The 130,081-nt window shown below is 39.7% G+C and overlaps 1 protein-coding gene and 1 long non-coding RNA gene across 6 annotated transcripts; both read right to left on the bottom strand.

Moving 5' to 3' along the window:
- Positions 1 to 32,649: 32,649 nt before the first annotated feature.
- Positions 32,650 to 35,630, bottom strand: LOC309711206. Of its 3 annotated transcripts, none has more exons than XR_014277905.1 (5): positions 35,337 to 35,630; positions 34,859 to 34,922; positions 34,345 to 34,497; positions 33,890 to 33,980; positions 32,650 to 33,284 (listed from the first exon to the last, which is right to left on the bottom strand). It is a non-coding gene; the product is annotated as an uncharacterized lncRNA (long non-coding RNA). The 3 variants fall into 3 exon arrangements; XR_014277906.1 differs by having other exon boundaries at positions 34,859 to 35,468; positions 35,590 to 35,623; XR_014277904.1 differs by having other exon boundaries at positions 34,859 to 35,630.
- A 6,124-nt stretch (positions 35,631 to 41,754) lies between these two features.
- Positions 41,755 to 71,887, bottom strand: LOC309711676 (uncharacterized protein). 3 transcript variants are annotated; one of them, XM_082542111.1, is made up of 4 exons: positions 71,830 to 71,887; positions 71,379 to 71,564; positions 49,392 to 49,476; positions 41,755 to 42,311 (listed from the first exon to the last, which is right to left on the bottom strand). In XM_082542111.1, the coding sequence occupies exons 2-4, from the start codon at positions 71,552 to 71,554 to the stop codon at positions 42,186 to 42,188; spliced, it is 387 nt and encodes a 128-aa protein (XP_082398237.1). In that variant the 5' UTR covers positions 71,555 to 71,564; positions 71,830 to 71,887; the 3' UTR covers positions 41,755 to 42,185. The 3 variants fall into 3 exon arrangements, 2 of the variants coding, with proteins under 2 accessions (XP_082398237.1, XP_082398238.1); XM_082542112.1 differs by having other exon boundaries at positions 71,379 to 71,468; XR_014278063.1 differs by lacking the exons at positions 41,755 to 42,311; positions 49,392 to 49,476 and adding an exon at positions 70,011 to 70,897.
- Between the last annotated feature and the right edge of the window lie 58,194 nt (positions 71,888 to 130,081).

Below are 130,081 nucleotides of genomic sequence, written 5' to 3'. Positions count from 1 at the left end.
GCAGAAGCTTTTCCTGGGTTTTAGTCTATATAGCATACTTTATGAAACATTTAGAAAGCTTCTCCTGACTTTGCAAAATTTGAGCTCTGACCAACAGCAACTGTGATTTGTCTCGGCACATTAGACACTTTAATGTTTCATACAGGCCCAAAAGAAGCAGCTCTGTTCTGTGGGAACACAATCTAAGCAGCATTTCTGCAGCAAACACACAAAGCAGCGTGAACAAGCTTTGAGTTATGTATTGTAGTAGAACTTTCATCTTTATATATTTGAAAGCATTCTTTCTTTGCCAGGCAGCTCCTTTTTAAGACTTAAAAATGTTGTTTTTTCTGTGCCGCTACAGGCAGGATTAATGCAAAGCGTACTGCATGTGCCTTATGGACGGCACATTCAGTCCATTCATCCACAAGTTGTTCGGATCAGGTTATGTTTAGGTAATGTTAGCATTTGTTTCTTGGGTTGAAATTTCATGCTTTTTAAAAAACTATCATTATTTTGTCTTTTTTTAAACGTTTGTATAGTAGTTTTAGTTCCCTGTGTAACAAGTTTTTATGAGTTTACTATTGTTTCATGTATTTTGACACCCCATCCAGTGACACTGTAGGTTAGAGTAAGGCATAAAGGTAACTGTAACTGTACAAATGAACAGAAAGCTATCAGTTTCAGCTTGGAATCAAGCCTTTTGACTCATTTACAACCTAAATGTTATTGATCAGTATGCCCTATAACGATGGTTATTTCAGTGCCCCAAATTCCACATCCATGTAAGATGGGTTTGGATGCTAGTGAAGTTTTCTTTATCCGAACAGTGAGACATTCACAGCTCTAATAGAGCCTGTTTGCTTTCTGTGTTATCTCTTGAGGCAGGTTGCTGCATGATGCAGTAAAATGTCACATTTCCTACAACTGAAATGACTGGATCTAAATCCGTTGAATGGGATTTCCACAGGTACCGCAGGTGTCCAGGGCTTTAAAAAATGTTGAGTCTGTTGCACCAATACATCCATGATAGCTCACAAAGGTTCCAGATACTGAGCTTAATTCAGAAATTATCTGTTTATTCTCACCTGCAGATTACTGACCCATTACACAAAACATATTTTACTAACATTCTGGGTGAATATAACGAACGTACCGCATTTTAGCAACATTTCATCATAGTGTGACACCTAATAGGACACGGATGCTTGCATTTTTGTGGTCACATTGTGTAAATGGGGGGATTTCCGTTTCCAGATGAAGCAATCTTCTACTTAAAATCACCGTGGTCTTGGAAAATGAAAAAACAAGAAAAACACAAAACTGACAATACCATTTGTGCAAAACACAATGTAGAAAAAGAGCACAACACTTATTGTTGTCTTGGCTGAAAGGGGCTAACAACTTCTCACTATTGAAGCACCGTCAGACACCAGAACATAGTTAGGGAGTGCTATTTGTTTCATCTGCCCTCTTAGCTCACCGTCATTCATCATACGGAATAGACTGAACAACTATCAATGTATTTTCAATAACAAGGAGCTGGATGCCCACAACAGCACACAGCCACCTTGTTTTTATGTGTATTAAACAGAAACAGCACAGTACAGCGGCAACGCTGCATACAGGCACAGACACACTTTTCCTCTCGGGTATATGATCACCTTGCCATTGACCTTTCCACCTTCCCCTCCTTTCTCCCCGTATGTTTCCCTCAGTCATGACGGTTCACAGGGTCAAAACAATTGAACAAGCTGCAAGGCACATGTTGTGCCACTATATAACAATAATGTCAAGTCACAGAGCAAGGTAATAGAAAAACTTCAGAGCTGCTAACAACCAATAATATAATGTTACTGCCCTGTTGAGAGCTGGAAAAGCAAACTCAAAATCCATTTCTTGCGGCTCAACCTGGACACTGAAGCACTGATGTCAGATGTTTTCCATGACACAAAATCTTGTGTTTTTCTTCTAGTGCAACCTGGCTGGTCCTTTCTTTTTCAGGCTCATTTCCGAGTCTTTGAGGCAACATCAAAGAGGAAATTGTTGTGGAGTAAATAAGTCACATTGCATCAGTGGTGCGGTAATGTGTTTCTAATGACCGTCTAAAATGAGAAATGCTCTCGTATTAAGCTGAAGTAATTAATAATAGAAAAAAGAAAATGACAAGCAATGAATCAACACAGGATGTGATATAGATTGATATAGCAATATAGACTTATGGTGATGTTTTCCTATGAGACACTAAAGCATTAAAGGCTCCCCATTACGTATCATGTGTTCTGGTAACTAAAAATAACGGTGACGCCAAGTCACTTTTATTTCATTCTTTTATTTTGAACATAGATTTACTACCTAGAAACCTTGGATCCTACCTTAGCATTAAACATTTTTTGATGTTACTTTGACATTCATTAGCCACCTAAATACTTTTGCAGACCAAGTTAACCCCTGCGGCAGTGTCCCAATGCCAGGGGCATAGAGCTCGAGGTGTTGACATGGCCTCCAAACTCTCCAGATCCCAATCCAATTTTTCTGGATTTCAGTGAATGAAGCTGGAACCACAGAGACCCCACCCTGCAACCCAAATGACCCATAGAACCCTCTGTCAGTGTTGCTGTGCCACATGCCCTTCTAAGGTCCTGCATCCATACATATATAGGTCAGAGACGTTTGAGTGACATAATTGAAACAAGTTAGACCTGCTTCGGGATTAATAAAGTATTCTGATTCTGATAATTGGTATGGCATCTATTTTTTCATGCCTTCCTGGTATTTTACTGGGTTATATCATATTATTATTGATTAATATTTCAACAATGAAAAATTAGTGGTGATGACTGCACATCTAGGGCTGCAGCTCATGCAATGGAGCACCAACAACCAAAAGGGATATAGAAGGCACTTGGCAAAACCACTGTAGTTTGGTTCTACGTAGTCATCTACCTCCAGATCAACGCCAGTAAAACCAAGGAACTGGTGGTAGACTTCCGCAGGCACAAGCATTCTCCACTGCAACCACTGAACATCCAAGGTATGGACATTGAGGCTGTGGACAGCTACAGGTACCTTGGTGTTCATCTGAACAATAGACTGGACTGGACTCATAACTCAGACGCCCTCTACAGGAAAGGGCAGAGCAGGCTGTACCTGCTGCGGAGACTCAGGTCGTTTGGAGTGGAGGGCCCACTCCTGAAGACCTTCTATGACTCTGTTGTGGCTTCTGCTATCTTTTATGGTGTGGTCTGCTGGGGCGGCAGCATCTCTGCTGGGGACAGGAAGAGACTGAACAGGGTGATCCGAAGGGCCAGCTCTGTTCTAGGATGCCCTCTGGACCCAGTGGAGGTGGTGAGTGACAGGAGAACGGCGGCTAAGCTGTCATCCCTGATGGACAACGTCTCCCACCCCATGCAGCAGACTGTGACAGCACTGAGCAGCTCCTTCAGTGGGAGACTGCGGCACCCACGGTGTGGGACGGAGAGATTTCGCAGGTCTTTCCTCCCCACTGCTGTCAGACTCCATAATAAAGACTTTAACTGATCAAGCACACACATCCATACATATGCAATAATACTAAGTGCAATAATCCTTTCTGTCATCGTTGTATTTTTACTCAGTTGTATATAGTATTTGTATTTGTATTCTATTTTTATCTTATTGTATATTTATTTTATTTTATTCTACTGTATATAGTATTTTATTTTATTCTATTCTGTACAGTTGTGTACTGTATTTATTCTTATTGTATTCTAATTTTTGCCTCATAACTTTTGCACTGTCCACTCCTGCTGTGACAAAACAAATTTCCCACGTGTGGGACTAATAAAGGTTATCTTATCTTATCTATCTATCTATCTATCTATCTATCTATCTATCTATCTATCTATCTATCTATCTATCTATCTATCTATCTATCTATCTAGCTGCATTCACTATATGGAAAGCAGCATTGAAAGCAGGCTACTGGTACAAGAGCTGCTAGTGTTAGATCAGCTGATTAGTCTGAATTTAAAGTTCTGTTGAACAAATGAAGATGATACTTGCTAGGGATACAACTACCTTCTTCCATAGATTTAAAATGGGAATGGTTGGTGATATTAAAGTCCTGTTTGTGGTACATTAGTATATGTGAGGGGGCAAACTCCTCAAGATGGGTGGTGACCATGGTGGCCATTTAGAAGTCGGCCATCTTGGATACAACTTTTGATTTTTCAATAGGAAGAGGGCCATGTGACACACCAAACTTATTGGTAATGTCACAAGAAAAACAATGGTGTGCTTGGTTTCAATGAAACTTTATTCTTTCATGAGTTATTTACAAGTTTCTGACCACTTATAAAATGTGTTCAATGTGCTGCCCATTGTGTTGGATTGTCAATGCAACCCTCTTCTCCCACTCTTCACACACTGATAGCAACACCGCAGGAGAAATGCCAGCACAGGCATCCAGTATCCGTAGTTTCAGGTGCTGCACATCTCGTCTCTTCACACCATAGACAATTGCCTTCAGATGACCCCAAAGATAAAAGTCTAAGGAGGTCAGACTGGGAGACCTTGGGGGCCATTCAACTGGCTCACAACGACCAATCCACTTTCCAGGAAACTGTTCATCTAGGAATGCTCGGACCTGGCACCCATAATGTGGTGGTTCACCATCTTGCTGGAAAAACTCAGGGAACATGCCAACTTCAGTGCATAAAGAGGGAAACACATCATCATGTAGCAATTTCAAATATCCAGTGGCCTTGAGGTTTCCATTGATGAAGAATGGACCCACTATCGTTGTACCCCATATACCACACCAAACCATCACTTTTGTTGTTCCAACAGTCTTGGAGGGATCCATCCAATGTGGGTTAGTGTCAGACCAATAGCGATGGTTTTGTTTGTTAACTTCACCATTCACATAAAAGTTTGCCTCATCACTGAACACAATCTTCTGCGTGAACTGAGGGTCCTGTTCCAATTTTTGTTTTGCCAATTCTGCAAATTCTGTGTGTCATTCTGGGTCATCCTCATTGAGATGCTGCAGTAGCTGGAGTTTGTAAGGGTGCCATTTGTGAGTAGCTAATATCCGCCGAAGGGATGTTCGACTAATGCCACTCTCCAGTGACATGCAGCGAGTGCTCTTGCTAAATGAAGCTAGGACAGCCACTGATGTTTCTTCATTAGTGACAGTTTTCTTGCGTCCACATTTTGGCAAATCCAACACTGAACCAGTTTTACGAAACTTAGAAAGCAGTTTGCTAACTGTAGCATGGGAGATGGGTGGTCTCGTAAGGTGTCTTGCATTGAAATTTGCTGCAATGACCCGTCACATGGCGGTCATCCTATTGAAAAAACAAAAGTTGTATCCAAGATGGCCGACTTCTAAATGGCCACCATGGTCACCACCCATCTTGAGGAGTTTGCCCCCTCACATATACTAATGTGCCACAAACAGGACTTTAATATCACCAACCATTCCCATTTTATTACGGTGTATGCATATAAATGGCCCACCCTGTAGTCTAAAGGTAAGTATAAATATATTCATGCCAGGATTCAATATTTGTGTTTGCTGTGAGTGGTGGGGTCTGATTTCCCCCCCTTTTTTTCTCGGCTCAACAGTTAGTTTAACTGAGATGTTGGCTTTGATGTTGCCTTTGTATGGCTGGGCTTTAGACCTACTGTTTTTTATGCTTTCATGCTTTGCCTCCGCCTGCTCCTTATTTCATGGCCTCTGAATCTATGCCAACAACAAGCCTTTCAAAACCAATTGGGGCCAAGCATGGCACATATATCATATTCCACAACCTTATTTTAAACAAATAGCCTTGTGAGAGCTTTGTTGGCAGTATACCTAAAAAGTCCCTAATCTAATAATACGTGTGTAAAACTGGGCCATGTTATGTCAGGCAAGGGACAAAGCAATGCATACATGGTGGAAAATGACACGTGTAAGTCAAAAATGCTTTGCAAGAATTTCATGATAGTAGGAAAAACAACATAACCTACAGCTACAGCTACAAGCTACAGCCTGGAGGTAGAGCAGGTCACCTCGTGGCAGAGCAGGTGTTTATAGTTTAGGCTTCAGTTACTTCTGTTGATATTGAGTTCTGTTTCCCTGTTTAGTTCTTGTCTGTCTAGGTTCTTCCCATGTCTGTCTTCCCCACTATGTTAGTTATAGTGTTGTGTCTTCAGTGTGGAAGTCTTTCATGTCCCCCGTGTTGGTCTCCCTTGCCTTTGTGTGTCTTTGTCCTCTTTGTCCCTGTCTGTGTGTCTGTGTTTATATACATGTGTCCCATTCCTGTTTACATGTGTCCTCCCCGTGCCCTGTTTCATGCCTCCCCTGTCTGTCATGTGTGTCCATGTATGTTTCTAAAGCCCATCATGTCTAGTTTCCTCCTTCTTGTGTCTCCTGTGGTTACGTTTCCCTCTCCCTCGCTTTGTCTCGTGTCAAACTTGCGCATCCAAGTTTAGGTCTCCATGTTTTCTGTTTTATTTTGAAAGTCTTGTATTCCATGATCAGTGTGTTTAGTTTTGATTCCCCTGTGGCGTCATGTTCATTTATATAAGCTGTGTTCCCCAGGTCTTTGCACTTCCCTGATTAAGTCCTCTGTGTCCCTCTGTTCAGTGTCCAGTTGTCTGTTATGTTCTTGCCATATTTCTAGGTTTTCATGGATCCATGCCAGAATTTCACATTTAGGATGTTTCATGTTTTCTATGGGCAGAAATCTGTGCCATCAGAAACTGAATTTGAATAAGTTAAATTCAAATTTGAATTGCTCGGATTGAATCTGAATTGTAACTTGAATAAATGCTTTTAAAAACTGAATTTGAATTAGCCTAATTTGAAATTCAATTTATTGGTTTGAAAATGATCATCACTAAATTGAAATTGAATTTTATATTTTGAAAATGAATTCATTTGCTTTGAAACCGTATTTTATCCTTTAAAAATTTATCTCTCGAATAATTTCAGATTCACTTCTCACCATTCAGTTTCAGTTCTACAATTCAATTTCAGTTCCAAAATTCAGTTTTTTGGGACTTACATCTGGTTCCGGTTCAAGAGTAATCGAGCGCAGATTAATAGAACTACGTTTTACTAGCGGACCGAAAGTGTTACTGATGGGAATCTACAGCATCTTGAGCTGAATTAAGACTTCAGAAGTCATTCGTCATGTCGAATGACCAGCGGATAAACTCTCAGGTTGGTAATAAATGTATTACATGTATAAGAACAAGCGTCATGTTAATAAATGATAGCCATACAGTAACTTTTATGCTTATTGTAGCTGTTAGCTAAAAACGCTAATTTAGCGTAGTTTGCCCTGGATTCAGCTTTGACAAACAAATATGATCGACTGTTTCTAGTAGAATTCCAAAGTTGTCATCTTGGACCCTCTCAGAGTACCCCCTCTGTATGCTTGCAGAGACCCCTACAGTAGGGAAACATGCAAAACGGTGTCCAGACCTTTGTATTTTAGCTTTATTTATGTCTTACACAGCATCCCAACTCTTTAGCTAACTTAATAACTTTAGCTAAAGTGAATAGTTAGTCTAGTTCATTAGAGCAGCATTACTGGATCACCTCTGTTTGAAGTGATATGATATGTGACTATCACTGTGTTTAACTACCATAATAATTCTTAGGGTACTGAGTGCATGCTTAATTAGTTTTTTTTTTAACATACTGCTCCATTGCTATGTTTGACAGGCTGAAGTTCAGGAGGTGACCCGACAACTAAGCAATAAGATGGCGCCCAGTATGGCAGCCTTGTCGCAAGCTCCCCCAAGCAACAGCTGTTTTTTGTTTAATTTTACTTTTCCTTTATTTTTTCACGAGTAGCACGTCTCCTTGTGTACGACCAACAAACCTTACTGGACATAAAAGACGGACTTTCTCATCACTTTCCGGAGTTCAAGTTTTGCAACACGGACCCTCCATTTGCAGACCCCCCATTCATCTCACCAGAGACGTCTTTGTTCTCTGGCCCTGGAGGCCGCAAACGCCGACACAGAGGGAGAAGATCTGGCGTTCTGGTTCGACTGAGACGGCGCACTAACAGACCACCGTTACCCAGTTTATTACTGGCTAATGTGCAGGGGAACAACTAAGCTGTAGTGCCTCTTCACCTCACTGTGCAATACCTTTTGTGCAATACTTTTGTAAATAGTCAACGGTGCAATAGACTCAATACTTGAAATGTGCAATTCACTTGTATTTTTATTTTTATCCCTATTTATTCTATTTATCCCCTTCGTATATTTTATTTATATTGTCTCTGTATTTATATATGTGTGTGTGTGTGTGTATTGTATATATATATATATATATATATATATATATATATATATATATATATATATATATATATATATATATATATAATATTCTGTAACTCTGTAACTTCTGTCGGTGCTGTGCTTTTTTGGAAATCGAATTTCCCAGAGGAACCCACCCGAGGGATTAATAAAGTTCTATCTAATCTAATCTAATCTAATCTGTGCAGTCTCTGGAGAACAAGCTGTGCGAGCTTCGGGCACGGATCTCATGGTTGCGAAAGATGCAGGACTGCTGCGTGATCTGCCTCACAGAAACCTGGCTATTGGACAAGGTACCGGACTCCACAATACAACTACCGGGGTTCTCTGTGCACCGCGCGGACAGGTCACAGGATCTTATTGGGAAAAGCAGAGGCAGTGGTGTGTGTTTCATGATCAACAACAGCTGGTGTGATTATGCGAACGTGCACCCGTCAAATCCTTCTGCTCACCGGACCTGGAGTACCTGATGATTGTCGGCCATTCTGTTTACATTCCCCCACAAGCCGACACTGACCGAGCACTCAGGGAACTGTACAGCGCAATCAGCAGCGAGGAAACCGCACACCCAGAGGCGGCGTTTATCACGACTGGAGACTTTAATAAGGGAAACCTGAAGAAAGTTTCACCAAAACTCAACCAACACATCCATTTCAACACTCGTGGAGACCGGCTACTTGACCACTGCTACACCTCTTTCCGGGATGCGTACAAAGCCCCCCCACGCCCCATTCGGCCAATCAGATCACCGCTCCATCCTGCTCCTGCCCGCCTACAGGCAGAAGCTGAAACAGGAAGCTCCAACCCTGAGGGCGGTGCACCGGTGGTCGGACCAATCGGAGTCTACGCTGCGGGACCGTTTTGATCACGTGGACTGGGAAATGTTTCACGTGGCTGCTAATGACATCGATGAGTACACAGACTCGGTCTGCGGATTTATCAGAAAATGTGTGGAAGATATCGTCCCATCCAGAACAGTTAAATCAAATCAAAAACCCTGGATTAACGGAGATGTTCGCACGGCACTGGTGGCACGGAGCACCGCTTTTGCCTTTGCAAAAACATCGGATTACAAACATGCACATTACCAACTCCGGGAAGATGATCAAAGCAGCCAAACGTGAATACAGGGACAGGGTGGAGCAACAGTTTGACAACCCTCGGAGTATGTGGCAGGGACTAAACACAATCACAGGCTTTAGAGGGAAAACCTGCACACCGCAGACCACGGCCTCTCTGTGTGAGGATCTAAACGTATTCTACGCTAGATTCGACACAGCAAACACCATGAGACCGGACAGTGTGCGCACCGCGGATGACATCAGTGCGCACACTGTGTCTGAGGAGGATGTGCAGAAGAGCTTCAAGAAGGTGAACGCACGCAAAGCTACTGGTCCGGACGGGATTCCAGGCCACGTCCTCAAGTCATGCGCGGCTCAGCTGGCTGGAGTGTTCACGCACATCTTCAACCTTTCCCTCTCTCTGTCTGTAGTCCCAGCCTGCTTCAAAATGGCCACCATCGTCCCTGTACCCAAATCCTCCACCATCTCCTTATTGAATGACTGGCGACCTGTAGCCCTGACCTCCATCGTGAGCAGATGCTTCGAGAAGCTTGTCAGGGACTTCGTTTGCTCTGCACTACCCGACTCACTGGACCCTCTACAGTTTGCATACCGCCACAACAGGTCCACTAATGATGCCATAGCCCTGACACTACATACTGCCCTTTCACACCTGGAGAAGAGAGACACGTATGTGAGAATGCTGTTTGTAGATTACAGCTCAGCATTCAATACCATCGTTCCCTCGAAGCTTGACAGGAAACTGCAGGATCTAGGACTGAGCAGCTCCCTCTGCAGCCGGATCCTTAGCTTCCTGTCTGACAGACGTCAAGTGGTCAGACTGGGCAGCATCACCTCATCCCCCATCACACTAAACACTGGTGCTCCACAGGGGTGTGTACTGAGCCCTCTCCTGTATTCACTCTACACCTACGACTGCACGGCCACTAACAACTCCAACATTATTGTGAAGTTTGCGGACGACACTACAGTGGTGGGTCTTATCACCAACGGTGATGAGACGGCTTACAGGGAGGAGGTCAGCGCCCTGACCCACTGGTGTCAAGACAACCATCTCACCCTCAACGTCGCAAAGACAAAGGAGTTGATAGTGGACTTCCGGAGGTGCAGAGAAGTACACACCCCCATCACCATCAACGGCGCTGCTGTGGAGAGAGTGAGCAGCTTCCGGTTCCTTGGCGTACATCTGGCTGAGGATCTTACGTGGTCAGTACACACAAACAAAACAGTGAAGAAGGCGCAGCAGCGCCTCTTCTTTCTCAGGAGACTGAAAAGATTCAGCATGAGCCCCCGCATCCTCAGGACCTTCTATCACTGTGCCATTGAGAGCATCCTCACTGGATGCATCACCACCTGGTATGGCAACAGCACCGCTTACAACCGCAAAGCTCTCCAGCGAGTAGTGCGGTGCTCTGAACGGATAATTGGAGGTGAGCTTCCCTCCCTCCAGGACATCTACAGGAAGCGGTGCCTGAGGAAAGCGGGGAGGATCATCAAGGACTCCAGTCACCCCAGCCATAAACTGTTCAGACTACTTCCATCAGGAAGGAGGTTCTGCAGTATCCGGTCCCGTACCAGCAGACTAAGAGACAGCTTCTTCCACCAGGCCATCAGACTGCTGAACACGTCATAGACACCTCACCTCCACTACTGGAACTTCAACATTATGCACTCCATACTGTACAGTAATGCCACTGTTTTGCACAATATCCAACTACCAACCTCTGTATATTTTATATATTTTATTTTACTGTGTACTCTATTTAATTTGTAAAATATGTATATACACACACACATATATTCACACACGTAGAAAAACTTATTTAGTATATACATTCAGTAATGCATACACTCTTATATTGTACATATATATACATATAACATACTAACCGAATTAATCTGTGCTCGATTACTCTTGAACTGGATGTAAGTCCCAAAAAAACCTGAATTTTGGAACTGAAATTGAATTGTAGAACTGAAACTGAATGGTGAGAAGTGAATCTGAAATTATTCGAGAGCTAAATTTTTAAAGGATAAAATACGGTTTCAAAGCAAATGAATTCATTTTCAAAATATAAAATTTAATTTCAATTTAGTGATGATCATTTTCAAACCAATAAATTGAATTTCAAATTAGGCTAATTCATATTCAGTTTTTAAAAGCATTTATTCAAGTTACAATTCAGATTCAATCCGAGCAATTCAAATTTGAATTTAACTTATTCAAATTCAGTTTCTGATGGCACAGATTTCTGCCCATAGTTTTCTTTCTAGTCTTCCCATTTTAGGTTTTTGCTTAGTGTTGCATTGGTTTTGCCTTTTGTTCTGTACCCTCTAATCAACCACAATAAACGGCTTGCTTTCTGTCAAGAATCAAGTTTTCATTTTGCCTGTCTGCATTTGGGTCCTCCCTATATACAGTCAGTGGAAGCTGACTGTGGCAAAAGCTCTGAACTGCAGTAAAATTAAAAACATCATGCTCACAGTTTGGAAAAAACAAGGTGCTTAAACTTTTAACTTCTTTTAAATTAAAAAAATGCATGCTATGAAGAAGTTTGGGTCTTAGGAGGTTAAATTTGGCCATTCCACGAGTCCTTTTATAATTTCAGATCTGCTGTCAACATGACAGAGTTATGATGCCGATGTTATCTCAACCAACTAAATACCCACATGTGTTTACACTGCATCTAATGGACTGCAACAGCCAGAGGCTTCTGATATCAGCTGGTGCAGCTGTTTGTATGTGACAGCTGACATCAGTGGACTGACTCACAGACAGTTTGTGCAGTTGGTGATGTCACCATCAACACAACTAACTCAATGGCAAAGCAGCCCCTCGGAGCAATCTTGATTTCCACCATTTTCCTCTATATTTCTGCTGTTTCTGTGACCATCACATTGACTAGCAAAAAATTAAACCATTGCCTTCAACTGTATGGGATTTTGGGAGATTAGCCTGGGCACATGTAAAGTTGGTGTATTGTATGTAAATTCAATGAGTCCGTTTTTTGTGATGATGAAATTTGCAGGACTGGGATCCAAGTGGATATGAAAATTATAATACCTTCTTCTACCCACAGTTTTCTGTGACAGCCTATACACTCACATGCTTTATTTACATAAACATTATGAGATTTTTTTTGTGATAAGTTGTAAATATCAATTCTCTTGTGAATATTTTTCCTCTACATTTAAACATGCATATTTTTATTGTGTCTCTGTTTGATATATGGTTTAATAAGTCAATTTTCATTGCTGTTGTAATGTTTTTTTTGTGTTGTTATTATTATCATTAACCTTATTATCATAAGGGCCAGGGTTTTGGGGAATTTCACACTCATACTCCTTGGCCACCATCTTCACTACTCTGCAATTACTTTTACACTTTCCAGGGTGATTTTGGATAAGTCATACATACCTAGAGCTAGATTTCTACTAAGGAACGAAACATGACATGGAATGACATGATACAGTATGATGATACACCTTGTGGCTGTGGCTGAGGAGTTAAAGTGTTATATTAGACAAGGTGCTTAGGTGTAGAAAAAAACACTTGTATAACTACATGTGTGATTGTGTGTACATGTGTGCATGAGGCTTGTAGTTCAAAAAGGTTTGAGTGGCCTGGTAACATGGAAAAGCACTATGTGTACCAGTCCACTTACTAATATGAAGCTATACATATGCTCCATGGTATTTTGAGCTAAATTAAATGTCAACAAGCAAACATGGAAGTGCTGATGTTTAACAAGTAAAGTGTTTGCTATCTTAGTTTAGTGTGTCAGCATGCTAAAATGTGCAAATTTGTGTTAACTAAAAAGTAGAGCTAAGGAGAGCCATTTTGCACATCTCATATGATTCAAATTTAGGTATTATTGCAGTGGAATACTAAAAAAAGCAAAATTTGTCACAAGTTTTTATATGATTCCCATTTTGACTTAGTCTAAAACTAGGTCTTACTAGGGATGGGTATTGTTTAGGTTTTATCCGATACCAGTACCAAACTGGTACTTTTGAAACGGTGCCAGTGCTTAAACGGTGCTCGAACCGGTGCTTAAAGAATGGAGAACATAAAATTGGTCCAAAAACCTCTCATGTTCAGCTGTTTTTTTTGTAAAAAGATAACAATGTTAGCCTTTTCTGCAGCTATAGGGGATTTATGGTATCACTCTTGCCTGGAAGCAGTGCTTAATCAGTGGAAAAAACACAAACTTTGTCCAAAAACCTCTCATGTTTAACTGTTTTCCACTTTTTCTTTGGTCATTTTAGCCTTTTTGGCCAGGGTGAAGGGAGCATCTGCCATCAAACAAGAAGACAGCCACTATAACTACGACAGTGTTTGCTAGTTCACCTTACATGCTTTAATTTAATAACGTGGTTAGCTTACACACGAACAACATTAAGCTACAGAGAAGAACGGCTGCTGCTGCCATCATCATCCGTCATCATTTCTGCTACACTGGCAGGGCTAGGGGCCAGGCCTCTCCTCTTCGGGTTTTTGGGGGATGTTGCTAACTCTGGGTCCGATAACAGGCAACCCACCCGCAGTAGATGTGCACGGTGTGAAGTCTTGCAGCAAGCTATCAAATACGGCGCATTTCTTGGCTTTTAACAAAATGCTATACGTCGCCAGGTGTTTCATCAGATTTGAGGAGTTACCTCCTTTGCACAGTATCACCTTAAAGCACTTGTTGCAGGGTGCTGAGTTTGCATCTTTTGCTGTGAAGTACAGCCAGAATTTCACCGCTTCGCCTTGGGCATTTTTAATCTGTAGCTCTGCTCTAAAAGAATGTACGTACCTGGGCCCGCCTACTATCCTTGGAAAGGTAAAATGATTGGCTAGAATCCAAAGTGTATGACATCTCAGGAAAAAAAAAGCACAGAAATAAAGCACCGAAATGTGCGCTGCTTTTCGGTCTGGTTACTACCGTTTATGTCAGAACCCGATACCCATCCCTAGGCCTTACTAATAGATTTTTTTTTAGATCACTGAAACCATCCTATTATCCCATTAAATACAGTGTCAACACCAAACTCTCTTGGTCTGCTTTTGGTGATTAAATGAAACTGACTTTTCTTTACTGTATTTTTCAGACTATAAGGTACACTTAAAATCCTTTAATTTTCTCAAAAATCAAAAATTGTCAAAAAGTGCGCCTTATAATCAGATGCGCCTTATGTATGAATTCTGGTTGTGCTTACTGACCTCGAGGCGATTTTATGTGGCACACGGTGCTCAAAAATCTGTCAAAAAATGTTTTAGTACGACTTTGGTAAGCTATGAAGCCGCACCGCTTGATGAATTGCCTGAGCATTACAGCTACCATATTCAGGAGCCTTGCGGAGGACTATGGGCTCTCTGTCCACTTCAGGTCCCAAACTCGAACGAACACTGTGGCATCGCTGAGAGTTAAAAACTGTCTTCTTTCATCTGTACTGAAATGATCAGCGTTGCTGCTTTACCAGGTGTAACAATTAAGTTTAACATCCAGGCATCCATGAAAACAGGATTTATTAAATCTAACAGAGTTAGAAGTTAGCAGGAAGTTAGCTCACTAGTTTCCACCTAAACATGATATAGCATGTTCTGACTGAGAGATTTCTGAAAAAATTAAAACGTACAGCTCTGCTATCACTTCCAACATAAAGGAAGACAGAAAACTAAACAGCAGTGACATTTGCAGGATTACTGAAGTTGGGCTAGCTGGTATATAATGATTTGCTACGTGATTGCTAGTGTTACAGGCCTTCGATGGGGTCTGTTTTTAAACTGTTTTTTAACAGAAAAGCAGAGACAGGAGACATCAGTTGCGTTTGGTCTGCAGGCTCTTCCTCGTCTGGTTTATTAACAGAATTTAACAACGTCCTTTTCTTTTCATTTAGACACACACATTTCTCTTTTAACAACACAAACATTCAATTAGGTCCATAGCTCAAACCCTTTTGGTTACCTTGCACTCTCGCAAGAATAAACTTACAAAATAATCATTGTATGAGTGTCCTTATTTACAATAAATCTGTAACCAATTCTACTGCATTTCAGCATCAAAAACATTTCTGTGCAGCACCACTAACACTGCAATTAACCCGCTTATATACCATTATACATTCCTTATACTTTAACAGATTCAAACAATATATTACATTTGTAACCAATAAACAAAAATATTCTTCCATTGCTCACAAACAGTTCACAATCATCCACAAACAGTATACATCAGATTATTTACATTTGACACATAAGAACTGGGTAGGTCCTAATCAACTGTAACTTCCAATAATGTCAGGATAAAAGAAGCGTCTTAAGAGCTGCGTTTGTCACAAAATAAAACAGGTAATAAGACCAGCTGCCTATTTAGACTACGAGTGAAATGGCGGCTTCCATTACAAATGGCGGTATAGTTAGCTTTCTCTCAATCGGTGAAAACACACTCTCTCACAATATTCGCGGTCTTTACACTAAGACAGAAAAAGGTTTCTTTGGTTTATATGTACATTGCAGTGAGCAAACTTGAACCACTAACCTGTTTTTTAACAGAAAAGCAGAGACAGGAGACATCAGTTGCGTTTGGTCTGCAGGCTCTTCCTCGTCTGAGGCAGAGACGCGTTGCAAAGGCATATCGCACTCACCACTATCTCCCCCTTGTGGCAATGCCACGCAATTACATTGTCCAAAACTCTAAATGAAAAGTCCAATACCACCATAAAATCAGGTCTTTTACATCAAAAACAATTCACAAAAAAATTACAATTGTGACCATACACTTGTGGGCGTCACACTAGCAACTCAGGTATGCTAGTATAACATAAACATAGTGAAGCTAGGGGATGAATGCTAACTTTTTTTTTCACTCAATAAAAGTTAACGTGAGGGTTTCTGATGGTTAGGGACAAATGCAATCGCATGTTGGGATGCTGTAAACGGACCAAACTTCAGTCAGGAGAACAAGTGAGATAATCTATCCACAATGCGAGGTTAGTCATTAATATACTGCAACAACACAGGAATGGAGCAGCTGCAAGAGAATTCAACATTAATGAATCAATGCTACGGAAGTGGAGGAAGCAGGAAGAATGAGTTGAGTGAAGTTTGACTTATCTGACTGTTTTGTTTCGCTTAATGCGCCTTATAATCCGGTGCGCCTTATTTATGAAAACAGCCCCGTTCATCGACAATGCGTTTTATAATCCGGTGCCTCTTATGGTCCGAAAAATACAGTAGCTTTTTGCTTTCTTTTTCCTATCTTTTTCTTTCTAAACTGTGATCTCACTATCTTATATAAATATATTCATTTTATTACTTAGTTATATTTTACTTTCTCATAGGCAACACAAAGTATTGTCTAACCATTGGAAGTGTGTTAATCTAAAAATTAATGATAGTGTTATGTTTTCTGCTGACACTAATGTGCATTAACTATTCTGTAATTACAACAGTACATATTTTTTTCCTTACACCTATTACAGCTTTTGATCAGTTTTCTCCCTTCTTTTATCTTTGCTTAAAACTTGTAACTGTATAGATCCGTGCAGACACCCTGCCATTATCTTTGTTTAATTTCTTATTGTTTTCATTTTTTTTTTAGATCTTATTATTTAATTTCTCATAACTACTTAAACTCATGTCAACATAATGAAAAATTATTGAATCATCATCACTCCCATATTTGTCATATTTCTGCCCACTGCTGCTACTGTGATCATTTGTTTATTCTGTATTGATGGCTTGAATTTTTTATTGCCTAGAATTGCATTCCCTTTCACCACATTTTTCATTTACAGACACACGCATACGCTTTTACACACACACACACACACACACACACACACACACACACACACACAAGCATACATATTTCTAAATTAAAGTAACTCAACTCTATCTGTCTTGTTGTGTTGTTTAAAGAAAAAAATATTATTTTTATGGCACATGGACAGCAGAGCAAATGGCCTTTATTTCTTTTATTTCCAGCTACCACAAATAAATCATCCAGCAACCAAACTGCACAGTGATCTGCAGGCTCCAGAATCTTGGTTTGCTGCAGTCTAGACTTCCATTTCTTGGGGTGAAGTTGATAAGTGGTGTGTGGAAAACTAAAAGTTTTCAAAGAGCGCTGGAGTCTCTGCTGGACAAAGAAACTGGCTCTAAGTGGCTAGCTCTCCCATCCATGCTACTTTCCAGTGATAGCTAGTAAAAAGCCTTAATCTTATCTTTATCTTTAAACATGACGTGGCGTGCAAAAAAATGTGGCTTGTATAGTTCTGCTTACTCTCTATGGAAAAACGAGAGGACAGGATACTATAGTCAAAGACTTACCTCTTGAGGTATAAAGTAGTAAAAAAAAGTTGTTATGTCGTTAGCTAGTTAGCCTGCTATCTTCAGTTACTTCAACCTCCACAAAACAAGAAGGCAGGCCAAAACACTAAAGCATTAGAAAGAAGCTCCACATTTGAACGGGTCCTAGTTGCTAAGTCCAACTTAGCAGCCTTTGGTTTGCAGCCTTCTTATCCTCACAAAGGTAAGTGCTTCTATTTGTGTTTTTGTTGCGATCCAGTATATTGTGTCTATGCTTTGGTTTTGGGTAAGTCAGTGTTTGAGTGCTTGGCACTATGACTGACAATGCACTGAGGGCATTTGTATGCTTCTTTTGTGCTTTTCGTCTTGTTATTAGGGTTGAGTTTCTGTTTATCTTGGCAGTTGAATTTTGATATATTCAGTGCAGTGAAAACAATTTTTCTTCACATATTTAGCTAAACAAAACATTTCAAACAAAACAAGGGCCCCTTGTGACATCACGCTGCAACCTTATTTTTTTATTTCATTTTTTTCAGAGATGATCCCCTTGCCTTTTTTTTTTCAGCCAGTGTTTGTGTGCTTAAAAACACAACTCCCAATTCACCACTGATGTTTTATAGCTTTTCATGTTTGGTCTCTGAGACCTCTGATTTGCCTTATGATGATGCGGTGCGTATGGAAAAGCCAATGTAAAAGCTTTAATAGTAAAGTGCCCATGTTTAAGGCATACTGTAAGCCTAATGAGACATTTGCATCATGTGAGGATTTTGCACGCAAATGAGGCCCTTCCCACATTTGCCTCATGCAATGCATTTTATACAAATGGTTTCTATTAAAAATGCTAAAATGGTCACTGTAATGAGTCTTATGAGACACGCACTGCATATAAAACATAAATAATTGCCATTATTTTTTTGTGTTTCATGTTCATTTCCCATGTTTCCATATCTGTTTAGGAAGGAGTTAGCGTTTGACTTCTATGGATGCTACTTGCTGCATAAGTTTGTGAAAATATTTTTGTCATTGGCATTGTTTTTCTGAGGGGATATAATTGTCTCCTGGTCTCTTCACCCTCTCTGCACCCTTGAGAAGGCTGTAGGAAATGTAAATGTAAATCAGCGTAATCTTGTATGCAGCACATTCACATAATTATTTCTCTGTAATACTGCCTTCATGGATACTCAGAGCTTTTTTTGACACATGGGGGAGGCCATCATACTCACATTTTCCCTACAGAAACATTGGAAAAATTTCACTCAGAGCAGCACATTGACTGCAACAGCTTATTTACTGCTTCGGCTCTGACACTTTTGAACCAGTGTACTGACATTCATCTTTGGTTTTTCACTTTTGTGTGCTTTATAGTATCGCTGCTGGACCTGCTTTACAAATCTTAAATGGACGGTTATTTCATCTCTTGCCTGTATAGTGCTGTATGTACACACACGCTGTATGCTTTCCCAGCTTTTTTTGATAGACGTATATTTGGCTGGTTGTTGCATTTATCCTTGCACATATGTATGTCGTAAATACAACACTTTACACACTTCATCTTGAATGCCAAAGGTTTAAACATTTAACTTTAGGATGGCTTTGAGCACAATGACGCCTGCAGCACCTCGCTTGGGTAAGTGGCCATTTGATACTTTTGCAAACATGATTTATTTATTTTTTTAATTTGTTTTCACTCGTGTTCAGGCTTGCTGATGTACCTAATCTATGTAGTCATGCCTGAGTGTTAAACATTTCACCTGTAGTTGGTGGAGCATTCTTTTAGGTGGTGGAGGTATGACTTTTGTTCTCTGAAAGAGTTATATTGACAAAGTGGCTTTGGGGACTGTAGTTCTGGAATCATTTAGTAATATATTCATATTATTTTACTGTGCAATTGACTTGACTACATAAACTCAGCACCTCAATCGAACTATTGTCACAGACAAGGTAATCTTCATATTTTTTCCCCTTATACTTCATATTCAATTTGCTCAATGCTCCAATTGAAAATGTTGCTTTAGGAAGTATTTGTCATCTGATATTAGCTGCCATGTGGAGTTTGCAGTGTGATGTTTGAAACAGCAGATACAAAGATATAACTTGATATCCAGAGTAACTGTGCATCTCACACTTTTGTTAATCTGCATGAGCTGATGTCATGGATTTGCTTTGTGTTTTGAATGCTTACAGCTTTAAGGCTGATGACACTGCTTTGCTTGCTTTTACGCTTTGCTTCGTGCTAAATTCTGCTGCTGTCGTATTTTTCACGATGTGTGTAGTGGTTTTTAATTTTGGGGTTATTTGATGTTGTGGTTGAGCTTAATAATCCTTTGTTTGTTGTTTGGATTGTTCTGGTTGTGACTGGACTTGTATTTTGATAGTGCAGTGTGTTTGTATGAATATTCTTGTGTGAGTGTTAAGTACATATTTCCCCTGTGGTTGTTTCTAAGAGTGTTTATGTGTTCACTCAGCGGTTGCCTGTTGATTTCTGTTTCATATAAATTTTAAGGAATGGTAACATTGTTGATAATCTTTCAAACAGCTCATTCACATAAATGCTTCCTATAACACAGTCTTCTCTGAAAGTGAATACATGACTTATCGTATTAAACATGATAGGTTTTCATGTTTCCACATGCCTTTCCCAAGTTTCCATTCAACCAGCTATTAAACATGGCTTCAGGTGGTGAATGCTGGCTTTGCTGTTTTCTCTGTATTTCTGTTCCATTTTACAACAAAAATCTGAGCCATGACATTAAAATCACCTGCCTGATATTGAGTAGATCCCCCTTATGTTGCTAGAACACCCCTGACCTGCTGAGGCATGGACAAGAGGATCCTTGCGGCTGTGCTGTGTTGTCTGTCATTAGGCCAATTGCACAGCATCCTTTGGGTCTCATCGGTTGCACAACGAGGCCTCTGTGGATCGGCTTGTTCCTGCACATCCCACCGATGCTTGATTGTACTGGGATCTGGGGAGTTTGGATGCTGGCTCAATACGTTGGGCTGTTTGTTGCATTCTTTGAGCAGTTTTGTGTGGTGTAACGCATTGTCATGCTGGGGGAGGCCACTGCCGTTGTGGATTGCCGTTGCTATGGAGCTGTGTGTTTAAGTAGGTTGAATGTGTCAAAATAACATCCACATAAATGTTGTGACCAGGATATTATTGCACTGTAAGAGATGTATTGAGATTGCTGATGTTATTCCACCCAACCATCAGTAGTTTCACAATGAGACTGAAGTAAAATTGAAGCACCAACGTTGACATTTGTTGACATAGAGCAGGATTCCATGAGACGCACATGAACAGCAACCAACCCTGAAAACGACTCAGGCAAATAGATATTTAGATATATACAAATTTGTATGAAAAAAAAGTAACACGTGTACTCTCTTTCCTCACCCCCGTCCATAGCTGGGAGTTAACCACACCCTCAGTTGCAGAGGAGGATCCCGCTTCAGTTCCCGTTTCTTTGGTTTGCTTCCAGAGATAATGAACTCACCTGTTGGTAATTGTCTGATTTGCAGTCTGCTGTTTAATAGAATAGAATAGAATAGAATAGAATAGCCTTTATTGTCATTGTACAGAGTACAACGAAATTGGAGTGCCACTCCCTTGGTGCAAGTTTCAATAATAAATATAAATGTAAAATATAAAAAGTACAAAAAAACCAATCGTAAGTACTCAAACAATAGTATGTACAATATATACAGAATAGCAGCATTAATATAATGACAGTGACGGTATGGAATAGGTTCAATTGTTTTTGTGCTTATTTACTACGGTGATAGCTCTGGGAAAGAAGCTATCCCTGAATCTGTTTGTCCTGGTTTTATGTGACCTGTACCGTCGGCCTGACGGTAATAGTTCAAACAGTTGGTTGCTGGGGTGAGAGTGGTCCTTGATGATATTGCCAGCTCTGCTGAGGTACCGAGAGTTTGCAGTGACCTCCAGGCTGGGCAGAGAGCAGCCAGTGATCTTCTGGGCTGTGTTGATGACCCTCTGCAGTACTTTCCTGTCTGCAGCTGAGCACCCTGCATACCATGTTGTTATGCCGTACGTTAGGATGCTCTCTATGGTGGCTCTGTAAAATGTCACCAGCAGCCTCTCCTCCAGGTTGTTCCTCCTGAGCACTCTCAGAAAGTGGAGACGCTGCTGGGCCTTTTTAACCACCGCTGTAGTATTTGCAGTCCAGGAGAGGTCATCAGATATCTGCACGCCCAGAAACCTCATGGAGTGTACCCTCTCCACACAGCTCCCGTGAATGTAAAGTGGGGCCGGGTCTGCTCTGCCCTTCCTGAAGTCCAAGATAAGTTCTTTAGTTTTCGTGGTGTTCAGTTGGAGGTTGTTAACTGAACACCACTCAGTCAGTTTGTTGACCTCATCTCTGTAGTCCGACTCATCCCCCCTTGAGATGAGTCCAACCACTGTGGTGTCATCCGCGAACTTTATGATGGTGTTTGAGAGATGGGTAGGGGAGCAGTCGGATGTGTAGAGCGTAAACAGGAGGGGACTCAAAACACATCCTTGTGGAGACCCGGTGCTGAGTGTGATGGTGCTGGACCGGTGGGGGCCGAGTCTGACAGACTGTGGTCTATTTGTCAGGAAGTCCTTGATCCAGAGGCAGATGGGGGTGGAGAGTCCCAGGTGAGACAGTTTCTGGACCAGGATCTCCGGGATGATATGATTGAATGCTGAGCTGAAGTCCAGAAAGAGCATTCTCACATAGCTTCCTCGGTGCTCCAGGTGACTCAGCGCAGTGTGGAGCGCTATGGTGATAGCGTCCTCGGTGGAACGATTTGTCCTGTAGGCAAATTGGTGGGGGTCCAGAGTGGGAGGCAGACCGGCCCTGATGTGCTGACAGACCAGTCTCTCAAAGCACTTCATCACTACAGGCGTAAGTGCAACAGGCCTGTAGTCATTTGGGCTGGCCACAGCTGTCTTCTTGGCGATGGGGATGATGGTGGAGGTTTTGAGGCAGGGCGGGACGGTGTTTGATGACAAGGAAAGGTTGAAGATTTTAGTGAAGACTCCGGTCAGTTCGTCAGCACATGCTCTGAGAACCTTTCCATGTATTCCATCAGGACCTGCCGCCTTCCTGGGATTCACTGACCTTAGAACACACCTCACTTGGTGCTCCCTAAGTGTTAGTGGGGGCGGGTGGAAGTGGTGTGGCAGCTGAGGGCTTGGTCATCTCAAAGTGGGCGAAGAAATGGTTTAGATCCTCAGCCAGTGAGGCATCAGTCCTAGATGTTGCCTGGTTATTGCTTCTGTAGTTGGTAATGTGATTGATCCCCTGCCACATTTTTCTGGGGTCGTTGTCAGCAAAGTGATCTTCAATCCTCCTCCTATAGGCAGCCTTAGCTTTCCTGATGCCTCTACTCAGGTCTGCCCTGGCCGCCCTATACGCAGCCCTGTCCCCTGACTTGAAGGCAGTGTTGCGGCTTTTTAGGAGGGATTGCACTTCGCTATTCATCCAGGGTTTTTGATTTGGAAACACCCTGACCCTTTTGTTGACGGTGACATTGTCAACACAGTTCCTGATGTACGAGAGTACAGTGTCCGTGTACTCCTGGAGGTTGTGGCTGGAGAATAAATCCCATACAGTTGTTGAGAAGCAGTCCTGCAGTTGAGAGAGGGCTCCTTCAGGCCAGGTTTTTATTGTCTTTGTCTGGGGCTTTGTTTTTCTCAGCAGGGGGGTGTAGGTGGGGGTGAGGGACATGCAGAGGTGGTCAGATCCAGCCAGGTGGGGGAGGGGTGTCGCTCTGAAAGCATGCCTGATGTTTGAATAGACATGGTCCAAAGTGTGTTCTCCTCTCGTAGCAAAGTCCACGAACTGGACAAATTTAGGAAGCACAGTCTTTAGGCACGCTTTGTTAAAGTCGCCGGCGACAATAAAAACCCCATCGGGGTGGGCAAGCTGTTGTTTGTTTATGGTGTTGAGCAAGAGGCTGAGAGCCGTGCTAACGTTAGCATCCGGCGGTATATAAACAGCTATCACAATAACTACTGTAAACTCCCTCGGGATGTAAAAAGGTCTGCACGAGACTGCCAGAACCTCCAAATCAGGAGAACAGTGTGTGTGAATGATCCTGCTGTTACAACACCACTCGTTATGCACGTAAACACATAGCCCCCCTCCTCTGCTTTTACCTGAGTTGCTGTTTCTGTCATGCCGGTGTAGCGTGCGGCCTGCTAACTCGACTGCAGCGTCGGGAATCAGCGGGTGAAGCCACGTCTCCGTAATAAGAATAATGCTGCAGTTACGTGCAAAGCTTGTGTTGGCTATCTGTAGCTCCAATTCGTCAAGTTTGTGGGTGATGGATCTGGCGTTCGATAGGAAAAGGCTCGGAAGTGCTGGCCGGTGTGGATGTTTGCGTAGCCTAGCGTCTGAGCCCGACCGGCATCCCCTCTTCTGCTTTCTTTCCCTCCGTCGCCTTCTACGCTTGCTGGGCGGGCAGACCATCCACGGTGACCCTGGCGGTCTCGCTATCTCCACCAGGATGTTGTGTGTTCGCTGATTAAGATAAAGGAAAATCCTTCAGTTGTTGTTGGCGCCTTTGTGAGTATTTTTTGGAATTATCTGGTTTTTGTCTTCACCTCACCTGTGTTTCTTTGCTATGCAGGAATCCTGGTTGTGCCTGAGTGGGTTACTGAGAGCGAGAGCATTCCCCTGTGGAGAGATTATTCTGTGGACCTGTTTGTGCTTCAGTCCTGGACCCTGTTCATTAGTTCACTGTAAATAAACACACTGTCTCCGATCCCTCTGACTCCTGCACATTGAGTTCAATATGCACCATTGACTACGACGTTCTAATGTCCACAATTTAACTTTCACACCAAAATGGAACATCCGACTCTGTATGTTCCATGTATACAACCCATAATGCATTGTGTTGGTGACATCACAATCCCGAGCTCTGTACTTCTGTCTGTACGCCTCCTATATTTTACTGGGGTTTGCCCTAGGAGCAGAATGTTATATAGCAGAATATTGAGCTATATTGCGAGTATTTTAATGACTGTTACTGATGCTGATATTTACATCTGACATATCAGTTGATGTACTTTTTCTTTCAGAAACATGAAACATAAGCAGATTTGCATAACATTTGTTATGTGTAGGTATTTATCTACTAAGATAATATCATAATGCAGTTTTAAAATATTTTAGTTTTATTATTGCAAAAATGGAGTCCTTGTTTACACTCTGCTCAGATCAGCTGTGTTGTGTTTGTTGCACTGCCTTTTGGTGGAAAAACCATGCAAAATCTATGATCATAACATGGTTGATGGATGTTTCTTTACCTTTTAAATGTTTTATTTACTGTCCACTATAAATGCAGACACCAGTATATCTGAGAATTCCTAATATGTATATTGGTATAGCTAATAGCTAGCTAAAATATAGATTTCCTACAGATGCAGATATAACCAGGAAGATGTGAGTACTGTTTATACTGTGTATAACTTAAACACATAGATGACTTTACCAAATCAAACAACAAAGAATTTGACAGACAAAATAATAAGTAGTGAACACTTTTGAATATATTTTTTCCCCCATAAATGTAGGCCAGTCCTTTTCAGCCTCCTCAATAGAGCTACCACTATAATATCAGCTCCCAAATATCAGCTAAACTCTAAAGAGTAAATCCCATAAAATTATATACTCATAAATTTTAGCTTGAAACATTAATTTGTCAGGAACTCATAAAGATACAGTATAAGGTAATAGATTGCCTGGTTTTCATTACAGTTTGTGACATGTTGTGAGTCTTTAACAGTTACAGATATGACACATTTATACTACTCATGTTTTTCATGTTTGCTAATATTATACAAGCATTTATTCTACTTGTTCAGATGAACCCACGGCTGGAAATGGCACGATAACACCCAAGTGGGCCTTGTGTCCCGGGGAGCTGCAGGGGTGACACTGAGCAGATTCTGTGAGGCTCCAAAACGATACAGACTTACAACCACAGTGAAGTGCCCGAGCAAGGGGAAAGCAGAGGAAATCCTCTTTCTCCTTTTTCCCTAACACAGGACTGAGCTGGCAGTAGTACAAGGGTAGGATAAATGGAAGTACATCAGAGTGGAGGGATGAGATTACTCTGGTTGGGATTTGGATTGGGACTTTGAGGAAATGCTGAAGGTGGGAGTACAGAACTAAAGTTCTCACCTAAGCTACTGCATGCTGGAGGACCGAGGTCGGCTGAAGGATGAAAGAAAAGCCTGAAATATAGAAAGTTCCTATCTCTTTCTATGTAGTCTGTGTCGAGAAAAATGGTGAAAAGCATTAAAAGTGTTCCAGTGTGCATGTGCACGTGCAGTATCCAGTTAAGTTGCTACGATAAAGTGCTATATCTACACTGTATGAAAAAATATTAAAAGCAATTATTTGTGCCCAATTAGACATTTTGTTGGTTGCATTAGTTAGAATTCCCTTGCTGATACACACAATTAGAAACACTTTAGCAAACCATTTAGAGAGTGTGTGTCTGCGTGCGTGTTCAAATGAATACATCCTGGAATATTTCATAGAACAATTAAGCTGTCGGCTTAGCTTTCTGAGGTTTGGGTAGTTACAACAATAGCATGCCAGCCTCACTTTCTGACCTCACGACCCTGCTGTTGGTGCAGCGGAGATTAGCGAATGGTAAGCTTAACAATATTAAAAAGGCAACACTACAGCACTGTGCAGAATACTAACAGCAAGTCCTGTGCTACATTAGCACCCTCTCAAAGAGTGGGTATCATTAAATTTTTACAGCTCTTCAGCTTTTGTCTTGGCATTACAGCTTTTGTCATTTGAAGTAACAAAATACATCACAGAGCAGAATTTATGTGATGGGTTTTTTTTTGCTTTTGCTTTTTTGTACGCAACTTCTTTTAACCACATGCAAAGATCTGACCTTCTTCAGCAGCTACTGCAATAAGACTGCTTGTCATTTGTGTGTTTTGCTTAATGTTTTTTTATATGGTATCGATTTAGGGATTGTCTCCCTCCTGCTATGCTTAAAAACACAATTCAGCAAGATTCTTTTCACCTTAAATCAGCGGGTTGTTAAAAGTTGTTACAAAGACATCCTGTTGTCCACCCTCCTCTTTCCTTAATACGAAATGTTGTCTTGCCTGTTGTATTTGTAATCGCAAGTGCAATGCTCGGCTTGTCCTACTGTGATAAGACATTTTTTTTTGCGGCTTTGGTCTCTAATCTACAGTACTAAGAACTTCAAGCTGTGTCCTGAATTTTTGCAGGGAACATCATTTTACTCTAAGTATAAGAAGAGAATTACTACAACCGGCATGGTATTTACAAGGGAAATGTGCCTGACATTTCATTGAGTCTTGAGTCAGTTAAGAGCAAACGTTTCATTCGTTTACTTTTCCTCTTTTACACTCATGTGCTTTCTGCCGTCAGTAGGATGTGACAGTCTGTACAGACTGCGTAAAAGCAGACAGTCTGAAAAGTTATAAAGGGTAAATACTATGTCATCGCTCTACATTTCTTTAATTTAATTTTATGTTAACAAACAACAGAAAGCACGGCTATACACATAATACCATTAAACTCTATTGGAAACAATACCAATGTAGGGTGAAAAAATAAGGTTCTTGGAAGAATCCTTTCATTCAAGCTTAAAATCGGGGGTGTCCAAGTCAAGTTTGGGCCTGACCAGTGGAAAGTAGTTTAACTGCACATTTAATTCCCGAGATTATCTCAATATAAGAAAAAGAAGTACAATTTCAAAAGTACATTGCAATTTTCTCTACATGATAAAGAACTGCTGCTGTAGTTAATGAAAGAAATTTGTCAGCACAACTTTTTGGGTTTAAATTGTAAGATATTATTATTATAACATATTAATGTGTAACTTCTGGTAACTTTTGTGGAATTATAAAGCAGACATTTTCGGTTAATTCACAGAATTGATAAAAATACAGGTTAAAGTCCAAAATGTATGCCCTCCTTCACATTTTCTAAAGTATTCAAATGGGCTGGGTTAGAGTCTTTGCTGATTTTTGCCCCTGCGTTTTATGTTTGACACTCCTGCTTTACGTGTTCTAAAACCTCAACTGTTTAGTAGGGAGCTATAAATAGTGAGGCGAGATTGTAGCCTTTATGAAAAAGCCAAAGTTAACGGCTGTCGTATTGTACCTTCATTTAATTTGCAGAACTGTAAACCAATGCATATTTATTAATTTCCTCATTTGTGAACTCAGAATATTATTAGCTGTATGTCGGTGATGAATTTTCTAAGGGGAACAAAATGTTTTAAAATGATGGTGCTTTGATCTTTCAAGAGGGACCATTCGCAACTTGTCCCTCTCTTATCACTGTCCAGATTGCATTGCAAAAATTTGTAGAAACAGAGACAAAAAGGCGAAGAAAGTGGCACAGAGGTGGCCTCCTAATTACCGAGGAAAAATGGTTATTTCATGGCTGACTTTAAACATTTATAAGCTCTGTTCCTACTGTCAGCATGGGAGCGAGGAAACTACATTATGTAACAGCCTTGAAACGAACCTCATTCTTTTTCATGCTTAAGAGTTCGTAGATGCAATCAAATAAACACGGGGACTTTTACCATAACTTCTAGGAAAATAGGGCTTTGAGGAAGGACCTTGCAAGTGCATCAGGTGCCCATATAGTCATTAAGGATCCGTTTCCCTTTGGTCGTGAAAAACTCTCCATGAACCTAAAGTGGTCACGTTAAAAAAAGTAAACGACTGCATTTGAATTGTAGATACTTCTGATAAAGTAGAAAAATACCATGAATTATTTATTTCATCATGACAACGTTATAATTAAATGCATTAACACAAAATAGTCCTCTTTAATTATTCAACGCCAGTGTTTTTCGTGAAGGAATGTCATGTAGTTTGTTGAAAACGAGGAGGTTGCATGCATAACTGAGCAGCTGTATTTCCATAATAGGATCTAAACTGTATTCAGAGCAGTAGAAGGTTAAAAAAATACATAAGAGAGAGATGATGATTTGTGTGGGGCCTCCAAAAACATAATATCTACTGCATATCCAAATTATTTTTTGCCACCAAAATGCAAATATTTCAAAGAACCAGTCAAAAGTGGGAGCTCCAGGCTAAAGATTCTTGCGTCTGCTTTTGTAACAAGATAATTGTATTGTTTGGTATAGCCTTCAGTGTTATCCACATCATGGAAATATGCTTGTAGACAAACAGACACTTGTCTCTTTCAGTTTTACTCGTGCTTGGAATTATGCAAGGTGTTATTTTCAGTCTTGAAACATCCAGTTATTGAGTGATTACTTGACAATTATTGCACCCACAGTGAAGATATTCCCCATCAGATCCTGATGAATAGCTCTCCCTCTGAGAAGGCAGATGCCATTGAATCTCATCCCTTTCCCAAAGATTTTGGCTTAAATTATGAGACAATAAAATCAATTACCTACATCAGAACATTCAATCATTGGCCTAATTGTGGTTAATTTAATGCTTCAGTTGAAACCGATTCTATTTATTGTGCAGCTGTGAATTAATCAAATGTAACTGGCCTAAAGGAAGAAGCCACACGAAATGTGTGTTTGGGGTGAAAATAGCTAAGTTGTCTGTACAGTGAACAGACCATTAAACTTAGATTCAGCCTAAACTTTCCCAGTAAGCCACAAGCCTTTGAGAAGGGTTATGTCCTGAAGTCGAATCATGATTTCTCCAATTCGATTGAGTTGTTAAATCATTTATCCATATAATGTGAAATTTACCATCTGAGGCGCTAAAGTCTACATAGCAGTTTAGTTTAAGTTAGATGATCTAAGATATACGATCATGTGGGTGTCTGAATTAGGGCCGGTGTTGTGAGAAGTTGGTAACTCTAGTGCGTTAGAACTGGTGTCACCAGCACACAGCCACAGCATCTGTTACATAACTGTTACTGTAATCAGCTATAAGGTGTTTTACTGTACAGCTATTTAGATATTGTGTGCACTATTTGCTGCACATAAGAAAGGGAATTACATAAGAGCCCATGTTTATATCTCTCTGCTTGCCACTCATTAGTTGGTTCAAGCAGTGCAGCTTAGAAAACTTTGAAGGATTACTAGAGTGAAACACAGCAGCTATAAAAAAAAAACTTCTTAAGAACCTTAAAAAATAACTGCAAGCCCTCAGAGACAGAAGTGCCATATCATTTTTATGGGGAAAAAAGGGTGAATATTTAAAATCTTTGTTCTGAATGGCTGGATCAGATGCCTAGACCAGCGGTCCCCAACCCCCGGGCCTCGGACCGGTACCGGTCCGTGAGTCGTTTGGTACCGGGCCGCGAAAGTTGAGGCTCAGGTGTGAAATGTCTGGTTTTCAGGGTTTTTTATCGGTTTTCAGCGTTATTTTGTTATCGTTTTTATTGTTAACTCTGTTTTCCTGGGTCTTTTCACGTGTGTTATGAATAAATCTTCTTTTTTTCGGTACCGGTACTAGTTTTATTTTGTTGTATTTATCCGCGACACCTTAAAGGCCGGTCCGTGAAAATATTGTCGGGCATAAACCGGTCCGTGGCGCAAAAAAGGTTGGAGACCGCTGTCCTAGACTATGAGAGGCATTCCTCCAACACACCTTAAAATGTTACAATCTGGATGATAGAGCACATGTAAAATGCAATCAACTTATGTTGTGGTAGTAGACCTTTTCTGGTGATATTACACTTACTTAGAGTAACTGTGCTGTTGCTCCAGAGTCTTGTTCTTCCATTATTCAGTTTCAAGTGTTTAGATTCTAATCAGAGCAAACAGCAGGTATTGTATGGCACGTGTTTGCTATATGAATGCAGCTTGTGAGTGAGACTTTGATGAAACATGCCCCAAACACAACATGTTACATCAGTCATGGGTGTTTTACAACAAATGACAGGCCTGTCTAATCGTGCATCTGTAAAACCACATTTTCCTCCTCCAAATGTCTCAAGTCCCAAGTGTCTCTTTAATGAATTTCTCAAATTACGTACAGCTCAAAAATCTATGTACTCATATGTATATGTACATCATAGAGAATTTAATAATAGGCAAACAACATCGACAACTAACTTATTCTCTTCCCTAAAAATGTCAGATAGAGAAAATAGTCTTTATTATATAAGGATTTGTTTAGTCCTGTCAATGTTGGACCTAAGCCACTGCCACCACAGCTGTGGCTCTACTGAAAGTTCAAACTGTCCATGATAAATCTTCAGGTAAGATCACAGACTGCACTCATCTCACACTCACACCGAGGAACTAATGATAAAACAGCCATGACTATTTTGTTTCCATCTATAATGCAGCAGAGTCGGCTAAAGTGTTTGCCTGACTCTTGCATGCTTTCAACTTAGATTGCAGAAGCTTTCAGAAAATCTGTAGCCTCCAGCATCTATGTCATTGTTAGTCTGCCTCAATTTTTTCAGTGTTTTATGACACCAAGCAGTTGGCAGCGATGGAGGGAAGAAGAAATATCCTGCTGCTGAATAAATGCAGAAGATAGAGGAGCACCGTTAGCTATTGTCCACACAGAAATGGGATTTACACAGGCTTCAGTGACACTGAAGGAAAGAACTGTCATGAGTACGATAGCCACCGTTTGTGTTATTATATTCACATTTAATAAATAAGTCTTTCTGTCTCAAGTTGAGGTGAGAAATGATAAATAGATATAGATAAACAGCTCGATAGATCTACAGTACTGTATAAAAATATTGAGACACCCATCCAATCTTTATGTCTACCTAGAGCCAGATTACCTTGTAATTTTTTTCAAAGTGGTTTAGAGCAAAACCTCTCCAGGCTTTCAGAAGGCCTTTCAAAACATATCTTTGGACATTGGCTGCTTTTTCATTTATTTTCAGTCCAGTCTTTGTACCTCTCCATTTTCAGAGGAATTATTTCTGTTTTTTATGCTACTTAACACTGACCTATAAATCATTCAGTCTAACTAAGTCAAGGAAATTAACTGTACTATATCTACACATAACAGACAGTTTAGCAAAGACTGTTACTGTTTTGCCTGGGGCGATCGTGGCTTAAGAGTTGGGAGTTCGTCTTGTAACCGGAAGGTTGCCGGTTCGAGCCCTGGCTTGGACAGTCTCGGTCGTTGTGTCCTTGCACTGAAAAAAAATATGTTGTTGGATTTACTTAATTCAATGGTGGACATTTGTTGCACACAGATGTTTTGCTTTGGCAGCAACTTAAACCATTGAGTTAAATTAACACAATTTATTCATGTTCAATAAACCTGTGCAATTTGTGTTGATAAAATGTGACTTAAACATGTTTTGATGAAGTAATTTGAGCTCTTGGAATATTTTAATCCTTCACAATTTTCTCACGTTATCCCAACACGATTCAATAACTTTTACCCAATACTACTTGGTCACTTAAATACTACATGTTATCTTCAAATTACATTTTGCTATTATATTCTAGTATCAAATACACAATTTTCAAATGGAGGCCTTATAACAGATTGTATTGTTCTCTTCCAAGATGGTTGCTGGCATCCACCAGTAACCTTTCAAAACAACATGTCTAATTTCACTGCAGTAGGTAAAGAATTAAACTGACATTACTCCTCTACTGAATCTATATAAATCAACAGTTAAATAATGTCAGTTCTTCCGTGTTCTCTGGAATCAATCGCAGCAAAGAAATTAGACTGTTTCTTTTGAAAAATGTTGGGAAAGAACAAATCAAAACATTCTATTTAAGGCCTCTGACATCAAGATTCAGTTAAACAACAATTATAACTAAACAATTTGAGGTAATGTTAGTTTCCATTAACATTAAATTAGGTTACTGAATTGGCAAACACCTTCCTATTAACACTACCCATTTTACCCCAATAACTAAAGAAATTAGCACTTGCAGGTCAAAAACTTTATTCAAGAGACGCAAAAATAACATTGATACAGTGACTGTCAAAAATTACAGCACTGATCATACTGTGACATCTTGGTTCAAAACAGCACACTTAGAAATATTCAACGTTCTTTACTTCAACTGAATGAAACTGAAAATACCATTTCACACGACCCATATGGGATATTTAGACTGTATAACTGTTCACGCTACATCTCTTCACTAGTAAAAGAAAGAAAAAATACAAAGAGAAATTTAAAAATGCTGCCAAACAGACAGAGAACTTGTACAGAGCAAAAGGAAAAACAAACAACAACAAAAAACAGCTCGTCCTCATGGCAGTTGCAGAGTATATAAAAATGAACCCTGCGATCCGTTCCTGGAATTGAGCTTCAAAAATGCAGCAGAACAAGTGTGAGATTTAAATGTCCTCTCACCTAGAGCTGGTCACCTCACATGCATAACAGTGAGCTTCGTTGCAGGAGCAGTTTTGTCTTAGTTGTGAGCTTTTCTTGAGAGCTGAGTTGCATCCAACTCCATTACCACCCATTGAATCACCTCAAAAGTGTAGCAGAGTTGTGATGGGTAACTCATGTTGAAGGAATAAAAAAGGTCCAAACAGCATGGCTACTGCAAAGGTCACGTTATCCAGATCTTGAAGAACAACATCAGAAAAGTCATTGCCTGGCGCATCTCTGGAGACAGATGTTCATTGTGGTTTTCTCAATCTGTGCAGTGGCCTCAGTCAAGTCCTGGTTAAACACAAAACATTTCTTTAAGATTCCTTTTTAAACTCATCTCTTTTGAATCTACCAGTTCTAATGTTAGAGTAATTTAAACCAATGCAAGCAACATAGTAAATAGCTATAGCCAAAGAGTGGCCTGCCATGCTGCCATTCATGGTCTAACAGAGTTTCTAAGAGAGGGTGAAAAACATAATAATTTCAAATGCTTTACATTAGTTTTTGTTAGAAAGACACCGGCCCATCAGAAATCCAGGCTATGTCACTCAGAAGATGTTAGAATTTAGACTTTCAGCCCCACAATTTGGTTAGCTGTTGGTCAGTTGGTCTTTTTTTTTTTTTTTTTTCAAACAAAAGCTAATGTAAATACTGGTGGGATTTTCCTTTGTTCATTAGAATGACAAATTTAAAGTTTTTTCACACTGATGTGACCCCTAATACAGGGGTGGGGGTGGGGCCTCAAGGGCCGGCGGCCGAGTTCACTACCAGGCCTCATGTGAACTTCAAATTATTAAAGAGGACTACTGGTCCTAACCAGTCCAATGAGGATCAAGTGGATAACTAAATGCATTTTTAAAGGTTGCAAATCCACAATCTACTCATAAAACACTCACCATGAACTCCTGCACCAAGATGTTGCAATTGTCTTTCACACAGATGCGGAGCACTTTGATGAGGGACTCCGAGCATTAATGTCATCCTTGACTATTATAACAAAGAAAACAGAGATTTGTGAACTTTTCAGTAGCACAGAAGAAAATGATCCCAGACAAAAACTCTTGACTTTTTAAACCAGTCAACATGCAACACCAGCATCTACAAAGCAATATCAAAAGTTCCTGTTTGACATCAACTTTATGGATATATAGTTTCCAGAACATTTATTTTTAAAAAAAGATAAATTTTTCTCAGTGGGCCAGTAAATGCATGACGAAAATTATGGCATCCTTTTAGTGGAATCATTACTCACAGGTAATAGTTGACTGTTTCAATGGATGTAGCATAAAAATTTTACTGACCTAATGCAATACATATACACTTTGTAGTTAAAGAATTTTAAAGTTCTTACTGTCATAATGGCAGCTACATCCTTTAGCTTTGTGCCCTGTTCCCCCGATCACTTTGCAAACACTTTCAGCAGACTGTCAGAGAGAAACTCAGCTCCGTCAGAAACCTTGACTGTAAAGGCATGGTTGGGATGCACTGGAATGCTGCATTTCATCTAAAATGACATAAAATTATTTTGAAATAACAGCAGGCACTGTGCTTGGTTAATAATCAGTAATGTTTTGTTGAATAAAAACTGTGTTTCCAGATCTTATGGGATTAAAAAAAATCCAAAGATGTTTGCTTCTGATTTGCAACCCAACAACCCACAAGTTACAACCTCATTTCAGTTCAAGTGTGCATTAATGCGAGTCCAGTAATCACCTTTCTGGCAATACATACAGGTATAAGTTAAATCTATGGCAGATTTTGGATTTCTCAGTTGTATTAATAGGGTGAGTATGCATGCACCTAATAATTATAAAAAACCCATTATAATTAAGTTACAGAAACGAAAATAGAATATACTTTCTTACCATAACACCTTGAACCCACAATCCATCAGCTGACTCCTGGTGAAATGCAGAATAGAGGTCGTCTCTCAATGTGCAGCAAAAAAAACAAAAACAAAAGGACAGCAGGTGAGGCCAGGAGGGGTAGGGATGTAAGCTAGCATAATGCCGCTGATGATATTAGCTAAAGCTGTTCAATGTCCAAAATCTCACTAACACCACGGTGCAGTAAATACACAATGTAACTGAAGAGTCAGTTGGCAAATCTATTCACACAGAAAACCAAATTATGTTATGAGTGCCTCGTAATTAGGTTTAATGTGATATTACGGCTCTTGTGCCAAAGACAAATTCAAATGAAAAAGCGCCAATTCTTTGACAACAGATAAAACAGCAAATAAGCTAACGGCTCTTTTTTAGCATGTTACATGGCGACACTCTAGACGTTTAACTACATTTGTCTGAAATATGGTAAATATTAATTCAAAAAATCAAGACATACCAAAAACGTAGAGTTGGCTGCTCGACTTGACTGAGATGGATGCCTTTTTTAAACCACGATCCAAAGCCCGCGAGATGAAATCACGCGTGGTTTCACGAGATTTAACGTTGCTATCTTATTGACTTACTTCACCTGAACATGATATGAACAATTTAATACACCCTTTCTGCATATCATGTAGTTTTTACACTATATAGTTACATTTAACTTTAAAACATGAGGCAATTGTGTTAAATACATGCAAGATGCTTACATAAATCCAAGAGATGGCCAGTCCCTTTTTTTCAGTGTGGGCAAGACACTTCACCCGTTGCCTACTGGTGGTGGTCAGAGGGCCCGGTGGCGCCAGTGTCCGGCAGTCACACATCTGTCAGTGCGCCCCAGGGTGGCTGTGGCTACAATGTAGCTTGCCATCACCAGTGTGTGAATGGGTGGATTGGACTGGTTGTGTAAAGCGCTTTGGGGTCCATAGAGACTAGGAAAGCGCTATACAAATACAGGCCATTTACCTGTGGTAAGGCCACATAATTTCTTTAGTTAAATCTACAAAAATTCCAAAGATAATGAATAGAGTTTGTGTGAAGCGTGAATTAAAATTCATGATTCCAAAAGCACTATAAGCTGAAAACTCAGCATTTCTTGGAATGCTGCACAGTTTATCCTTAAAAATATTAAGCAAAAAGGATAAAGGAAGAAATGGTAGCCTTAAACCTATTATCGGCAGCATCTGAAAGCCATATCCTTAGAATAGGAAACCAGCAGAGACCTGACACAGGACCTGAGATTTGCATCTGACCTTCAGTCTGCTGTTTACCGAAGTCTCATCAAACATGGTCTCAGTGAAGGAGGCTGAGAGATGCCAAATTACACAAGAATTTGACTGAAAATCGGTGGTAATGTGTCTTACGCAGTGATAAAACTGAATTTGACATTTTTGGTTCAAATCAATTTCTGTGGAAGAGGTCAGGAGAGAGGTACAACAGTGTTTACATCGGTCTGTAAAACATGATGGAGGCGCTGTCATAGTCTGGTGTTTGATATCTTGTTAGAACTGATGGAATTATAAATACAGAAAATTACTGTCGTATTTTAATCTACCATGCAGTACCATGCTGAACATGTTTACTTTCATTTTTTGGCATCACAGTGGTTCCAAACACACTAGCCAATTCAGTAAAATGATACCTGGATATAAAAACTTAAATTGCAACACTATCAGTTATGGGCTTGCCTCCCCATAGTCCAGAACTCAACATTGTTGAAACGGGATCATCTTGACAGAGAATGGAATAAAAGGCAGCAATCATCCAAAGAACAGCTCTGAAATATCCTTCAAGAAGTCTGGAGAACTATTCTTTAAGACTACTTAAAGAAATTACAAGAAAGCTTGCCTGGGAGAGTTCAGGCTGTGTTGAAGAATAAAGGTGGTTGTACCAAATATTGACTTTCAAGCTCATTTCAATTGTACCAACTCAGTTTTTGCCTTATATACTGTATTTCCATCTACGTTTGCACGTTTCACTGCATTTATTTCCCATTTTCCTAGAGAATATAAAGAAATGAGGGGGTGATGCAAGACTTTCACACAGTGCTGTATATCTAGAACTTGATTTATTATAAACGGCACTTTAATCAGTTCAATATGGGGCTTCATAACTCAGGATACTCAAGGATTTTCTGCCAATCATGTTAGTCACTCAGAAAAATCACGTTGTTAACAGTTTGTGAGATCAGTGGAGCGCTCGCTGAAGCAACTGAGCTCACTTTGGTTTGCACTTTGAGAACTGTCCCGCTGAGGTGTCCCTCCTCCTATTACTTGTGATGCAAAACCCTTCTCAGAGGAGTAATGACTTTTTATGTGGCATATCAGGGTGATTGATACTTGAGTAACAGTGCTGACAAATACGGGCCAACATAAACACAAGTCGAAAGAGTGACTTCCCAGCTGAGAGATGCGAAGAAGCTGCCTACGTCTTGGTGGACAGACAACATTAACAAACCCACAATGTGTCTGCCCCAAAACGCGACAAAGGGGTTGCCTCTGTTTTCTGCAGTGGTAGCAGTCATGTTGGTGCTGTAGGTGCCAGATGGCACAGTCAAATAGAATGCGTGGACTAGTGAATAACGTAGGAGACTGGAAGTGTGGCATGATTGAATAAAAGAGTCTTAGATATTATATTGTTCTGCAGTGAACGCAGAATGCAGCTGAGTCAGTACCTCCTCCTACTTTTAGACTACATTTGCTACATTATACAATTATACAGTGAGGCTTACTATACCTTCTATGGGTAATACCTAAGTCTATAACTAACCATAATCCCTATGCCACAATGTGTCTTGCAGACCTATCATAAGCCATATACCACCAGATATTGTAAATATTACACTCTATAAAGAAATAAGGGATACTTTACTTACATTTTAATCTTGCAGCCTACAGCAAAAATTAAATCTGGGTTTTTTTTACTTGAAAGAAACCTTATGTTGTGTGCTGACTGCAGTAAACTAAATCAATGATCTACAAATGGCAAACACTTTTTACAAATATAAATGATGGGGTGGTGAGGAGTCCAGATTTTAATTAACTTTTGTTTCTTAGGTTGAAGCTTCATTCCCAACACTGAAAATGGGGTAGCTTGCCAAGGACAATCTTGTAGAAAGGTCATTTTAACCAACCAGCCAAAACTGGACCATCATCTAACATCATTTTTTGATGAGCTAAATTCTAACTAACTTAATTTCATATATAAAAAAAGAAGAAGAAAGAAATGTGAACCTGAAGTCGCAGATGGCTTAATTGTATGTTTCTTTAGACGCTTGTCTAAGTTGCACACTCAGGCTGAGGGAAAAAAATCATTCAAAATGAGTGAAGGTGCATGACGAGGTCAACATGTTGTTTTTCTGGCCTTTAAGAACTACATGAAAGAAAAAGGCAACGAGTTCATTATCTCAACAAGGATGCCTGCTCGTTAGTACAAGAACGCATAGCTTGCTATTAGCTCCAGCAATCTGGACAGAGTCATTAATTTCATGACTGTGTGGGTAATTTTGCACTGAAACTGGAAGAGTAAAGATGAAGCAAAGATGGCTCTCACTGTGCTTTCCTGGATGTTAATAAAGGTTTGACAGGCTCCGTGTGTTTAGAGCTTTAGTGTGAAATTTGAGACAGCTGATGGAAAAGCTATTTTGAGGAGAAACTCACTCGTTTTGAATAGAAAGTGCATCATGTTATAAACTCCCATGTTGATTCTGTGTAGCTAATCTATGGTAAGCTAAAATTATTAAATAAATAATAGGTTAAAGCAGCTAATAAATAAATAGCTGCTTTGATGACTTCCATTAAAATTGCAGTGCTCTAGCCCTTTTGATTTTTGTAAATGCTGATGCGCAGAGATGAGAGGAAAGGAAACAAAAAAAATAAAAAAGCCACTGAGCAGAAGGTCTCTGAGCCACAGGCAGATGTTAGTGCTGCTCAGGAGATTGATAAGGACATGGCTGTGATCAAACTACACTATATTAGGAACTGTTGCTTTGTTTATCTGTTGACTTTTCCTACACCATTTGTATTGTTTTGCAGATATCGGCCTGCGTGACAGCACAAAAGCTTAGCTACTTTGGCAGATTCATTACAGATTCCCACAGCACATCACCATTTTTCCCACATACCATATTTAGTGTGATTTTTGTTTTGTTTTTTTTAGTTTGGCACAATTGGCCTGAAAGTGACTTTGCTTTGATATGAACTATAATCAAATACAATGCAATATGCACTGCCAATGATGTGTGCATCCCACAGCTAAAAAAAATAAAAATAAAAATCCTCTTTTGCCTCAGTGTTTGACTTTGATAGAAGGAAAAAAAAAACTTTAGAAAAATGGTATGGTAGAACGCCTGAAGTCACTGGAGATTGTAGTTAAGAGTAAGTGAACCACATCATGACTTCAATGTGCTAGTTTTATTAAACCACCCAGGACACTGCTGGCCCTGCGCCAGAGGAGGGCATAGAGAGGTGGTGGTAGTTGGGGATGGGGTGTTAGTTTAAAGCATTGATGGAAAGAGCAGCAAAGACAAAAATCAATATTTGCAGGGTGGATGAAAATTCCCTCAGCTTCCAAGCTGGTTGTCTGGAGGAGTTTGGCTGCTATTCTTCCCTGCTGTTTTCTTCTCTGGGTGTCCTTTATCTCTTGCCAGAATCCCTCATTCACTGTGCTTATTGAAAACCAAGGGAATCCTTAAGAGGTGAATAACATGCATTTGGGAATTCTACATCCATCACATGGTTTGCAGCTACAGTTCTCCACACTCTGAGCAGTGACCTTTTCTATTGTACCTCATTAGTGCCATTGTGCATGTGAGTTTTAGCACTGTACGTGTGTACCTGTAGGTTATTGATGCGTCGGTGTCCCAGTTACTGCTTCTGTCACCCTGAGCTGATATATGAGGCCCTACTTTACCTCCCGCTCCCAAGATCCTTTGCTGCCTCTGGCTAATTTTTCCGCTGTGTATTGATGTAGAGACCGAAAGACCAGTGTCGGTCATGCCCTTTAACCCCACCCTTTAAAGTATGGAAGCCAGTGAATTGGAAATTTGCTGGCTTGTTGTTTTTACTACTGCATGAAGCATAAGTCTACTTGGCGTTAATCAATTAGACTATTATTAACAATGGATGCACAAGAAAATGTTACTGAGCCACTAAGAATAAGTTTGTGAAACAAAATATATCTGTAAATCTGTTCCCAATGCTGTCATCTTTGTCACATGGAGGCTTAGCTAGACAGCACATGTTACACATCAGTCATGGCCCTCTGCTTCATTTGCAATGAGGCGATCAGTCAAGATGTCCCAGTGAGCACATGTCAACTGGTGGCAGTGATGGTATAGGCTGGCGGGGGTGAATTCTGAGTTTTTTGCTGCATAAATCGTCACTGGCAGCTCCCAGCAGTTTCTGCCAAAACACTTGGCCTCAACAAGCCAGTGCATCTATGTAGGCCTCCTTATTGGATAAGTTAAAACATCCCAACATCTTAATTTCATATTGACACAAACTCAGCTGTGAGGATAATTGTGGATTTGTTGCTGTGCACACTGAAACCGAGAGAGCGGGAGAAGGCAAATGGAGAGCGCTGGAGTATTAAATCTGATTAACCAATCAGATAACCCCTGTAAAGCAACATTTGTGTCTGGATGCAATTGCCATTTTGTGCTGAATGTTTAGCCACATAAAACCGTCTCAAAGAGCAGTGCAGCATATTCTGATTGCATTGCATTCTGCCATGCATGTAACTGCACTTCCAATCTACATTATGCTATTAGCAGTTTTCATTATGTTACATTCTTCCATGCAGTTTTCTGGATGTAAGTAATAAGTGAGCAATTTGGTCACATCAGTGGAAATCAGTTAGAGCCATGATTTGTTTTAACTTTAAGCAAGCCTCTAGCTGAGGCCTGTACTACCAAGTAGAATGACACTTCAGATTTAATCCACACTGACCCTGTCACTGTGGCAATTTATGCTATAGACTTTACCTATACTAATCTGGATTAGGTTATGTTTAAAATAAGAGATTAAGAAGTATAAAACACATACAGGCGAATCAATTAATGTTTCACTATTTCACGAGATGCCCTCTGACATCAGTGTATGAGGGACTTTTTTTTAAAGATCTAAAGTCTTTGACTTTCGCTGTTAACCATCAATAAGAAACATAGGTTATTAGTAGTGTTGTGGAAGGTCATACTACAGCAGAGAAGCAAGACATGAGCTGTCATAAAGACATATCTGATGACTGGAGGCACAGAGACAATTGTCACTTTTTATAAAGGAATCTTATCAAGTACCTTATTGGATAAGTCACCCTTACATTTGACGGCGTCCCATCTATTTACTATGACATAATGCCCCACATCCAGTGGAATTTCCTCCAAATCATATTTTCTGAGAAAGTGCTCTTGCCAGTACATTTCATCCTTGTTATTGCCAAGCTAAATATCATGAAAGGTGAATATGTCCAAAAACCAGCTGTTTTGCCAGATAAACTGTCTTTATAGCAGAAATGACCTTGGGAGTGCATCTTAGGGCGAATATGGCTAGGTGTGATAATACTTTGGATATCAAATATGTAGGATGTAAGACAACTTGATTAAAAAGGATAGAACCAATCAACTACATGTTTCATTAGAGAAAAGACACCTTAAAAACACGTCCTGTCCTACTTTTTCCCTGTTTGCTTCAACAATTTTATTCTCCATTAATAGTAAGTATTAATAGAGTGATGTGATCTGAAAACAGAGGGTTAGGAGATACCAGCAGTTCTGTTTCTGATTGTGGTCCTATTAGTTTAGCGTAATTATATTAGTTTAGGGGAGAAGCCTGAACCTGACAGCTTATTGTGTGGTTCTTTGACCGTTTTCTCCCATCTGTCTTATTTGTAATCTTTATAAGTGATTATATTTGCATTATTAAAAGTTTCTTGAATGGCAGCAGCATTTTGACAACTTGTTATAATGAACGCGCTATGTGTATGGTATGTTAGGATTCTTAGAGCCATGGATTTGGGATGGTACTTTGTAAAATAAACTAGATTTATAACCATCTTTGTGTTACAGCTCTGCCTGATTGCCAATGTTAGGTTACGTAACTCAAATAAGACAGATAGTTATGCTGAAGAAAGTTTAACATAATCAGGTATGGTCTTGCTCCCAGTGTCTGAAGAGTAAAATGTCTTTCAACTTTTAGTGCAATAAGGGGACATCACTTGGAAGAATTGAACATGATGAAAAATGAATGTATTTGGTGATGAGACTCTGATGAACCATCATGGCAGAAAGGAATCCCAGTGGTGACAGGATTTAGGAGAGGACCCCCCGGAGTCTAGACGCTGGCGGTGGTGAAGATGAAGACTGAGGCTTGAATGGAGCTGTCGCTGAGGTGTCTGATGTGGAGATGGGGAGGCGGTGGGTTGCAAGAAAGACAGCCTGAAAGGGAGAATGACAGAGAGCAAAGATTTTAACCATGCAAAGTAGAGGCTGGTTAGGTCAAAGAAGGCGGGCGAGAGGATCATTGGACTAGAGTAATGATGTCGGTATTGAGATTGATAGCATGGGAAAGCGCTAGACATGTAAGGAACGGAAAAGCAGCCGAACACCCAGAAGAGCAGGCAGAGGAGTGATTACAGATCTTCCTTATTGAACTTACGCAGAAGGTTCTTTTTTTCCATTTAAAAGAGTCAACAGTTGTTGAATAGCTGCACTGGACTGGTATTAGAGAAAACCATGCTGAACAAGACAAAAGAAAATGTAAATTTGACAAGTTGAGGTGGATTCTGAGTGTGCCGTCACTCTTTTCGCAACAGAAGACTACAGTCTTGGCATTCAGCAGGTCTCCACAACTGAAACTGACTCACCGGACTTCTCGCCCTGATCGTGAGACATCACCTGATTCACAGTCCTTACTCTCTTACTTATGCCATTTTCTCACAGACTGATTGAACCCATCTTCCTGCCTCCCTCCAGCTGGTGTCTCCACCACACACCAGATGGCTCAGATTGCCTGAAAAACATTTACCCTTTCAGTCTGAACGTGACAGAGTCTTTGCCAAGCATTCACATACTTATCACCAGTATGGAGGTGGCATAGTGGCTCAGTGGTTAGCACTGTCATTTCACAGCAACAAGGTTCAGAACTTGTTTCTGTGTGGACATTTTTAATCTTTGCCTTGTGTTTGTGCTGGTTTACTTACACCAATAAAAGTTGAAGATCAGACAAAATGTGCCAGCGCCTTTGCAACGATTGCCCTGGCCAAAATAGACTGGTACAAACCATCCCAACTTGTAAGTAACAACGAGAGCAAACGCTGACAAAAGGGCATTTGAGCACAGGGTATTTGTTGATTCTGACTGACACAGAGCAAGCATCCAGCATGGCCAAACAACCCAGATATCCATTGGCAGACAATGTCTCGTTGGTCATATTAAAAGAAGGAACAAAAAATATTGGTTCAGCTATGGTTCAGTATTGATTGACTGATGCAGGAATCACTCAGCCAGAAAGGACAAACAAGGAGTTGTGTGTGTGTTTTTCCCTTACTAGCACAAAAAAACAATTCCACACGAAAAGGGTCAAAAGCAGCACAGTGATGGTACTGCAGTCAAACAATTTCATTGTATCTCTCTTTAAATCTGCACTTCAGCCATTTGGAATTGATTTACTATTGAATCTGAAAGTGAGCTGCTTAAAAGTTTGATCTTTTTTATCAGATCATATCATAGCATATTTTAAGGTTGTCTTAGGTGGTAAAATTAGCCATAGGCCTTTGTTTGTTTCAGATTTTTTTCATATTGAGCAAGTTATATAATGACTAAATCAATACATGAGAAAAACTGAAATCATACTTGAAGAATATCAAATGAATGGATCAAATCAGTAAGAGAAGAATAGAAAATTAAATGAATAAACCCATAAGGAAATAATACAAAAATTACGAGAAATTTTTGACTATTGTATGTTTTTTTAAATTGCTTCTTGCAGGTTATTAAACTAGCACACACTGGAACACCTAAGAGAAGATTACTTGAGAGCCCACAGTACCTTAAGGCCTAATTATTCTTCTATAAAACATTCTCTGTTTCAAATCCACTTTGGAAAATAAAGTAACAACAACAACAACACATGGTACACACCTGTTGCATAGAAACAGACACAAAAATGGGGGACGACAGAGAAACATCCAAAAGTGTAACAGCTTTATTTACCCATGGCATGACACCGGCCGGTGCAGGACACATAGGTTAATTGTCTGACCTTCTCTTACTGTCAGGCCAATGGGTGAAACACAGACACTCTACCAAGACCTAATCTGTGTCAGGATGGTAATGCTCAAGCTTCAAGCTTTTAATTACATCTGTGAGCAGCTGGAATAAGAAATACATTTAACAAACTTGGTTTAGCCTGCTACTCAGATAACTACCTTTACTAAACACAACTGGTTTTCAAATGAAAAACAAAAACAAAAAACCCCCAAGCAACCTCACATATTTAATCTAATCACAAAAAGGCAAAGTATTCAGTGTAGCATCATGAGTGTGAAAAGAAATCAGTAAATTCCCCACTTTGCAGTAGGTAGATGGGAAAAATTATAAATTATATACAAATTGATTTTTTTTATATAAAAAAATTAAAAAATTAATGATCATCATAATTTCTTTTTTATACATTATTATTAAAAAGTGGTTAATTTTCTAAATTTCTATTACCAAAAACTTTCCAGTGTAGATGGCATTTGGAATTTGTTCATGCCAAGTTATACTACTACTTTTCAAATTAAAATGAAAATTTTAGGTTTCATTTTTAAATTTTAGTTCTAACCTTTAGGGCCCTACATGGTCAAGCTCCTCAATATTTATCCGACCTGCTGAAACCACATACATTTTCTCGGTCATTAGACCAGAGACTGCTGGTGGTACCGCGCACTCGTTTTAAAACTCGTGGTGATCGGGCCTTTCAGACTGTGGCACCACGGTTGTGGAATTCTCTCCCACTGTCTCTTTGCTGCACGGACTCCATTGATTCTTTTAAGAAACAGCTGAAGACATTTTTATTTAGAAAAGCATTTGATTAATTTCTTCTTATGCTGTTTTTATAGTTTTATAGTTTTACATTTTTTATTTACTGTTATATTGTTTTTATATTTCCATTTCCTGTGTTGTAAAGCACTTTGTGATTTTTATCTGTGAAAAGCGCTATATAAATAAATTTTACTTACTTACTTACTTACTATAGAAATTGTATTCTTAAATGTGACAAAACAAATTTCCCACGTGTGGGACTAATAAAGGTTATCTTATCTTATCTTAATTTGACGAATGCCTATTGTATATGGTAGCATTATTTATGCTATAAGCCCAATCTGTACTGCATGTATCTGAGAATATTTCTGATGATATAATCCACACATTTCCATGTACTTCTGCGGTCTATGTACCTCACTCTCTTGCAGATGTGAACTCATATGTGTGGCTTGTGTATAAGCTGACAGTCAAGCTTCTGCAGGAACCTGAACGCTATTATAGGAAAGGCTGTCTCTGCCAGTTGCATGTTAGTGTTTTACACAGTATGCTTCCATAAAGACTTGATATGAGTCGTGCGAGCTGACCTTGGTCAGACATCTTGATACTTCAGACTTGTAATGGGAAGAAGTGAGGGATGGTTGATAAAATAGCTGGCTTTCAGCATTTGCCAGATCCATTATAATTTGAAGAAATTATGGCTTTTATGGAGTACTTTTAGTCTACTTTTATACCGTTTGAGTCAAGATAAAAGAGCCTTTCAAATCTTCCATGGAGAGATGATAGCAGCACAGTAATAGAGGTTAACACTGCTTCTATCACCAGGTGTAAAGAAAATGTACAAATATACTGTAACAGCTATTACCTTGAAATTAAATTTATCAATGTGTTGTTGTTTATATCACAGTCTGTAGCTGCCTTGTGTAGAGATATTACATAAAATCCCAAATTACTAAAATAAAAAACATTTGTCTACATATTTTTGTCAGAGAAGTAAGAACTACTGTCCACATACATTTTTGATATAGGGTCATTCATCAGGGTTTGCTCTTAGTACCTATGGAACCAATTAAAGACCTTATGCCATAACACATAATAAAATGTAGAGAAAAAGGCTTTGCAGTATCTTGCGAAAGGCTTTTATGATGCTTTTTAAGTATAGTATGGAAAAACATTACTAGTGAATTAAGCCATGAACTCAATCCTATAAACATGTTTGGAATAAACTGGAATACTTAACCAATTAATCACTCAAGACTTGTGACCGACCTTAACCACACTGTTGAGGTTGAGTTCCAAATTAATGAAAGTCATCAACATGCTTTGTTTATGTGCAAACCTTAAATTTGGATGTATTAATTCAAATGTTGTAGTTTGCAGTAGTGAAAAACTGCATGGGAATTACTATATATATTTAACGCCAGCAAAGTGTTTACAGTGTTAAAATGCTGTCATACAGTATTGAATGACAGACTCAATGCCTAGTGATTTTTTTATTTGGTGGCAGTGTGTACATTTTCGACATTGCCTTATAACGCCTATAGCAATGCACAGGAGGCAGGTGGCCAGCGACCTCTGAAAGCAGGTCCGCCTGGATGCTGGCTGATGACAGTAAAAACATGGACAGGAATTGTATTAATCAGATGCTATAGCCATAATGTGGAAAATCCAGCATCTGTCTGAGCTTTATATAGAAGAGCCTGGGGCATGATAAACCTGCAGTCATTTGAATGGCACAAAAATATGGGCTTGAAATACAATACTCTTCCCCTTGTGAATAGATCTCCCAGGCTCCCTTTTGCCTTTTCCTTCCCTTCTCAACATCTCTGCTTAATTTTACTTTCCCTCCAATTTCCTCATTTGCTGTCTCATATACTCTCATGGTCTTTTTGCCCGCAGTTCCTGTCTTACATCTTCCACTTACAAACCAATTGCCTGGACAGCTACACCCCAAATCCATCTTTTTTTCTTTTCTCTTTTTTTTATCCTCCCACTTCTGCATTCACTCGACCACTTGACTTGTCCTTCTGTCATGTCCTAACTCTCAACAGAGACTCTAAGGAGTCTCTAGGGACGGCATAGCTCTCAGAGTGGGTAGGTAAGGTGCAGGTGAAAGAATATAAATAAGTGTGTGCTTTCTGTTGAATGACTAATAATTTGCTGAGTATTTACGGTTAAATTTCAAGCCAGATAGACAGGGGACATCACAAGACATTTCAGTGAAAAATGCTAATGAACACCAAAGTCAAAGAAAATTTTCAATATCATGCATAAATAGTAATTATATAATCTAGAAATAATATTATTATAAAGTTGATTTATTTATTAGTCACAATAATCACACACACAAAAGACGCAAAGATTAATAAACAGTTACGAGTAAGCTGACAAGATACCAACAGCATCATAGTATTACCTTGTATATCTGATATCTGATACAATAAGCGCCTCGAGGCGATTGTTATTGTGATTTGGTGCTATATAAATAAAGTTGAATTGAATTGGTCCATCAACACTGTAACTGATCAGTCATGTTGTTATGATATTGTGGCTTTGAAATATAGAAGAAAAGGAAAACAATGGTCTTTGTTTATATGCCTGTTCTGGAACAAATGGTGAGCATTTCAAACATTAATTAATGCATAATTGCCTGTGATTGTTTTTCTTTTAGCATTAGCTAACTTTTTTGGCCAATGCTAACCGAATGCCCAAGCAACACGATTGGTCAGTTTTGTTGACGCTTGACCAACATGCAATGATGATGTAGGAACAACACCAACACGGGTGTGTCAGATAGTGTGCATTACCCATGTTAGTGACTAAAGGCAGAATTTCCATCTACTCCAAAAGTTTTCTAAAGGACCCACAGATAAACTGTAAGAGCAGGGTGCTGTAGTCTAACATGGCCTGTTTTTTGTTGAAATTAAATGAACTCACCCAGTACGTAGGTTAAGAAAGTTTTCTCTGGCCCTGGTTTTGTGTTTTTGCAGCCCACTGCACTTGCATAATAGTGTTTATTTCTCCGTGCCTGTTGTGTAGCCTCACTGGGATTGCACTTAAAATACTTTTTGTAGAGTCTCAAAACTTTTAACATTTTACATCTGATACCCAAAGCTTAAAAAACAGATCCTTTATTGTTTTCACCTTTGAGATAAAAAAAAAAAATACATTTAAGGCAGAGAAGTAATTTGTCATATTATCATGGCTGGCCATTTGGGCTTGATACAACTGTTCTCCTGAATAGTCTGTTACTAAACTATATATGCCAGTTTTAGGCCACTGAGATTGCTTTGGGCGTCATTTGGAGTATTTGACAAAAGGATATTGTTACTTTTGACAATGTGGTTTCTAACAGAGGTCAAAAGTTTGCTTAAAACACTTTGCATTAAATGGTTAATAGGTTCGGAAAGAAACAGGAAAAAAAAGGTCAAGAACCGTTGCTTTGCATAGTCAATAAGCAGGACTTCTGACAGCCTTTCTTTCTCTGTGCCTCACCACTTGAAGCTTTAGAAAGTTGGAATGTCCTCACTCCTCATTCTGTCACTTCCTTCTCTTCTGCTAACAGTTGTGACCTTTCATCTTTACCGTACCAATAATTGCAGTGCCTCAGGTACTGAGCTTTAACGGCCACAGACGGAAAGAGGGAGAATGAAAAGAAAGATAGAATGAGCCAGGGAGACAAGAAATAGCTGTTACCCAAACCCTGAACAGACTACTGCTGCCCCAACCCAAACCCCTCCTCAATCTCTTGTCTTCTTTCTTCCCCCACACTCACTCCTCTCCCCTCGTCTTTTCTCATTTCGATTGAAGGCTAATGTTCAGGTGCCACATGTCTCTGCCTCGTGAGCCCCATGCGAGTTCCGATTTGCCCTGTAGCACCAAAGACTTCTCATTTCACGGTGGAACAAAAAGGGTACACTCACAAAACAAATGAGGAAAAGGTTAACATATTCTAAGCACCTTATCTACATTAAACAACGACACGCCGTCTCGTCGACACAGGGCGGCTATAAGACTGAACTTCAACAAGCAGACAGCATCCTGGCTGCTCTCGCTTACTTAAATTATGCGCTCTGAAAGAACTAATGCAGTGACTGTTTTCCCTTGCCAGTGGACCATAGTGAGCCTATTAAAATCACATTGCTTCTAGTCTTCCTCTATAATGTGCCTCTCATTAAAAGCCCATGGCGGCATTAAATGAACAGGCCCGCAGATAATGCTACGAACTCATGGATCTGATGCGGCTTGATTATGATATCAAAAATGGCCCCCTAAACACCATGACCAACTATATCAACAGACAATGAAGGGATTCATCAACCCTATCAGACTCGAGCTCATTTCATAGAGCGGCTTCAGGAAAATCATAAGCCAGTCTGGGTCACGCTGCATTCAGCCTCTGCACAATTGCTGTCGTGATTTGAGAAATGACTACAACGTTTTGAAGGGAATGATTACTCACTCCAACATGTGCGGATACTTGCAATGTACCTTGTGAGTAGGAATGTGTAGAACGCCATGGTCCTTGCGCAGCAGTTGGTTGTCAGGTGGGCACAGTGCTTTTATTGCCATTGACCTGTGAAACAGAAGAGCACAGGTTCCCTTTTAATTCTATACAAAGGGAAAGTGAGAGACTCGAGTTACGTAACGCAGAGTTCAGATAATGCAGAAACACAAATGTCACTCAGCTGAAAGAAAAAGCTGCCCTTGAGACTTGGTTAATTTTATCACATTTATCTCAGTTCATCCTTGCCTATGAAATTAAAGCACCACCCTCATTGATTCTGTTATGGTTTCCTTAAGCTTTCTGCAGGTAATTTCTTAGTGCGACAGAATGGATGTCACCACATCTTTAATCTATTTGAAATCCAAATCCTGCTAACAAGTGACTATAAGGAAAGCCTAAATGATTGGAGCAACTTTCATTTATCGATCAGGAGCAATACTTGCTGCACTGACTACTTAAATTTGCCATTTAGATATAATGTACCCTTTTCCTTACTGAAAAGAGAGGCATTGCAAGTTTCCTATTAGGGGTTTAGACAGTTTTAAGGAACCATGACAGTTTGCTTTGTTTTCTCAGAGCTTGTTTGACTAGTCAGCATCCACAGGAAGTAAATTATTACCCCTGTCTGCAATGGGAAATGGGGACTTAATAATAAAAACAACACATTATTAAACTATGCAACTTCAAATATAAAAAACTGAAATAGAGAAGGCACTAATTTTGAGATTTTATGTTCTGAGTTTACCACCATTAATCCCCATACAAAGTCAAAAGCACCCCTTCTCATCTTTAGTTGCTTTGTACATGTACAGTTCAACTAAAAATATAGTGCTTTGGTAAAATATTTCATCATTATTTATTTGTTTGTTTGTTTAGTTTTGTAGACAGGTACATCTAAATGCCTCCGAAGGACTATCCTCTCGGTTATTAGCATTTAACCCACTCTATAAGTAGCCACTGGTGATAAAACAGTACAGATAATTATCGTGAAATAACATTTTCATCTATAGAATATCAGACGTGGTCAATATAAAGTTGGTAGAACACATTCCATCCATTGATTTCATGGGCAACACAAAAGGCAAATGACAATGAGTGCCACCCAAAACCAATCATGTGGTTGGAACAGCGTTAGAGCCAACAAGGTTGATGGAAACAGTGTAGGACAAACAGCCGGTGTCGTACCAAAACGATTGACTGCCAAAAAAAAGATTTTTGCCAAAATTTGATTTCTCATATTTTAACTTTTGTAAATGAGTTGTTGACCTATAATCTCAACAATATCTCAGACATATCTCTCATAAATGATATCAAGTCATTTTGACTGAAAAAGAACATTCGCCTGACAAGGTTGAAGCTGCAATCTGTTTTTAGAAAGGTGATTTTCTCCAGGTAAAAAATGTGTTTCACATCAAAAATGTCTTTTTCAAGAAAGATTTGGTCAAGAGGGGCACAGAAAAGTGTATAAGATCACAGTTCTATAAAGATATTGTAAGTGGCTAAAATGTACTGGATTGATAATAATGTAGTTGCAATAATACAGAGTCATAAAAATACTTGCAAAGAAGATAACTTCTTTATTTTCTGTATAACACCTTGGTTATATATTAACTACAGTCTATTTTCCAATATAAAAAAAGGTATTAGACATTAACAGAAAAGCACATCACTTTTTGAAGCAACACTGTCAGTATGTAAACATTTGCACACATGCAAATGTTGTAGTGTAGCTGTGTACATCAGAACATTGTGAGGGAGGTAAAAGATGAAATCAAATCAGAAAATGTAAATGAAAACACGCATTAGTGAATATGACACCCCAACGGACACAGAGCAAGACTAAAAAGACAAGACGAGTAGCATACACTGCTGTCTCCAAAGCACGTTCATGAGGTTACGCCACAAATCGTCTGAATCTGAAGCAGTGCCATCGTTGTCTCTTGTTTAGTATAAGTTCAGTTCAGTGTCAAGTCTGTGTCTGTTTCTTGTTTCCCGTTTTATTGTGAAAGGTTGTGTATATAAGCCCTGTGTTTTCGCGTGTTCCCTGTCGCGTCGTACCCTCAACTAGCTGTGTGTTCTGTTTCTAGTGTTTAGGCTTCTGCTCCAGTTTAGTGTTTCTTTTCCAGGGTTTCAGTCCTCGGTTTCTCTGTTCAGACTTTTGTTTGTCTTTTGGTGAGTTTAGTTAGTACGAGGTTTTTCCCAGCAATAAAGCTGCGCTTTAAGTTTCACTTCCGTGTCTGAGTTCTGCATTTTGGGTCCACCACTCCTGCTTGCTCGCCTGCCACACAGCCAACCATGACAAGTTTATTACATATACCAGTGGTTTTTTATTTTTATTTTAAATACAATTGTATGAGGTTCTACAGTACAGTACATACAGTACAATCTTATCGCTTCACTCAGCAGTAAAAAGGAACCTTTAAGCAAATAATCATGTTATATTTTTATTATCATACTAAGATTTTTTCCATAATGCTCAGTCCATATTGCTCTACATGTTACATGTTCTTACCCTTTTTTAAAATAATATCACCATAATGAAAAAAAAAATTGTCAGTGAAACAACAAAGACATGGCAAAGCTGAAATGACCATCAGAGACACAAGGCCTTTAATGGTATCAAAATACTCTTAGAAGTCATTCTTGGTGTTTTCCTTCCTTCCTTCTCTTTTCTAGCTCAAGATTAAAATCAGTTATCACTGAGCCAAGAATGCAAATTGTTCATGATCCAAGCAACTGAGGGAGTTAAAATCTTATGGAGTAATGTAGTATATATAACATATCTACATACAGCAGTAGATTTAAATTATTTTCTTTGTAGAAATAAGTGTTTTGGACCATAGCTGATCCCCTTCACATTTACCCTTCAAAGTCATCGGCCCAACATTGCTCCATCATTTCTAAGAATATATAAATAGGTTTTACAAACTGTTACGTCAAATAGCTCCAGAGCAATTTCATCATTAAAGCATATGAAACATTGCAGCTTGTTATTATATGATGTTTTCACTGGGTTTCACTTAATATCAATGAAATGTTCCAATAAGATGTTTTCTAGATCGCCGCTCATTTGCTAAATTTAATAGCCATATGCAGGAGAGTGCTCATACAAAAAAAGGTTGAACTAAGTACACACTAGCACCTTCAGGGCAAAAGGTTCTCAGCCTTGTTTTGGCTTTTTTAAGAGTCTGTGGGATTATATCAATAACGAGCCTACTCTTTACCCTCTTTGTTTTTCTTTTATTGAAGTGCATAAAATATTACTTTTGCATGTTGCTGTTGCACGCTTATATATGCATCCTGTCTACAAATAGCTTTAACTGCATCATGAAAGTTCCTCAAAAAAATTGTCATTAAATTATCAGCACGAGGCATTTAACCTAACAAATGTGTTTTCCAAATAACTATTTATCAGCGTAAACCACATCAATCTCCTCTCAATGCAGCTATTCTCTGCAATTATCATTACTGTGTGCACATTTGCTAATAATTTATTCAGTAACTTTATGTACAGCTGGGAAATATAAACAACCAGAGCATGGTAATGACCTCATTAGTATTTGCATTCAGAAACCCTGAACAGATGAGTTTTCAACTGAAAACTTGTTGGGTAAAACGGAAAATGGCAGAAATATGACAAGAAGACCCGTGGCATGGAAATGATCACGAAGTGGAGAAAAGAAAAATGTTAATAATGGCAGAATCAGAAACTGCCTCTGGAAAAAGACAATAGACTGATAGACAATACATGAGATCCTAATTAGATAGACTTTATTTCTGCGGCTCACAAAATATGTAGCCTATTCTGCTGGTTCCCTTTCGGCCATTCTCCGGATTTTCTCTCCAGCGGCCCTCGGGTCAGAGAAATGTCTGTGATAAAATGTCATGATGAAAACAGAAAAATGTCACTCTTGTTAGAACTGAAATGCAGCTTGAAATGTAATTCTTGTTTGCCTTGCACACGCTTCCCCAGACACACAAACACATAGATCTCTGACCTATTTCAGTATTAAAGAAAGAAGAAATCCTTGTTTGCCTGACTATGCATGTGCAGATATTCACATGCTGCCATCGATGTAAACAGATTTTGCACGAACACACATGCACACGTGTACAGATAGATTCTCCGGCTTTTTGTCAGTGAAGCCAACAGTTAAAGGGCACAGAGACACAAGGAGAACATACTCTGCAGACAGTTGCAGTTGAAACAGACTGAGTTTAGTGAAGAGGAATTTATTTAGGTGAAGATGGTGTCTAGAGACTACAGCTTGCTGGCTGGCAGAGTTGGAGGGATAGGCAGAGCTGGAATAAGACTTTTAATGAGAGTTTGAAGCATACAGGTTTACTCGGCTGTATCCTTTATTGCTTGGAGAAGTGATATAAATGTTAGTGCTTGATATTTAGTGTAATTGTTTTGGCTTAAGCCACACTTGAGAGTAATTCTACTGATGGCAGTGTATCCAACTACACAGCACTTTGAGTCATATGAAGTTGCTGCATTGAAAACTTTCCTCAGAGGATGAAACCTGTGGTGATCCATCAAGTTCTCCTCTGGCACCAAATGAGGTTAACATTTATTGTGAAGAACTGCTGGATGGGTTAACATCGATATGCATTTGAAATATTTAAATATATTGAAAATATATTTCACTACTCCACTGACACAGTACTTTGTACAGACAGTTATGATTTTCAGCTTTTGCCCCATTATCATGGGCTCACCTTAAATAGAATAAAGCATTAATGTTACTTCCTGCACTTTCTTTTGAGATCTCTTAAAAACCTGTAGTTGGTGTGATACATGCATCCATAAGTTTTGTGTATCTATTTAATATTACCAGAGTTGCCAGACATGACACAGTTTATTCAGAAAATCCAAGGACTACATACAATTTCAACCCATCTGTCACGCGGCCTGGAAACCCACAACCGGATTCAAGTGGGATGTACACAGCTCTTTGAGGGCAGACAGAGCAATTAGATGCTGAATGAATTATGTTGCTATGTTAGCTGTTGGTGTCATTGCTTCACCACTTTTGCTCTTTTTACAGGGAGCGAGAGACATGGAAAACAACGTCTCTTTTTGAGGTCCTTGTTAGAAAATGTGTATTCCCCTGACAGATTGGTGATTGGTTTTGGGTGTTTGCAGCTGATCGCTGCTTAAACTCGTCACAAAGGTTCAGCCCTAAACTTTCTTCATTATAGTTTTGGGAATCTAGTAGTTTGTGTGGAACATGCCAACTGTCTCTCTGAGCTGTTGTGAAGCTTGAAAAAGTGCGACACAAACTGAAAACAGAGAACATTCAACTTCAGACTAAAATTGTGACTTACTAGTGGGACTTTTGCTTTCAGGGCAAATGTTCTCCATTAATGCTTTGTCATGCTTTCCATCACTGCTTGGAATGGCATTTGGGACATATTTCATGCTAGCCACTTGTGACCGTGGGAACTTGTTAGCAACCACAGCAATGATAGGGAGATTTTTGGTACAGCAACCTCTTAGCAACCATTTTCATGCTAGCAACTGCCAGGAAGCACTGGCGACTATGCAGGACTACTTGGGAAACACATTTTTCCCACAGAGCCAATCATCAACAGATCTTTATGCCCATGTGACTAAGGTCCAACTTAACTGTCTATTAACAACTTTCATCCCAATTTCCTAAACAGTTTCCTTCATTATACTAGCTTCAGCCAACTCTTCAACCTGGTGAACCAAGTCAGACTATAGTGGGACTTTAAACTAAGTGGCAACAATAAATACTCCAAGAACTGCAGAAGTACATGCCAAACAGTATTATATTCTCTACTAAATACTAAGACAATATTTTTGTTTTATCATAAGTCATTAGAAGGTTATCAGCAAAGTCCACTCATTCTGATGAGTGTGCTGGTGGTCATTTCAAAAAATAATATTCATAATTATGTAGATATTAGTCCTTTAAAAAGGTAGTTTGAGGGTTTTTCCTACCTGTGCTGGAGTGACATGGATGAGGCAGGCCTGAGGGGTCATTCTGTGGTGAACTTAAGCTGCACTCACATTGCTTTGATTCAGTTATTTTGTTATGTGTTAGGGGAGAAGGTAATATAGTTTCCTCAGACAAAATTAGCCATTTGTCAGCAAGTTTTAATCCATTTTTGGTTTGCTGTAATTATGGCTTGTTCTTTGGTTAATTGCACTGACACTCCCTCAAGAGATTCTGATATTTATTTATTTTTTCTTTTTAGCTAATGTTTTTTTAATGACTTTGAAGGAAATACACTTCATAAGAAATTGGAATCTTAAGTTATATGTCTACAAGGCACCTTATTCATAAGACATCACAGCTATGAGCTGCTACCATATTTCAAGTGTCACTTGCTTGACCTACGTTGCTTCCCATAAATGGGACATTCTCCCTCCAACCAGAAAACATTCTAATACCATTCTCTAGGCTTCAGTTCATCTCCAACATAAACCCATGAGCTTGTCATCACTCGCTATATTCATCATTGTATACAGTCAATGCTTTAAGTGCTCAGTCTTGCTGAATTTTTTACCCTTATAGCAGAATGTCCAAGCTAAAAGGAACTTGATTGCCATTGGCATGGCATCAATGTTTCACAGGTAGTGACAGCATTACACTTGACAGTTACACCCTCTTCCAGTTTTTCCAGATGACTTGTTTTATGTGTTCTCATGAATATATTGTGTTCACATTTGCACATTCCTGCCTTATTAAATATGTGTGCACGTGTGTATGCGCATGCAGTGTGCAGAACAAAGACAAAATAAATGTGTTAATTTGCTTCCTCGCAAGGATCAATGCCCATAAAGCCCTGTTCTTTCACATCATAATGCTAACTGATGCACTGTCTAGACAAGTAAGAAGCATATTCTGTGGAAAATGTAAAAGTGTGGTTTCTGTCTAACAGTTGTAGGGTGAGGAAGTTGTTGACACGGGAGAAATTCTTGCCCTTCTAAAACGTCAAGCCTCTTAGATGACAGCATGCTGCAAAATGTGCGGTTTTTGTCAGGCCAAATTGTAGCTATCAAAGCTACTTTCATGGATTTGCTTTTCAAAAGCATGTCTGTCACAGTTTTGCTGACACTGATGCACTTCTCATGGAGTGTCATTTGTGAGTTTTTATTCTTGATTAAATCACTATTTGTTCAGAGTTCGAGTAGGGAAAAACAAGTCATTTGCATAATCTCACCCTTCCGAAACACTCACTACTTCCTAGCGGCTTGTCTGGCCTGAGAAGTGATAAATAGTAGGAGAAAATAAGACCCATATGATGAAGCAAATATAGCTAAAAAAAATCTCAGGCATTTGAAACAAATCAGACAAACAGGAATATTCTCATTTGCTGATTTAAAGCTCGGTAGATTGTTGTGGATGTCGGTGAATCCAGTATCCACAGCCCACAACTGAAATTCAAAATAGCTAATAGCTGAAAGTCTCATGTTATTCTTTTCAAGACTTATGCAAATTCTGCAAAACAAATTCATATACACAGAAATAGCAACTGACGAGCATATGCATTATTCCATGGAGCGTGTATGCCCACATTATATGCAAATGTTCTGGACCGAGTCTATGTGTGCTGCATATTTCCTCCTTGTACCAGACTCTTCGTGTTCTTTATTTAACCAGAAACTACTTAGCTTTAGTGATTCATATAAGCGAAGCAATAACCCTCACTTCTGTCAGAGGACTTACTGAATGTTTATGGTGGGGCCAGTTTTACTGACTGCTACAGAGCCGCCAGCGCCAATGCCAAATTCACAGGCTTAATACATAGATCAAAAATCTCCAAGGCAAGGCGCCTTCAGCAACTCACAGCATGCAATTAGCAAAGAATAACAATGCCATGTGGCGTGTAATTAGCAACGGGGGATCAACCTCTTCCCCACTTATTACCGCAACCTGACCTCACCAAGTACCAAGAAAGTCAATTTAGGAATGAAAAGGCAGCAGTATCACCAGAAAAGCTGTTCACATTCATAAAGCCTTCTGACCTCAAGAGGCCCTGACCAATGGAACTGCTAATAAAGTCAACTTATGAAAAAAAAAGCCTGCCATTTCCCTGGCTAATAATATGTTTATGTAGAGAGGCATTTGTCTAATGAAGCAGTTTTAATTGCGCATTCCCTTATTGTTTGCTCTCCAATTAAATCCACTTTGGCTAATCCTAAAGAACCTTGGCCATATTTCCTCAGACAAGACGCAGCTGTTGCTTAATGGTAGTTTTCACATTAACCTCTTGTGACCCGGTCCTCAGCGGTACTGTTGCTCTTCACCAAACTAATGCACATTTGATGCATGTTTCCACTTTTACACAAAATATCTTTATATTTTTATTTATCTTTATACCTGCAATGAACCTTCAGAGTCCAGAAAGGGTAAAAGGAGACATTCTGCATAAAGCAGCAAAGATGAACACTAGCCATCACCTAGAGCTGGGCGATATGAGATTTTTTCATATCACGACATGTTTTTTTCATTTCAGGCGATAACGATATCTATCACGATATAAGCCAAATAACTATATTTGTAAGATTTAAATGTGCCGTTGCTCACAAGTAAAATGTGAAATAATCAGCAGCTTGTTTTTATTTAAATATTTATTTCCCATAATAAGTTCAACAAGGTAGATGTACTTAAGGAACATGAGACTTTTTCAGATAAATAAAGGCAAATATTGCAAACTACACAAAAGGCAGCCGCTAAAGCGTTTAAGTTTCAAAATAGAACAAACAAAACAGACTAAATTGTCAATTCCACTTAGAAACAAAATATTAATTCTAAAAATAAATCTTAGTTTGTTTTACAGAAGAACAGACAAAACTGACTAACTTTTGTCAATATCAAATAAACTAAGAGCTAAAAGGAAATTCTCAATCTCTCCTTGTTGTATAGCTGAGCTTTTCAAACAGTTTTAACAGTTACTTTAGTCTGACAAAAGCCGAATGACGAATTAGCGCTTCCAGTCAGAGACTGAGGCTACGTCCACACGTACACGGGTATTTTTGAAAACGGAGATTTTCCGTTTTCGTTTTAAAAAATAATCCCGTCCACACATAAAGGCAGAAATGAAGGAAAACGCTGCTATGAACATGCCAAAGCAGCAGGTGGCGCTAGATTCCTAACCGTGCAGAAATGTTGGCCAATCAGAAGTCTAGAAGCCTCGGTGGGAAAAAGTAAACAAAGCTGGGGCATAGAAGCAGAACCGAGTCGTATGTGTGGACGGACAGTAACTGTGTGTAAGCATTTAAACACTGCAGAGAGTAGAATTAACAGTAACAGTATTGTAGAAATTTATTTCACCGAAACAATAACGTGGCGCACAGTGTGACGCATGCACCAGTTTATTGTATTTCCAGACTTGCTTTCGGCACAATTTACAGTGCACGCTACTCTGTTTTTTGTCAGACTTGAAATAGCCGAAATACCTTCCCACTACGGAACTTCTATGGCTCTTCCGTTCGACAATCTCTCCGGCATTGGAACCATCATCTGTTTTCTCTTCGGTCACGCTCGGTTGATTTTTCTAGTCGGCACACTCATTTCCTCCATTATGCGCTGGCTCCATTACCCGCTGGCTGCTTCCCAAACAAACACACGTGCAGCTTGGCACTTGTGCTGTACGTAACAAGTCACGCGACGTGACGCTGCGGCTGTGATTGGTTCAGCTCTGCGCTACTTGATTTGGATTGGCTGACCTTTTTTTTTTTTTTTTTTTTTTTTTAAGAGGACAAGAGCGGCGAGGTCTATCGCGATAGCTTAATTTCTCTATCGAGTAAAAGTTATATCGCGATACATATCGTTATCGTTCTATCGCCCAGCTCTACCATCACCTATCTCGTATACTGTAGTATCAAGTGTATAGTGCTCTTAGGAACATGAGGATGATGAATGTTGGCAGCAGTGTCACAGTCTGTGTAGCTCTCGCACTCTCTGCAAGACATACACCATGAAAAAGATGATGAGAAAGTTTGCTGCCACAACCTGGCAACAGGCTGAAACGGATAAATCTGATGTGGCTGGATTATTTGTATTTTTAAAAAAATGTCAGTATAAATTCTAAATCGTTTTCACAAAACCCACTTGAAAGCAATATAAAGCTGGTTTTAGCCAAACAAGTAGTTAAATCCAACTCCCTTGCATGAAAGCATGAAGTTAATCCATTGTTGATTACTAACATTAGATAAGCAGATTTTTGTACTTGGATACTGATAATACTTCTGTGCTGTTGGAAAACAACTCAGCATGTTACTCAGGAAATATGCTTTCCACCATGAAGCTGCCTAAACTTTAAGTTGTCTGCAGCTTAAGTCTCTGACTTGCCTTTTGCAACCCCAACTAACTAACTTGCTTTTTCCACACTGTGCAGTGAGAGTGTGTAGGTCACAAGCCTGCAACTCGCTTTGCAGTTAAGCTGTCAAAACAACATCTAAATTCATTTATGTGCTGAAAGGTTTTTTGTGTGTAGCATCTGTTTTAGATACACGGCATAAGGAAATATGCTGTTTGCAGCTTGAAGTTTACAATGATGTCTTGCTCATAACATGCAGTCTGCTTTAATAAATTATTACCTTCAAGTATCTTCATAAGTCAAGTTGTACTGCCATCTTTTGTTTTCTGTCTTTTTGTAATTTTTGCATGAAGGCTAAAGAAAGAAAAAAATTCAGGGAAAAACGACAAATGAAGCACTTAAATCAGTCAATGCAAATACATACATACCAGTGTATGCAAATATCAAAAATATCAGCAGAAAGTTGGTTGACAGCACTAAGTATGTGGTAGTTAATGACCCTCATATGGCCTAGCCATATATAATATAGCACTTTTTATCTCTGAATAGGCAAGTGTAATGGCGAGCATAGCTCAGTCCATGTCCAGACTTGCTTCTTAATTGAAAAGCTGGATACCCCCCGTTGCCTACCCCCCACACACTGGCAGCAGCGCAGACACAGTGACACTGATATTCTCTAGACACACAAACTTACGCAGACACATGCAGCCGTATCAGTCATAATTAAACTGCTTCCCTGACAGGGCCTCTGAGATTAAAAAGTCTAGGGGAATGAATTTTGCTGTCACCTTCAGCAAAGGGCAGTTTTCAGACACGGGGAGACAGAGACAGAACTCCTCTGTCAGATCCTTCCAGCTGCAGCCAACCAGGGGATTAGACGGCTAATGTTAATGGGGTAAAGGCATCCTGCAGAGTCACCAGGAGCCAATATCCTCCCTCCTCTGACCTGAAAAACCTGATAACCATACAAAGATGTGTGAGAGGTCCACCTTTGATGATTGCATGACTGTCCGTCAGGCCAGAATGGCAGGACTCACACTGGCATCCAAGAAGTGGCACAGACCCAGGCTGAGATAATCATAGTTTCACTGGAAATGAAACATACAGAGCACTGCACATGATTATATAGCTGCTGTTTTCTGTAAAACTGTTGTGATAATGTGATCATGATAATGCATAATATCCTTTGTGTTGTTTGGGTGAAGTAGGAGCTGCTGACATTGTGGCTGTAGGTAAATACTAAATACTACACTTTGCACTAATAGAAGGGTCATGTAATGCTTCTGGCATCAATGTTAATGTCACACTAGTCCTTTGTAAAAGGTTTGGGATATGCTGCCAGATGTAAGACGATTATCATTCATGATTCATAAGATAATGTAGCCCCTATTTTAGTTTTTATGCTTTAAGTGTCTAATCTCATTAGTGGTGCTAATCACAACCTCTTTCTATATTGGATTTTTACAGCTCTAACTTGGTTAAAAGCTAAGCAAGGGATTTTTGTTTTTTCCCCCACTACAGTTTATTATAGAAGAACTGTTTCATTGCAGTCTACATCAATGAGCCAAAACATTACAGACATCTGTACCTAATATACTGTTGGGCCTTTCCTTTACACCCAAACGGCACCAAGCAGCTAAAGCATGTCATTCTCCTATAACAATTGTTCCTTGTCATAGTCTCTCAGGACTTTACACCAGGGCTTTTCTGTTATAAACATTAATTATGAGAATTGAGAGAACTCAACATGCACCATTGTTATGAGACAATCAGCCTTATGTCAACTGTGAGTGGTCAGAATGTTTTGGCTGCAGAGGATATGATAGCCAGGCCTGCGAGAAACTGGCGACTTGTCAAGGGTATAGAGCTGGGATTGCTTTGGAAAAGCCAAAGAAAATGGACGGATGGACATGATGGCCACCTTAGTGAACCATGGATGTGCTGTGTATCAAATAGTTGTTCCCTGTGTGTGCAGACTGGATGTGTAAATTATAATAACTCTGGAGGACAGAAAATTTGATTATTGGCCGATGAACACTAGTTAACCCTGATGCCTTATTTGCTTGCTTATACAAGCTGAACCAGTTGGTAAATACTGGCTGACTGGTTCAGTTTGCTTGAAATGCTTGTGCTCCTAGAGTGTTTGGTCTTTGGCCAGAATTGATTTCAACTTGAGGCATGCCCTTCTACACACTCCAAGCCTAGAACGAGCATTGGTTGTGCATTTAAAGTAGAGGAAGCTTAAGCACTTGGGATGTTACAAAAGAGAAAACACTGTAATATATTTATTTATCAGTTCGTCTATCAAATAATAGTTGTACACCTTCCAAAGCTGATATAAGACAACCTGTCAAGTCAACCTAACTGAAAATATTAGATTTTTACCTAAAGGCTAAAGAAAAAAACATTTTCAGAGGTTTTTGTGTTCTAAACCTTGTTGATAAAATCTAACATTGTCAGTTAGGTTGACGTACGGTTGTGTACAATGACCATATTTTGTTTCTTTGTATATTGCACAGACCAGGATGCGACCAGGATGATAATGTGCAGTCTGAACCTACCATTAGTGCATACACCCAAAACCAGATTAACTGAACTGTTTGGGGATTTGAAAGTCAAGTATTAAACATGCCGTCAGAAATTACACTCTTTCTTTGCATGTGAAATTAAGAAGAGTACTAATACATGTGGCAAGGCAACACACTGTTCCGTGCAGTAATAACCATGCCTTTTTGAAAACTGTATTATGGTGATGGTAATAAATATTGGCTAAAATAGTTTGTGATGATAAATCAAATTTCCCTTTGGCTTGAAATTGTTTAAAATTCAGCCTGGTTTGTCTGTGTTTTTACCACCGGCAGAACACAACACAGCCTGATAACCTTGGCTGTTGAGAGACTCAAATTATATTGATTGCTTCACTGCCACATGACTGATTTAGCAAGAGAATTTTGGTTCTCAGTTTTCCAATACCCTACCAACCTGGAACACATACAGTGACTGTTTTTAAGCCTACTAAATAATATACTATAATAACAGTTATAATAAAGGCCTATGTTATCAAGGCAGTAACAACATCCACGGAAGAAAATTTCACATATATTTTCAGATAAAACTCTAAGTGGATTGGGCTTAGTAAATAATACGTCTCGGCTCCGAATGACTCAGGATAATTTGCAGTTACTCTGGTAGCAGATCTGTAGCACTCCAGCTGACAGCTGATGTCTGCATCTTCATTAAATCAAGTAATAATGACTAAAATCAACCAACCGTGCATTACTCATTAGAACATAAGACACTTAAAATGTTTTGTCAACAGCGCTAAACAAATGAAATTTACATTTCATTAGCAGTGAATGCTAAAATCTTGAACATTCCTTAACCATTTCCACAGAGCAAAATCAAGACAAGCTTGATTGAATCAAATTATATCGTGGGAATATCTCCTGTGTACAGGAGATCACAGAAGAGCTTTTATGGTTTTCAGTCTGCTAAATGTATAAGCTACTCCACATGGCTCAGAATAATTGATCTTGATTATAGATTTGATTTAGTCTCTTTCAGGAAGTCAGTGGATTTTTTTCCGCTCAGATGATTGTCATGTAGTAGCACAGCGTGACAAAACTAAAAATAATGTAGCAAGGCCATTTTATTGTCTTTTCTCGTTAGTCGCTCCCAGCCCTGCTGACAAAGTCTGACACATTCTCATTTTACAAGACTGTGCAGAACTTTCTGTGATGAAATCTAACTAGAGCAATCACCACACACCCTTTGGCTGTGACTGTTCTGGAAGACCAATAAACCCTAATGACAAGATGCCAAGCAAAGCCTTTTGCTGGGACTCGTCTGCAATAAAAGAATAAAAGAACTTTAAGGAAATCAATATAAAGTGCTTGTACTTGATTAGAGCCTTGGCCTCTTCTTTCAGAGTTCATGCAGACAAGACCAGAAGCTCTATGTGGAAGGTCAGCAGCATAATTCAGTCTTCCCAGTTTTCTGGGCGATGGCACCACTTACAAAGTTGAATATCCATTCAAATAAAAGCCCACAGGGCCAACAGCTAGACATATATGTGGAGAATGAGAAAGCACATGTGTGTAGTGAAGTGGCTTTCAAGCTGAGTTAGTTCAATCACACAAGTGATACAGACACTCAGAGGTCATGAAAGTACATAACAGCAAAGATAACATGAAAACTTTTCTACTGATGTTTAACAGAGATGAGTTTCCCATTCTGCTTGGTATGCTGCGGGGTTTGCATTGTGAGAAATGTCTATCAAACTTCAAGAAAGACCATTTAAATTACTCCAAAGTTGGACCTGACTGAGAATCGCTTTATTACTTTGAGCTGAAAGGAAATTCACTGCCCTCAAGCTTAATGAGAATGAAACCGCAGTAGAGGAGTCAGAAGAGCCATTCCCATTCCCCCAAGTGACGAGTGACATAACCTGGAGATTTAGAAAATGAATTAGAACATGCCCATCATGTGTCGCAACATCAGGGTTTTTTTTTCCGGGTATGTGGTATCCTATATGCATCTGCCTCACATGATAGGATGTTAAAGTTATGTTATTCAGTGTATTGGCATTTTTTGCTAAGCACAAATATCTTAGCATGAAATGCTTTTATAAGAATATTACATTGCCAGTGACTCATATTATCTGGTTAATTTGTACACTCAAAAAATAAAATAAATGAATAAAAGGCTGACTTTAATTTAATTACAACTTGACATGCAATTTTGTTACATTGGTACAATGTGAAATGTTAAGTTTAATGGAATCAAGTCTAAAGACATTTATTTAACTGATATATTTTCAGTTTATACTGAGCACATTTTCTAAATGATTATTACAGTAAACCTTTGATTTTATACATCTCAAATGTATTTCTCAAAGTTGTTGCTTCATGTTTGTTGAGTTTGAAGAATCATCTTTTTGAGCGTACCGAATTGTGGTTGCTATACACTGATTCTATACATTTTGACCGAGTGATACATAATTATGTCAGTTTTGTTACTCTGCAACATCTGAGGCTTATATTTGTGGTTTTCCTACAATGCTTAGAAAGATTGTACATTCAAACTGTTATATGTGTTATTTGTTTAGTTATACAGTTTATGTATGTATGTTTATGTATTTTACAGTAGGTGCTCTGTGAATTTAATTAAAATTTTTATGTACACTAATTTCAATGCGGAAAGAAAAAACTATATAAAAGTTAAGCAGTCAAGTCAGGTGTGCAGTTATTGCCACTTTTCCTCATTCTGCAAACAACCCACTTTTCTTTAGTACATTAACCATATTTAGAATTCTCTGTGTTAAGTGAGGATTTGTCTTGAATCATCTGTATCACCCAGTGACTGTAAATCTGGGTGGTGCGTAGTGTGACACTAGACTTAGTTAATCAGAACAGAAGCCCCTCAGGTAACTTTGCTCTTAAACACCTCATGCAAATCATGTCATTAATGCTCTTTGCTTTAGATTACATCAAAGGGTCGCTCATTTTTGCTGTGGTGTAATTGGCACATAAAAGCTATTCGAGAAATGTAATTTTAGTAGTGTTGCCTGCCCTATCATCATTTATCAAACATTCATGTAGTCATGCATATTCATTGTGGCAGATGACGTTCTTGCATTCTAAATGTTCAATGATGATCTAAGAAAGAATTAAATTAGTGGCCAAACCATTGCACTAAAAATTCATTTGCACAGACATTTTCTGTATGGTGTCATACAACACGTAATTAGTTACTATGCCATTTACAGACTGTACTGTGGGGCTTCTGTGTATTTCTCTTGCCTTTGACATCAGCTAACGGGAGATGGATACCTAAAAATAGGACAGCATGCATTTCGCTTCAACATGGTGACATTGTTCCCTGAGAAAAGGAAAGTTAATAAGATATGAGTTTGGGCATTTATTTTACAGCACATTAGTCTCAAAAGTAGAGTTTTTTAAGGCCTGTTTCATTGAAATTAAGTTTCAGCAACTGTTCCCTCAAGCATCCAAGTATGGAGGAACTTAATTATGTGTTTAGAAATTATCCAGATACATTTTCGAGCTCAGAACTGAATGTAGTCCTTGGGCTTCAGACATCATTTACCAGATTGATTGTGTTGGAGTTGTAACTGCATAAGCGTCTCATCAAGTAAGCACACACAGTTCAGGCTTTTGTTAGATACTTTCCACTCATTCTTTTTTTTGTTGTTTTTTGGATTTACATTCAACAGAGATTGTGTCACTCCCACTTTCCATTTCCAATAGTCCTAGAAGTCTAGTCGGCTTCAGAACTCGTAAATCCCTACAGCTGCATCTACTGCAGGTGAAGTGGATGATGGTTTGCTTTTCTGACACAACAAAATAAGTGTGCTTAATAAGGTTTAACACATGTTTCTGAACATTCTGTCTTTTAGTTACAAGGTACCAAATTCATTTAATCTATACAAAGTTTTATTACCGTACTTTCTGGACCATAAGCCGCTACTTTTTCCCTAGGTTTTGAGCCATGAGGCTTATACAAAGGTGCGGCTATTCTGTGGATTTTTCTTCCACCACTAGGGGGACTCTAACCAGAATTAGAATAAAAAACAAGATAGATGAAAAATCAATGCAAAGAAGAATACACTACTTTTTCTTTAGCAGATAGAACACGCACAACAAATTACCAACTGGTAATTATTTTCAAATCCTCGCCCCTTCATCATGGAAACCACACGAAGAAGTTCGTATGATGCAAGTTTTAAGTTGAAGGCCATCGATCTTGCTATCCAGGAGGGAAACCGCGCTGCTGCACGCAAGCTTAGCGTCAATGAGTCTATGGTGAGACGTTGGAGGCGGCAGCGGGAAGAGCTCATGCAATGCCAAAAGTCGAGAAAAGCTTTCAGAGGACATAAAAGCAGGTGGCCTGAACTTGAAAATGTCCTGGAGGAATGGGTGAAGACACTGAGAGCAGGTGGCCGAGGTGTATCCACTGTACAGATCCGACTGAAAGCCAAAACAATCGCCCGCGAAATGAATATTAAAGATTTCAAAGGTGGGCCGTCATGGTGTTTCAGATTTATGAAACGTAAAAACCTGTCCGTCAGGGCACGGACCACTCTCTGTCAGCAACTCCCCCCTGACTATCAGGAAAAAGTTGAAAACTTCCACAAATTCGTTGAAAAAAAGATACAAGAAAACTCCATCGGACCAGACGACATAATCAATATGGATGAAGTACCTTTAACATTTGATCTGCCTCTGACCAGGACCGTTAACAAGACAGGTGCATCATCCGTGTTGTTGAAAACGCACTTCACCTGCGTTCTGGCATGCACGGCATCCGGACAAAAACTTCCACCAATGGTGATTTTTAAGCGCATAACTATGCCGAAAGAACAACTCCCGAAAGGCATAGTGGTCAAAGTTAACACCAAAGGGTGGATGATAGAAGGTCTAATGAAGGAATGGTTAACGGAGTGCTATGGGAAGCGCCCGGGAGGATTTTTTCACCGGAAAAAAGCACTGCTTGTTTTGGATAGCATGAGGGCCCACATCACAGATTCTGTGAAAGCAGCGATCAAGAAAACAAACTCCATTCCAGCTGTGATTCCTGGAGGTACAACAAAGTTTTTGCAGCCACTTGACATCAGTGTAAATCGGGCATTTAAAGCTGCACTACGGGTTGAGTGGGAGACTTGGATGACAAGCGGTGAAAAGTCATTCACAAAAACTGGCCGCATGCGAAAAGCATCCTTTTCTGATGTCTGTCAGTGGATCCTAACAGCGTGGAGTGCTGTGAAAGAATCCACCATCACCAATGGGTTCCGAAAGGCTGGACTGCTGCGCGAAGAGAGCGGCGCACCTTCAGAGCCAACTTCACCGGAGGATGACAGTGACACGGAGAGCGAGACTGATGGAGACAGATGTGATGAAGCGCTTCTGAGCCTGTTCAACTCCGACACTGAAGAAGACGACTTCATGGGTTTCAGCGAAGATGATTAAAGTGACATGTGGTTTCAAATACAGGAAAAATGGAGGTAAATAAATAGCGGTTATTTTCTCTTGGTTCTGTTACGTTTTAATCAGCAAAGTTGCTGCCGTGTTAAAAGGCATTGTTCGGAAAGAATCTGTTCAGGTACATACTTGTACATTTGCACTACAAGATTGTTCTGTACATGCAGTAAATATCTATTTTTTCATCATAGATATCTGTGGCTTATAGCTGGGTGCGGCTTGTATATCTTTTTTTTTTTTTTTTTTTTTTAAAATAGAGTGGATGCGGCTTATATACAGGTGCGCTCTATTGTCCAGAAAGTACGGTAATTATACCTACTGTATGTTGATTTCATTAGTTTCATTTGTAAATAAGATCTTGCTAAATACTCTATATAAGTGATATAATAAGTGATCTTTAATTTAAAAAAAAAGGCTTTCTGCATCGACCATGGGCCTGACTTGCCTTGTCCATCTCTTACTGAGGCACCAGTTGTGCAGACTATGGCATAAACCTTTGCCATGTGACCTAGCCTTAGAACCAACAGACCATGTATAGGTCATCCTGCCCTCTGAGCCGTTACTCTTTTTTAATGATTGTCAGTGAAGTTGATGCCAGGAGCAATTGTGATTTTTTTTCTGCTGGCAAAGAAAAATAAATGCATACATATATGTGTACATGCATACAAACATACAGGCTTTTTCTTCCGCTGTGGAATTCAGGCTTGCAAGGACATATAAATACGTAAATAAATAAATCAATAAACGCCTACTTCTTTATTTGTCTTAACCATTTTAATCTTACTTTCACAATGCACTTGACAGTGTGCTTCACACGATGACAAAAAAGCTGATGCAGGGGCTGCACACTAGAGCAAGGGGAAAAGGAGAGGAGGGAAGGTAAGGGGTGTGGGGCGGGTTGTGACAAACCCAGTCAGTTCATGCTCACAATGCATCTGTGCCTCATTCCGCAGGGAGGTGAGGCAGAGAGTCTGACTCCCTCGCTCGTCTGGCCTGCTATAACCCTCGGGCCAAAGTGTGACACGAGCAGTCTCAGATGGGAGTGCATGTCAAGTGTGCAATGGAATACCCAAGGTGCCAACAAAGATGTAAGTGCCCTCAAGCATAACTAGGAAGTCTGCGAGGTGCATGTGAGGGAGCATGTTCTATTGATAAAGCGACTCGGATCAGGTTGTTATTTAAAGCAATGTCCTCCATTAAACCTTAACCCATGCAGGCACACAATCATATATTATTAGAGCCCTTAATTAAAATGTTGATTCTGCATGACGCGATCTCTGCGAGATGGTACTGGGAACAGAAGCCCATGGATTCCTTGGGGACTACTGGCAGCTACATTTTTGCATCAAAAACATTTAGGGCTAAATAAATAAATAGGTCAACAACTGGAGTTAAACCTTTTAGCAAATTATTGTGAATTCATGTAAAAAGATACCACGCAACTCCTACGGGTTTAAATGCAAAAATACTGAAAATTTCACAGACTGAAATGAGTCTGCTCCGAAAGCAGTTAACACACTGCAAAATAGATGTAAGTAGTATAAATCCATTCATGCATGCATCCATCTATTTTACCAATTTTGAATCATCGGTTAACCTAACATTTATATCTTTAAGCACGTTAATGCATGTTTATTAAAGGCCCCAGGGAACAAAGAGACTTGGCTAGGACCTTCTTTCAATGCGCCACTGTTTTTATTTAAGATTACTGCCAAAATTGAGGGTTAACGTGCTTTTTTTTTTTAAAGCACACTGATGCCTACAACAGGCAGTAGACTTAACATTGATCATTTATCTCCATCAGACAACTAAAAATGTTGGTACTGAGAGTCTGTACTTTTTCAGTCCAGGGTGATAATGCTGCCATTTATAACATATTCTGGATCTGGCATTATATAGGCAGTGGCGTGTCTAGAAAATTTTTGTTGGGGGGGCCAGGTAGGGGCACAGATTTGGAGAAGGGTGGCAGATGTAATTGGCAGATAATGTTTAAAAAAAAATTCTACCAACCATTAACCATAATTCAATAACCCTATAAACCTAATAACCGAATGCGCTTTTAACTCTTATTAGAATGAGATTTTAACCACTACGGTGCAAAGTTTTTAGATACTGCGTTGATAAAGTACAAGAGATACAATCAGTGCTTTGTCAGTGCTTACTCAGCATTCAAGGACAGCAATATTTGCATAGTATTTTTACTGACATGTAGTGCACATATGTTTTGGGCAAAAACATTTTTGAATATTAAAATACGAACATTTGTAACAAACAATTGACAAATTAGCCAATGCCAATGCAAAACTTTATCTGCTTATTAAAAAAAGAAGATAATCTTCTCACAAACTGGTGTTTGATTTTGAAACAGGAAAAAAGTGGGGAAACAACTGAAAAGACTAACATTTGAATAAAACCTGAAAGCAAGTAAATACTTTCTCTGCTGCCTTATCGTAAACTTTGGTAATATTGATAAAGAACAACACTGGCTGATGATAAAATACAGTCAGCTGGCATGGTGACACTGCCAGTATTAACCTGCAGGGCTGGACCGGGACAGAAAATCAGGCATTTTGACTACAGACCGGCCCACCAGGTATTAAAACCATAAAGCCTTTGAATGAAAACAAATGCTGTTGTGACAGTGATGTACACTATCTTGTTGGTATATGTATGATTTCTATACATTTTACGTCAGATAAAAACTTTGGTTGTAAGATTTAGATAATTATTTAATAAAAACTAGGTATTTTAAATGAGAATAAGAAAGAAAAGTAATTTCTTTGTGCTCCACCTTTCCCTGTTAATTCCCTACCTGGCCCCCTGGCATAACTTTGCTAGACCCGCCCCTGCACAGTTACCAGCTGTCAGCTACGTAAAAAAGGATCCTGGTGTTATTTGTCTCTCAGAAACAGTTCATAACTTCCCTTCAACTCATTCCTGTCACCTAAAAGGTAAACCTGTTTCTCCATCACCTGTTCAGCTCTGATGATTCAGTAAGGACATCTCCTGGTTTCATCTTCATGTTTCCCTCTCACCACATATCCAAACCGACATCATGACCAGCAGCTTTACAGCTGTGGCTCCAGCAAACATCAGCTGATACTTGAAATTAATATTAAATAAATTCTAACAACAGCTGATCAAGCTTAAACGTGCTGCTGTTGTTTAGCGCGACATCTGCTGGTTTCCTGTTTCTGGCCCAAAGTGGGCGATAAACAAACAAGAGAGAAAAGCCGATCAGCTGATCATTGATCAGTTTCATGATTGAAGTGGCAACAGAAGAGGGAGGGGGAGAGAATGAGAGAAGAAGAGGCAGCTGTGCAGCGTAAACACACAGAATAAATCCAGCTTTGTCTTTTTCCATTCTAGCTAAAGTTTGGGACAAACTGCGTCTCTTCTCAGCTCAATACCAAACGCATAATATTTTCTCTGAATGAGGGACCATTCCATTTTTAAGGAGCCGTTGGCAACTCTACTAACTAACCTTATGAATAAAATAAAGTTCACTATCAGTAACATCATAGCAACTGAACAGCTGTACAGAAACTCCTTCATGCTAGCTCGGGCAGTATGAGTTATTGCAACTGACAGTAAAAAGTCAGCACAACAAAAATAAACTGCACCTAAACTTAGTTTATATCTGACCCAGATAGACTGCAGGTCATAACTTCTTACCTGAAGTTCAGTTCACCTGACACTCGGACTGGCGGCTGCCTCGGGTCTTTCCTCCTCCTGCCTCCCCTTCCCTCATCCACCTGCTGGCCTCTGTGGAAGCCCCGCCATAGCCACCACCAAACAACTGAGTTATTTTTACACATCGACCTGCATCTGGCCAATCCACCACCTCTCATTGTTCATGCCCTTACAAAATAAAAAATAAAAAATAAGTCACCGGGCATATGCCCGGTATGCCCGATGGCCAGTCCAGCTATGCAACCAAATCTGCAGCTCCATACAGCAATGTTACGACTTAGATGATATAACTCATAACTCTTATGTTAGCTCCCCTCAGTAGCATACTGTCTGAAATATTCGAGGGCTGCAATAATTCTTTAAGTGTTATTTTTTCCTTGGTATTCTAATTTCACCGAAGTTTACTAAACTCAACAAACTTAATATTACTTACCGGGACATTTATTCTGTCCTCATTTTCTTTCACCGAAAAATTGTTTCCAGCGGTGCCGGTTGTTGTGCCAAAAAGTGATTGTCTGCCAAAAACTGATTTCCAGTGTTTCTGTGTATTTTTTATGTGTAATATCTTTACGTATGTTCGTAAATAGACTTCGGTGAACAGGGGATACAAAGGGGTTACATAAAGAATTAAAAAATTATCTGTTTTTTAAGTATCTTTACAACTTGTACTTACATCATAACCAATCAGGTCCTTTATCCCCACTTAAAATATTTTTACAGAACTATTGTAATATTTGCTGCCATTTCTGCTGTCTTACTCTTACAAAATACATTTTTAATGTTAATGAGATTTTTTTTTACTGCATAAATAAAGGTTATATAAAAGTCGCTGCCAAAAACTGATTGCGGCTTGTATCTTGCTACACGAATGTTGTTTGTGGCTCAAGATGACTTTATGTCATCCATAAGGGATGCATTTGACATATGTTTAACATATTATAGCCCAACAAGTTACTTATACCACTTTAAATATGAGCAATCGCTTTTTGGCAAATACCGGAAATCAGTTTTTGGCAGACAATCACTTTTTGGCAAAACACCGTCTTTCGTGCTTGGCTCTCCTACCTTTGCTAACGTGATGCGCATAGCGCAGAAGCCGATGCTGCATTCACTTACACTCGGATATCTGAGCTTCACCGTGAAAACATAATCGGACATTTGATATTTGATTGAATTGTATTGTTTTGCCTTTGGGGTGGCACCTGGGGTGGCCAGTCTGGTTGGGGGGGTGGCCTGGACACGCCATTGTATATAGGGAACTCTATGTGTACTGGGATAAGTTGAAGCTACTGTAAAAATAATTCTGCTGGGATATGGACTAGCACCGCGCTCTGAGGAAACAGTTATTTAACAGATAAAGTTGGCCCAGCCCTTTCCTTTGTAAGCCAATGAATTTGAATTTAATTTCCTGAAATGTCATAGGGGACACTGAGTCTGTCTGTTGATTAAAACCCAATTTAAATTCCACAGAAAGCAGGAAAAACATTGGTGAGCAATAATGATGCAAAAATACATTAAATAAGTCTCGATGATGTTAGTTGCTAGTTAGTGTTGTAAAAAGGTACAAATTAGGGAACAGTCAAGTATTTTTGAGAAAGGCACGTGTAGTTCATACAACATGTGGACAGGTTTGCTGAATAATATTTATGTTTAGTTCAAATATTTCTAACAAATCCAACTAACCACCATAGATGTTAATCAATAGTAATCTGCACCCATTGAAATCCACCTTAAGTACTTCTGCACACCAACTGTTGGAATAATTATTTTCACAGAAGTGTCTAGTTTGCAAACTGAATGCCATTTCTTGCACGAAACCAATCTCACATTTCTAAAAATAACTTTTGCTGCAACTCTGAATAAACAGTCTTAAACACTTCTGAGAAACTTCACTGCATGCACGCTGTTGTCTCAAGAGAACACTTAACCCTGCTTGACTATAAAAGAAAAAAAAAGAATTGAAAAACATCCTCTGCTTCTTACCTTCAGACGATTATTTGCAGGATCTAAGTTTTGTCATGCTTAGGATTTTTTTTTATCAAGCAGTATTACCTTCATGGTTAAAAATGACGCTGTTCTCAAACATTGTGGGATGATTAATTAGTTCATTCAGGCACTTGCATGCCCAGAGCACCCATCATATTGAAGTAGTGTGTGTCCTCTCAGAAACTGGAACGCTGTGTTCTGACAGGAGGCAAATCTAATTTGACGTTAATTTTGATCTCTAAAGCTGGTCATCCGCACTGTAATTTATAGGAGGGGTAATTAGATTTGTGTGTTTTGAGAGCGTAATCATTTACTGTCATGAAAACAATGACTTTAAAAGCAGCAACACATGGCTGCAGACTACTGACAATATGCTTTTTGTATGAACTATCAGATTTGACAAAAATTAATCCTGTATTAATCATTTCAAAGCTAATGGTGACAGACACGGCATGTGGGTGTTACACTCCATTGTCTTACTGTGTCACTCTGCTGAACTATAGACAGAAAAACAAATTTCAGAGTACTATTCAGAATTTTAAATGACTGGTTTTATTATACTTTAAAATAAATCTCTTCATTGCAATAGTGTTTCTGTTATTTTCCACTTTTGATCTGAGACTGTATTAGTTCCATGTCCAGGCTGTGACCTGTTGATAAATATAGATCTGCCAGATATGCCCCGTCTTCTTCTCCGAGGAGTATTTATAATCTTGAAATGTTAAGAAATGTTAACAACTTTGTTGAATGATTTGCATTTTAACCACACCTGCCAAACTGTGATCACATGTTCCCATTGCCATGATTTTTGTGTTTTCCCTGTTTGATTGCCAGTTTGTAGTCACTGAGCCGCTTGTTGATTAGGACCAGACCAATTCATAATCACAGCTTCAGGTCAGACACCGTTCTAATCTGCTTAACTTTCTAGTGTTTCAGATATTTCTGAAACACTTTCTTTGAGTGTGCTTTAATTTGCATTATTCTGATTGGTGTTTGGAAAGCAAAGTTGATGTAAGACTGGTTAGTGTGTTTTAAGAGGGGGCAGTTAGTCTCATCATGAACTGGCACAGGGGAGTCTTTTCAGGGCTCATTGCTAAGGTTTGAAAGGCTTTGGAATGGGGAGTGTGTTAGGGGCTGGATTTAAGGTGATTAAAAAAGTGACGTTAATTACCACTAAGCATCTGCATAATTCATATGTTGTTGTTTTTCTGTACACATATAAAACGCATCTACAGGATTCTGCTTGTAGAGCTTCTGTTGGGTGTTTGTCCCAGTGGGTAAAGCTCTGATGACTGAGTCGACCCCATACTTTACTAACATATTGCACAAGGGGCAAGATGACACCATTAAATATTCTAACTCACATTTTAATTGGATTGTGAAAGTTAGACAGTGTAATTGCATTTAGAGCTCTTACTGTAGAGAGACTTTTCTTTTAATGCATTCACTGTCACATTGACGTTTCCTGATACTATTATGGTGATACCAGGGTAGATGTAGCTTATTTATGCTAAACTGGTATCTGTTTTCCTGACATTTAAATCGTTTTTGAAAAGAAACACCATATATATAATTTATCTTTTTTCTTTGATGATCAGCTGTTTGCTGTATTTCTTGTCCAACAGCAGACAGTAGAACAAGGTCATCAGCATAAAACAGAGGTTTCACCTCTCTGTCTCGGATGTAGAGGCAAGGAGTGCATTGCTCCATCTGAACAGCAAGCTCCTTGTTAGATGTTAGATAAAGTTGGACTTTGCAAAATGGATTGCAGTTTTGAGAAACTCCTTGTCTGTGCTTAAAGAAATCAGTTTGTCTCCAATTTTAACAGAGCAACAATTTCTCCAAATACATTGATTTAATCAGATCACGTCTCTGAGCGCCTCTGAGAACTGCTAGTGTACTGATCGTCAGTAAATTGTGACTGGGGCTTTATGGCAGCAAAACTCTCTATGATTAAAGTCATACAGTTTTAGTGAGACTTTCCACCTATAACATTTAGGGTGAGTCCATGTGATTGTGGGGATTGCAAAACTCCGAGCAACCATCTGAAAACCATCTTGACACTCTAAATCAAAGTTTGCTGCTCTGCCAAGAAGCTGCAGCACATCCACTAAGAATATTATGGGTACTGGTTACTGTAGCCTGTGGCTATACTTGCATTCCATATATTGATAGAATAATCATACCTTATATTTCAACATATTTTGAAACAGTTGGAAAAAGTGAAAAAAGTGAATCTCCAATAATATTACAGTAAAAGATGAATGTCATACAGTTATGTTATTTTATTTTTTGGGCTTTAGTAACAATCCCGCCCCCCAACCCCCCCAAAAAAACCTGCATTTTTAAAATTCATTGCAAGAGACCGAATGAGGGCAGGCAGGTTCAACCTGATTAGCAGTGGACTTGACTTTCTACTTAACCATGTGCTGCAGCAATACAGGAAGACAGGAGCTCCTACAGTATTACTGTGAAAATTAATGTGAAATGGTCTTGGCTTGAACAGTCCTTGCATAATCTAGAATGGTGATAGAAGGCTTTGGTTAATTAAAATTCTATATATATATTTTTTTTAAATGCAAGTTTCTTTATTTTAACAAGGTATCAAGTAGAACAAGTAGAAGTTGGAGCTCAGAATGCAGGTACGAACAGTTCAAGTAAGGTATTTTCAGTACAGGAATCCAAACAGCAAAACACCAGCAGCAGGTTAGTGTTGCATTAGGGTTTTATTTTGTTTGTTTGTTTTTGGTAGATTTTCTTGTTCAGAATTCAGTTGAATTCTTACTTATATTTCCTTGTAGAGTTCCCAGCAGGGGAGGCTGGTCAAAGTTAAGTAAGTTCTTACTTTTACAGGTGAGCCACTTAGTCATCTAAACTTGCATTTAACTTAACCTGCAGGCTTCTTTAGGAATGAGCCAGAACACATACCAAAAGGCAACTGGAAAAGGAGACAATACAGCACAGTCACTAAACAAACAAAAAAAAGACACGCCATACTCACAGGAGTATTGCCCAATTACTACCAAAAGAGTGACAACAATCTAACAAAGAGTGGATGTTTTATCTGGCTTTTTTTCCCCTTGAAGGTGATCAGTTAATTGCAGATCGGTGTGCTGGCTAACTAATGGGTAGAAATTCCCCACGCAAGCGTGGTACCCAGGCCTGTACAGGTTAATACTGCACACTTATTACCAAAATGAAGAAATAACATGAAAGGATGACTAAAAGTCTTCATCTTACCACCAAAAGATGGAAAATGAAAAGAACTTCTCATACCTGAACAGTACACGAATCAGTAACCCCTGTACTCATATTGCAAATGTATAATTAATTTCAAACCGGTACATGTTAATCTGAAAACTAGCCTGACCCAGACTCCAGGTAGTAAAATGAACTACAGGAGTACACCTAAACTCCAGTATCTAGTATCTAAATGTTAGCATAAAATTTCCAATTACTGTGTTCACAGACTACATTAGGGGAGTACAAAAGATAGACAAATATTTCTCTCAACAGAGTATATCAGCAAGAGGCACAGTGGTGGACTATTCAAGTTAAATCACACCACTGACAAATGTCTTTGGTACATAAAGTGACAGTACCAGGACAACCTTTTTTTTTTTTTTTTTCTTTTTTTTTTCTTTTGGCCTGTCCCGTTTGGCTCTTTTGCCATCAGAATTGTTGTCTAAAGGCAAAGAAAGATGCCCAACGGATTTACTTTACCAAACTGACCATCCCAGCCTTGCCGTAATGGTCCATTTGATTCACCTTTTATTGTTTATTTTATTTTCACTTACTGAATACGGGACAGACTTGACTGGGGGAAAGAAGGGGAGAAAGAAAGAGGGAAAGAGAAACAGCTGAGAAGAGGGACAGGGGAGAAGGGCAAAAGACAAAAACCAACAGAACGGGCAGAGAAAAAAAAATGCATATATCAATCACCTGGATCACCTGCTGAGAAAGAAAAAAGAAAGCAAGCAGAAGAGAACAAGAGTAATAGAATAAACAACATCACAATGATATATGGGAATATGACAGTAAATACTAAATGTTAAACATTATTGTGCAGCACATAAGATCAACAGAACACAGTGTGCTTTGAGGTAGGAGCCAAAAAGGGTGTAGTTTGTGGGTGTGATCACCCGTGTGTACACCTGTGAGCATGGACGCGCTTGTTTTTTGTTTTTTTTAAAAGGTTCCTTCATGTAATAATCTGCTAGAGGGTGTGGGGGGGCCACAGCCCCGTCCTCCAGGGCGTGAAGCAGGTGTGGAGGAGATCAAAACTCCAGACATCCAGAGGCCCCCAGAACACAAGAGACCAAGGAAGACCAACAGAGGGGCACCTGCGCCACTGTCCCGGAAAGAGCTGAGGAGAGTCCCAGATGAGGGCTCACCCAGCAGCCGTGGAGCAGAAGCCAGGGGGAGTTGCAGTGACGCGCCCGTGAGCTCCGCCGGCAGCCAGCCGCGCCTGAGTGACCGAGCCCCAGGCCGAGAGGCCGGGGGCACCCCACCTCCAAAGTGGCCCGAGCGAGCCCCAGGCTCCAGGCCCCGATAAGCGGCCGCCAAGGAGTGAGCCGGTGTGTACCCGGACGCCCATCCCCGGACACAAAGAACCACCAACGCACCGATGTCTGAGGGGGTCCGCCACTGGCAGGGGAAGTGGTGGTAGGGGGAGATAGGCCTCCAAACCTTGGAGGGCCTGAGATGTCCCCAGAGAGGTGGCGCCTGACACCCAACCTGACATATAGACACAGACATACAGGCACACACAGATACAAACATCCATTCCCACCCTCATGCTCTCATATGCACTTACTCCACACTCAACCAACGTGGAGACATACATAAAGAGACGTTGTACACACGATCACACTCCCCAAGCGTACTCTACAAACCGGGTCTAGGTGCCCCCGCCCCTGGAGGGGGGAACTGCACCCAGACCCAGGTGGTGTTTCCCTTTTCCCTGCGGTGGGGTGAGGCAGACCGCCCCGACTCCGCAGCAGCAGGAAGGCTCCACACTCCAGACCGCAGTCGGACGGCCAACTCCTCCTCCTAGTCCTAGCCCCCCCGCTCCAGCAGGCTGCAGAGAATGGGGGTGAGAGAAGACTCCGAACCTCCCTCCACCCGCTCATTGTAATGTTGATGCATGTGTGTTCTAACGTGCATTTAAAACCCAGGAGGGCTTGGAGCTACCTGCCAGAGAGCAGCAGGTAAGCGCATGGTCCCTCCTGCTAGCCCTCAATGTCTACGTGTATTTAAAATTGAGAGGTGGGCAACGATGCCAGGGGTGGGGTGTACACCCTGATGGTACTTTGGACTCCGTGTATCGTGCCCACCCCCAAGATCCTATATGTATGTGTAATGAGAGTGTGAGTAATGTGAATGTCTAAGTTGTGGGATAAAATTGAGGCAGAGGCAGCCAGAAGGGGACGGGGGGGGGGGGGGGGTAGCCTCCTCTGCACCCTGGTGACATACCCCTACTCCAAGGCCCTGCATGTGTGGGTGGTTGTGGTGGAGCGGGAAGAGGGAGGCAGCTGGAGATGGGGAGGGAAGGAAGGGAGGGGCAGGTGACCCCTCCCTGGGGCCAGCTCCCCCGCTGACCCCAGTAGGCACCCCCATACTCCGCGACCCGCCAGGGAAAGGGGGCCCAGGCCCATCCAGACCGGGCCCAGTGCAGCAGCGCCGCCCGGCCCCACAGAGCCCGGGACAGTCCACCCAACCCCACCACAGAGAAAACTGCACCCACCCCACCATCCACTCATCTTCCAGACTACATAAGACAATAAACACCCAGGCTGAGATCTTCCTCCACCTCTCCTGTATCTCCCCCTCCTGCAGAGGCAGCTCCTGAGGAGAGGAAAGCTCCTGCAAGATGTGACAATCTCCCCCACCAGTTGAAGAGCCCCCCAGGTGGCTCGACGCACCGGCGGCACCCTGCTCCAGGGCTGGGCCCCCATGCACCCACCCGCCCACAACCCCGGCAACACACCAACCAGGACCCAAGCCCCCGAGGCCCGGTCCGGGTCCCAGCCCAGAGACGGAGCGCCCCCAGAACCTCACGCCCATCCCGGACCCACCCAGGGGCAGCCAGGCTACCAGGTCAGTAACCCACGTCCGTCAGCACAGACCCTCCCCTAGCCCCGCTGCACGCAGCCGCGAGGAAACAGTCACCGGAGAGCCAACAGAGCCCCTAACCGGACATGACCGCTACCCCGGGTTGAGCCCCCCAAGGAAGATGCCTCCGGGGAACCCCCCCGACGCCCTAAGCCTGTCCCTACCCCCACACCAATCACAACAGTGAAGGCGGGACCAAACTATGACCCCCCACCCCCACTAGGTGATGGAGCTGATCAAAGGAGCCCAGAGCAATTGATCTGATGTGGTGGCAGAGGCTGTATCAAGACTAATGTAATCTAATAGATAATTTCTATATTGGTTAGAATTAAGATTATTTTTATTTTTCCAGTTCATGAGGACTGTTTTCTTGGCTATGCATAGGGCAGTGAAAACCATATGGGCGATATTCTTTTCTGAAGTGACATTATCTAAGCTGCCCAACAAACACACTAAGGGGGAAGTTGGAATGTTACATTTCAGACACTTCGATAAGTCTTCACATATCTCGCGCCAAAACTTCTGAACTGGTGGACAGAACCAAAGAGCGTGGATATAATTGTCCGGTGAATTGGTTTGGCAGTGTGAGCAGTTGTTGGTAGACGTAAAGCCCATCTTGAACATCCGATGACCTGTATAGTGCACTCTATGTAATATTTTGTATTGAATTAATTGAAGACTGGGATTTCTAATTAGATGAAAGGTTTTTAAGCAAATCTGAGACCAGAAGTTTAGGTCTAAGTTAACTGATAAATCCGCTTCCCATTTTGCAATAGGAAGTGATATTGATTCATCTGTTTTAGAAAGCATTCTGTATATTTTGGATAGTAATTTGGGGGGTTTAAGAGTAAGAAATTGAACCACACTTGGTGGTGTTTGTAGTTCAACTTGACCCGGTTTAAATTTCTTTTTTACTATGGATTTAATTTGTTGATCTTTTCTTGTTGATCCCATATTGTGTAACTAGTCCGTCAAATGAAATAAATTCTGTTCCTTCTAGTATATGTTCTAAATATTTGATTCCTTTATCACTCCAATCTGAAAAGTTTATCATATTATTGTTTTGTAATATGTCAGGGTTGTTCCAGATAGGTGTACGTTTGCATGGGATTAATGAAGATGCCGTCAATTTTAGAAACTCCCACCATGCTGTCAGAGAAGAGCTGATGTTGATGCTTTTAAAGCATTCATGTCGTTGGATGTTTGAGCTGATAAATGGTAGGTCTGAGATCTCTAGATTATTGCAGAGTGCTTGTTCTACATCTAGCCAAGGTTCATCTAAGAGGGTGTGTTTTAGCCATCCTGAGATAAACTGAAGCCTGTTGGCTAAGAAGTAGTGCTGAAAGTTAGGCAGTTCTAGTCCTCCTTTATCCTTGGTCTTTTGTAGTTTTTTTAAGCTTATACGTGGGGGTTTATTTTTCCAAAGGAATTTGGACATACATGAATCTAGAGATCTGAACCAATCTTGTGGCGGTTTAGTTGGGATCATTGAGAATAAATAATTTATTTTTGGTAAGACCATCATTTTTATAGCGGCAACCCTTCCCATGAGTGATATGGGTAGACATTTCCATCTAGCCAGATCATCTTCTACCTTCTTTAAAAGTGGGATATGGTTTAATTTAGTTAGATCTGCAAGCTTGGGAGAAACATTAATACCTAAATATTTTATATTTCCCGATTGCAGTGGTGTAGAAGAGGAATTATGGAAGGAGCAATTAATCGGTAGGACTGTAGATTTTGACCAGTTAATTGAGTAATCTGATATTCTTGCAAAAGAGTTTATCAATTCAATCACCCCAGAGATATTGGTTTGTGAATTTTGGAGAAAGAGTAACACATCATCCGCATAAAGGCTGATTTTATGTTCCACGTTCTTGCATTTTATGCCCTTAATTACTGAATTCTGTCTAATTGCTGCTGCTAGTGGTTCAATAAAAATTGCAAATAGTGAAGGGGAGAGTGGGCATCCCTGCCTGGTGCCCCTCAAGAGACAGAAGCTGGAGGATGTCTGGTCATTTGTTCTAACACAAGCTGTTGGGGAATTATATAATATTTTTAACCAGTTTATGAAAGAGGATCCAAAACCAAATTTGTGTAAAGTTGTAAATAGAAATTTCCAGTTAACTCTGTCAAATGCTTTTTCTGCGTCTAAAGAGAATATTGTAGTTTCTAGGTTTTTACTGTATGAGTAGTCTATCAAATTAAGTAATCTACGTGTATTTGTTGATGAGTGCCTACCTTTTATGAAACCAGTTTGGTCAGGATGAATTAAGAGGGGGGTTATTTTCTCCAGTCTCTTTGAGAGAGCTTTGCAGATTATTTTAAGGTCTACATTTATAAGGGATATTGGACGATAGCTTGAGGGATATACAGGGTCTTTGCCTGGTTTTAGCAGGAGATTAATGTTTGCAGAATTCATATTTGATGGAAGTCTGCCCTTTTCTTTAATTTCCAACAACGTTCTGTAGAAAACTGGTGCTAGAATCGACCAGAATTCTTTGTAGAATTCTGCAGGAAAGCCATCTGGACCTGGAGCCTTATTATTGTGCATACTTATCAGGGCTTCCTGGAGTTCACCTGGTGTCAGTGGTGAATCCAGTGCCATTGCTTGAGTGTCCAATAATTTTGGAAGAGTTATGTTGTCCAAAAACTGATCAATTTCTTTTTTAGATGGGTTTATTTGTGGTGAATACAACGTTTTATAGAAATCCCTGAAAATGTTGTTTATTTGTATCGGATCATATATTGTGTTCCCAGATGAATCTTGAACAGCACATATAGTTGTTTTTTCTTTATTTATTTTTAGCTGGTTTGCTAGAAATTGACCGGATTTATTACCATGTTCATAATTTTGTAGGCGTAGTCTGTGTACGAAGAATTTTGTTTTTTTATCAATTATCTCATTTAATTCTAGTTTTGTTTTGCGTATTTTGTTCAATGTTTCCTGATCTTGGTGGGACGCGTAGGCTTCTTCTAGTGATTTGATGTTTTTTTCTAATTCCTGAATATTTTTGTTTTCTTTTTTCTTTTTATGTGATGAGAAAGAAATTATTTTACCTCTCATCACAGCTTTCCCTGCTTCCCATAGAACAGAAGCTGATGTTTCGGGAGTATCATTATATAAAATTATAAAATTCTATATTTTTGATAAAGAATTCCATTCAGATTCTTGTTTGCTGTCTTCAAATGTGCACTTGTCTTTCAAGGTTTATCGTTGTTGGGTTTCCAGCCTGACTCTTAGGTATTGTGCAGATGTATAAATGTGCCCTGGCCTCCTCCCTCAAGGATCAGCAACATAGGTCACTTTGATCTCCTAGCCCCTGTCTTTCAAGGTTTCTACCTTTTGTGAAATGTGTCTTATCAGAAAGACTAAGGGTGTTGGAGGGAAAAGAAAACCAAGTGCATTACTGCTTGGACAGCAAATTTCTGGCTAATCCCCTGAACCCCTGCCGATGGCGAGGCTACTAGTACATCATTACTCTTTCATGTGTTGGGCAAGCGGCTGGGTTGTCATCACTGACAGAGAAAGTGTCAAAGTGGATGTTTACATCAATAATTAAAAGTGAGGGCTCAGTGAGTCATAACAGCTGAGGTTGGGCTGATGTTATACTTTAATATTTCCTACAGTTTGTCCCTGGGCTGTCCATTACCGACACATTTCCCAAAGAGCTAGATTGTTGCCATTCTGTAGCTTGTGATACCAAATCTGTAGGAATAGTTAGGAAATATCCTAGATCCTTATTTCAGATTTTTAAAAAGACACAGATAAAAGCAAAAAATAACCAATGAGATTGACAGTAATGGCAGCTTTGTTCTCACATGCTTAACATTTGTCCAGGTTGTTTGATGTTAAGCCATGCTAAGATGTGAGCTAAAGCTAGCCCGGGCCAATTGGCTGGCTAGCCCAGGCTAATTGGTTAATAAGGCAAATTCAATTGGGCTTGCATAAATACATTTTGGATTTAGCCTAAGCTTTAAAAAAGTATTTATTAAAAACCCAAGCAGCCAACTTTTTAGAGCATCTTTCAGTAAAACCAAATCCTGAACATAAAATGTCACTTCTCACTCCAAGAGCTCACAGCTTAGTACATTCGTAACAGGTGAGTCATATAAATGTGTACCCTCTGCACAATTTTCATGAAAAATGAAATTAAGGACAAAAAAGCTTCATGGACCAATCTGTAAATGCTTTTCTCCCCCTCCTTTGGGCATTTTGACATCTGCATTCATTTACATTCTTATTTTGAAGCCAGCTCCAAGTCTTTATACGATTGGCATTTTTAGTTCTCTGTTGGTAGGTTGGTGCTTGGTTCAGCCTGTTCCAGATATACTTTGATTGGATAACATGACAGTACACCAACAAATGTGGAGGTAAATGGTTGCAATTATGTCTCAGGCAGTATAATTTTGTAGTGAAACAATTTTAAATTTAAGAACAAATGTTCAAAACACAAGGTATAGGTCAAATTAATTTACAAGGAGGATGGAGTGGCTAGAATAGAACTAAAAAACCAAAATAATTTCTGGATATTTTTAATTTGGGGTTGGGATACAGTTGGTCTGTGCACAAGTATCACTGTTATCACTGTTTCTTCTGAAACAGCATTGCTGTTTGTTACTGAAAAATATAACAAAAAATATAAAAATTTTACAAAATACATAAATATGCTATTTTTAGGTACTTTCTAGATTTCAGTTTTTCAAGCTGGACAGTTAAATTTAAGCGAATCTGACATTTTGGTGTAAAAGCAGAAAATCTGAACCAGCCAGTAGATCCCAAAGGTAAAGCTTGGCCAGTTTATGTTTGCTTGGACAGGTATTCAGTCGGTTTTCTGCCAGTCTAATAATCAGTGTTTGCTCTCAGTGATACTAGACTGGATAAATGGAAAAGGACAAATTCTAGTACTTCCAAAAATCCTGTCAACCTAAATACAGGCAGAAACCAGCCCAAAAACACTATTTTCACTTCACAAGTATCCCCTAGTGCTGTTGAGTGCTTAGGGTCAGTGCAGAGCTGCTTCCCTCACTGCTGGCAGTAGGAGAAAACAGTGTAGTGTGATTTATGATGTTAATCATTAGCGGGAGAGCAGTGGAAGCATAGGGGGAGTGGAAAGAAGCTGCAGTGCTTGATGAAGTGTGTCCCCTCTGCTTGAGCCAAGCCCACAGTTTGCTCCATGCAGAGTGGCTGAGCCGACTGCTGTCTGCTATAGCTGGATAGACAGCAACTAGTGGGATGCATACATTTATCACAAGACTGTAGTTAAGACCATTGTTCTTAAGTCCAAATAACATTTAGTGCTTGATTCAATCCAGACATTTAACCAAAAGGGCCCAAAGCCTATTAGGCTGTATTGATGAACAACATAGTGTTCAATTCATTCATTTTAATCTCTCTGACAGCTGTTAGAAAACACTCAGTTTGATACCACTGAGTTAAATTTGTCAACAGCCATTCATAGTTACAGCAAGTGTGATTCTCAGTTAAAATAAATAATAAAAAAATAATAATAAATACAATTTGATTTCTTCTTCTATGATTACTATAGGTACTTTAGTCATTCTTTACCCTTTTATTGGTTTTTGAGGACATTTTTAAGTCATTTGTGTTTTAGGACACCCTCAGTATAAATGTTCTGGCCTCAAAATTGTATTAAGACAATTCCTGGATGAAACCATGACATTATCCCCGCTGCTGCCTGCTCCTGGGAACCAGATGAATGCAGAATATCTGTTTCTCCCTTTTCTTGTTCAGTGTCACCAGGATCAGATCATCATTTTGTTTGTGTGTATATACATTATTGTAGTATTTATCTCTAGCTACTAAAGCACATAGATATAATTTAATGCATTGGTAATATAAAAACAGTGATTGACAACTTGTGTTTTTTGCTGCAGGTTTGCATGAATAGTCTTCATTTGGGCCAACTGCATAAAAACGCGCGAGAATTAAGATATATAAAAAGTAAAATTGATGACAGATATGATGGCTGGAAGCCTTCTGAATCCCTTTTAATAGCAGGAGACACATCAGTGCTCGGTGTGCTTTCTGACTACTTGATACTAAACTGGCAGAATCCAAAGAGGAAAGCCACCCAAAACTTAGCAATCTCACCAGCAAATCCCACCATCTCTTTGTCAAATACCGAAGAGGAACAAGGTCTCCATAGGAAGTCGGCCGGTTTGTGAAGCATGACAAAAGTTCTGGATGGGGAGAGGGGAGCATTTCATATCACACAAGCTGTCAGAAGTTCAAAGAGGGTTCAGAAAGGAGTCAGACTTGATATGACGGGAGCTTTTGGTGCAAACAGACCTGAGACTCTACCTTACGTTTCACATGCAGCAGACATCTCCCTGTCTTCTCAAATGGCAAGTCAAATCGCTGGAATCTCCCGTCTGATAAGTTTTTGTTTTTCCTTCTTTTCCACTGCTATAATATAATATAATGGGCCGCTGCCTTGGCTTGCCAACGCTGGCAGTTCAGGGAGACGAGTTTGTTTAGGAGAAAAGATGGCTGGAGTTCATAACCCGTATTGCACAAAAATAACATAAAATAGGAATCTGTAGGTGGCAAATGCTTTCATGGTTTAAGTGACTCTCTAGTCTCAAATTCAAATCAATGCTGATTTCTCAGTCACTGCTTATTATATTGAGAATCCCATATCCTGTAGTGTGCTCCTTGTCCTTCAATAAATAATACTGAGGCTTGAAATGACTCAGCTGTGACAAGTCTTATTGCTGTCAGCTCTTTTTAGAATTCTCTGCAGGGTTATATGTTCGTGAATCAGTACCCGAAGCTGGACAAAACTGACAAACTGTTCACGAATGATCCATGGAAGTGTGGGCGCATTGATGTTGTTTATGTGTTTACCATATGGATGATAGATGTGGGATTAGGCTGTATCATGAATCACATCAGTGTCTTCTCAGTAACTTTTGAGATTTGAGCACCTAAGACTGTTTTCTGGAGAGATTCTACTGGTGCTAATGGATTCACAAGATAAAAGTAACTGAACAGAAACTGAATCCTCTACAGCATACATGCATAAAAAAAATCTTTTAGGATGTAAGGCAAAAGATAGCCCATGCTACTGAATTTTTGGAACAACGATCCTCTCTATAACATATGTGATCACATAAGTGATTATAACCTATTTTAATATAGTGGTACTTTAAATAATACCTTGTTGTTATTATATAAAGGAAAACACAGATTATCCCAACCATGTTTCAAGTTCTTTAAAGCCACACAAAATCACCTGCTGCATTTTGCACTTTGCACTTAAATGGTTGTTGTTGGCACTGCCTGCTTTTGCAGTCCTCTGTCAGCAGAAAATAATCACACAGATTATTACTGCATTATTGTTATATAGCCTACTTTGCCAACAACTGCAGACATCTCCTGAGAACACTGATCATCAGCAGACACGAAGCCATTTGCTCACAGTTTACTTTAACACATTAACTTAGAAATCTGCAGATCAAGTTTGCAAATATATAATACACTATAATACACAGAATACACTTGTGATATGTAAATACTAGGGGTGCAACGATACACAAAATTCACAGTTCGGTTCGTTTCGGTTCGATACTTTGGTGTCACGGTTCGATATTTTTTCGATACAAAAAATGTTTATGCCTTTTTAATTTGTCATTTATTAAAATTATAAATATATATTTTAAATCAAAATTACAGTTTTTAAATTTAATGTTGCTGAAACAACAAAATAATAATAATAAAAAAATCTATCTGATCGAGAAATCACACAAAGCTATACTATACGCTTCTTCTGGGCTATATTCTCAGCAGCACGTTAAAAATATCAGGTCCCCATAAGGAGAATCATGTGCTAACGGCTGTCTAAATGACTCGGGTAAAGTTTGTAGCATGCGTGCTTGTTGTTTTTGTCTGCTTCCACTTGTCTTTGCACTAGGATGATGTCGGCATAAATGTGCAGTCATAGTCGTTGTTCCCACTCGTGATGTCAGCGTTAATCTCATTAAAATGACATTAACGCCATAACACGGCAAATCTCCATTAACGAGTTACCGCGGATCACCCCGTGCGTGGGGCTGGACAGCATCAACACATTAACAAGCTAACTGCGCTAACGCACTAGTTCCCACCAATTGAGCATTGCGTAGCACATCTGACATACTGTTTTACTTTTGTCCATGACGCGCTTACCATCAGGGTCATGCTTCACATGAAAACTAAAATAGGTCCAAAGGCCAGATCTGAATGAGGGTGGGGGAGGTTCAATTTCGGGTAGCGTTGAGGCAGTTGCCATGTTGCAACGAGCTTAGCTTCTGTCTTGCTAGCTTGCACTGCGCTCAGTGGATCTGCACTCGACAGTCCAGCCTAGGTGGAGTAGTCGAACGCAGATCCACTGAGCTCTCAACACAGACAGTATCGTCAGAAGAAAAGTTGATAAAATAAATAAAAAAAATGTTGTATTGTTCGATACATATGCGTACCGCACCGAAAGCACTGTATCGAACGGTTCAATATCGATACGAGTATTGTTGCACCCCTAGTAAATACCAATGTATGACAGGCCATGGCTCTTTTTGCAATTCCTACCTGATGTTTAGCTGTAAATATAGGCTCAGTTATGATTGGTATGGTAACCCAATGACCTGACTAAGTCAGCGTGGCCTTGCTGGAGCAAAGCAGTGTGGATCAGCATTGAAGTACAGCTAAGCGGGGCAACCTTGTAAAAATGAACTGGATCAGAAAGGAAGACCGCAAACATCACGAGCCTTGATCTTGTAATGGAAATGCTTTGCAACAGTGCACCACATGTGAGAAATATTTTCAACAACAACACACCATTATAGCTCGGGAACATTTATTTTCAACACTTGTGGCACCAGTTTAGCATTGTCATTGAATTTATCATGCAATGCAGTCAGGATGTTAGGGAGTGAAAGAGCAAAACAAGTGCGCTGTTAGGTTGATCAGACTGATCAAGGTCATCAAGGTCACTGATGTTGGCTTATCACTGAAACAAGTTGTGTTTTGGTTCTGTAATAAATGTAATGAAGGATTTTTTGGAGAGTGCTGGTGATCCCGTTCTTTCACAAGGTCATTTCTTTCCATCTAATTATCAGTCGTTGATTAGACGATTTATACTTGTAAAATTTGCTAATTTAAAGTGTAAAATGTAAAAGTAAAAATGAGCCTCAGTGCCTCTTGTATTATACATATTACATCAATGTATTATTAATCCTAATTTAGTAATGTGAAAAGCATTTTTTTCTATTGCAGCTGGCTTAGGTAATTTGAAGTGTTTTGTATGGTCATGATTTCTTTGATTTTTCATAAAGTTTTTAGAAATACTGAAACATCTCCATCACAATTACCCAGAATCCCAGGTCACACCTTTACAAAGCCTGTTTTATTATTTAAAAAATTCACTCTTACCCTTTGCTTCTCAGGGTTGCTCTTAATCGTTTTCTGCTCGCAGAGCTACGAGACACTGCTGCCTATTTGTTTTTAATGAAACCACAACATAATTTATTAAAGAAAATATTGCTGTTCACATATTATATGGGTTTTTCTATGCTATGCACTCTTTATCGGTTCGCCTTGGGTACAGTAGGGAACACCAGCTGTATTTATTGCATTGCCATGGTAACTGGTGTTCGGCCAGACAGCAGGAAGATGTCAGTCAGAATGCAGAACTATACCTAATGTTATTCGCTGAACAGGCTCGATCATTTCCTTGCTGACTTTTCGCTGCTAACATGTGGCTTTACTGAATCCATCTTACAGCTCCGACCTCAAGCAATAATGCTGTACTCAAAGCAATCTCAGCATAAAAAAGCTTCATTGTTATGAGCTTGCTCCACATTCAACAAATTGATCTGTGAAATACATTACAGAAGAGGGTGTACCACCTGAAGACATGAAACGTTTTCACCGTCTTGATTACTGATTATGCCTTGATTAGCAGGGAGATTAAAGGGGGTGTGCTTGTGTGTGTGTGTATTATCAGCCCATGTGTATATCCATTTCAGTAGACACTATTGCTGTAATTAGCAGATGTGACACTCTTGGGTGCCTCTTGTAGTTAGATTGCTTAGTTTCCTGCATCAGGAGAGCACCATGGTTGGCACGGTGGCTGGCTGCTTCCCAGTGGATTCAGAGGTTAGCGGTGCTTACAGCTTGGTCCTTCAAGTGAGGCGGAGGGATGTGACATACAGATATTATGAAGACAAGCGTGCAAAAAATTAAATGTGCATATTAGGGGTGCAACGATACACAAAATTCACGGTTCGGTTCGATACTTTGGTGTCACGGTTCGATATTTTTTCGATACAAAAAAATGTTCATGCCTTCTTAATTTGTCATTTATTAAAATTATAAATATATATTTTAACTCAAAAGTACAGTTTTTAAATTTAACCCTAACCCTTGTGCGTGTTTTTTATTTTGACAGCGAATGCGCACCTGCGGACCACTTATGTGCAGCCCTGGTTATTTAGCTCGTCATATCGCAGCCACAGAAATTCTTTTGTCCATGAAACCATAAAGCTGCACTTTCTTTTTGCCTTATAGTCTGATTTGTCATAACTTCTCCGTTTTGTGGTAAGCTTTTCTTTGGCTGTCACTTCTTCACCCTGACCTGTCTTATTTGGCTCAGCAGAACTAAAATATATATCTGTCTGTGAAGGTTCTCAGTCATCCAGGTCATCGTAGTCAAATATAAATCCTGCTGCTTTTACACACGCACTCACATAAGCTCAGCGATTCTCTGCGCGATCAACCTCTCACATGTTTAAGCTTGCTGCGGGAGATTTCACTTGTCATGTTTGCATAGTAAGCTAACGATTAATAAGACGATGTCAGAGGAATTGGTGCGCAAATTATCATCACTCACAGATCAGTGCTGTCGCTCTCTATACACAGTTCGCGCGATTGCAAAGTGAAAGCAAAAAAACAAGCGCAAATTCAAACGCGATTTCAATATGTCACATATTGACAGTGGCTCACCGATGCCAATGACATAATTACCCAGCTACATTTCTGAAAGAATGCAAAAGCATTGACATATATTTTTCCTACAATAGCCCGACGGGCAGGGCAGAGATAGATTTTGGTAGCCCGACTGAAAAAATCGCTAGCCCCAGGACGTCGGGCTAGCGATATTGCAAGCCCTGTATCTGATTGAGGAATCACTCATCTTTGGAAAAGAGAGTTTATTACAGAGAAATGTCTCTTTCCAAAATAAAAGCTATACTATCCGCTTCTTCTGGGCTATATTCTCAGCAGCATATTAAACATAAGGAGAATCATGTGCTAACAGCTGTCTAAATGACTCGGCTAAAGTTAGTAGCATGCTTGTTGTTTTGGTCTTTGCACTAGGATGATGTCGGCGTAAATGTGCAGTCATATTCGTTGTGTTCCCACTAGTGCTTTCAGGTTAATCTCGTTGAAATGACCTTAACGCCACAACACGGCAAATCTCCGTTAACGAGCTACCGCCGATCGCCCCGTGCATGGGGCTGGACGGCCAACACGTTAACGAGCTAACTGCACTAACACACTAGTTCCCACCCATGTAATTGAGCATTGCATGGCACATCCAACATACTGTTTTACTTTAGTCCATGACGCGCTTACCTTCAGGGTCATACGCCACATGAAAACCAAAATAATTCCAAACACCACATCTGAATGAGGGTGGGGGAGGTGCCCTGCGCTCTTCCTTCTGACGATGCTGTCTGTGTTGAGCGCTCAGTGGATCTGCGCTCGACAGTGCAGCCTAGGCGGAGTAGTCGAACGCAGATTCACTGAGCGCTCAACACAGACAGCATCGTCAGAAGGAAAGTTGATAAAATAAATTACAAATTTTGTATTGTTCGATATATATGCGTACCGAACCGAAAGCACTGTATCGAACGGTTCAATATCGATACGAATATCGTTGCACCCCTAGTGCATATATATTAATGTATATATTTACTGCAAGAGATTGGTCTTGTTAATCACTTGTAACTTTGTTAATGGCAATGTTGCATGGCTGTTGTCATGCAGTGCAGACTTTGCAGCTGAAATACTAATACATTGTGAATACAGAGTCTCTGTGGCTTGAGTATATCAGAATCAGAATCAGAATCAGAATCAGAATACTTTATTGATCCCTGGGGGAAATTATTTTTTGTTACAGTGCTCCATTTTAAACCAACATTAAGACAAGACAGACAATACGCTAACTAAGAATAGTACAATATATACATATATATATACATACATACATACATAAGTCACTTATAAATAAATATTTGGAAAAGAAACATGTGTAGTTGTAGCAGCAAACAGTGTGTTAAGTGGATGCGTTGTACAGGGAGATGGCCACAGGCAGGAATGATTTCCTGTGTCGTTCAGTGGTGCTTTTCGGTAATCTCAGTCTCTCACTGAACGAGCTCCTGTGACTGACCAACATGTCATGGAGTGGGTGGGAGGTGTTATCCAACATTGTCTTTATCTTGGACAGCATCCGCCTCTCCGACACCACCTTGAGGGAGTCCAGCTCCATCCCCACAACATTGCTGGCCTTACGGATCAGTTTATTAAGTCTGTTGGCATCTGCGACCCTCAGCCTGCTCCCCCAGTATATGACCTTATCTCTGAGTTTTTAGAGGTTGTATGTGAAATGCTTTGCCCAGTCTAATATTTTTGACCAATCCATAATTTGCTAAAAAAATGTTTTTTATCTGAAAGTAAAAATCCTCATGTTTCTAATCCCATGAGTGATACCCTGATCATGTTGCATCCTTGTGAGATAAGAGAAAAAAAACTCCCACTGTCAACCTTATCTGCAAGTCAAGTGTCACTCAGGTTTCCTGTGTTGTGTAGCAGCTGTACCGGTAGTATCTTTGCGCATATGAATTAAGGCCACCATGTGTGAGACATCTAATCTGTCTGATCATCCTGCTTTACAGCATTGATATGGAGACTCATATTCAATTATTATACATTGTGCTGCAATGTTGTCATCCACTTAAAAATCCGTCTATTAATTTGGGACAAAAACAACTATGCTGTGTCTGTCACAAATGCAGAGTATGTATCAAACAAGCAGCATAGTAAGCCTTTTACTTTGTTTAGAAATTGCATAGTGCAAAGCAATCATCAAGCTGAATGTACTCCACCAGTTCAATGACTTAGCTACTCTGTGCATCTTAGGGCTAAAAGATAATGGATATCCTAAACAGTCATGACAGAAGCCCTCCATTCTTTGTCATGCTGTGAATAATGTGCCAGTGTTTGGTCCATCAGCTGTGTAAGAGCTAAATGGTGCTGCAAGTATCAGTTTGATAATGAATAGTGACTGTCAAATCTGTCTCAGAAACTTTGTTGAGTGCTCATTACTTCAATACCAATTAAAAGGGAGAACTGTGGTTGCTGATAGTCCAAAACAATGTGTACATGTTACATGCTACATGACATCAAATCCAGAAGACACATGCTTGCAGGCTACCAAGCCCACAAATACCCAGTACAGATTGCAAAAAAAAAAAATTCAACAAGCTTTTCTGAAAACTTTCTAACTTGGTTGTAACTATATTTACCATTTTTAAATGGACAAAGGCCACAACTTTGCATCCACTCAAACATGAGTAGGCTTTGCAAAAAAAGTGGTTAATGATTATACACTCTGCCATCCATCTATTTTCTCAACCACTTGTCCAATTTAGAGTTGGGAAGATGATGGAGCCTATCTAATCAGTCATGGGATGAGAGGCGGCCCTGGACAGGTTGCCAGTCTATGGCAAGGCTAACAGAGAGAGAGACAGACAACCAATCATACCTATAGCCAATTTAGAATCACAGATTAATGTCTTTGCACAGTGGAAGGAAGTTTCTAAAAGTTGATAAGAGTATCCACTTTCATTGAAATTCACTGAGATTGCAGTCATCACTGAAATCTGATGACATATGGAGACGAAGGCTTGTGGAGAACATGCCAACTCCACACAGAAAGGCTCCAGGAGTGAACTTTTTGCACCACTTTGTCACACTCCATTTCTATTTTGTTCAATATTTGCAAATTATTGTTCTTAATAGCAGTTTGTTTATAATTGTTTGCTATATTCCAAAATTTAATGTCTGTAGGCATGGGACATCAGATTGCAATGATGACGCTGGAATCCTATTGAATCTTGATGAATCTTGACATTTAGATTCAAACTGCATCACAGAGAACGCATCCTACAAATGTCATGTTTTCCAATGCAAAACAAGATGACTGTATTAACAAAAAGCCTGATGTTTTTTAGGCTAGACTGCAGATATGTTTAAAAATAGGTCAAGTTTGCCGGGTCATATTTCTCCATTAAACCAGCCAGTTGGCTTGGCACTTGATACCTGTGATAATGTGAAAAACTGTGAGATGAGTAACGCTTTATCACACAGCCGTGCTTTTTCGATTAAAAAACTCAAACTCTGCAGGTAGGCAATTTAAAGCAACACTAAGCAAATGCACCTGTTTTATCAGCTACACTCAACAATGGACTAACCTAAAAATGAGACTACTGAACAAAATGTGCAGTACAAATTTAATCAGGCTGGTAACAGTTGAGAAAGCTAGACTTACTAATGTCACACATTTTGCCTCCATTGTCTTTATGATAATGTTGTTAATTTCTCAGTTAACCCCTTTTTTTTGGACATATACTTAAGCCTTTAATGACTATAGCAACAAGTGCTGTGAAATAGTAAACAGGCTTTCATTCGTGCCCAGAGACTGGATTCTTGGATGTACCCCTTTTTCAGGTATTGTCCCTCCTCACTGTTTCTCTGACCCTTCTCATTTTGAATGTTTGTATAGAAATGTTGGTTTCCTTTAAAGCATTTGAAGATCTCTTCATACTGAAAAAAGACCAAATGAAAAGCTGCTGATAATCACATCTTCCTCAGTGGTACTACAGTGCAAGTTAGCATTTGTAAATGAGCATTGTCATCCATGCTAACATTGCAACCATGTTGTTGTGCATGCTGATATAAGCATACGCCAGTGTTGGGCAAGTTACTTTGAAAAAGTAATTAATTATAGTTACTTTTTTTGAAGAAGTAACTAGTAACTGAGTTACAATATTCTAAAAGTAATTAATTACTTGAAAAGTAACTATTATGCTACTTAAAAAAAAAAAGTTTAACCCTCTGGGGTCCAGGGTATAATTGGCCATTTTTAACTACTTTCGATGTTCCCTCTACATTTCACCTTTAAAAACTATTTACTTTGCCTTGTTTGGTATCATTCTTTTAAGCACAACCTCGCCTGTCTGAATTTACAGTTATGTTTTCATTTTGACATTTTTTGTATTAACACAATTGATCTGAAATCAGACAAAAAACAAAATCCGAGTAAAAAAGGTTATATTTTTTACTGTACACAAACATGTTTATTGAATCATATTTCATAACTTTAAATGCAAATATAAATTGCCAATTTTAAAATCATATGCACAAGTTTTGCAAATAACAAAGTTATTTGAAGCCATTTACTTTTTACCCTTTTTTAAAATAACCATTTCAAACTATTTACATAACAATCAGCTGTTCTGCATTCAATAAGATGCCACACAAATTATTTGTGCCACTCCAAAAAAAAAATTTCTGGCACTATAAAGGAGAACATCACAGCCTGATACCTGCAGGTCTGACAGCAGCAGGTGTATCACCGCTTCTGTTTTTTACCTGGAGACAGCAGTCGCCTCATTGTTCTGACACACAACACAAAACTATCCACAACACTACACACTAACTACACAAGACAACACATTAACTACACACTACAAACACGCTAAACATCACAAATCTCTCACATCTCAAAACTCTCTATCTTTTTCTGCTGTCTTCCTCTCTCCCTCTTTCTCTCTCTCTCTCTCGCCGTCACTCCTAAAACTTCCCCCTCTTCCTAAACAACCAAATGTCATGTTGCCATATAAATTTTGATTGGTCGACATGGTACATTTTTCAACCAACACGAAATGGCTGTTTTCTGTTTTGTTTTTAAATTTTTGGGTCATAAGCAGAGAGTGCTTGCTGGCACTGTCCTTAGACGTTAAACATGATGAAACTATTGGGGAAAAAACGCCGCGTATATATTGTTTATCATGACTCTGGTTTTACGTGGCCTATCAACACAATTTAAAAACTGGTATATATCACCTTGTTGCTTTGTCATCTTGAAGTGGTCATGTGATTGGCTTACCAGGACTACTTTCTTCTTCCTCAGTCAAACAGCAGCACTCATGCGATTGTTTTGCCCCCTACCTCCAGGTGTTGTGCCAAAAAGTGATCGTCTGCCAGAAAGCGGGAGCAGGCGCAGCTACTTAAAGCTGTAGCGCCCAGATTACTTACAGCTACTTCCGTGCAACTGATATAAGGTGTGGGAAGCTGAACACAGCTTCAACCGTCTGTTTGTTGAAAAATAGCAACGCGACTGCATTTTCTTGTTAGTAACGGTAACGGCGTTGTAAAGACAGGAATAGTAATTAGTTAGATTACTCGTTACTGAAAAAAGGTAACGCCGTTAGTGACGCATACACATTGCATACTGGCATACGCATTGCCGCTATACTGCTAGGGACCATTTTTCATTTATAGTTAGATGTAGTTGCAGCAACTATGTTATATTGACTAATATATATTTTATTTAATCCCTTAACATGTACATTTAACTATTATTTCATTAGCTACACGTTGCTAGTGCCAAGTTGGAGCCTCTTTTAGTTTTACTACTGCCTCAATTCTACATGTTGCTGGAAACATGACTCAGTTATTTTGGTCAGTATTGACATCATAGTGTTACATGCTGCAGATGCCGCATATTTGTCAGCTGTGGATCCATAATGGGAATATCCTGTTCCACCACATCCCACAGGTGCTTTGCTGGTCTGAGATCTAGTGAATGTGGCGAACTAGCAATTGTTTTTTTTTCTTATTCTCTGTAAACTCTAGACATTGTGTGGTAAACTCCCAGTAGATGAGCAGTTTCTGAAGCCTATCTTGCATCAATAACCATGCTGCGTTTACAGTCAGTTAAATTGCTTTTCTCCTCCATTCTGATGCTCAGTTTGAATTTCATCGGGTCATTTTGACCATGTCTAAATGCCTAAATACACCGGGTTTGCTCACATGTGATTGGCTAATTAGATAGTTGCACTAATGTGCAGTGAGCAGCTGAAAATATGTACCTTGAAAGTAGCACCAAGAATTAAAATCAAAACTTAAACAAAAGAAGCTGAGACCTCTTGTTAGCCAATGTAGTGCAGATTGGCAATGCTGCCTTCTTACAGAAGTGGAAAATGTGAAATGAAAAAACGGACACTGAATGAGACAGTGTGTCTGCCAACATAGTCTGTACGAGGTCGGCACTTGATAGCCAAGAATTTCCAACTGCTGCTAATCACATCTTTTGTGTAAGCCTGAGAAGGTTTGGTGAGTGAGTACTCCAAAGTTTTATAGCACACAACAAAGTTTAATTTTGTAGTATGCTATATATGCAGGCAGTGTATTAGATTGCCTAAACATCTCTGACCTGTCAGGTCATGAACACAGGACCTCTGTGGTATCTTGTAGCATCTGAGAGTCAGACGCTGATAGCATATATTTTAGATCATGCTGATCGCTGGGTGGTGCATTTGAGAAAAGTACTTGTGCCATCACATCTTACAGATGCTTCAGTGATTGGGATCAAGAAAGCAACTGTGTTTGAGGGTGGTACTTGTTAAAGTGCAGATTTGTCTTTTGCATACTATTGTTCAGTGTTTTACTGTAAGAAACAATCACTGCCCCCCACTGAGATCACCTTGAGTACAGTAATCAGTGAAGTGTTCAGTTTTTACAATTTATATCTATGCTGATAAATACTGACTCGCTTGTTGGTGCCAAAGCCTATAAAATCAAGGGCCTATTTAATCACAATCCTGCCATATTAGTCTTTTCCTAGCCTTAGCCCTGTCTCTGCTGAAGAATGGCTGGTCGTGCTTAGGGTCATCCTGCAAGGCCTCTCATAAATTCTACCTGCGTTACCTGTCTTCTGGCACTTGCTTGATAACACTCATTATTGCTCAACGACCTGGAGGCAAAGCTTCACTTTGGGCATCATCACCTTCGAAACTCAGCATGGGAAACTGTCCTCCTTGCAGTTCACCTCTGCTTTTAAAAGCCATAAACTTATGCCTGACAAGTTAGCCAGGAGACAAGAATCACAAGCGGTGATTATTTGATATTGTAAAGTGAATTACATCCTCTACCATCCTCCAGAGAAAAGGAAGGTTTCCAAAGGACCAAAGGGATGTATCAGTGCAGTTTATGAGGCTCCTCAATCACACAGAGGAGTGGTTGAATCTCAGATCAACCCGGGGCGACAATGAAAGTTTGAAGTCTAAGTCAGTGGTGAGATGAAATAATAAAAGGAAATGGAAAAAAAAGCTACCATCTTCTGTGATGTAATTTTTAAACTCTGCAGTGATTATTGCAGTTCACAATGATAAATCGAAAGGGAACGAGTATTCATGATAAAGTAATGAACAGGAAACTGTAGACTTTGAACAGTGCTTCAGTGTGTAGTGTTCGATGAAGCACCTTTCTTTCATGTAAACACTCTTCTTAACGCACTCACACTGGAATATATAGATGTTCAACTGAGAAGAGAAACCATTTCAACGGTCAAATAGAGTGAGAGTGCCTTAGGAGGCTATTCACACTAGTGCTGATAGTTGTTAAAACCCTGTGTGCTTCACTTCAAATGGGTTTAGAACAGCTTGCGGATGTGAACAGGGCAATGGAGCAACACCATAATACACTCTGGGATGTTCACCTCAGGCAAGCATTCTGTGATGCTAAGCATCTCTCTCAGAGCTGCCAAAGAAAGTCCATTGATTTCTCCCTTTGTTTGTGGAGTTGGTTCCATTGTGGGATTTGAAAGAGAAACAGAACTACCGAACCATTCTCAAGGTGAAGGCTCCCCAACAGCTAATGGTTAAAAAAAAAAAATCAATCAATTAACATGTTTCTTTTTTCTAGCAGCAGCAACTAAAACATGCCTCTCAAGGCTTTTTAAAAACTGGGTCAAACTAAGAAGTAACATCCCAGAGCTGGATGCCGTGGACAAGAGGTCTGCAAGCCCACTTGGCTGAATTGTTTTGGGGTTTTTTTCATTAGAAAATAGCATGACAGCTTATCATTTCAATTTTAACTTCATTCAGCTGTCTGGGTCATATTGTTAACATCAGCCATCGTCTATTAAAAGATTATCCTGATTGGAGCCTGTACTGTACATCACAGTCTGCCCCAGTGATACACACTTATGGCTGGCTGTATCAGGTTTTTATCAAAGGCTATGCATTCATTTGATTCAGTTTTCACCTTAGCAGTTGAATTAAGGTAATAAATACTGCAGCTAAAAAGCTAAGCTAGGCATCAGGAAACTATAATATGCTAATATACAGTGTCCTGCAGGATGCCAGTGGGATTCTTGTAGTGTGAGAAAAAAGGAAATATTTTAATCAGCAATACAACTTCTATGAAAAATAATCATTGCTCACTTTGTTCACTGCTGATGCTCTGCATTAACACAACTGAAACTTAAACAACTGCCATTTTTATGTATTTTTGTCTCAGTGAGTTACTCAGAAAGCCATGCTGTCAGCTTAATGGAGCATGGAGTATTTGATAACTTTGATAGTTATCATTCCGGAAGCAAACATCTGTATTTACAGTAGATATTTATAGTTACCTATACAAAAATGCCTGCAATTGCTGTTTGGTAGTGTGCACTCTCCTCTTAAAACCAGGTGTTTGGTGTAGCTTAAGCAGTGTTTTTGTTAACAATACTAAGGTGCATTAGATGTTTTTTCTGGGTGTATGTCTTCCAGCCGTTTTATGTCCTTGTTTTGACAATGCTTTAAGGGCCTCTGTAATCTCACTGTCACATTTTTCACTTTAACAAATTAAGAACATTTCTGTGCAGCTGCACTGGTTGCCTGTCGTAATAGACATTTCTTCAGCAAAAACTATGTCAGCATGACATTTGTGGGACCTATTAAGCTTGCTGATATAGACAATCATAGCAAAATGGCAGTAAACAGTGAAGATTGGTGTTGTTGGTTTAAATTCAGTTCTAAAGTGAGTGCATAGGAAAAGTGTCAATCAATTCAAATTTTTCCGTATCCTTAGCAAAGACGTGGACCATCTGCTCACTGGTACTAAAACACAGATTTGGTTTTGACTGCTGATATCTGCAAAATAAGAATCCCAGTTATAAAAGAAATGTTTTTCTCACTCTGCAAGCTAAATACATAATATTTAAATGTACTTTTTCCGAATAGATTTTATATATCATACCTATTTCAAGATTACTATTTTCTTTTTTATTAGGATTTAAGATAAGATAAGATAAGATAACCTTTATTAGTCCCACACGTGGGAAATTTGTTTTGTCACAGCAGGAAGTGGACAGTGCAAAAGTTATGACGCAAAAATTAGAATACAATAAGAATAAATACAGTACACAGCTGTACAGAATAGAATAAAATAATATACTATATACAGTAGAATAAAATAGAATAAAAATATACAATAAGATAAAAATAGAATACGAATGCTATATACAACTGAGTAAAAATACAACGATGCCAGAAAAGATTATTGCACTTAGTGTTATTGCACATGTGTGGATGTGTGTGTTTGTTCAGTTAAAGTCTTTGTTGTGGAGTCTGACAGCAGTGGGGAGGAAAGACCTGCGAAATCTCTCTGTCCCACACCGTGGGTGCCGCAGTCTCCCACTGAAGGAGCTGCTCAGTGCTGTCACAGTCTGCTGCATGGGGTGGGAGACGTTGTCCAACAGGGATGACAGCTTAGCCGCCATTCTCCTGTCACTCACCACCTCCACTGGGTCCAGAGGGCATCCTAGAACAGAGCTGGCCCTTCGGATCACCCTGTTCAGTCTCTTCCTGTCCCCAGCAGAGATGCTGCCGCCCCAGCAGACCACACCATAAAAGATAGCAGAAGCCACCACAGAGTCATAGAAGGTCTTCAGGAGTGGGCCCTCCACCCCAAACGACCTGAGTCTCCGCAGCAGGTACAGCCTGCTCTGCCCTTTCCTGTAGAGGGCGTCTGAGTTATGAGTCCAGTCCAGTCTGTTGTTCAGATGAACACCAAGGTACCTGTAGCTGTCCACAGCCTCAATGTCCATACCCTGGATGTTCAGTGGTTGCAGTGGAGAATGCTTGTGCCTGCGGAAGTCTACCACCAGCTCCTTGGTTTTACTGGCGTTGATCTGGAGGTAGTTCAGCTGGCACCAGTCCACAAAGTCTTGAGTCAGTCCTCTGTACTCCTTGTCGTCCCCATCAGTGATGAGGCCGACTATTGCAGAGTCATCAGAGAACTTCTGCAGGAAGCACTGGGTGGAATTGTGGGAGAAGTCTGCAGTGTAGATGGTGAAGAGGAACGGAGCCAGAACCGTTCCCTGTGGGGCCCCCGTACTGCAGACGACCCTGTCCGACACACAGCCCTGAGTCCTCACATACTGTGGAAATAAGTGGAATGCCTCATCGATATTATTAAATATATTATACTTATATATTTAATTCCAAGTTTGTGGTGAGTGATCTTCAAATTCAGCCTTCAGTAGGTCTCCTTTAGAAATCCCTTATGATATTATAGATTGCAGGACTGCACTGGTAATGAGGGTGTTAAATGTCCTCTTTTACATGAGATATGTAGACTCCTTCACATCCTGCTGTGGTGTAAATGTTCCTAGGCCAGTGTGTCCTTGATCTGCCCTGCAGTCCTGTTCCAATTGGCTATTCTTTGAATATCACAGCTGGACCACACTGAATGGCTCCTTTAAATACGAAGAAAATATGGTTTAACCATAAAAAGTACATATTAATGAACATCAAGGAAGATGACAATATCATCTTGTTAACATTTTGTGTAATAAGTAATGCAATGTATGATGTGAAAAAATGGACTCTATTCAGAATCAAAAGTCATTGTGACTAGATTGGAGTCAAAATGTTTGGCCTTGCTACCCACATAAGCTCCAACTCTGCCCAATATGCAGAATAATTTTCAATTTCTGTGAAGAAGTTAACCGAGGTCACGTAAACATTTGAGCTAATGATCTGAAAGCTAAAGCTCGGACCAACCATCCTACTCTAAAACAGCTGATCAGACTAGGCCTGTGAAAGTAAAATGTTTTGCTCTCCTTGTTCAATAAATGACAAAGCCTATGTAAGCTCAAGCGTTTTCCTTCTTTGAGACTTTTCTCTTGATACAGCCAATGTTTCAACAATTCGGTCTTTGCTGTTATCTCACTGGTTCATGAATACTCCTTTGAGAGGCATCGAGGATTTTGATAGAAAGTAATATTCTTCTCAGACGACACTGATGAAAGTAATGCATAAATAATCTTGTCTTGTATTTGTAGCTTCTGCTTAGGATGCGTAGAAATTAAAATGCTATCACTCCTTATAAAGAAAAAAGCCGTATTTGAGTCTAAGCTTTGCCGCGGAGTAACTCTTCTTGAATTGACATTAAAAATTAGTTTTGTGCATCTGCTTCTCTGAAGATGAGACCACGTTCGATTCATAGGGTGTCAGCGTAATTCTTTGATAGGAAAAGATTAAACTGGAATTGACACCGAAACTTTGAAGCTGCAGGAAAGCCATGATATCCTTTTGCACCTCAAATATGATGAGCATAGGTAAAATTGACAGACAAATAAAAACACTGCATTGCTAATGGACATATAAAAACATACAAATTTACCAAAGATTATAGCTGTAAAGTGATATCGTTAATGTAATGGTCAGGGTAGCCATCAGAAAAAAGCACATGCATGACTTCCAGCCAAAGTCATCTATCTCACACTGATTCTGAGTATTTAAACAAACTAAAATAACCGTTTTTGAATACAAGTCAACTAAAACTATCCATTTAATGTAAGTTAATAACAGAGCAAAATTTCATCATCATTCATCCATAAATTGTATGTGAAGCTTTGTGGATCCTATCACACACTGTCATTGTTTCATACAGTATGTGCAGCTCTCTGCACATGTTTCTGAGTAGCTGGGCCCTGGGGAACAGTGCATATGTTACATGGCGTGTGTTACCAGCCATATATGACCCTGTGCATAAGAAAGGGTGAAATGCAGCAACCCCTGTGCACCCAGACAATTGCAAATCTGCAAGCCAGGCTCTATTTCATGTTTGCTTTGACCAGGGCACTGACCATGACATGCTGGAGATATTGATGTGACCGTTGGGTTTTTTAGGATTATAGCTTTACAAAAGAAATTTTATATGTGTGTGTGTGTGTGTGTGTGTGTGTGTGTGTGTGTGTGTGAGAAACAGTCGCCTTTTTGGACTGTTTTTTTACACAATATCCCAGTGAGAACTGAGGAAAAACATTTTTGGGTGATTTCTTGCCTCTTTGAAGCTAGAACAAGCCACCCAAACACATGAAATATCATTGGAAAGCCCAGGATGTCTTCCACATCAGGACTTAGTAGGATATGTCAAATAAGTGAAAAGATGTAGACCAAAAACAAATGTCCATTACAGAGGACGGCTGGTGTTCAGAGACGCAGACATAGCGCCACAGACATAGCATCACAGACATAGCGCCTTTAAAAAGTTAGGCGTACCGGCACAAAAGTTAGGCGCACACAAATTTTATAATAATTGATATAATATAATGTGTTTTTCTGGATACACTGTGCTTTTTCAGCATTCAAAGATTGATGACACCGTGTCAGAGCACTGGCTATGAATTTCAGAAGGATCAGGCCTTAACTTAAAAGTTAGCAATAGTTCTTTTCCTATTACAGCTACATCCACTTCTGTCGTGCCTAGGCTGCTCACTAGGGCTGGGTATCATCACTGATTTCTATAATCCATTCGATTCCGGTTTTCAAAGTCCCGATTCGATTCAACTTAGCCTCAGACAGTCAGAAATATTATAATTCTGATCCTTTATCAGTACTGACTTCATCAGAATTGTGAACATCACAGCAGATGCCTTTGTGTGAAAGTAACTGAGAATAAAACACAGAAAAACATGAAGGAGATTTTCCTGGTGTGGCTTTTTATAGCAGATAACCTTAAAAATATTCTACAATGTTCTGCATATAAAGTTTAAATTTCTTCAGTATTGAATAACAGAAAAAATAGGCTTTCTTGTCCGAAGTCATTTAAGTGAAAAAAAGAAAAGAAAAAGACAGCAGCCGACAGCGCTGTAAACAACGGTAGACTGGTGGGTAATAAGCGAATACAGAAAACAGAGATTGGAGACGGGAAACTGTTCTTGAAGTACAGAGAGAGAGAGAGAGAGAGAGAGAGAGCTAGCTGTGCATGGAGTGTGATTTTAATAGTCGTGGAAGCAAAACAGCAAAATTCATGACCACATTGATCAAATGTGAAGCGCAGTTTGCTGCTTCTTTTGCTGCTGGCTCGGTGAATTTTGGTTGGAGAGACAAAACCTGCAGCTCAGAATCAGTGCAAAAAGACGTAATCACAGCGCGTACCGGACGCATCAGGATCGCTAAGCTCCGGCAGCGTGTACGTCTACGGGCCGTCGGGTGAGAAAGCCGAGAAAGACAAAGCTGATTCTGATGCGTCGGTCCGCTCTGTGTTTACGTCTTTGTGTGGAATCCGTGTACCTGCTCTCATTTGCTGTTTGGTTGTTGTTGAAATGGTTTTGTGAGCTTTAATCTGAGAATCTGGCGTTTCTGGCAAAACACAGTTATATTTAAAAGTCGATTCAGGATTTAATGAATTGATATCGCTTTATTCAAGCTACTCACCTCCCACTTCCACCTGCACTTTCAACTGGACCACGGCCAATCAGAGAGGTCCCGCCCCTGACTATCTCTGATTGGTTTAGTCCACGATAGGGGCATAATGTGTGTCTGTTGTTGACCACAGGGAAGGTTGCAGATTTTTTTTTTTTTTTGCTACCCGAACAGTTGGTCGCACAGGTGCAACCAAATATTTTTTTTTAGTCGCACCACTGAAAAATTTGGTCGCATTTGCGACCAAAGTGGTCGCACTCTAGAGCCCTGCATAGCAACACAGACATAGCAACACAGACATAGCGCCACGGACATTGCACCACGGACATAGCGCCACAGACATAGCAACACAGACATAGCGCTACAGACATAGCGCCACAGACATAGCAACACAGACATAGCGCCACAGACATAGCGCCACAGACATAGCGCCACAGACATAGTGCCACGGACATAGCAACACAGACATAGCGCCACAGACATAGCGCCACAGACATAGTGCCACGGACATAGCGCCAAGGACATAGCGCCAAGGACATAGCGCCACGGACATAGCGCCACGGACATAGCGCCACGGACATAGCAACACAGACATAGTGCCACGGACATAGCACCACGGACATAGCGACACGACTGACTGGGGAGACGAGAGTGACTAGACGAGGAACACGAGGAAGGCAAAGTAACAGAAACCTAAATTCGAGGAACTATGAATATAAGCAGAACATAAGCAGAAAATAATGAGACTGAAATAATGAGACTCATAACCATGAATGACAATAATCAAGGAATATAAATTAACCAATAAACACAAACCCCTGGATCACAGACCGAGTACCGTGCCAAAGTGAATGTATACATGTTTTGAACATAAGAGGAATCTCCTCAGCACCTGAAAACTGTTTTCATTTACAATGAATAATCTGGGGCGTATTTGCTGTGAGGTGCTAACCATTGCATTGCTGTGCCACACTCTTCCTGTGTTTAGATATTTTCAGTCTTTTCCAGAATGTCTGCAAATTGTTGCTGTTCTTTGTGTTTTTCTAAAATCATAGTTTGCTCTTCATTTGTAAAATATGGCACTCTGCTGCTACTAGACCAATTCAGGGTGGCAACAATGACACTTTTATGTGAATGTGCTCATAGCTAGGCTGGGAGACCAAGGCCTGATTTAGCAAGCTGATAAGCACCTTTGTGTGACTGCTTAGCATGACTGCTGATGTTAGGGTAAGTGAAACCAGATCACAGGAAGATATTCTGCAAATATTACACTAGCTTCGTAGTGCATGACCCTGATAAGATAAGCCTGATGGACAGGAACATATAGGCGGTATAGTATGGGAAATGTGGTGTAGCTCATGACACCACCAACACTGTATCTGTTCCATGTAAAAAGGCCTTTGGCACTTTCCCAGTCAGTTTCTTTGTGAAACAGGTGCAATGAAACACTTTTTTTTCCTTCATATTTTTCAAGAATATGCAAGAGGCTAAAGGGTTGTATATGAACTTAATTTCACCTTGAATGCATGACAATTGGAGTATTTTTTTAATTCAGCGTTGAAGCCCAACAACTACTGAAACACGAGGGAAACAGTTATCGCCCTTATCTGTTATCTAATGAGTCACAAAGAATTACGTTACAGTACATGTTCAGTGTACCAGAATGCCCCGACAATGAATGTAGAGCTTGAAGCTTTCTTGCCCTATTTTTGTGTCATCGAGCCACTGCTGTGTTATCCAGAGCCATTCCACCTGTCTGTGGCATCAAAATGCCGGACTTGAACTGACATATTGAGCGCAAGGAAAATAGGCTCTTAACTCAGAAGAATATCTGAGAAAGTAAGAGTGATGACTTCAGAGTGGGAGGGAAGTCAGCAGAACTGTTCCCAGAAGTGGGATATCTAAGTTTATTAAAGCGCTGCAGCTCTGCTCCTGTCACACAGATTCTTGGAAAAATACAAAGAATGTCAATGCTGATGCCACAGAAAACAACAGCGCAATGCATTATTTAACAACTAATTCAAATAACACAAATAATTCATCAAACAGTCTTGGTCACTCTTGCCAGATCCCTTTTGATAATCCTTTCTGTCTCACCAGTTCAGTAATTTTACTTTGCCTGTCTGTTCTTTTGTGAAACATTCACAATCAAAGGCACTTTGTTCATAATAAACAAGGGTGGAAGATTCATTGCGGATGCCAACAAAGAGATGCTTGTTGATGTTTTGACTGGCACTGAATATTTGCATCCATGGTGTGTGGCTGATTTGGTTCATGCTGAAAGGAGTGGATTGATCTGAGAATTGCTAACTGAGGTGTCTGTTCCTCTCTGCCCAGCTGATGCACACAGGCTAGCACTGTTGTTTGAACAAAGCATCCTGTTGAGACTGGTTTAAGGAGTCTTAATCAGGACAAAAACAAACATTACTTACTGGAGTAAATGGTTTGAGTCTTCAGGAGCATGTGTGAACCTAAAATGTTGGAATATTCTGTTTTCAAGTTGCAACTTTATGCACTGTTAAGAACACACAACAACACACAATTTTGTCCCATTTCTGTAGTTGAATATTTGAAAAATATCAGAGATAACACAGTTTGACAGACATAAAATAGTATTTTGCACAAACAACGTGATTCCCAAAGAGCTATTAGCTGAAAACATGGCACACCTCAGCAGCAGTATATAGTTTTTCCTCCACTTGTTCAGGAAATTGGAAACGTGGCGGTCGAAGAGGAATAGGCAGGCCTACAGAAAACTACCTAGCGGAGAGAGTTGCATCTGACACTCTAGTTGAGCCATCTACTGTTCAGAGAATCCTCGTAAGAAATGGTCTCAATGGACAGCCAGCTGTCAAGAAGCCACTCTTAATGAAGAGGAAAGAGAGGGAAAAGGCTGAGGTATGCCAAATTACACAAAAACCAGACTGTCAGTGGTAAGGTCAGATCTTATGAAGTGGTAAATCAGTTTGGTTCAAACTGAAATTTTTGGTTTTATTTGTCTGAAATATTTATGGAGGAGCTCAGGAGGAGGGTACACGAGTGGGTGTCTACAGGCATCTGTAAAACCACCTAAAGAATGATAAGAAAGCTTGCCTAAGAGAGATCATGCAGTGTTAAAGAAAAAAGGCAGTCATACCAAATATTGATTTTCAAGTGTATTAGAATTGTACAAACTGAGTTTTTCTTTCTTTCTTTAGATGTTTCAATAAGCTGCTGGAACTCGTCCCATTGAAGAGTACTATAGAATACAAAGTAGAATTTATCGGTCAGTCACAACATTAGTTTGATTTTTAAACTTTCACTGTTGTCTGACCAAAAGGTTTTACGTTTTGAAAGCTTTTCCTCCATTTAACTGGAATCTCTTTGGTCAAATAATTTAAGAATAGAGCGAATTAAAAAAAGGCGTATAATATTTTATTTTATAAAATGGATAAAACCTCCAACCTCCAAGGTGTTGACTTCACAGACAAGTCAAGCAGGAAAGATGGAAAAATTGGCCATTTTCAAATTACCAGTAGTTAAAATCCCCTCGAAAGTTAGCATGGCTCTCAGCTGAAACTGTGACATCTCTCTACTATTGTCTCACTACCAGCCTCCTTCCTGGAATTCAATTTGACAGAATATTGCTGTGTGTGTGTCAGCCTATAACAGCGCAAGTGAAATTATAAGTGTAGAATCGGTGGTGGCTCTCCTGTCATTCATAGATTGGAAGACAATAGACAGATGATGAATGATGAAGATAAATGGCATTCCTCCCTGCCAAATGTCGCACTGAACAAATGAATTCCAAGAGCGCTTCTCATCATTTCAATGAGCTTTCCCCCGCTATGTTTCGGCATAAATCATGTTAACCTTCTCATTTTCAAGTTCATTCATTTTTAAGGTCCTCTTCCTCCTGTCTTGGCTGTGGGCCTTGTGGATGCATCAAAGGGATCTGATTGCAGAGATTCCATTAAACTCAGACTGCAGAATATTGTGTCATTTTCCCAGGAATGCCAACTCTACCAACCATCATAACTCAGAGCTGTCATTGCACTGCTCTACACAGCATGCAAATAATAATACCTGGTCAAGGCTTATGTATATATGGAACAAGAGTGTGAAACACCAGCAGTATAATACTACTTTATATTCAAGGTTCAAGGTTCTTTATTTATCTTTATTTATTATATTTATACATACCATGAAATTAACACCCACATATGGAATATGTGATGCTGTAAGATCTCCCTTTACACTTGTTGTGGAATTTTTGTCACTCCTACAACATAACCTATGTAAATAGCTGACACCATTGCCAGCATTCCTTCTTGAATGTGGTGCAGCACAATATGTGTTAATTACATTGTGATCACATCCCAATGCTATATATATAGTTACTAGTCCTTATTTTGATTGATTATTGTGATTATTGTACTCTCTCTGGTCATTTGCCAGAAAATAGTACCAGAAATGCATAGGACGAATTGCTGTATTAAACAGAGGAATCACAATAGTTGGGGCCTGCGTGGATAATCCTTTGCACATCAGGTTACGGCTTAGTTACAGCATAGGTTTCGTTGTAGGCTTTTAGATGGGTGGAGTTTGAATTTAACACAGAACCATAAATTCCGTCTAAGTGAGCTCACAGTGCTTGGAACTTAATCAGTGTCTTTTTAAAGATCAGTGATGTCCACTTCCAGGTATTTGTCATGACATCATCTGTACAAAGTTACAATTTCATGGTTATGATTAGAACATTTATGGGGTAATAACAATTAAACTATGCTTCAGATTTGATGTCTAATACAAAGTTTAGGGAAACATTTTTGTTTTTTATTTTTGTTTAAAAAACAAATATTGGTGATTTTATTGTGAATTTTAGCAAACTGAAATCCTATGACGAAGAAGTTATCTATATTTTACATTTCTTATTAACATGTTCTAATTATGTCATCATTAAAAACAGATTTTTTTTGATAAATGTTTCGTAATTTTACTTAAAAATGTATCACTGGTTAGTCTCTAAATCAGTCACTTTGCGTACTGCACTTACTTACGTGTCCTAAGAAAAACAACCCCACCAAATCAGTCCTCAAAACTGGAACTTTAGTTTCTTTAGTTTCCCGAGTGTTTACTAACCTAGATCATTAGAGCAATTTTTGCTTTACTGGCTCTTCATTCTCACTGGATATATTTTGTAAGATAATATTAAAATTTGTCTTGATGCATGCTCAATCATCCAGGTAAGTAAATCCGAAAAGGTTGATTCTGTTCATCTGGACGTAACGTTTTCAGTGGGAGAAACATTTCGTCACTCATCCAAGTAACTTCTTCAGTCTCAGCTGACTGCAGGTTTCCCAACCTTATAAACAAATTTATAAAATTTGTACAATGACTGAAACCAGCCCACTGAATGAACAATGGGCTGGGAGGTTAGTTACTTGATCATTAATATGCAAATTGTCATGACCATTGATCAACAACCACTGATCAATGGCCATGAGAACCATTCACAGAGAGTTGGCTGCAATCACAGCATTGTAAGATGGTGAAAGATGTACCCTTAGGCCCCCTTTCTTGATTCAAAGATGGTCTTTCCGTCTTCATGTAAATGGCCTTCTTGACTCCGCGCTCGAACCAGCTTTCCTCTCTGTCCAGGATCCTCATCCTTGAAAAAAGTGTCCACTGGCCTGTAGGTGTGAATGGACTGCAGAGTCCTGTCCTGACGAGGTAGCTCTTCTGTGTTGTTCCATCCGCTTTGCCAGAGGTTTGTTTGGTTTCCTCGATGTATAACTCATGGCAATCCTCCTGGCACTTCACAGCGTACACTACATTACTCTGTTTGTGTCAGGGGACTGGATCGACTCGGGGTTCACCAGTTTTTGGCGCAGCGTGTTTTGGGGTTTCAAAGCCACAGAGACGCAGTGCTTAGAGAAAATGTGTCTCAATTGTTCCGATACTCCTGACACATAAGCGATCACTAGAGGTTTTCCTGGAGTGGCAAAACAAAATATTGTAAATAATGCAACGTGTGCTTAAGTTTGAAACACTAAATTTCAATTGGTAAAACAAACGAGAAAGAAAAAAGATATTGACATATAGGTATGTGTGTGCATACATATATACAGTGGGGCAAAAAAGTATTTAGTCAGCCACCGATTGTGCAAGTTCCCCCACTTAAAATGATGACAGAGGTCAGTAATTTGCACCAGAGGTACACTTCAACTGTGAGAGACCGAATGTGAAAAAAAAATCCATGAATTCACATGGTAGGATTTGTAAAGAATTTATTCGTAAATTAGGGTGGAAAATAAGTATTTGGTCACCTCAAACAAGGAAGATCTCTGGCTCTCACAGACCTGTAACGTCTTCTGTAAGAAGCTTTTCTGTCCCCCACTCGTTACCTGTATGAATGGCACCTGTTTGAACTCATCATCTGTATAAAAGACACCTGTCCACAGCCTCAAACAGTCAGACTCCAAACTCCGCCATGGCCAAGACCAAAGAGCTTTCGAAGGACACCAGGAAAAGTATTGTAGACCTGCACCAGACTGGGAAGAGTGAATCTACAATAGGCAAGCAGCTTGGTGTGAAAAAATCAACTGTGGGAGCAATCATCAGAAAATGGAAGACATACAAGACCACTGATAATCTCCCTCGATCTGGGGCTCCACGCAAGATCTCATCCCGTGGGGTCAAAATGATCATGAGAACGGTGAGCAAAGATCCCAGAACCACACGGGGGGACCTGGTGAATGACCTGCAGAGAGCTGGGACCAAAGTAACAAAGGTCACCATCAGTAACACACTACAACGGCAGGGAATCAAATCCCGCAGTGCCAGACGTGTTCCGCTGCTGAAGCCAGTGCATGTCCAGGCCCGTCTGAAGTTTGCCAGAGAGCACATGGATGATACAGCAGAGGATTGGGAGAATGTCATGTGGTCAGATGAAACCAAAGTAGAACTTTTTGGTATAAACTCAACTCGTCGTGTTTGGAGGAAGAAGAATACTGAGTTGCATCCCAAGAACACCATACCTACTGTGAAGCATGGGGGTGGAAACATCATGCTATGGGGCTGTCTTTCTGCCAAGGGGACAGGACGACTGATCCGTGTTAAGGACAGAATGAATGGGGCCATGTATCGTGAGATTTTGAGCCAAAACCTCCTTCCATCAGTGAGAACTTTGAAGATGAAACGAGGCTGGGTCTTCCAACATGACAATGATCCAAAACACACCGCCCGGGCAACAAAGGAGTGGCTCCGTAAGAAGCATTTGAAAGTCCTGGAGTGGCCTAGCCAGTCTCCAGACCTCAACCCCATAGAAAATCTGTGGCGGGAGTTGAAAGTCCGTGTTGCTCGGCGACAGCCCCAAAACATCACTGCTCTCGAGAAGATCTGCATGGAGGAATGGGTCAAAATACCAGCTACTGTGTGTGCAAACCTGGTAAAGACCTATAGTAAACGTTTGACCTCTGTTATTGCCAACAAAGGTTATGTTGCAAAGTATTGAGTTGTATTTTTGTTATTGACCAAATACTTATTTTCCACCCTGATTTACGAATAAATTCTTTACAAATCCTATCATGTGAATTCATGGATTTTTTTTTCACATTCTGTCTCTCACAGTTGAAGTGTACCTCTGGTGCAAATTACTGACCTCTGTCATCATTTTAGGTGGGGGAACTTGCACAATCGGTGGCTGACTAAATACTTTTTTGCCCCACTGTATATATCAGGAACTCAATGGGGATGTGGCGTACAACACTAGAGGCCAACTCCAAGCCCATAGCACAAGTCACCATCAAGTGCGGGATCTACCAAGGAGATGCTCTGTCCCCACTGCTGTTCTGCATAGGCCTGAACCCCCTCAGTGAGATCATTAACAAGACTGGCTACGGATACCGACTACGGAACGGAGCAGTTGTCAGCCACCTCCTGTACATGGATGACATCAAGCTGTATGCCAAGAGTGAACGAGACATTGATTCACTGATCCACACTACCAGGCTATACAGCAATGACATTGGAATGTCGTTTGGACTGGAGAAGTGTAGTCGGATGGTAACAAAGAGAGGGAAGGTAGTCAGAACTGAGGGGATTGAACTACCAGAAGGCAACATTGCAGACATAGAGGACAGTTACAAGTACTTGGGGATCCCGCAGGCGAATGGGAACCATGAAGAGGCCACTAGAAAAGCTGCAACCACCAAGTACCTGCAGAGGGTCAGGCAAGTCCTGAGGAGTCAGCTGAATGGTAAGAACAAGATCCGGGCCATCAACACGTACGCCCTGCCCGTGATCAGGTACCCTGCTGGGGTAATAGGCTGGCCAAAGGAGGAGATAGAAGCCACTGACATAAAGACAAGAAAGCTCCTTACCATGCATGAAGGGTTTCACCCCAAGTCCAGCACCCTGAGGCTGTACGCTAAGAGGAAGGAAGGGGGCCGGGGACTGGTGAGTGTCAGCACCACAGTCCAGGATGAGACAACGAACATCCAAGAATACATTGGGAAGATGGCCCCAACTGACCGAGTGCTCAGTGAATACCTCAGGCAGCAGAAACCCAAGAAAGAGGAGGGAGACGAGGAACCATCATGGAAGGACAGGCCCCTGCACGGTATGTACCACCGGCAGATAGAGGAGGTGGCTGATATCCAGAAATCCTACCAGTGGCTGGACAAAGCTGGACTGAAAGACAGCACAGAGGCACTAATCATGGCAGCACAAGAACAAGCTCTGAGCACAAGATCCATAGAGGCTGGGGTCTATCACACCAGGCAAGACCCCAGGTGCAGACTGTGTAAAGATGCCCCAGAGACAATCCAGCACATAACAGCAGGGTGCAAGATGCTAGCAGGCAAGGCATACATGGAACGCCATAACCAAGTGGCCGGCATAGTGTACAGGAACATCTGTGCCGAGTATAACCTGGAAGTCCCGAGGTCAAAATGGGAGATGCCCCCAAGGGTGGTGGAGAATGACCGAGCTAAGATCCTGTGGGACTTCCAGATACAGACGGACAAAATGGTGGTGGCTAACCAATCGGACATAGTGGTGGTAGACAAACAGAAGAAGACGGCCGTAGTGATCGATGTAGCGGTTCCGAATGACAGCAATATCAGGAAGAAGGAACACGAGAAGCTGGAGAAATACCAAGGGCTCAGAGAAGAGCTCGAGAGGATGTGGAGGGTGAAGGTAACGGTGGTCCCCGTGGTAATCGGAGCAGTAGGTGCGGTGACTCCCAAGCTAGGCGAGTGGCTCCAGCAGATCCCGGGAACAACATCGGAGATCTCTGTCAAGAAGAGCGCAGTCCTGGGAACAGCTAAGATACTGCGCAGGACCCTCAAGCTCCCAGGCCTCTGGTAGAGGACCCGAGCTTGAAGGATAAACCGCCCGCAGGGGCGTGCTGGGTGTTTTATACATATGTATATATGTATATGTATGCTAAGATACAGCGCAGTCCTGCGGAGTATCTTAGCTGTTCCCAGGACTGCGCTCTTCTGGACAGCGATCTCGGATGTTGTTCCTGGGATCTACTGGAGCCACTCGCCTAGCTTGGGAGTCACTGCACCTGGTGCTCCGATTACCACTGGGACCACTGTTACCTCCAACTCCACATCTTCTCAAGCTCTTCTCTGAGCCCTATGTATTTCTCGAGCTTCTCGTGTTCCTTCTTCCTGATGTTGCTGTCATTTGGAACCGCTACATCGATCACTACGGCTGTCTTCTTCTGTTTGTCTACCAGCACTATGTCCGGTTGGTTAGCCAACACCATTTTGTCCTTCTCTATCTGAAAGTCCCACAAGATCTTAGCTCGGTCATTCTCCACCACCCTTGATGTTTCTATATACTATGCCGGGCATACAAGGTTATGGCGTTCTATGTATGCCCTGCCTGCTAGCATCCAGGCATATTTGAGACCAACAATCAATTTCGGTACATAGGATTATACATTGTTAACCAGATTAATTTAGCAGGACCTGGTATTTAACTTTCAGTTTGTGTTCTTAATTTTTTCTTGTTTTCTTTTCCTTCTTAACGAGTGTTTTTCAGACAAAGCCAATCAGGGTTAAACCAGAACTAAAACTGGATAAGCTGAGTTATGATGAAGTTTGTCCAGGTTTATATGAAGGAGTTATACTATTTATACTCTTTTACATCTTTCATCTAATTACACAGAAATCTGCCAAACTTAATGTGTAACTAAATCATGTTTGTGAGTAGGTTGAAACTAGGCTTTTGTTTAAACTGACACATCAGTAGACAAAATAACATCAAGGTAAATATTCCCAAACTGTTGTTTTGTGAAAGTTTATTCATTTGATTTTAAATTAGGTCAAACTAATATTCACATTTTAATTTATTACACATTTGACTTTTACGTGTTTTTGTAATTTGCAAATTATGAGAAATACTCCTCTATCCTTGATGTTTTTTATAAAAGGCTTTGCACAAATAACAGACCTTCTGTTTCAGACTAACTGCTTATTTCCCATTGGGAGCTACAATTTCCTGAATAAATCTTCAGTGGCTTAATACATGTTTTGATTTAACCCCTTATATTTATAGTATAAATGCGATCTGTCCAGTCAAAAAGAAGGTGAAATGAATGTCATAAGTCTGTGACAAATATTCTAATATCAGAGTGGAAGCTGTGAAAATTAATTGTCTACTTCAAAAAAATAAAAAATAGATGATCAGACAGATCATCTGGAGATCTGGAGATTAATGACTGACAAATTGATGGTGGCTTGAAAACCTCAATACCCCCACGGTTTCCCACTTAATCTACTAACATGCAAATGTGTGACTGATCAATACCACAGAATATTTACTTCGGCCCTTTTTGCTGATATTGCAACTGCTTGAAACATCAGGAGCTGAGAGGACCTTATTTTCAGTACAGACTTGTAAGCTGCAGTGTGGAGATAAAAAAAGGGTTTAAGAACTGAACTGGCTGATACATCTGCTCTAGACAACCTCAAAATGACCCATGAACCATAATGTAGTAAAGATGTCAACTGGTAGATGTAAGCACAAAAACAGCTCCCAGGCATTTTTTGATGAAGCAAAAAGAAAAACAGTTTTGACACATATACTTTACCAATCCTCTTTTTCTTCTTCACCCATAATGGTCTGTTAGAACAAGTCACTTACTGAAACACATTCAAGAAACTGACTTTAAATCAGTGGTAAATAGTTGTCGGTGTTGCTGCGATAGCGGTGCAACATGTGAGTCAATGACTAATTTTAGATATACATGTAATCAATTCAAAGATACTTTTATACTTGATATTTATTGATATAATGTATTTGTATTCATGGTTTTGTTTTTGTACAATAAAACTATTAAAAATGTGAAGGCAATACTATGATTGAAAGGAAACAAGTGGAAGTCAGGGGACCTAAATTAGAATAATATATTAATAAACTACAGCTGCCTACTATAATGTATGATTACTGCATCCCTCTGCATGTTGCTATGGTGAATCAAATATTGCTCTTGATGAAAGATATGCAATTGACTGTAGATGCAGAAATGTCTTTTTTTGTTTTTCAAATATGAGTCACTGAGGGAAGCATTAAAATTTTATTTTGTAAAACTGTACAGATATGGAGATGGATTCGATTCATTATTCACTTTTAAAGATGACTTTAACGGAAACTACCCACAAATCAAACCAATTATGAGAAAAAGACATTAAGAGATGCAGCAAGTGTTTTGCAGTATTGAAAATAACCATAAGTGGCGCACACACACACACGAACATATGAAACAATAAAGAAAGAGGGCTCCATTCTGCTCATTTTAACATATTAGTTTAAATATAAATTATATGATTGTTAATATAATATATTTCAGATTTTTTCACTAGAATAGCATGGATGAATCATAGCCCAGAAAAAAATAACAGATTTACAATACTTGCACTTGATGTTGCCCCTTAGTTCAACCACTGCCTTTTAAGGCTATACTTACTAAAAGACATATTTCTTTTGATGGTTCATCTACTCCTAACTTCTGCAAACAGAAACCAGTACTTTTGAGCATGCCTTCATTCCCACATAACAGTTAGAAGGTTCTAAGAAAAAAAGAGAAAAAAAAAAACGGAAAAAAACAAACCTGTGAAAAAAAAACTTATTTCTTGTTCTTGGTCGACATTGTTCTTTCTTACAACAGGAACAATACTTTAAGCAGAACATTTCTGTTAGGTGAATATTGCCTCATTACATGTGTATTAATTATGATTAACAGTGTCTAGTACAGTGTTACTTCACTAAAAGCTGAACAGAAATATAAGAGGAGCATTCCTTAATAGCAGTGATGATGGTTGTCCCACTTTTTTCCCATGTAAGCTAATTCTTTTTGCTGCCGAAGCACAGTGACTTTAGTCCGTGCTTGTCCCCAATGACCAACCATATCGCCCCTATTAGAACAGCTTACAGACTTATACCCTTTAAATCAACCATTTTAATCTTTCAGTAACTAACAACAGGGTTAGGAAAGTGGATAAGCACCAATCCATCTGTCAATCTCACGATCCACTCATATCCGACTCACGAACATTCGTGAACAATATACTAAAATATCTCTGCTTGAGGCAGAAACTCATCCCTAACCCAGAGCGAGCTTTTTTGTCATCTTCCAAAACTTGGAGAGTACTTGTAACAGAGCGATATAAATATTTCTGAGTCAGAGTGAGCTCAAGCAGGTGGGCGTGGGTGATATACTCAGAGCTCTGTCTGTTCCAGAGATGACCACAAAAAGTCTCATCACCAGAGTCTGGTGACCAGACTAAAATTAAGACAAAGATGTGGAATTCATCGGTGCATTTCCATCACTGTTATGCCTCAGAGTTTTCAGGAGAACACTTTAAATTGATGGAGCTTGATGCAGTCTATGGCCAATGACCCATGCAGACATGTATTGACTGGAACGGTGCTATTGGAAAGATGTCAGGCTCAACAGAAACAGTTCTGGAAAAGTGTCTCCCCCTAGAGGCTGCCTTGGTGGCTTCATTAAAACTTATCATGTACGTGTTGGATTTCTGTGTTGGATAACTAAGGTTAGTCCAAGAACACTGTGATTTTTGTGCCCAAGGGTTTTCTTATTTCTTGGCCCTAGGCTACATGTTAGAAGGACAGGGCATGTGCTGTAATGCATTCAATTAGGGCTGGGCGATAGAACGATAACGATATGTATCGCGATATAACTTTTACTCGATAGAGAAATTAAGCTATTGCGATAGACCTCGCCGCTCTTGTCCTCAAAAAAAAAAAAAAAAAAAAAAGGTCAGCCAATCCAAATTAAGTAGCGCAGAGCCGAACCAATCACAGCCGCAGCGTCACGTCGCGTGACTTGTTACGTACAGCACAAGTGCCAAGCCGCACGTGTGTTTGTTTGGGAAGCAGCCAGCGGGTAATGGAGCCAGCGCGTAATGGAGGAAATGAGTGTGCCGACTAGAAAAATCAACCGAGCGTGACCGAAGAGAAAACAGATGATGGTTCCAATGCCGGAGAGATTGTCAAACAGAAGAGCCAAAGAAGTTCCGTAGTGTGAAGGTATTTCGGCTAGTTCAAGTCTGACAAAAAACAGAGTAGCGTGCACTGTAAATTGTGCCGAAAGCAAGTCTGGAAATACAATAAACTGGTGCATGCGTCACACTGTGCGCCACGTTATTGTTTCGGTGAAATTAATTTCTACAATACTGTTAATTCTACTCTCTGCAGTGTTTAAATGCTTACATATACACACAGTTACTGTCCCTCCACACATACAACTCGGTTCTGCTTCTATGCCCCAGCTTTGTTTACTTTTTCCCACCGAGGCTTTTAGACTTCTGATTGGCCAACATTTCGGCACGGTTAGGAATCTAGCGCCACCTGCTGCTTTGGCATGTTCATAGCAGCGTTTTCCTTCATTTCTGCCTTTATGTGTGGACGGGATTATTTTTTAAAACGAAAACGGAAAATCTCCGTTTTCAAAAATACCCGTGTACGTGTGGACGTAGCCTCTGTCTCTGACTGGAAGCGCTAATTCGTCATTCGGCTTTTGTCAGACTAAAGTAACTGTTAAAACTGTTTGAAAAGCTCAGCTATACAACAAGGAGAGATTGAGAATTTCCTTTTAGCTCTTAGTTTATTTGATATTGACAAAAGTTAGTCAGTTTTGTCTGTTCTTCTGTAAAACAAACTAAGATTTATTTTTATAATTAATATTTTGTTTCTAAGTGGAATTGACAATTTAGTCTGTTTTGTTTGTTCTATTTTGAAACTTAAACGCTTTAGTGGCTGCCTTTTGTGTAGTTTGCAATATTTGCCTTTATTTATCTGAAAAAGTCTCATGTTCCTGTTGAACTTATTATGGGAAATAAATATTTAAATAAAAACAAGCTGCTGATTATTTCACATTTTACTTGTGAGCAACGGCACATTTAAATCTTACAAATATAGTTATTTGGCTTATATCGTGATAGATATCGTTATCGCCTGAAATGAAAAAAACATATCGTGATATGAAAAAATCTCATATCGCCCAGCTCTACATTCGATATTACTTTTTTGTGCTTGTACTACAGGCTCAGATTGGAACACTTACAGATCTGTTCTGGTGGAGCTCATTTAAACACAGAGGTTAAATATGCATCCACAACAATTACAACAATCAGCAACACAGTTTATATTTTCTGCCTTTTCCCATTTTATAAGACAGTACGCTTGCTGATTTCCTTTTTAAAAAAAAACTTTTATCAGTTAATGTCATATGTATACATTTTATAATAATCCCATTCTTTAATGTGAATTCTGTTTGACAGAATTACAGTTTATCTGCATAATTATTTATTTGTTCCTCACAGTACAGTGTTAGCAAATGCTGTAGAGAACTAAACAGCCCAAACAAAGACATGGTTCTGTGTTTATCATTCCAATTTGGATATGAATTTAAACATACAGGAAAGCATATGCAGCATATATCCATTCGCTTCCGCTTCTCCTTTTCAGGGTCGCGGGGTGCTGGAGCCTATCCCAGCTGTCATAGGGTGAGAGGCGGGGTACACCCTGGACAGGTCGCCAGTCTGTCGCAGGGCCAACACACAGGGACAGACAACCATTTGCACTCACATTCACTCGCACATTCACATCTAATGGCAATTTGGATTTTCCAGTTAACCTATCCCCACAAGCTGCATGTCTTTGGACAGTGGGAGGAAGCCGGAGTACCTGGAGGGAACCCACACAAACACGGGGAGAACATGCAAACTCCACACAGAAAGACCCTGGCCTGATGTTGGAATGTGCAATGAGTTGCAGCATATGTATCATAATAAATTTTATTATTGAGTCTACCTAAAACACTGTGAAATTAGAATATTGCAGTTTCAAAAGCCACCTAATCTGTTAAATCTGTGGTGGCAAGCAGAACTGGCATAACGCCTCTCACTTCACCCAGACACTGGAATATCAAAAGATAAGTGTAAAGTGCATTTAGTTTCCACAAAAGTGTAAAAGTCTTAATTAACCTTAAAGTTAACACTTTTCTGTGAGCTCCAGATCACTTTTCCATAATCAAGTGATCTGGAGACTAGCTGACAAAAACTGACTCACGGTTGCCTTTTCTACATGTAATTGAGTGCAGGGGACCATGAAGTGGACAGCCGAGTGTCAAATGCTTTACCACTAGTGGGAATACTGTTTGTTTTAGGCAAGGTTGTAAACTGGGAGCGGCATGGATGAGACATAATTAAAACATCATCATCAAGTTCACTTCCTAAAATTTACACACAGTTAACCGCTCTATTCCAGACGAGACATTACAATGACTTTGTACTTTGTAGCTGGTGAGGTGAAGACTTTAATTTCTGGTCTGACATTCAAACATCTTCATTCTCACATAGGACTTTTCCAAAAGTTTTGTGTTGTATTCCTTATCTTTTGGACAAATAGACATAGCTTATTACATGGCAGTAGTCACTTTTTTTTTTTCTACATGTTCTTCAACATTATGTGGGATTGCTGCAATGTATATTCTTATTCTTTTAAGAATAAATGAAAACATGTTTTAAATATCTAAAAGGTTTAAATACCTGAAATCAATTGGAAGTAAATATAAGACTACAATAGCATATTACATAAATGAAGTGCACATTTAATTACATATTTTATTTACAGCAATTAAAGCATATTATGCCATAGGTATTAAAGGTACTGTGCTGCAATGGTTTGAATCTTGCTATCTAATAGACTTGAATGGAGTTCATGGTTCCTGTGAATGGAGCGACCGTTTCACACACTAAGGTTAATTATGGAGTTCCACAGGGTTCCATGTTAGGACCAATTCTGTTTACATTATATATGTTTCACTTACAGGCAATATCATTAGAAGGCATAACATATACAATATACTGTACTGTACTTGTATAGCGCTTTAGTAGTCTCTAAGTACCCCAAAGCGCTTTACACTACATCCACCCATTCAATCACTGGTGATAGCAAGCTACATTGTAGCTACAGCCACCCTGGGGTGCACTGACAGAGGCGAGGCTGCCAGACACTGGTGCCACCAGCAGGGAAGGGGTGAAGTGTCTTGCCCAAGGACACAACGACCGAGACTGTCCAAGCCGCGGCTTGAACCGGCAACCTTCCGATTACAAGGCGAACTCCCAACTCTTGAGCCATGATCGCCCCAATATAATATAGAATATATATAGCATATATATGTTCACTGCTATGCTTCATACTTTATCTATCCATGAAGCCAGAAAACAGACACCCATTATTTAAACAGCAGGAATATTATAAAGATATGCATGACCTCTAACTTTCGGCTTCTAAATTCAGATAAAACTAAGGTTATTGTACTTGGCCCTTAAAAGTCTTAGAAATATGATATCTAACCACATGCTTACTATGGATTGCATTACCTTGGCCTCCAGTGACACTGTGAGGAAACCTGGGATAGTTTATGAGCAAGATATGTCATTCAATGTTCATATTAAACAAATATGTAGGACTACTTTTTTCTATTTGTACAATATGAGAAAAAATCCTATCACAGTGTGACACTGAAAAAATAGTTCATGCATTTATCACTTCTAGGATGGACTGCTGTAAATTGTTATTATTATGATGTCCTAAAAACCTCTTAAAAAGCCTTCAGTTGATCCAAAATGCTGCAGCAAGAGTAATGACAGGCACTCGAAAACCTTCTCTTCACTGGTTCCCTGTTAAATCCAGAATCAAATTTAAAATCCTTCTCCTCACATGCAAGGTCTTGTTGATAGAGTTTGAAAATATTTTTTAATAACTCATTGAATGTATTAGCAAGGAGAGCTCTGACAATGATGCAGAGGGCCATGTCTGATCTAATAAAATAGGCAAGCTGATGACGTGCAGGCTCAGCCAACACTTCAGATTAACATCTATGAGAAAGTTTGAATGTAATAAGTTTTCATATTTTAATTCTCCATGGATACTGACAGTTGCCACACACTGCTCAACCCTGTTAATCCAGCTAATATTTCTTAAATTTATATTTTAAGATGCTTTTCGAAAATCAAGGTGTAGTCCTGCGTTTCTGAGGTCATGAACAGCATTTTTTCATAGACGTGTTCCTCACAGGACAGTTGCCACAAGTATGAGATTTATAGAATATGATGCTGAACATGAAACAAAAAACGTATTTAAAGTGAGATCAGTTTTAAACGTTTGCAGCAGTAATATTAATCTAGTTGACAGTCGTGGAGGACAGGAGGGAGTGCAGAGGTGGAGATGTCCATGTAGAGTGCAGACAGGCAGCGCAAAAATAATGTTTTCATTTTATTCAGTCTTGTTAAATTTCTAAATAGTGGAAGAAGATTGTCTGTGTTTGTGTGTTTACCAGTGTTGGACAAGTTACTTTGAAAAAGTAATTAATTATAGTTACTTCTTCAAAAAAGTAACTGAGTTAGTAACTGAGTTACAAGATTCTAAAAGTAATGAATTACTTGAAAAGTAACTATTGCGTTACTTTTAAAAAAATGTTTAACCCTCTGGGGCCCAGGGTATAATTGGCCATTTTAACCACTTTTGATGTTCCCTCTGCATTACACCTTTAAAAACTATTTACTTGTTTGGTGTCATCCTTTTAAGCACAACCTCACATGTCTGAATTTACAGTTATGTTTTCATTTTGACATAGTGTATTAACACAATTGATCTAAAATCAGACAAAAAACATAAAATCTGAGTAGAAAAACTTGTTTATTGAATCATATTTCATAACTTTAAATGCAAATATAAATTGTCAATTTTAAAATCATATGCACAAGTTTTGCAAACAACAAAGTTATTTGCAGCCATTTACTTTTTACTCTTTTTAAAATAACCATTCCAAACTATTTACATAACAATCAGCTGTTCTGCATTCAATAAGATGCCACACAAATTATTTGTGCCACTCCAAAAAAATAATTTCTGTCCACTATAAAGGAGAACATCACAGCAGGAGGTGTATCACTCCTCCTGTTTTCATTCAGCAGTCGCCTCATTGTTCTGACACACAACACAAAACTATCCACAACACTACACACTAACTACACAAGACAACACATTAACTACACACTCCAAACACACAACTCACAAATCTCTCACATCTCAAAACTCGCTCCCTCGCTTTTCCTCTCTCTCTCGCCGTCGTTCCTAAAATGTCCCCCTCTTCCTAAACAACCAAATGTCATGTTGCCATATAATTTTTTTGATTGGTTGACATGGTACATTTTTCACCAACACGAAAGGGGTGGTTTCTTTTTATTTGTTTGTTTTTATTTTTTGGTCATAAGCAGAGAGTGCTTGCTAGCGTTGTCCTTAGACAGTAAACGTGACGAAACTATTCAGGAAAAAACACGTGTATATATTTTTTGGCCTATCAACACAATTTAAAAACTGGTATATGTCACCTTGTTGCTTTATCATCTTAAATTGGTCATGTGATTGGCTCACCACGACTACTTTATTCTTCCTCAGTCAAACAGCAGCACTCATGCGATTGTTTTGCCCCTTAGCTCCAGGTGTTGTGCCAAAAAGTGATCTTCGGGCAGAAAGTGATTACCGTCCGCGGGAGCGCGCGCAGCTGCTCAAAGCTATACACCCAGATTACTTACGTAGACAGCTACTTCCGTGCAACTGATATAAGGTGCGGTAAGCTGAAGACAGCTTTAACCGTCTGTTTGTTGAAAAATAGTAACACGACTGCACCGCATTTTCTTGTTAGTAACGGTAACGGTGTTGTAACGAATGGAATAGTAATTAGTTAGATTACTCGTTACTGAAAAAAGTAACGCCGTTAGTAACGCTGTTCTTAGTAACAGCGTTATTCCCATCACTGGTGTTTACATGTATAAAAAAATAAGTTCCCACTTGAGGCTCTGTGTGTAGTGGACTTAATACCTTACAGCTCAGCAGGCTATGCGAGTTTGGATATACTGCCCGCTATCTATCTGTTTGCAATTAGAAGTTAAAAAACAACACTATTTAACATTTTCTGCTTGTTACAATGGTAAATTACTGTTATATAGCACCATTGTGAAACCTGTGAGCCATGACAGAGTCTACAGATCCTCCTGTAATGATTTTAATCTCAAGCTCATTATGTCTCTCACACAGAGGCCACTCAATCACATCAATTGATTAATTAAGTGCCAAGGGCATTTGGGGACACAGGTGACAATATCATCCCTGTGGACCAGATGAAGGGCCTAAAGCAATAGTCGTTAAATAAATGGTACTGTGGGGGTCAACGTGACTGTCAAATGGCCCTGTTTCTACATCCAATTAAAAAGCAAGTAGTCGTTCCAATAAAAACTGATAACTCACTGCAAGGACAGATGTTCTTTCTGGACTTCCTGGTGTTTGTTAATGGCATACACTCCAGTGTTTAGTCATCAGGAGAAAAAGAACAGAGAAAGAAAAAAAGGATTTGTGCAAGCCAGCATCATAGTGAGGCATGTAATACAGGCTAATCCTCCTCTACTCATGCTACTGTGAGGCCCGTAACACTGAAGGAGCGCCGACTCAACCTGCAATAACAGCTGGGTAAATGCATGCCACCCCTGTCTTGGCTATTCCCTGACACTCACTGAACAGCATTAGCACAGGTGGGAGTAGATCCACCTGTTTTGTCTTGCAAATCTTTAACCGGAGGCATAGCTCCAACGCGGCTTTCATAATAGTAAAATAAATACTAAAAATTCACATGTAGATGTCTTAGTTTGTGTTGCCACTGTTTAAATAAACAATTCAGATTAAATTAATATCAAATCAAAGATGTAAAAAGACCCTTAGGAAAAATACCTTTCTGCTGGATGTTTGTCCTAAGCTGTTTCAAGAAAAAAAAAAAGGAGGACACAGTGGTTACTATGGTGATGGTAAAAAAAAAAACTTGCAACATGCATCTTCAGATTTGTCTTACAGACTGAACAGTGTAGAAATCAAACATTTTCAGTCTAAGTATTAATTAAGTATTAATGTGGTGACTGACAGTGATTTTATAAGATTTTAGGGTCATCTTGTTTAAACATCCAGTATCAATGTGTTCCATAGTTTAACAGCAATACCAGGCAATACTCCTTTTCAAAACAAGTGCCCTTTGTTTCCAGTGAAATAGGACCCTTCTGGTTCTACAGTGAAAGTCAACGCAAAAGAATGAAAGTCAGCTCGGGTATTGGGAATAAAGATCTGTGAGTTTAGGTGTGCGTATATCTCTGTTTGTGTGTGGGACAGCTGTTTGCATTCCCCTTAGGGATGACCTGTGCCAAATCAGGAACATAGTCACCATGAAAGGAAATCTCGCAGCGTGAGGTCTCCTCCAGATCTAAACAACTCCTCCCTGGTAGGTTGCAGCCAATTATTCCTGCATTCAGCACTGTAGAGGTGACTGATACAGGAGCTGCTGGTCAAAATCCCACAGTTGAATGAGTCACTTCAAAATACCCCTGAGAAGCTGCATTTTTTCCACTTAAATTAATCATTAAGGAAAATTGGGGTTACGTTATTATACCGTATGTGAGATCACATACACCTATTTTAAAACGTCACTTATGTAACACCCTTATATTTGGTCCACATTTCCTCTCTGCATTGACATGAAACTTGGATAAAATGTGGCATGTTTAAGGCTATGAAAATAAAAGTGTTCTACATAACATAAATGCATCATTGTTGGTGTTTTTAACCAAATTGTTTTGGTTGTTTTGGCTCCTTCTCCCATTTCTCATTAATCTTAAATCCATCACTCAGTATATGAACATCAGAAAATGTAAATTACAGAACTCATCTGAATTTTGCACAATTGTGCACAAGTATAATGAATATTTGTATTATTATTAATAAATTAATAGTTTGATGTATTTAATTCTATTTGATGATGCTTCTCAAAAACACCCTTAATCATGATTGCTAATTCTGGGAGAGTGTAGCCCACATTAACATCATTTTTATCTTTTTTTAGAAGAATTTTTCTGTCTAAACTCTTGAACCTATGGACATAAGTAAATGTTGAGTTTCATCTCTTGAGATGCTTTGGGGTTGAGATCAGGTGACTAACCGGGTCATAAAAGAATATTTCTTTTTTTTGTTGTATGTTTTAATATCATTATTATTGTAAGAAATGCCATCCAACCATTTTTGAGCATCTGTTTGATGTGAGCACACAGTATTGCTCTACCCATATAATGTGCTGTACTTCGGATTATAAAGTGCATGTTTCAAAAGACCTTCTCAGTCTTGGGTACATGTTGTGAAGTGCTTTTTCTTTACAAAGGAATTTTCAATAATCCTGTTTGGTTATATATATATATATATATATTAATGTTGCTTATTTATAAAATATGAGCTTTTTGAGATGGCTTCTCTTGAAGTTTATGCTCTCAGTGATGGGTCTCATTTGCTCCTCAACTAATTATGTTCTCCTTCACTTGTATTGACATCTCGTTGGACCACATTGTGAGAGTTCCCACGAACAGCTACTAATGCAAACTCTATAGTTGGAATCAATTCAAGACCTGTTAACTTCTTAATTTGTCATGAAATATCTGGGAAAATGGCAACATCGAGCCATAAAATTGCCTTTCAGTCAATTATCCAATTAATTGTCCAGTAAATTATCAATAATTGTTCCAATTCCTTGTTAATGCACACTTTTTTTGTTAAACCAGTTCTTTAAGAAAAAAAAAATCTGAACACTAACACTTGAACTACATCTTGATTGCTTAATTTCAAATCCACTGTGATGGTGAAGAGTGTCAGAGTTACACAATTTTTCACTGCCCGAACACCTATGGACCCAAATGTAAGTGCAGATCTGTAATTATAATTTTCTGGAAAACAAAGAATAAATACAGAAAAATTGTAATGAGTGCCAGAAAAAAAAATATTCTAATAGAATGCACTGATCAATTCAAAAGGTTGACATTCTAATATTAATTTCATTTTAATTTGTTCTTTACAATTGCTCTGTTGATAATGTGATTCCCAATTTCTTTAGATCTGTCTAGCATGTTAATAGAAAGCAGTTAGTACAAATTATTCTCGCATTAACCTTTTGAAAGAGTCATAAAATAGTGATTTTTCTCATAATTATACTCTCTGGTCAATTACCTCAAATGATTCTTCTATTTATCTTCCTAGTACTGGCGAAGCTACAATTGCATGCCTTTTAAATCACAACTTCATAACACATCTACAGACAAGCTGTGATATTTATGGAAGAAACCTTACATGGCCTCTGAACATTACTTTATAGAAAACTCTTGAAAGACTTTTCAGATCTATTGACACTTAGCTTAGTCTGTAGGGGCTGAGCCCAGCGAGTTTCAGCTTGGATAGATTCCATTTAAGAAGATCGCTGTGCCATTTCCTACCACAGTACCTACTCTGAGCCTATCCTCAGCTGACGGGTCAAATGCATCTCCATCCCCCTGTAGTGAAAACCTTGATGTGACCTTCTCCATCTAACTGGCCTTTTAAGAGAACATTTAATCAATAATTCCCATCGTGTAAAGTTTGGTTTCAACAAGAGACAGAGATATGCCTGTTCCTAGACTTCCTGCTCCTAGACTCAAATCGTGCTTCTCCATTGTTCCCCATATTCTTTTCATCACATTTAACTGACATGCAAAATATTGTAGTTATTGCTCTTATGCTGTATTACCCTTCCATGCCCAAATAAAACGCATGATCGGAAGTGATTTTGATGGAGATCATGATACGGGTTATCACATTGCTCATTCCTATTCTTATGATGAAACTTTCGCCATATTTTAAACAACTGTTGCACAAGGATTTTATGCAATTAATATACCAAAACATGTCATCATAACCTTCACTGTATCCATAAAAAATCAGAAGCTTTCTGCAGTCTGCAGGCGAAGGAATGGATTAATATTCTGAACTGTGTGCAACCTCTATGTGTTTACTAGATTTTACCCAAGCACTCAGTGATGAATTTAAACAATTGAAACAATTAGACTTTTGCAGTCAAACTCAGTTCAGGTGGAACCTCTGGAATATTACTGTTATTACTAACAAAAAGCCCACCCTGCTGGCAGTTTTTGCCAGGCCTGTGGTGCATTTTCCAATTATTCATACTGTATTTAGTGGTGAGTCAAACAAAATTACATCACGGATACAAATTTGGTGACTGTTAAGTTACATATGGGCCTAACATGTTAAATGTGACACGTTAAATAAATGCAAATTGAGAACTTAAGATTGTATTCGCAGAGTGATGAATCAAAAGAACTGCTCACATTGATCAGATTGGCCCACTCGCTGAAGGAGGAAATGCAGGAACATAAAGACTTAATATACATAAGTATATACATACACTGTCATCATTTTAGTAAGATTACTATTATTAATCTTAATAAAATTTCCCATGTAATACATAGATGACTTAAAGAAGTGTGTTTAAATTGCAAAATACAACATACCAAGACTATACTGAGCCTCTTTTACAAGGGTAGGAGTGAAAAACATCAAATCTACGACACAAATCCACCCAGCTGAGATGACACTCAGCCTGAGGTATGAGACTGTGCACCTCTATCTCGTTTCTTCCTTCTCTCGAACTGTCTCTTCTCTCACTGAACACTTCCAGATGTGTTGTTTCTTGATGCATTTGATTATATCTCTGCCACTGTAAATCGCTCTGTGCCTACACCCACAGGAACTGATATATCAGAACGCCGGAGGGGTCGTGACAGTGCTGTGAGTTTTAAATCCACACCTACAGTTTTGACAGTGCATTCAGGTATTTGAAAAACAAGTAAATGTTCTGTGACAATATATGTTTTGGAATTTCCTTTGAAAATGTAAAACTACAAATGATTTCATATTGAAAGCAATAGCAAAACTTCTCCAGGAAGCAATTAACAAAAGAAGACAATAAGATGCTTTTGTTTGGTTGAGGTCCAGCTGAAGTTTAAAGAAAACTGTTGTTGACAGAGCTAAACTCTACCTGGAACTGAGCCCCGCCTTTTGTAGCGTGGCAAACCTCAGTAATCCATATCGGATTCACACCTCTTCAGCCTGTTCAGAAAGGTGCTTTGGCTTAAATCCAGATTAGCGTGACCCAGTAGCCTGCTTGGGTTCATGTTTACACATATACTTTATCTGTCTAAGGCAAATGTGTGTGTTTTAGTGTAGTCTCATTCTCATTATAAGTACTCAAGCCAATTTTATAATTTGTTAGCTACTTCTAAAGTAATTAAAACTGGACTTCAGTGACCTCAAGCATGCTCAATGACATCAGAACAGGGTTTATTATCAAGCTGTTATCCCTACACTCGCCATCACTGGTAAAAAAATATTTAGAGATTTGAAATGGTGGCCTCATTTCTGCAGTGCAACAAAGATGTTGAAAGGTATTTACACATACAGCAAGAAAGTACCTAAAATAAAATATATACAGTAACAAAGTGAGGCTCCTGTCATAGTTAATGCAAAAAATAATTAACAGAACTTCAAATAGGCTAAATCAATTATAATTGCCTTAAAATTGGAGATCATATGGATCAGTTTGCAAGCAGGGTGATGAAATGTGGCTCCCTGGCATACAGCCCAAAATGAAGCAACTTTGTGCCAGTTCGTTAAGTAATGATTTAGTCATCTTAGACTGGAAGTCTTTACATCATTGCATTGTCTGTACAGACTTTAAAATAATATGTATCTTCAAATCAATAGGAGAAATAATGTTAAAATATTCCTTAATAGTTTATGTGTCATATATAATATAGATTTAAAGTGCGGGTTTTATTACTGCAGGACACAGAGCAGTAAATTCCAGTGCATCCGCAGGGCCAGATTAATTTACGCACTCATTCACTCCAGGATGCATCTTTGAATAGCGCTGACCTGCAGGGCCCATGGCCATCTGTGGCCCTTCTCCGCCCCCCTTACACAGTGAGAAAAACCCCAGCTGCTCTTTTGGCTGTGGCAGAACTCACCAGGAGGAGTATTTAAAAATCCCTAATCTATCACTCTGCCCAGCCAGCCCTGTCTCCACTGGCTGGCTTAGAACCTACAACGATTTGCACTGTCCTTTCCACAAGAGACACATCATTACTGCTTAGTTAATCTATCACCGGTGGAGGGGAGTGTAGAGAAGGAGAGAAAGTCAACCACAATGATTTTGAGATTTACTGGGATCATATATAAACACCCCTTACTAGGTTGCCTTATTTATTTATTTATTTATTTATTTATCTATCATCAGATTACTCCTGTGTCACTGGATCGCT

This window comes from Aulonocara stuartgranti (genome assembly GCF_965226115.1).
Source record: "Aulonocara stuartgranti genome assembly, chromosome: 7".
Classification (NCBI taxonomy): domain Eukaryota; kingdom Metazoa; phylum Chordata; class Actinopteri; order Cichliformes; family Cichlidae; genus Aulonocara; species Aulonocara stuartgranti.
This window is presented reverse-complemented; position numbering and strand designations above follow the sequence as displayed.

Coding starts and splice junctions, on each gene's coding strand:
- LOC309711676 (XM_082542111.1), bottom strand. CDS start 71,554: ATGAGAGGTGGTGGATTGGCCAGATGCAGGTCGATGTGTAAAAATAAC. Junction 49,477..71,378: donor TCAGGTGAACTGAACTTCAG/GTAAGAAGTTAT, acceptor TCTGTTTCACAG/GTCAATGGCAATAAAAGCAC. Junction 42,312..49,391: donor TACACATTCCTACTCACAAG/GTACATTGCAAG, acceptor TCTCCCTTTCAG/GCTGTCTTTCTTGCAACCCA.